This window comes from Lacerta agilis, chromosome 10 (assembly GCF_009819535.1).
Source record: "Lacerta agilis isolate rLacAgi1 chromosome 10, rLacAgi1.pri, whole genome shotgun sequence".
Taxonomy (NCBI): Eukaryota; Metazoa; Chordata; class Lepidosauria; order Squamata; family Lacertidae; genus Lacerta; species Lacerta agilis.
In genome coordinates this window covers 22,300,021-22,444,199 of record NC_046321.1, presented here as the reverse complement: position 1 = coordinate 22,444,199, position 144,179 = coordinate 22,300,021, and the positions used below count along the sequence as shown (strand labels likewise).

The following is a 144,179-nucleotide window of genomic DNA, read 5'->3' as shown; positions in this document are numbered from 1 at the left end:
GGCTCTGAGCCTATAGCAGCCCAGTTTAATAGGGCATTCAGAGCTCATTAGCAAGGAAACACATCAGGAGTGACCGCTCCAGTACCACACGTTGCAACTAATAGCCTCGCTGAACAGAATCGTTTCTGTTTCTGCTCACTTGTTGTTGAGTCCTTTCAGTGTCAACAAGTGGTCATGTCGGCAGGAGCCCGGCCATTCTGCCCAACAGTTTTATCCGTTGCTCTCCCGAGCCAGACTTGTGTCCTCCTTCATTGTTCGGCCTACAATGGAGCATGAGCAATCACAAAGGCTTCACAGCCATTCATCATCAGCTCACGGATTCGCCCGAGCAATATTGCCTGCCAAACGCTCAGGCCATCGTGTTGGCACAGTGAGCGAGTGAGTGAATGAATACCCATGAAATACAAATAGTTTCACAACTTGCACTTTTTTGTATGTGTGGCTCCGATGGCATGACAAGGAGGGACAGGAGCACAAGGAAGCTCTGGCTGGAAAAGAGAAGATTCAGGAGGATAGAGGGAAGTGACTCGGAAAAGAAAAAGGAGAAGCAAAGCTATTGGAGGTGGAACACACATCATGGGCCAAAATAAACTTGAATTGATTTCTTTTTATGACAGGTGCCATTGAGCCAGAGCTTAGCACTGTGAAATATCACTGATTTAAACAGGCATTGAACTCTGCCACAGAAACCAACTGGATCTCAAACTGTTGGCTTGCATTCTGTTAGGGCTATGATCCAATTAACAGGAATCTTAAGAGGGCACTCTTAAACATGTTTACTTGGACATCAGTACTAATACTCTCAAGTATGTATGCATAGGATCGCAAGTAGTCTATTACTCATATGAATTTTAGTCAATTGGTAGCACAATCCTCTTTGTGTTTGCTCAGAAGTCTCACTATGTTCAGTGGGGCTAACTTCCTGGTAAGTGTGTTTAGGATTGTTGCCTAAATCTGCACACAGTCACAAATAAATTGCAGTATTGCTGAAAGAAAAAAGCATACTTTGTTTTTCAATTAAGCACATGTTCTTTGAAGCACCACACACACACACACACACACACACACACACACTGGGGAGGGGATACTTTTCCATGGTTAATAAACAGTTTTGTAATTAATTAATTTAGGCTGCAATCCTACCCAATGCCCTGATGGGCTCTCTCTGTGCGGAGAAGCTATATTGAGCCCTTCCATCCTATTCTGTATTTAAAAAACCATTTCCCTTCCATTGGAAATGAGGGGAGTGGACTGTGCCAGTACCAGAACTGGTGCAGTTTCCTCCCTGGTCTGGGGCTGTATCAGGGGAATGGGAAGACATTAAAACTGTTGCATCCAACCTTCACTCTTGTACACTCTTGGCATGTTCCTTGGCAGCTCTCGGCACTGTCAGAAAGGGAAATGCAATGGCATAGGCTGTAGGGCTTTTGACTAAAAGCTGCAACCCTACAATTTTTTGGGTTGGACCCAGATTTCCTGTGAGTAGAGTGATACTCATGGGACACTTCTTCTAGAGGAAAGAGGAGAGGAATTTCATTTTAATTCAAACTGGGTCAGTGGAATTCCCTCTCTGGTGGAATTCTGCACACGAACCTGAAGATTCCCACACAGTCTTCAAAGTCAGTGCTTATAGAAACAGGTGGGTAGCCGTGTTGGTCTGCCATAGTCAAAACAAAATCGAAAATTCTTTCTAGTAGCACCTTAGAGACCAACTGAGTTTGTTCCTGGTATGAGCTTTCGTGTGCATGCACACTTCTTCTATCTGAAGAAGTGTGCATGCACACGAAAGCTCATACCAGGAACAAACTCAGTTGGTCTCTAAGGTGCTACTAGAAAGAATTTTCAATTTTGTTAGTGCTTATAGAAAGCATGGTAGTATTTGGGCTTATTACTAGATGGCTGCACATGATAACTTCTAGGCTTGAATCAGAAAGGAAGTGTTATATACCCAGTTTCTGATGTGTTATTGTAAAGAAATTTGCCACAGCCTCAAATTTCAAGTTCAGGAATTTCTTCTAAAAATGAATGCAGCTGGGCTGGTGGGTGTGGAAGTGCTCTAAATCCTCAAGTGGAAAGGAGATAGGAGAGAGATCAAACAGTAGACTAGGACTACATTTTACTCAGCTCTGTGTTCAGCTCAGTTGAAGCCCATCCCCATTTCTATAGCTTAGTTTAGAATCATAGAATCATAGAACTGTAGAGTTGGAAGGGGATTGTCTAGTCCAACCTATTGCAATGCAGGAATCTCAACTAAAGCATCTGTGACAGATGGCCATCCAGCCCTCTGCTTGAAACTCTCCAATGAAGGAGAGCCTACAACCTCCTGAAGGAAACCCTTCCACTGTTGAACAGCTCTTGCTGATGTTTAGTTGGAATCTCCTTTCTTGCAACTTGAAGCCATTGGTTCCTCCGGGGTGTAAGAAAACAAACTTGCTCTATCTTCTGTGTGACAGTCCTTTAGATATTTGAAGATGGCTATCATATATCCCCTCCGTTGCTTTATGTGGGCTAGCTTACCAGAAATGGACTGAACTTCATTTTGTTTGATCAAGGAATTTAATCTTACCAAGTATACTAATAGCTTTTAAAACTGAAACATAGCTTTGCATTCTAGAGGAGAAGTAAGGTGATGATCCTATATATATTTTCTCATTGAATTTGTGTGGTACTTACTTCTGAGTTAGACATGCATAATGTTGTGTTACATATCTCAAAGAAATTAAGTGCTTGACTTAACAACTACTCATTTATCCCTACTGGTTGGGGTGACATCTGGGAACTTGATTCCATCATGCCCACATTGACAGCCATTTCAGCTGAACCAGTGAGACTCGCTACACTACTGAAGAATACGTGTCAACAAAAGAAAAACCTACAAGAAAATAAAGTCATGCTCCGAGCTCTGGCCATTGTTGACTAGCCCACATTTCATAGCCGAGTTAGCTAAAGAATAGCTGTCTCTTGTTCGTCAATCTGCCATTTAACCACAGCATATGGTTTTTGTCTTGGGATCATGCAACATGTCACAAAGGAACAGACAGTGGACAGTTACTAGGGAGTCTTTGTATGCTTTGGAGGGCAAAGGAAGATGGTATTTTAATAGATTTCCCTAGAGACCTCTTAGAGCAGTAATCTAATTGCTGAAATCGAATTTGGGACCCTGATCACAAATCATTACCTTGTCTTTTAGCCATCTATCTTTCTGTTGTTCAAACAAATAACATGCATATAGACATCCATTAGTGTTGTTCCTTTCAGCATATGTGTGTGTGCTTAACCAGCGACTCCTGCTAATGATGGGTGAGTGACCAATTGTTTAAAAATAGGGGGGAAGCAGCAAGTTTGCTTGCACTTCCTAAAACACCAACACCAATGCTGTTTGATACAGAGTAGTTCTGCTTACTGGGGGTAAAAAGTGCATGCATTTGCATGACATTTGCACCCTGATACTTTCTGCCGCTTTAGGTGCCATGACATGAGCAAAGGCTTGCAATGTGATAGCTAAGGTGTCTCTCATTCCAGAAATTCTGTCATGGTGGCCATTTCAAAACTTTAATTGGTTGTGATGATCAGGATGCCTCCAGAGAATGGTGGGATCAAGCATTTCCTCAGGACCCAAGACTGGCAAAGGGCACCATTTCTACTTACATGAAGCATGACTGCATGACTGCATGACTGCATGCTACATGAGACTGCATGAAATAAATCTCATGCACACTCCTCTTCTACGTTAATACCCCCACTGAAGCACCTGGAGGGTTGCATTTGGTCCCTGGATTTATAAAAATACAATACAAAAAATTAGAAACTAGCAGCTTTTATGGAGATCTGTGTCCTCTTTGTGGTCAATCATTTCCTCTTTTTTGAGAGAGGTGTAAGAGTCTACCCTAGTTCCGGGGAGGTTGGCATCTAGAGTGTTTTCTATTTTGCCTACTTCCATATTGCACCTAGCTTCTTCTGCAATTGGGAATTTATTTTAAAAGATGGCCCTGAAGTATTTGGTATGTGTTAATCTGAAAGTGGTTTTTTTAATCAAAAGAAGAAGACAAGGCCATAACCACTGGTATATCTTTCACCTATTAAACCAAAGAAAATACATGTTTGTATTAGAAGTGTAAAGATAGTGGTGCTGACTTTGTGCATGCTTGGGGAGGTTGATTTCAGAGAATTGGAAACAAGTTGTAAAGGAGATTTATAAGATTACAAATTATTGCTTGCCTACAGGTTCACTGACTTTACAGCTTTGTCTGTTTAGAGATGTGAAACCTAATGGGTAATGTATTGATTGCAGCTGGAATGTTTCTAATGAGGAACTGGAAAAAGAAAGAAAGAAAAAGTGCTGTTGTAGCTTGACTGTCTAGTGAAATGTGTGTGCAGGTGTTGCCTGGAGGAAGCAGATTGTCTAGATCCATTTCAGCCTGATTTCAGACCAGGTTTTAGCACCCAAGCAGCCTTGGTCACTCTGATTTATGACCTTTATCAGGAAAGAGACAGGAGGAGTGTGACCCTGTTTATTTTCCTTGATCTCTCACTGGCACACAGTATGCTGATGGCACACAGCTCTCCTCTCTCTCCATTCAGGAGAGAGAGGCCATTAAGATATTGGACTGGTGCCTGGAATCAGTATTGGGCTGGATAGGGGCTAATAAAATGAGGCTGAATCCTAATAAAACAGAAGTTCTGGGGCTGGTCAGTTCCCATGTCCAGGAATTAGGTGGGCCACCTGTTCTGGGAAGGAACAGGTTCCTAATCTGAGAGTAGTCCTGGATTCCAAAATGTCACTGGAGTCCCAAATGGCTTTTGTGGCAAGGAATGCTTATGTCCAGCTTAGGCTGGTTCACCAACTATGGCTGTTCCTTGGACTGGGATAAGCTGGCCTCAGCTGTCCATGCAGTAGTCTCTTGGGCTACTGCAATGGGCTATTGTGGGTCTGTACTTGAAGATGTCTTAGCCACAACTGGTGCAGAATGCAGCTGCCATACTAGTTTGGTGAGTGGGTCAGCAATGGGACCATATGTCACAGGAGAAATTCTAAAACATTCCTGTTTACCCGGGCATTCTGTCAACTTTCAGATAATTAGCTGAGAAGATATGTGACTGTTTTTAGATGTTCTTAATTTTTAAAAATGTTTCAAATGCATTGTGTTTTGGGGAGGAAGTGTGTGAAAGGTACTTAATGAATAGTATTAATAATAATATTAGATTATTTATATAAGGCAATCCCTATTTTGCGCAGGGGTTGCATTCTGGGTCACTGTGCGTAACTGCAAAGTGCACATGAGCCTGCTCCGCCCCCTTAAACCCCTTTATGCTCCCCCCTAATCCGCCCCCCCCTTTCCAGCCAGTTCCAGGTTGACACAATGTACACGGTCACACGACCACATATCAGTTGGACCTGCATACATCGGTCATTGCTTGTAAAATGAAAAGGCTTTTACCTCACTTGCTCACTCACTCACCAGGGGTATCAGATTTGTTAGAGTAGATGTAGGGGGCCTTTGGCTCTTCTGATGTTCCTAAACTACAGCTTCCCATCAGCTCCAGAAAGCATGACCAATGGCCAGGGATGATGAGAGTTGTAGTTCAGGTGACACCTGGAAAGCTAGAAGTTCCCCACACCTGAACCAGAGCACTTAGCATTTAGAACCAGCACAGGCAAAAGCACACCAGTTACTGGAGAAATCTTAAAATGGGGTGCTTGTTCTCTCTCTCTCTCTCTCAATAGAGGGTGCAAATTATACCTCCAAACAGTTATTTCCTGGACACCCAAAAGACTGGAATTTGGCATACACCTCGCCCACAATATACTTACATTTTAAAAGGAAGATGCTCATATACTCCCCCTCCCCTCCCCTCAAAATGGTCATCTGAAGTTTTTCCATTGAGCTTTGCTACCATGAGCCAGGAAGCTAAATTTAATACAGAAACCAGAAGCGGCCCTCCAGTAATCTGAAAGGGAGACTTCTGGAAGTCTATGCCTTCAAAATAGTGGAGTAAAAGGTATTTTCAGGCCAACAGAAATTTTAAATTTAGCATGCACATGTTTCAAGATGCACTGATTAGTAGGAACATTTGAAAATGAGGTTTTGTTTTTTTTGAAATCTAAAGGCTAAAAAGGTTTACTTTATAATGAGGGGCTAGCATTCCAGCACAGGGCAAGTATGGTAATGGTTTCCTGCTTGGAATCTTCTGTCACCTCTGCTTTATACAATCCTTGCCTTCAGAAGCACTGGAAAAGTCAAATAAACAAACATGATATTTTTTGTCTTTCGAAAGTTGTAGTTTCCTAAATGGAGGAATGCTAAAGCAGAGATATTGCCTTATTACTGGTCTTAGTAACTCACTAACGGAGTTGTTTTAGGCTGAAGGGCAGGGTAAAAAAAAAAAATCTTCTAAAGTATCTAATAAGCAGAGGTAAATATGGCATTACAAGTTTTCTTAATGAATCAGGCTCAATTTTTCTCTCAATTTGGCAAACTGTTGTTGAAGTCATGAGGGGTGTCTATGTGTGTTATATAATTAAAATTTCTTTTTGTACCACGTAGCTTCTATGCCTTCATACTGAGCTGCGGCATTTAGTTTCCAATTTTGCCTTTCCCTTAACATTGAAGTGTTGTAGGGTGGGAGGGCAGGGGGGATGAAAACTGAAACTCTCCCAGTTTTATTGTGAGCCTGATTTTAGAGCTAATAAAAGCCTACATCTTTGGTTGTTGGTGAAGAAGATTTGTAGGCTATAGGAGCAGTAGTTGTGGAATTTTTTGATCTTCAAATTAGAGCGCTTTTTAATCAATCTTTTTTTTTTTTTAAAAAAAAAGCTTTTCATTTGCCTTTCTAATTTTTCTTCTTCGTTGCAGTTAAATCCTGTGAAATTGTATATCCTTTTATTACCTTGCCAGATACGTTAACATGAAATGGGCAATGGGTGCAGTAAATCAGAGAGGATTTACTGTCATCTCTGCGGAAGTGTTTGTTCTTGTATCTTTTCTTTCATTTTTTTTTTAAAGTGGTGTTGAGCACAGGGCCAGAAAGGGGGTGGTGGGTGGTGGTGGTGGAGAGACGACTTCACAGTGGAGTAAACCTGAGACATAAATTCAAGAGCCAGACAGTTGAATGAACAGGATAATCGGGGTATTTTTGACAGGTGCGGGCAGCCTGCCTATAGCTGGCATATAATCATTACCATTTTAATAAGGCTCTAATAGGGGGGCTGATAATTCAATGGGGTGTGAAGATCCTAATTCAACTCCCAATCCCACATGAATGTGCTAGAATTTGTGGCCTTTGTTTTCTTCCTTTGTACCCCTGAATGCCAATAATTACTGGCTATAGATTAAAAAAAAAAATTCTTAGAACTGGAAGCTAAATTAGCTCTCCTAATGCTGCACAAGAATGTCAATACTCGTATTTTTTTTTTAAAAAAGAAGCAAGTGGGGTTTCTGTGTGTGTTGAGTTTGTGTGTGTGTGTGTGTGTGTGTGTGTGTGTTTAGTACACTTGTTGGTGCTGCAAAGGTTCCACAGCTGAAGAGGGTTAGCTTAGTGCATGAATAATACAACCACTGTTTCTAAAAACCATCAGGGGCTCCCTTTTCTTCCACCGGCAAATGTTATACATGCATCAAAGTGGTTGAATTGTATAATAGTCCATGTCTTGTAAAAAATGCAACTTCAGATGTCCCCAAATGCTGCATTGTTTGCCCAGTATTGATTTAACAGTCATTCATAGGGAGTTGCTGGTCCTCTGAACTTCACAGCTAATAAATATGTGTCAAAAAGTAGTGGCGCAAACTTTACTTGGGCAGTAGTCAGCCATGTGTATGAAGCGACTTTAAAAAATAAATGTTTGCAAAAGATACTCTTGCCATCAAAATATTATGTTAAATCATTGGAGGGCAACTATATTTCACTGCCAAAATGTCTGCCATTGTAGCAGATGGTGTGCATGCAAAGAAGCTTGTATATTACAAGGTGCTCTAAAGGGGTACAAGGCATTTTTTAAAAAAAAAAAAAAAATTATTGTGTTTAAAACACTAAAGTCCTGCTTTTTAACGTCAGGGGCCCCGTGGATAACATAAAATAACCATCGTAAAATACAATGCAACTAAGAAAGTACTGCAATACGGGCTCACCCACACTTTTGCTTGACCCAGATTTTGATCGTTTTGTGTACTGATTCATTCCAAGGGGTCCAATAGCTTTTCTCATTGGCCCATGGCTGTGCCTTTTGAAAATCCAGTCTTGCCCACTGAATTGAAGCTCAGTTAAGCAAAATCTCACTTCAGATTTTTCTGCACATCTGATAAGATCCGATTCAGTGGGTAAGATCAGATTTTTGCAAAGCACAACCACAGAACAACGAGAAAAGTTTAACGACCTGGGGAAATTAATTGGTTAATAGGCTTATACAAAAGAGGCGGTGCCAGACAAATCTCCCTAGGAAGAGAATATTCCACAAATGGGGCACCCCCAGAGAGGAGGCCCTATCGCCAGTTAGTGCCTAACTTTGGTTGGTGGAGGAAATCAGATGAAGATCTTAACCAGTGAGCGAGACTTCCTATGGGAGAAAGCAACCCTTCAGATCCGCCCCCCCCCCACATTTGCCTCTCTTCTGTGGGAACCCTGTCTCGGGGGAGGGGAGCTTTGCCGTAAACTTTTCTTTCTGCCTTTTGACCCCAGCAGCAATCCCAGTTATGGAGAATTAAAGCTTTTCCATATAGCCTAGAGGGCTGTTCATTGGTCATGCTAGAGTGTGACTGAAGATTCAAAACAGGGGACTCAGCTACACAGCTGCAAATAAAATGTTTTAAATGTGCTGTAAAGTGCAATATGCACATGTAACACTAGATGGCGAAAGTGAGCTATGCAAAGTTCAATGTATTTTTCAAAATGTTTTTTTTAAAAGCATTTTCACAGTGTTTTTTATATGTTTGTAGATTCCACCTGGGAGGAGGGGGAGGATATCACTGGGGACTCTGAAGCAAAAAGGAACTACTGACAAGGCAATGAAGTTCATCAATTGCTGTGACTATGGAAGAAAAGAGAAAGAGTTCTGTCCTTCCAAGGTTTGGTTATGTCCTCAAAAGGGGAACTATCATTTGGCAAAATGATTGTGTTCCTTCACATGCTGTCATTGCAGTGCTGGAAGGTATCCATTTCGGTTTATTTATTTATAGGTTTTCTCCTGTTCAAAGGCAAATGACATTGAATTGCAATATAATACTTACTTTCCATCATTATTTTAAAAAGAACATGCTTCTGGACTTGGCATAACTGGGGAAGCTTGGATGGCAGCAAGGGCTGGGGTTCTTTTTACCAGCTTTGGCTGATACAGCATTTTGTTGTTGTTGTTCAGTCGTTCAGTCGTGTCCGACTCTTCGTGACCCCATGGACCAGAGCACGCCAGGCACGCCTATCCCCCACTGCCTCTCGCAGTTTGGCCAAACTCATGTTAGTAGCCTCGAGAACACTGTCCAACCATCTCATCCTCCGCCTTCCCCTTCCCCTTCCCCTCGTGCCCTCCATCTTTCCCAACTTCAGGGTCTTTTCTAGGAAGTCTTCTCTTCTCATGAGGTGGCCAAAGTACTGGAGCCTCAGCTTCAGGATCTGTCCTTCTAGTGAGCACTCAGGGCTGATTTCTTTAAGAATGGATAGGTTTGATCTTCTTGCAGTCCATGGGACTCTCAAGAGTCTCCTCCAGCACCATAATTCAAAAGCATCAATTCTTCGGCAATCAGCCTTCTTTATGGTCCAGCTCTCACTTCCGTACATTACTACTGGGAAAACCATAGCTTTAACTATACGGACCTTTGTCGGCAAGGTGATATCTTTGCTTTTTAAGCTGCTGTCTAGGTTTGTCATTGCTTTTCTCCCAAGAAGCAGGCGTCTTCTAATTTCGTGACTGCTGTCACCATCTGCAGTGATCATGGAACCCAAGAAAGTGAAATCTCTCACTGCCTCCATTTCTTCCCCTTCTATTTGCCAGGAGGTGATGGGACCAGTGGCCATGATCTTAGTTTTTTTGATGTTGAGCTTCAGACCATATTTTGCGTTCTCCTCTTTCGCCCTCATTAAAAGGTTCTTTAATTCCTCCTCACTTTCTGCCATCAAGCTTGTATCATCAGCATATCTGAGGTTGTTGATATTTTTTCCGGCAATCTTAATTCCAGTTTGGGATTCATCCAGCATATGACACAGCATATGTGACCATATTTAGAGATAATGGAAGTTGCCATGGTTAACCACAAAGCCCTCACTTCCACATTAGACTACTGTAAATCACTGTACATGGGGCTGCCTTTGAAAGTGGCTTGAAAACTTTGAATAGCTATCTCACACACTCAATCTATGCTATCAGAAGTGAATCGTGCTGAGTTCAGTGGAATTTACAGCCAAATAAATGTGTATAGGATTTCAGCCTTAAAGCTTTGTCACAACTAGCATCATTCCAACCCCCCCCCCCCAAAATGTGGTTTACCAGAATCATGCTGTTTTGTTTTTCCCCCACTCACATTTATGATCCTCCAACCCATGTTTCAGCTGAACCCAGAGCTAGAAGCAGTGAAATAACCTTTGAATAAGCTATTCTTAACATTTTCAGCTCTGCCAGCTGGCCATAAGTCAGACCATAATAGCTCCTCTTACTATAAGTGAGGTTTTACCCTACAGAGGTTCTGAGAAGATGCCAAACTTTTAAATAATTATCCTAACTGTACAAGATCTTTGAAGGTTTGCCCATCCATTGCAACAAGCCCTTCCTTTTCTCAAAGAAAGTTGCATGGAGATATTGTTAGATTTCCCTTTGGCCCTGCAAATGCCATTGTATATGCCATTTTGTGGAGAGGGAGGGAGATGTTCGAGTGATGTGATCACACCAAACATGAAGCTATGCTGAGACAGATGTACTGTGTTTGGTTACCTGGGTTTCATTCATTGTGAAGATGCTAGTATTGAACTTGAGATCTTATGCAGACCAAGCATGTGCTCTGCTGCTGACAGGCTGTCTTTTTGTGGTGTATGCAACAGACGCTACTGAACTTGCATTTGCCCCACTACAACTTAGTCGACTTCCTACACTGAGTCAGCACCCTCCACTGTTTCAACACCATTTGGGTTGTGCTTCCCATTCACTGCTCCTTTCACTTTGTGCTCTTTGGTTATGTTAGAGTGGGGTCCCATGCACGTCATGCCAGCATATAGCAAATACTAATGCTTGTTTGTAGCTCATAGAAATAAAGCCCAGTGGTGGAGCTACATTTGGGGGGCCCTGAAGCTTGAACTATTATGGGGCCCACTTCGCAAGCAGCAACAAGGTCTGGTTAACCAATGTTACCTTCTTCAGTGGGATTGTTCCATGACAGATCAGCACATTTTTAAAAAAATCAACTACTACATCTCAGTTTTTGATTAAAATTGCTGTACTGGATTATCTAACATGTCGAAGTCACTGGTGTGAATAAAACATTTCCTAGGCCTTATAGTTTTCAAGTTATTGGGGGGATCAATTAGGGAAATGTTATATACATGCATGAATAAAGTCGCTTCCGGGGTCCCTCTGGGATAAGGGGGCCTGAAGCTTAAGCTTCATTTGTTTTATTGTAGATCCACCCCTGAAAAAGACTATGAGCCTCGGCGCTTGGAATGCATGGCTAAAGTGGTTATGGCTAACACCTACAGGCCATGTTCTTGGTTGCCATAGTTGTAATCTATAGGTTATGAACTTTGACACACAGTTATCAGTTAATATTCAGCAAATGCTCATGTTTTGTGGTCACAGTATTGCATTGTTGCAGTGAGGTCCTTGAAATTGTTCATACACATAGGGCTGTGCATATGCCCCATTCCCCTGTTTGGCCCCTCTCAATACCACCTCCCCATTTTTCTTGTCTGTATGAGGCTTTTTAGTGCAATGTCTGGCAACTTTGCTACATAATAGCTCCATTTGTCACTTGAAGCTCAGGTAGCCACAGCAGCCAAGAGTGCCTTGTACTAGCTGCAGCTGGTGCTCCAACTGTGGCTGTTCTTGGACACAGATAATTATTACACAACAAACCAACAACACCAAAACTGGCTTATGAATATAAAGGACAATTTTACTAGAATAGATATATAAACTCATAAACCTACTAAACAATGAGCAAACTAAAGTGCAATGTGCATAACCAAGCCTTTAGTAGGTTTTTGAGTTTATATACCTATTCTAGTAAAATTGTCCTATATATTCATAAGCCAGTTTTGGTGTTGTTGGTTTGTTGTATAATAATTGTCATTACACCTGATACTTTTTGTGTATACTTGGACACGGATAGCTTGAAGGCATGATAGGGATAGTATGAAGCCTTCTCATCTGACAGCTTCGCATATACATCTCACATGGATGTAGGGGATAGGGATTGTAAACAATGGAATGAAATGCAAAAAGTAATTCTCCTGACAGCTTGATGTCGCTTTTACAGTTCTGTAGATTTTAGTTAGTGGGTTTATTATGTGTGAAGTTCTTTATTCTTGTTGTAACACCTTAGGGGTATGATTGAAGAGAAGTATAAAAATACTTACTGGTATATAAAAGAAATGAACAGTACAGTATAACAATAAATACTGTTGTTTCAGTCTGTACTTTTTAAATTTGCATTTCATTAAAAAATTGTCCAGTAGCACCTTAGAGACCAACTACGCTTCTGTGTCCATGCACACTTCTTCAGATACTCAGATGCATTTTATTGTCACTTAATTACACCATTTTGAAATCCACTCCCCCACGAGCATCCACGAGGGTAGCATCTTATTCATGCATCTGATGGACTCTTTAAAGCCCTAAATGGCCTCGGCCCAGTATACTTGAAAGAGCATATCCACACCCATCGTTCAGCCCGGACACTGAGGTCCAGCTCCAAGGGCCTTCTGGCGTTTCCCTCCCTGCGAGAAGTGAGATTACAGGGAACCAGGCAGGGGGGCTTCTCAGTAGTGGTGCCCGCCCTGTGGAACGCCCTCCCATCAGATGTCAAGGATATAAACAACTATATGACATCTGAAGGCAGCCCTGTTTAGGGAAGTTTTTAATGTCTGATGTTTTCTGTTGGGAGCCATCCAGAGTGGCTGGGGAAACCCAGCCAGATGGCAGGGTATAAATTATTAAATTAAATTATTATTATTATTATTATTATTATTATTATTATTATTATTATTATTATTATTCACAAACACCTATGCCCAGGATTGACAATATGGAGCCTTCCAGATGTTGTGAACTATGACACCCATCATGCCTTACCTTGAGGGAGTTGGAAGATACAACCCGGTTATGCCAAGATAAATTTGTTACATTTTGTAGTTGTTCTTTGTTTTAACCCTGTGACACGCATTTTCAAGTAAGCCCTATTGAATGATGTGGGGCTGACTTCTATAGAAGAATGCATAGGACTGATCTGTTAGTCTTTCAGCAATGCTCTGGTCAAATTTCAGCATGGCAGATGCAACAGGTGTGTTTCCCCCACTGCTGCTTCACTATGCTGTAAAAGCTTCACCTGCTGAATATTTACATGAACAGGAGCCTGGCCTGTTGCTTCAATCTTATCTGCTTTTTGCTGTGCACTTTGCTATATACGAATCATAGAATCATAGAATTGTAGAGTTGGAAGGGACCACAAGGGTGATCTAGACCAAACCCCTGCTATGCAGGAATCTTTTGCCCAACATGGCACTCCAACTCACTACCCTGAGTTTAAGAGTCACATGCTCTACTGACTGAGCTATCCCAAAGTATAACAGCTTCAGTAAGGACTGAAACTTTCACCTACTTGTGGAAGAATAACAAAATGACATATTGGGACAAAGGGAGATGGGCTCCATCCTAATGTCATTTGTTTATGTGCTTTTGAATTCTGTAGAATTTATTTATGTAAACACAAGTATTTAGACCAAATAATTATGCCAAAAGTTTGGTGGCCACTGCAAATGCAAAGTGCATCAAAGCTAATAATTCTTCATTGTTTGCAATACTACTAGATGTGCCCTCCGTTTGATGAGTTTAGCTTATATACAGAACCAATTCACCTTGAAGACTGGCAAAACTGTCATATCAGCCGCGGAAAGTAGAACTGAAAGATGTGCTTTATCTGTGTTGTCCTTTGTAATTATGCTGCTGAATAAGAGAAGTATTATCACACCAGGGTCAGTGCCAGAGGATTACCCAAAGTTTTTTAAATGGGATGCTAAAGTGGTACAAACAGGTGCACAGACAAAGAGCAAAAGGGAGAAGGGGGGGGGGGAATGTGCGAAAGAAAGCCCTTCCACTTTCAACCACACAGTAAAATTAATGGTTTCTGTAAATGAATGGCATGGTTAGATTACCATTGAACTTGTAAAATTAGAGGAAGGAGTCAGATTCTTCATTACACTCCTATTTTAATTTAAGCAAAAGCGGCCAACCTTAATTGTGCTTTACCTCAAAAAAAATCTTTTCACTGGCATAATTTTGCAGCAGGCAAAGTGACTCCTTCAAATAATGGTGCTTTCTTAAATCTGTTTGTTCCCTTTTCAAATTGTATCCTGCTTGCTGGGAGTACTCTTTGAATTAACCACGTGCACAGAGAGAAAAGAGAACCAGGACGGTGGGGATTTCTAATACGTGAATTGAGCGGGCTGGGGTGGGAGAGAAAACTTTTTTTAAAAAAAAATTAAGAGTGTAGTAGTGTATGCTCAAGCATGGTCTTAAATTTTTATTTTTATTTTGCAAATATTTTTTATTGATTTTATATGCATCCGGTTCATGGTCTTAATTTTCTCAATTTATTTCATCCTTTTTGGGAGAGGGCGACAAGTTTCTAAAACATTGCTCCCTTCCATTAACAACTTAAGAATACTAAATTCATACACCTACATGATAGAGATTTAAACTATGGAACTGATGCTACAGAATAGACTTTTAGATGTCTAGCAAGCATTATACGAGTCGAGTCAGAGAAAGTTGACTTTTTTAAGAGGCTGGAGGGGGAGGACATGGTTTTATACTTGTTGGCTCAGAATCAGTTCAACTGCACTCTCTAACAGTGGTGCAGTTCGGTAGTTTCTAGACTCCAGACTTCAATTCTGGCCTTATGGGCCCCCCTCTTTAGATAATAATGCACATTTCCACATTGCTTCATTTGAAAATATGGTAAGCCAAGCCTTGTTGTGTTTGAAGGCCTGTGGTGGCTAAGTGCAAAGGGCTGCAGCTGCTGCTCACCTGAGAAATAGGTGAGTGGCCATTTCTAGCTCATCCCTCTCAGTTTGAAATCCTGTATCCCCAGCACAACCTCATCTCTCATCAGTGAGGCAGCAAGTTCCATGACTACTGAAGATCAGTGACAAAACCATGTCTCACTTTGTTTTCTTGAATGAAAAATTGATCTTTCAAAAGTCTCGTTTCCACTTGGTATAGTGTTCCTCAAAATTTATCAAGCACAATAACACATTTGGATCCCACCCACCCCCCAGTTAGTGAAAAGGCATTAAACAAATCACAAGCTCGGAGCCCTGCAAGATTCAATAAAAGGGCTACCTTCCTTTTATCAATCTTCTTCACAGCTCCACTAGCTTCCATGACCAGGTCAAACTGCTGCTTAAATCTCCAATTGTCTGCAGCATGGCTGGTAAGATCTAACACATCTGGGACTCTAAGCTGTTCCATCTTTCTTCTTCCCAGTCTTTCAGGCTTCACAATAACCCTGTGTATCACTACCGCTCTCCTTGTACTACAGGATGCCCCCTGTATTGGTGAAGAAAGCTGAAAACTTGTATGCTAACAACAAATGTTTTATCTTGTTTTAACATAGAAGACCTTCATCATAATCGACCTTCCAGCTTCTGCTATTTCCCCCTCTACTCTGACCACAACACTTTGCTCCTTGTTCTTTCTTGGCTTGCTAGCTCTTAAAGCAGCCTTACTCTCAAACACCCAGCCACCATATAACACTGTTTCACTTCACATTTTAACTATGTCATTCATTATGAGTGTTTATATTTTATAAACACGTATAGTTAAAGCTATGGTTTTCCCAGTAGTAATGTACGGAAGTGAGAGCTGGACCATCAAGAAGGCTGATCGCCGAAGAATTGATGCTTTTGAATTATGGTGCTGGAGGAGACTCTTGAGAGTCCCATGGACTGCAAGAAGATCAAACCTATCCATTCTCAAGGAAATCGGCCCTGAGTGCTCACTAGAAGGACAGATCCTGAAGTTGAGGCTCCAGTACTTTGGCCACCTCATGAGAAGAGAAGACTCCCTGGAAAAGACCCTGATGTTGGAAAAGCTGGAGGGCACAAGGAGAAGGGGACGACAGAGGATGAGATGGTTGGACAGTGTTCTCGAAGCTACTAACATGAGTTTGGCCAAACTGCGGGAGGCAGTGAAGGATAGGCGTGCCTGGCATGCTCTGGTCCATGGGGTCACGAAGAGTCGGACACAACTGAACGACTGAACAACAACAACAATATTTTAATGCTTGTGCAATTGACATTTATACTTGCAAACCACTTGTAAATGAATTAATAATAATAATAATAATATTCCAAGGGAGCAAGTAAGCATGCTCTGGGATTCCCTGACACAACCCTATGGTACAACTTACAGTCATGAGGAAGTTCCAGGAGCATCGCCATTGCCCACAAGGCATCCTTGCAACCTTGAAGTCCTTTTGACTAGCTGAACAGATGGGAGAGCAGGTCACTAGGAAGCAATATTATTAGATTGGCTGTCCCACAGTTGCAAGAAGGATGTTTTCTCACTGCAAATAGGAACTGATCAAGAAAAAGAAATCCTATGATCCGGGGTGGGTGGGGGACATGTGATCCAGATAGCAGAGCTTTGAAAAACACAGGTTTAGAAAAGGCTTGCATACTTACACACACTAAATGAATATACACACAATTTTAAAAAGAAACAATTTGCCGTGGATCTCTGTTTTAAAATATAGTTCCTGAGTTGAGCTGTACCCGGTCCTGATTAGAGACAGTGCCAGAGTTATCAATAAGATCTATTTTAATCCATATCAGTGACAAGCTTGTACCCCTGCCGTGCCGGTTTCCTCACAGAGGGAAAACGGGTGACCTCAGCCTTAACCTGGAATGACCAGCTTTTTCATGGGTGAAAGGTCAGATGAAACTCTAGCTATGCTTGACCCTACTTAGCCATGAGATCTTGCACTCTCTTCAGCGTAACAGCCTCATCCATTTCAGTTCCCTGCCGACATACAAAACTGGATCTTGGTAGGGGAGCTGAGAGATGGGGTAATGTGCAACCAGGCATGAGCTCCATTTGCCTGTTGCTGTGGTCTTCACACAGCCAGAACTGAGAGTTGGTTTTCAGAATGGTACACCTCTCATTCTGAAAGGATTAGGTTTTGTGTGTGGCCCGTTTTAGCACATTGAGGGTGGATTTGCATGATTTATCTTGATCATATTTTCATCCTACCCCCATTTTCTTTTTTGAGAATCCAGACATATATATATATAAACAATACTGTAAGTTTATTTATTTGGAGGATCTGTGTCTCAGTTTGGTTGCAAGAGCCCTGAACATTAGGTTTCATCCATGTTCATAGTCTTGGCTCTAATAATTGAAGAATGTGGGTCTACTTTTATTATTTATAATTATTAGTCACCTACTAACTGAGTCCTCTAGGTCATGTACAGCAATTTAATCACAAAATTGAAACACAAATCAAAGAATACAATGCAAATCAGCAAATCAGATAAAATACATCAACATCAAAAACTTCAAATACATGAAAAGGGTTGCAATAAACTCATGGGGATAAAATTTTATATATTTATTCATATCCCACCCTTCAGTAAATAAAGTCCCTTAGAAGGTAGCAGAAATGTATAACCTAAACAACCTACAACAGCAGTATATAAATACTGTACATAATTTAAAATTTAAAATTACCTGTATCATAGCCAGCACATTTAAACAGCAGCCTTGTAAGACCATAAAATACAATCTGAAATACTTTGGACCACAAATTTACAAACTCCAATTAAAGTCCTTCCACAAAAGTGTCAGAAAACAGGAAAAGCTTGCTACAATTTATGCACAGATGATACACAGATGAGACTTTTTTTTGTATTGGATCAGATTGTTGTTACATGTGTGATCTTGGCTGTCTATTTTGTTGTTTCTTCAGCTTGTAAACCGCCTTGTGTATAGTAGTATAGAAATTAAAAGTGAAATGAAATGTTTTCAAAGCAAAGCCCACTTAGAATCTTGTAGGGATTGGATCTCTGAAACCACATCCAGATATGTCTGTTGCTGGTCTACCAGCTAAACATGGTAAAAAGCACTGCATGTCACAGACGCTACCTATGTCTAATGACAGTGATGGATTCAATAGTACCCCCAAAACAGAACCCTCCCCAGACAGAGAAGCTGCCCACTGATTGTGCCTTTGTCTTGTCTGGGCTAAGCCTCCATTTGTTGGTCTTCAGCTGACTACAAATATAGGGCTGATATTTTGACTCTGTCCAAATATTTACAATGTTGTAATTTCCTTGTCATGTCAATAAAAAAAAATTAAGTAGAAGAATGTGGAAACCAGGCTTCAGTCAGGTGGCATGTTCAGGAAAGTATAGATCAGCTTTCATTTAGTAATTTCTAAGACTGGCGAATTTGTCTCTTTCCCAAAATTATTGATTATTTTTACATCCATATCCCATCTTTCCTCCACAAAGCTCCAAGTGGGGCTCCCCACTTTTATCTTCGCAACAACCCTGTGAAGTAGATGAGGCTGGCTAGCCCAAGATCACCCAGTGAGCTTCATGGCCAACTGTGTCCCCTGTGCCCCAGGGCCTAGTCCAACACTTACCTGCTACATCTCATTTGACGTAGATAGGTTCACCTTTAAATGTGGACTTCCCCATCCTTACACACTCCCAAGGGTCCCAGGAATAATCATGTTTACATTCCTTCACACTCTTCCCCTCTTTTCTCCACTGCTTTACAACTTAGCCAGAGCAGGCTAAGTCTGCTTCTGGTATTACATGGGGAGGAGGTAAGGAGGATGTGGAGAGAACATTTAGGAGGTGATGGATAGTCCCATGCATTAGGAAAGCCTATGAGTGGGCCTAGCAATGGCTCTTGAGATTATGGCTTGGCCTAACCCTCCCTCCACAGCAGATCTCCACAGCACTAATGGCTCTTAGAAGCCTGGCATCCCAGCTTTAGGACTGGAGGTCTCCATGCCAATTGCCTGCATTCCTGGAGAGCTCTTGGATCCCCCTTGTCAACTGCAGAGCCAAAGGAGACAGCGAACCAGGGGGCAGGAGCTTTAGGGACACCAGTGGAGAGTCAGGCTAGCTGCATGGAAGGCTAGTCAGGTGGAGGGAGAAGCATGTGGAAGCAATTGCTCAGATCAGGGCCCATCTGAAGAGCCAGAAAAGGGTGGAATCTCCAGGTCTTCTATAAACTCTCAGTCTGAGCTGAAGCAAGAATGGGAACTTCAAGTCTACCTGAACTAGGGAAATAGACTGATTTCTCCAGTTCTCCACCACCCTACCCAAGGTTAGATTAAGGTGGTTGGGGGCCCTGATGCAATTCTCCAAATAGGGACCCCCTTCCTTCCAAAAAGGAACAGAATAAATAAGGTCCCACAAAGAGATTAACCAATTTATTGTGGCATAAGCTTATGTGGGCTACAAAAAAATACTCTGAGCCTGTGGAGTTTCACAACTCTTAGCAGAACACAAACAAAAACAATTTTTTCAACACACACACACACACACACATACACACACACACACTACTCTGTGTGTGCTTACGTCACCATTGTTTTTGCTTACTTCCTGCCTTGGGCGAGTCACCAACTCACAGCATATGGCTGTTGCGAATATATAAATATGAAGTCTAAAATGATTACAAAAGCGGACTTAGGGTGCTATTAAACTGGGTTTTATTCAAAGTAGCCCCAGTGAAATCAGTGAACATGACTGAGGCCCATTAATTTCAATGGGTCTACTTGAGTAAAACTTACTTGAATACCACCCTTTGAGCATGTATCATAGGCATCAAATTCTGGTTCCTTAGCCAGAGTGGTGCATCTTTATACAGTAAATGGACATGTTTTCCTGCCCTCCTCCTGACCATATTAGCACAGCTCCAAGCCTCAACCAAACTTAATCTAGTCCAATTATGGCATGTTTTAGATTTATAAATCCCTCTTGTGTTAAGTTGATCTTACTCCCAGATTAATGTGCCCTGGGGATTGATTCTTAAAGAGTTAGTCTCAGCCTGTAGTCACTGGGGGATTGTGGAAAGCTTTGTGATCTGCTTTCATTTTTTAAATGGATCAATTATTTACAGTAAAAGTGTTTTTCCTAAGTGCTGAATAAAACAGATAAAAGCTACTCCCATTTTCCAGTGTTCTTCTCCAACAGAAAAAAACCACTGAGATAATCAATTGGATTTTTATATAAAATTTGCATTTTATTAATAAAAATTGAATTGTGTTTAAAATTATTTGGTTTTATATTCTTCTTTTGTAAAATATGCCTCTGAATGCCAGTTGTCTGGAATAAATCCAGGCATAAGTCGAAATATTTGTGGCATTTGGGATTTTGCTCCCATCTTGGCTCCCCACCCCTCATCAACAGTCAGTTCTGCCACAATGGCCTGAATCAAAAAGCAAAAGGTTAACTCTAGTGGGCATCTATATCAGCTCCTGTTGAGATCCAGTGCATATGCAGGACTTCTCAATTTTAAAAATAAATAAATTGCAGTCTCCTTAGCTGACAGTAAGATAATATGCTTGTACAAAGAGAGATGTTGGAGCCACTTAATTGTGTTGTGTTGATCATTCCAGAGTGAAAGCAGTTAAATCAATATTTTTATTGCATTACTGGAAGCTCTAGTTGTGAGATATTAGATTACTGATAGCTGACACGGAAATTCAGAGGCATGTAACTGAATCAAACAAATGTTATTTGCACAATATAGGGGCAGTTAATAGCTGCCAATTGAGGTGATTTGTTTCTAATTATTATGACAGGTGTTATATATCAATCAGAGCCACATAATATTAAAATGATACAGACTCACCAGGGTGCTCAGTCAAGAGCACTTTGCAAACAGCTATGTCATGGTGTACTCTACTGAACTCATTATATCTATTTAACCACACATTCTTGCGATGCGGAGCTTCTATGACTTCCTCCCTTCTCCTACAGAACTGCAAAAGACCTGCACTGAAAGAGGTGTCTTCTTGGTTCAAGTCAATATGGTCTTCCTCACTGGTGTGACTTTTATCTCCCCTTCTTTTCTTTCTCTGTTACCTGAACTAGTCCTCCAACATAAGAAAAGCTCTCCTAGTTCAGGAGAAGGCTCCATCTGGTCTAACATCCTGACTCCAGTAATAGTAGTAGTAATTAATAATAATAATAATAATAATAATAATAATAATAATAATAATAAATTTTTATTTATACCCCGCCCTTCCCAGCCAAAAACTGGGCTCAGGGCGGCTAACACTAATTAAAATCACAGCAAAAACATAAACAATCAATTTAAAATAACAGATTAAAATACAAATTTAAATATTCAATATTAAAACTGCAGTCTCAATTTTCAAATAACCCACCAATAAAAGAATGAAGCATAAGTATCAAACAGAAACCAACCCAAAGGCCAGGTGGAACAGCTCTGTCTTGCAGGCCCTGCGGAAAGATGCCAAATCCCGCAGGGCCCTGGTCTCTTGTGATAGACTGTTCCACCAAGTTGGGGCCAATACAGTAGCAGTCAACAGAGGCAAGACCAGTATCTTATGTCCTCATACAATCAGCTGCTAGGCCCAAGTGACCCAGCTGATGCTGTCCTTTGACCCAATGCAGTAGATATTATATATGATTTATAATTGACTTAATTTTTATTTCAATTGCTACTATTATATAATAATATATAAGAAGGTAATTATTTCAGCAAAATATTGGAATTATTTGCACTTTGAAGGGAAACATGGCTTTTGGTGTTTTTTTGTTTTAAAAACATTTAACATGCTTATTCATTAGACCAGCCTTGAAAATGGTCATTGAAATATTTTCCTTCTTGAAATAATAATAATAATAATAATAATAATAATAATAATAATAATAATAATAATATTTATACCCTGCCCATCTGGCTGGGTTTCCCCAGCCACTCTGGACAGCTGCCAACAGAATTAAAAGCACAATAAAACATCAAACATTAAAAACTTCTCTAAACAGGACTGCCTTCAGATGTCTACTAAAAGTCAGATAGTTGTTTATTTCCTTGACATCTGATGGGAGGGCGTTCCACAGGGCGGGCGCCCCTACCGAGAAGGCCCTCTGCCTGGTTCCCTGTAAGTTCGCTTCTCACAGTGAGGGAACCATCAGAAGGCCCTCGGAGCTAGACCTCATTGTCTGGGCTGAATGATGAGGGTGGAGACGCTCCTTCAGGTATACTGGGCTGAGGCCATTTAGGGCTTTAAAGGTCAGCACCAAACACTTTTTTGTGTTTTACATCCATGCTTCAATTTTAAAACCTATTGAACTTAATATGATGCACAGTGAGAAAATTTCCCCTCAAGTCGTCACAATGGACAATGAGAAATTAAGACACTTTTTTGAAAAAAGAAAAAAAAACCCATCCACTACCCACCTCAACGCTATGTATCTTAAAAATTTCACTGAGCACAAACCTCAGCTGTGCCTTTCAAAATGATATGTGTGACCTTGTAGAAAGCCCAGTGAAACCCATGGAAATGTTCCTATTGATGTGAATGGGAGCTAGGCTCCTCCCTTAGTCCCAAATTACAGGTGTATAAGACCTGCTGAGGACACTTAAAGTTCAGACTTAAAGTTCAACAACCGTATACTAAGGAGAATCCAAAGACGGGCCGCCTTGGGCGATCAAATATTGATCTATTGACACAACCCCCAGTTGTGTTGTACTGTGGCTCGTTTATCAGTCTTTACTCAGGAGACACCTAAGGCTGAACTCACTTGGAACCTGAATTATCTCTCTTCCTGAAGGCAGGTGGCTTGTCTGTGGTAAGGCAGGGATTACAGCTTCTGCAGAGAGTGTCGGAAATTTTGTAGTGCACCTGCTTTGTCCTATCAAGCGTGTAGATTTTTTTTTAAAAAAAGTTTAGTGCCCTTCCTGGCACTGCCACCGTTCTTTCAAAAACAAACACTCAGGCTGAGCTGTTAAATGAAATATAAAATAAGAGTTGCCACCACCCTTTATGGAGCCTGATTGAACTCCACACAGTCCTGTAAGTGAATAGGAAAGATTAGAGATCAATTTCCATACAGGTGTTGTAAGCTTGCTTTTAAAAAACAAACAAAAAACTTACTACAACGTTGAGTTGAATGCTGAATGCCTGTGTGTAGGTTCATTTTTCCAAAAGTGCTTAAGGTGGCATTACCTTACACTACACATTCAAAGGTGATTTTCACTCACCTGCCTAGTATTTCTAAGATGAAAGGTTTTGTTAACCCTTATCAGAACAGTCAGAGGGGAAAGGGGTTTGAGAGAAGCAGAAAATCGGGCTCTTGATGCAAAATTATTTCTGAATACTTTGAAACTTGGAAAAAATAGACAGAATTAACATTTCCAGGAAGTAGGGAAACTTTGGTCCATATAATCATTTCTCCACCCACCCAACAAACAGGTGTGTTTTTTCTACCAACTTGAGATTATGGTTCTGACTGGTAAGTCGGACTCCAGTCAACTATGGCCCAGAGACCAGTGGTTATATTGATGAAAGTCAATATAGTGACTGCAGTTGATTAGGAGAAATGGAAGTTGAATCTGGGACAATCTGTGTGCAGAGCACATGTTCTGCCATTGAGCTATGCTCACATCCCAAACACTAGTGGGATGTCCTTGGGGAGTGAGCATAGCTCTACACACAGATTATCCCAGTTTCAACTTCAATCCTTTGTGTCTCTAGTTGTTGTTTTTATTTTAAGGAACGTGTTTGATTTTTGGTAAACATCTGGAAATCATAACTAGAATGTTGTACCCAGAATAAAGGTAAAGGGACCCCTGATCATTAGGTCCAGTCGTGTCCGACTCTGGGGTTGCGGCGCTCATCTCACGTCACTGGCTGAGGGAGCCGGCGTACAGCTTCCGGGTCATGTGGCTAGCATGACAAAGCCACTTCTGGCGAACCAGAGCAGCACGCAGAAACACCGTTTACCTTCCCGCCGGAGTGGTACCAATTTATCTACTTGCACTTTTGACGTGCTTTCGAACTGCTAGGTGGGCAGGAGCTGGGACTGAGCAATGGGAGCTCACCCCATTGCAGGGATTCGAACCGCCGACCTTCTGATCAGCAAGCCCAATATGAAAAAATGTGATTATTAGTTCCCATCTCGAAAATGATTCAACACTCTATGACACACATACCATTTCTTATATTTGCATTTGTAAATTGTCTTCTGTATGTTGTTGGGTATTTTTCGTAAGATGGTAGGATGGTTTTGTAAGTATAATAATAAACAAATAGCTTTTTAAAAATAATAATAAAAAAGATCAGGTATCAGATGATGTGAAAGACCCCTTTCTGGAGAGCTGTTGCCAGTCAATGTTAGCCTGACCTGGTACAAGGTAGCTTCTTTTGTTTATAGTCAGTTGCAGATGTGGGCAAATTCTGTAGTTGCAGTGAGGAAGAAAGAAAAATGTGGATCCAGTCAATGTATAGCCAAGAACCAGCTTTCCTAAGCACTAATGATTCCCCATAGCAGCAGAGAATGGGGAAGAAGGCAACAGCCACGATTGGAGCAGTCCTTCCTTCTCCCTAGTTCACCACCCACTACCCTGCTTGTAGTGAAAAATGTTTATCTCTGCTGCACTATATAAATGGCTAGGTCACCTGTCCTACAAGTTGTCACTTGCTCTTTCTTTACCCAAAGGAAGGCAAAGAACACATGAGGATGCTGTTTGCAAAGCAGATTTCAAGTGGGAAATGCATCCAGCCCTGAAAGGGAGGCATTTGTAGAAGTGGTGTGATGGAGTACCCAGTAATGTGCATTGATAGATGTGCATGTGATGTGAATCATGTATTTTGCTCACATGTGCCTGCATGCGCGCATACACACACACACAACACTTCAGGAGTCCGTCTGCACAGATGGAGAAAATCTTAAGTCAATTTCACTAATGTTTGTTTTCAAAGGGGGGATTGTGCAGAGTAGCACTGGCCCATATGGTAGTATTTTTTAAAAGCATTGTTGAAATGGCACACACAGAGCCTTTTAAGTTTCACTTGGTTTCTCCAGACTCACTGTGGAGGGGGGGACACTTGTCAGTTTCACCAGCTTTTATTTGATAAGGCCGTTGGTGGTGGACAGGGCACCAATTTCGCTGAGGCTGAAGAGGTGGGAGCTCCACATCAGCATCAACCATATCAGAAACAGAGACTTCTCTGAAAATTGTAATATAACTCAGTTTTGAATATACTGTACACTTGAATATCTCATTATTCTCCATTTGTTTATTATTAGATTTATTTTCATTTGAACCATCATGTAGAAATACAGAAATAAGTCATGCAGAATAAATGACACAAGAAGAATACAGAGTAACCAATGCTGCTACTTCTTCTTCTAAATGTTTTAAAGTCAAGTTCAGTATAAATAGTGGCTGCTCAGACTATTACTAATAAAAAGTAAGGTGGCACCGCATCTTGAATCTTATCATTCCAATAATTTACAAAGTGTCGCTGTATTACAAGCAATTTCTGGCTGTGGAATACAGTTGCATATGATTGTGCTCAGGCTGTTTCTATTTGCCCAACCTGTCCCACCACATTCCCTCTCTTCCTCTTTTTGGCTTTTACAAACCCACACATGGTTCTCTGGCACAATTGGCTGCACAGCATTGCTGTACCAGTACAGCATCCTGGGTACTTAGCGTTATCTGTACAATGCCATAATTTATTATGTGAACTGGTCAAGGATCTTTGTATTATATCCAACGTTAGTCTTGCAAAGCAAACAGCAATCCCTCCCCCTCTTTTTAAGACCAAGACTCAAACTACCTCCTCTAGAATGCTGTTTTCAAAGTCATCCAGGTGATTCTTCAGTAAGACAAATGACATGGGAAGTTTCCTCAGCCCAAAGCAGTCTGGTGTCCATTCCACTAACGTTTGATGAGACTGTTTTGGAACCATCTGAGTGTTGTTTGGTCATGTATTTTCTCATTTTGAAAAGCACTTTCCATAATGTATGAAGTTTCCCTCCCTCCCTTTCTGAAATTAGAGTACCAAAAAGAAAAAGAAAAAAGGACTGTGTCCAGTGCTGTCTATGGTACTGAAATTTTCATTCCTTAGACTCCAAGTGTTTAATAAGGAAGACTTTTTTCAGACTAGTGATATTGAAAAGACAAAGTTGGAGGAAACGGAGAGGGGAGGTTGGGGAACTAAATGAGAATGTGAAAAAACCAACCAACCACTGTTCCTGACAGAAGAAGGTCCCTAACTGAGTCATAGTGTGTCTGCCTTGCAAGCAGAAGGTCCCAAGGTAGCGCTGGGAGAGACTCCTGCCTGGAACCCTGGACAGCTGCAGCCAGTCAGCAAAGAGAATCGTGAGCCAGATAGACCAATTGTGTGACTTGGTATAAGGTAGCTTCCTATGTTCCCATGACATTGTGTCTTGTGACCATTAATAACAGTGCAATCAAGAAGAGATGGACTGGCCATGTGTATGTTGGCTTCAGTCTAGTTCTCGTCATATGGAGAACTCGTCACACTCAAAAATGAGTGATCCCAGCTTGAGTTAAATACCCCTCAACACATCAAAAGACACATCCAGCCAAGTCAGTGGAGGAACATAGAAAACTGCCTTATACATTCAGATTATTGGCCCATCTAGCTCAATATTGCCTACTCTGACTGGCAGTGACTCCTCAAGGATTCAAGCAGGAATTTCACCTTGCACTACCTGGCAACACTAAGAACTATGCCTGGGATCAGCAGCCTAATTTTACTGGCCTAATCCCAGTCCTCCAATGGAAAGGTATTGGCAGTGCTTCCTAAAAATACTGAAATGCTACCAGGAAGGGCCATAGTTCAGTGGTAGGTCATATGACAAAGCTGGATCAAGAGGTATCCTCAGACTACATACCTGCTCCAGAACCCCATCCAGAATAGGCACTTGACCTTTCTCTCAGACACGGCTTCCATCTTTGGAAACAATATACTTCTGTATTCTAGATTCTGGGGGCACTGTGATGTGGCCATCACCTTCGTGTCTTGCTTGTGAATTTTCCAAAGACATCTGGTGGTCTCTTGTAACAATCCAAATGGAGGAAATTCTTGTGTTCTTATGAAAGGTTGTGTGAGGAGCCCTTTTGAAGAACAATTCTGTATGCTGCTTATCCAGCCTGAAACACCCTATCCATGTTAGTAAAAAGGACCCCTGGACGGTTAAGTTCAGTCAAAGGTGACTATGGGGTTGCGGCGCTCATCTCACTTTTAGGCCGAGGGAGCCGGCGTTTGTTCACAGACAGCTTTCTGGGTCATGTGGCCAGCATGACTATACCACTTCTGGCGCAACCGAACACTGTGATGGAAACCAGAGTGCTCAGAGTCCCTCTGAAGGTTTGCGTTTGGCTAATGACTTGGAAGTGTAACTTATTCCTGCCAAGTGGTGTACTGTCCAGGGTCTTAGAAGGCTGAATACATTACCTATTTCTGCAGCAGAGTCCCTGCAGGAGCCCTGTCACCAGTGTCCTAGAGCCATCCAATCAGCATGGGGGGGGGGCTTTTTAGCCACAGTCTGATCCAGAGCTAAGCATTTAGGAACACTGAAAACACCAGGCGTTTCAAGAGAACAATGTGCAAGTTTTGTTACATACAATGGAACCTCGCAGAAAACGTAGGAGATATTGGAGCACCCAGATCATTTCCCAAGCGTGTGCATAGAGCATCACAGATATAGCTGAAACACAACCCATGGAGATCCGCATTGACTGTTGCAAAGCATCCCTAAATATTATTATTGTCTGATTATAAGATGCTTGTATAATCTTAGATGGGGTGTGGCTGTGGGAGGGCACGACTGTGACTATCATGAACGGGCCCTGCACTGATGAATCTGCCACTGCTCCAATTCATCAAGCAGGTCTGCTTCAGATCTCGGCCACTGACATTTATATTGAGCCAGAATAGCTGCACTGAGGCCAAAGAAGCTCTCGTTTCCCTCCCGTCTAGCTGCTCCATGGTGCTTTTCAGGAACAAGTGAGGGCCCTGGCAACGAATCCAAAGGCCCATCTTGGCATGCGTCTTTAGCTTCAGTGCAGCCTCCTGTACTTAGATGCTGTGCATTGCTATTTGTGTGTCTGCTTTCGCTATACAAATTCCAGGAGACGTCAATCTCCCTCCTTCTTTCTCTTTAGTACTTTACTAAATGAGTGTAATTTCCCCCTGCCCCTTAATGCCTCCCCACTCCCTCCAAACTCCCTCTTCATCTATGAGCAGCATCACTAATTGCTTTTTAGAGTTCCTTTTCTGTTCTCTGTTCAAAATTCACAGGGCATTCCCTGGCTCCTTTATGCTCCCGTTCTGAATCTTTTCAGCTTCTTTTACAAACTTAGCACTTTCTGGGCCTCCCTTAGTTTTTTGCAAAAAAAAAAAAAAAAAAAAGGTTTGCTTTTTTAAAAAAGCAAAAAAGCACCCACCCTCATCAAGGCCTCCTCCTTTCCCCCCCTCTCTAAAAAGCACATGCATTGTTCCACCTCCCCTTGAATGGGGGGCTTTGTGTGTGGAATTTCCGGAACACAGACCAATGCTGAAGGCTCTGTGTGAGTGGAGGGGCTCTGGGCAAGCAGCCTCCCTTAAGCCCACCCCATTACCACGGTCACTGTTTGCCCTGGACCTTCTAAAAGAACTATTGTTGCTTGTTGCCAGGTATTCCCTAGCAACATTTAAGCCAAACGGTCTCCTCTATTTATGACCCAAACTTTTCAATGGTTTCCAAAACACGTGCTTGTCAACTCAGGAGAATACGCTTCAAACAGGCACACAAAAGGGAGGGGGCATTAGCCGCTGGGCTTTCGCTTAGTTGAAATATGTGTGTTGGGAGTGTTCTTTTTCTAAAAGGGAAAAAAAAAAAAAATCCTTGTCATTTACCTAGGATCTGTAGCCCAAACAATTGCAGCAAAAGCTTTGCCCCTGTTTCCCTTTTTCTCTCTATCGCCCATCTCTTAAGTCTGGGAGCCCAGGAGGATCAGGGTGGGTAGCAATAACGGTGTGGGGATGGAACTCTTTGCTGAGCCTTTCTTGGTGTTCTCAGTATGTATATGGGGGGGGGGGTTCCTTAAAGGAAAGAGGCTTCTTTATTGATTCAAATTGTTTGATTTCCATTAGTGTGTACCTGTTAGAGTCATGTTATCGGATGGAGAGTCAACATGTCACACATTAAGTATAGGAATTTAGAATGCGGTGGGGGGAAAGCAAGCTGGATGAATGAGGTATTTCTGGCAGCATGCCTTGCCAATGTCTTTCCTGTAAAAATAAGACAGTTGAGCTGAACTTTGGTGTATATTGAACCCCTCCACACACAGATGCCATCCCCCCTGGAAACCATTTGAGGGGAGGCAGAAATTTTCACCAACTATGCTGCCACCTGCTTTTTCTTTGAAATGTTGCAGTTCTTTTGCGCACCAGTCCCAGAATGCACTAGGTTTTCAGCCACTGCAGGAATTGCTCCTTCCGCTGCTTCTCTGAGGACCCCCTCTGCTGCTGCTACTGGTCCAAGAACTACTATCTCTGCAGCCAGCATAAAACTCACCACACTTGACAGTGGCCTCCTTAAATAACAGCAAGGGACACTGTGCCATTTGAAGAATACAAGATAAAGTGAAATCCGTTGACGCTGGTTGCCTACCATAGTCAACATTAGCCCAGTTCAGATATTATTCACTCCCGTGTTATTCAAAAGGACGGTGCTGAGCGGCCTGGCTTTGGCATGGGATGTGCCTCCCCAGACACCCATGCATACAACATGAACAGCTTTGCACATGAAAAGCTTCCCTGGAATCTGCAGCCCTCATTGTCGAGGCTTGCAGATTTCAGGGAAGCCTCCCCATGCACAGCTATCTTTGTTACATCCATGCAGGAAGGGTAGACTGGCTTCAGGGAAAGGAGCAAACCCCATTTCAAGCCAGGCCCAAATTCTGACAGGTCTTGGCCTGGCTAAAGATGATGTGCAACATTTTGAGTTGGAGGAGTCCCCTCAGTTGTGAATTCAGCAGCATCTGTGCTACCCAGCTTGATAGAAACCTGTTCCTCAGGAGTCTGGTTTAGTCACTGGATGGCTCAGTGGCTGTGGCTGGACAGCTCCATGCTCCCGGTTCTTAGGTCTTTGTGTTTTTTTGTCAGGCAAACTCAGCATTGCTCCCTTCTATCTCCTGTGGCTTCTATCAAAGCTTCCCTGGTTGGTTCCAGATGAGCATTCATCCTGATTGGTTTGTGGGGAGATGAAATTAAATCAGCTATTTATTGAGCATTTGGTCTTTTTTCTTTTTCTTTTGCAGGTAGGTTAGAGTATGCGGCACCAAAGTGTTATCCCACACTTTCCAGTCATTCTCGCCTCACTTTCTTTATTGCACAAAGTCAGGTTTTTTTTTGGGGGGGGGGGTTCTTGCGCAAAACCCTCCTATTCCATTACAGTTTCACAGCCTGAGTTGTGTGTGGTTGAGTCCTAGCTGAAAATACTGATGGTCTGCAAATGCCCCCTGCGTTCAGCCATAGAGCATCTTGATATATCCAGGGCAGAAAAGATACTAGTCTGAAACCGTGGAGTAATGGTGGTGCTGAATACTGAGCTGGATGGACCAATTGTCCTTCTTACGTTCCCCACCAGGATTTGCTCACCCCAAGTCTCAAAACCAGGTGGATCTTACAGTGAGACAAACACAGGAGCAAATTCTTCACATTTTTCACAGTTGCACAACATCTAAGCATTCATAAGTGCTCTCCTATAGATTTGATACATTAATATATTTATGCATTCAAAGCAGTGAGCATGCACAATAATGCTAATGCTTAATGTTAGAAGTCTCTCTAAATGTCTTCCAGAAATACTAAGATGAGATAGGCATTCCTGTATGGTTTTATGATATTTTTAAACTTTAAACTTTTAAAACATTGATGGAGCATGTGTGTGTGTGTGTGTGTGTGTGTGGACGCTTCGGGGTAGGGAGAATTGGAAGAAGGAATCTTTGCACAATCCTCTCAGGGTTCCTTTTCTTTATTTTAAAAGCAGCAAATTGTGTAAGCATTTTGACTCCCTGAAGATATATATTTAAATGAGTGTTTTAATGAAATTGTTACCATCTACTCAAGAATTACAAGTGAAATTATAATAAGGCCTGTATGTTTTGAAATCTGTTGAGATTTTCAGATTATGTTTATGCCCTGGGCTTTGCAAGATTAACTTTTCTCTTTCAAATGGCATTAAAAGCATTAGGCCTCAATTAATCAGATTTGAAATTTGGAAACAAAGGAAGTATTTTGTCGGCATAATCACTAAGGGGCCATACGCTGGGCTCTTTTCTAACCAGCCTTTTTAAACAATTATTTCAAGTCCTGATTTTGTTGTGTTTGTGTGGGGCGGGTGGGTGGTGCCCCCCCTTTTTTGGACAGGGTAGCAGGGGGTGGGATGCGGGGGGGGGGGAGGAAGAGTGAAAAAGTAAAAGAAAAGAAGCCACTGAAATCTGGGCTTTGAATTTTGTAAATGAGCTTGCTGCCCAACACACTCCACGGCAAGATAAGGGCAGAATGGCATTTGCCGAAATGCTTTGCTATCTCTCCAACAATCCGTCTGGGTTGTGGGCCCCTTGGTAACAGCTTGGCAAATCTGCAAAAGGAATGCAACTATATAGTTTTGTGTGTGGATTGTTGAGTCATTATAGGCTCCAAATTGCACAGCAGATCATTAATCATAGGCCAAGATAGGCAATCGCTGCAGAAACCTGATGAAAAGGATCCCGGAATAATGCCTTCTAAATCATGTTTAACATGCAGACCCTGCCTGCGAAGATATGGAATGGGAGGGGAGGGGAGAAGGAGGGGGGAGGAAATCATCCCTCTTTTAGGAAAGAAAACTTCTACTTATCTTTGATTTGCATTCAGCCCTTCCCTCAATAGTCTTTAAGCCTGTTATTTAATTCATTTTGGTGCCAAGTCCCCATTACAAAGCAAAAAAAAAAAACCAAAAAAAACAAAAACCCAAGGCAAGGCCTATGCAGTCCATGACCAGCAATGGTACACACACACACACACACACACACACACAGCTGCCACAAACTGTCTTTTCTTGTCAGTTCTGTGTCATTTGTGCCGTTGAACTCTACCAATTTGAAACGCTGACCTCTTCCATAGACAAACCTTATTCTCCTTGAGTGAACGAAAGGGCCAAGGCCTACAAACCACTCAAGCGAGAGGTAGCAAGAAAAGAGAAAAGTGGTTGACTCGTAAATCAATTTCCATAGGCCACCCAAAACCCATATGCACAGGGATGCCGAGTCTTCAGGAAGGCAGGCAGAGTGGGGGTGGGTTACACCCTGTGTGAGATTTATTTTTTAACATATTTCATGAAAGTCTTTTTTTTTTTTAAGAATACAGGGGAAAACAGAAACCCCGTGTCATCAAGGTACAGATACAGTGGTACCTCGGTTTAAGAACAGCCCTGTTTACAAACTATTCGGTATAAGAACTGCAAAACCGGAAGTAGTGTCCCGGTTGTGAACTTTACCTCAGTCTACAAATGGAATCCGAACGGTGTAAGGGCACCTGCAGTGGGAGGCCTCATTAGGGAATGCGAGCCTTGGTTTAAGAACAGCTTTGGTTTAAGAACAGACTTCCGGAATGGATTAGGTTCGTAAACCGAGCTACCACTGTATAGATAGATGTAGATATACAGTGGTACCTCAGGTTACAGACACTTCAGGTTACAAATGCTTCAGGTTACATACTCTGCTAACCCAGAAATAATACCTTGGGTTAAGAACTTTGCTTCAGGATGAGAACAGAAATCGTGCTCTGGCGGCGCGGCAGCAGTGGGAGGCCCCATTAGCTAAAGTGGTACCTCAGGTTAAGAACAGTTTCGGGTTATGAACAGACCTCCAGAACGAATTAAGTTCTTAACCCGAGGTACCACTGTATAGATATATAGGTCTACTAGCTGTACCCGGCCACGCGTTGCTGTGGCTTAGTGTGTGAAAGGTTCTGGACGCGGCCTGTCTCGGTGTTGGAGGCGGCTTTTGGGTCTGGCCTGGCTTTTGAGGTGGGGGCGAAGGTGTCGGAGGCGGATTTTGGGGCCGGGGTGCCTCTTGCGGCGGCGGAGGCAGCTTTTGGGGTGGACTAGCTGTGGAGGCGGCGGTGGAGGCAACGGAGGTGGCTTTTTGGGCCAGCTTGGCTCTCGAGGCAGCGTGGGAGTCAGCAGAGGTGGGTTTTGGGGCCGGCCTGGCTCTTGAGGTGGTGGCGGAGTCGACGGAGTCGGTTTTTACACCTGGCCTGGCTCTGGAGGAGGCGGTGCAGGCTGGAGGCGGTGGGGACGTCGACTATGGTGGTTTGTAGGAGGAGGAGGAGTAGGGGGAGGGTGGTGGTGATGGAGGAGGAGGGGCGGGGATGGGTGGGGTGTAGTGGTGAAATGAGATGATGTCTGCAGTTTTGATGTCCACTGGAGGGCGCTATATTGTTTTGCATAAAAGCACATTTTTTACTGGTGAAAGGTGTGCTATCTGTACAATGTAAATACGCACAAACACTCCCATATGGCCATGGAATGTTGTGTCCAAATTTCAACGGAATCGGTCAAGCGGTTACGGAGAAAGGTGATCGGTCACAAACATCCAGCTTTTACATTTTTATAGATAGGTAGATAGGTAGATAGATGTAGGTAGGTAGGTAGGTAGGTAGGTAGGTAGGTAGGTAGGTAGGTAGGTAGGTAGATGGGTGTGGGTGCTAGCAGAGTCCTTTTATACCTGTTGTCGGGAATAAAAAGGGAAATGGTGATGCAAAATGCATGAAAAGGGCTTTGTCAGTAACTGCGGAGTTGCTAATAAAGAATATAAATGCAGTGCACAAAAGTAGGGCTTGGGAAGGATGTGTCTGTTGAAATATAATGTACGAGAGGAAATAAACAGACAAGTGGGCCCACTGGATCAAGATATTGCAGCTTAAGAGAGTTCCTGATCAGTGTTCAAACACTCCCTCTCCCAGGATATTTCATTCTTTCCCTGACTCTACCATTGCCACTTCCTCAACAGTAAGTCAGCACTCTGTTCACTGAGCATGCTCAAACTTCATTTGTGGTGCCGTGGTTCGGGTGTTAGACTAGGACCAGGGAACTGTACTTTATTAAGGGTGCTGTGCATTTTTAGGAAACCCTTATGCCCTTCACAGAGTTGCAGTTCTCAGGGATTGGCAGTTAAACCACTCTGAGAATATTACTGTATATTCTGGCGTATAAGACTACTTTTTAATCCAGGAAAATCTTCTCAAAAGTCGGGGGTCGTCTTATACGCCGGGTGGAGAATCTGCGGTCGAGTATATTTCAAACTCTATTTTTTAACTGGAAAAGTTGGGGGTTGTCTTATACGCCCAGTCGTCTTATATGCCGGAAAATACGGTAGTTATGTGAGGGGGGAAAGGGTTCCTAAGAATTCTTAGTGCCCTTTACCAACTCCATACCCTCCAACATTTCTCCAATGAAAATAGGGACATTCTGGGATCAAATAAGAAACTGGGATGGTTCCTCTAAATCAGGGATGTCCCTGGAAAATAGGGACACTTGGAGGGTCTGGATTTGCATGTGTGAATGAATTCTGGATTGTTACCTTCTAAGCCAAACATGTCACAAGGATAAGGAAGCCTGGATCTCCAGCTTTGTTAATGCTATCACTTGTTTTTCCTTCTCCTCTCATTTTATTGCACATACAGGTAGCCTCGCCTTTCTTTTGAAATGTCACCGCCATTTAATTAGCAATACATTGTGACCTGAAAGTATAATCAGACAAACCAAGGCCATATGGCAGCATTTTAATCTACTCTGCCGAGATATAATCCCGACAAAATGGCTTCTCTTTTCAATTGCATTATTTCACGCCTTACCAATACAAGGCCTTTTCCGGATTTTTATCCCCGAAGAAACATAAATCACTGCACAACCAGTGCCAATTAAAAGAATAGGAGAGGATGACTAATTAGCTGCTCAGAGGGGTAAATAAGGATAAAGATTGGTTAGGAACAGTAGTGTATTTGTGGACCCTCTGCACAGCCCTTTTTTTTTGGGGGGGGGGTAACCGTGCAGAATTAGATGGCAGAATGGACTGCACCACTTCAGATCACAGGTGAGAAGCAAATTACCATACTCTTTGGGAAAAAGAAAATCAGCACGGCAGGTAAGGAGCTGGTCTACAATCTTTCTCCCTGGTGTGCTTAGTTTAAAATTTGCAGGCTTTAAAAACAGATTCCAAATCTATCTATCTATCTATCTATCTATCTATCTATCTATCTATCTATCTATCTATTGATTGGAGGCAGCTTTCAGAAATGATAACTCCCACCTGAGCTGCGGTAGTACAGTCTACTTCTCACTTTCAATGCCACTACTGAATCAGATTTGATAAAAGTTGAACCGTGTACATATATGTAAGAACATAAGGAGAGCATTATTGGATCAGAGAAAAGACCAATCTAGTCCAGGATCTTATTCTCACAGTGGCCAACCAGATGCATATGGGAAGCCTGCAAGCAGGACCTGAATGCAATAACATTCTCACTGAGCAGCTGATATTCAGAGTGTACTGCCTCCAGTGGTAGGAGAACATAGCCATCGTGGCTAGTAGCCACAGCAGGAGTGCCAGCATGGCCCTGCGACCATGGGTGCCCGGGGCCGTGAGTGCCATGCAGCGTGCATGGCCCTGGTGCCGGATTTCGTGGGTGCCTGGCCTCTTCATGGGAAAATTTGTGAGTGCTCGGGTACCCAGGGGCCCAGCACCTATGAGCTACAGATAGCCTTGTCCTTCATGCATTTGTCCAATCCCCTTTTAAAGCCACCCATGCCACTAAATCTTGTGAGAGCAACCCCCATAGTTTAATTTTTCACTGTGTTAAGAAGTACTTTCGGCTGTTCAAAAACTCCCAGCATTCCGTTTCATTGGACGCCCACAAGTTCTAGTGTTATGTAGAAAAACTTACTTGTTTTCTTTCTCAACCCTTTGTCAAGATTCATTACAGTCTTTTGTAATCTACAGTTCCATCCTTGACTCCCCCCAAACTTTCCTGCCCAACCCACTCTACTGATACCCCTTCAATCAAATTATTTCTTAAATTTGTGTATTCGTTTAATTAGTATGCCACGCTTCATCCATAGAACTCAGGGTGGTTCACAAGATAAAAATACAATATAAAAACACAAAATACATAATAAGAACAAAGGCAACAAAAACATGAACCAGTAACTCCCCTCCCTCCTTCCTCCCACAAACACATTTAAAAGGGTATAGGGTATTTATCAGCCAAAGGCCTGGTTGAAGAAGAATGCTTTCACCTGGCACCTAAAGGTGTATAATGAAGGTTCCAGCTGAACCTCCCTGGGAGGAGCATTCCCCAAACGGGGAACCACTTCAGGAAAGGCCCGTTCGTGTATTGCCACTCTCCGGACCTCTCCTCGAGGAGGCACATGAAGAAGGGCCTGAGATGATGATTGCAGGGTCTGGGTAGGTTCATATGGAGAGACGCAGTCCTTGAGCCAGATGTTATAGGTCAAAACCAGCACTTTGAATTCGGCCCCAAAACTAATTGGCAGCCAGTGCAGTTGGGCCAGGATCAGTGTAATATGCTCAAGCTGTCTCTTCCCCGTGAGCAACCTGGCCACCGAATTCTGCAGCAGCTGAAGTATAGTAAGATATAAAAGAGTTGCATACAAGCAACTATTTAAAAACCATTATAAATATAAATATAAAAAACAACAGCATATACATTAAATCAATTCATATCCAAGTTACATACTAACTGGGATAGTGTTTTAAAGGTTTGTTGTAAGGGGAACATCTTTAGTAAGTGCCAGAAAGACTGTAACAGAGAAGGCGCTTGTGTAATATGCAATGGGTTAGGGTTGCAAAGGATAGGTGCTGAGTCCAACATTGTGTGGAATGGACTTCCTGTTAGGATGGCATCTGCAGGATGTCCTCTCCTGCAGAACACAGCAATCTGTTATGAAAAGTATGCAGTATATTATTCCCCACCTGTCCCTTTGAAAAGCACAGAAGGGTTCACCAAGAAAGGATTGGACTCCGATTTTGGGAGGGAGAACCTACAGCCCTCCAGATGTTCCTGGGCTACAACTTCCATAATCTCTGACCCTCGACCGTGCTGACTGATGCTTAGGGGAATTGGAGGAGTCCAACAACATCCGCGGGGCCATGGGCGTACCCAGCGAGGGGCAGGGGGGGGCAGCTGCCCCCCCCAAGCAAAAAAAAAATTATATGGTTATAAAGTGATGAAACGAAACAAAATTAGGTAGGGCGATGGCGAATATTCAGTTGTTTACCACACTGAAATGGTGTAAAAACCGAGAAGTATCTAGAGCCACCTAGCGACTGGTAGAGGAATCTATGTCAGCCAGCCAGTGGGATTCAAGGGAGGGAGAGGTCTCTAGCGGGCTCTAGCAGAGAGAAGAGGGAATCTTCTAGAGGGGTCTAGTGAGTTCCGCGTCACTATATAAACTGAGCCGCCCGCCGCTAGTTGATCAGTATTTTAAGTGCTTTCCCGTCCACCACGGCTACTGTTGAACGATCTTTCAGTACCCTTCGAAGGGTAAAGACCTGGCTCAGAAGTACAATGGGAGACTGGGTTGTGTTTGATGAGCGTCCATCGGAAATTCTTCAAGGAAAATCAGGACTGGATTGAAATGAAAGTTTTGAACAAGTTTTCTTCAAACCCAAGATATTAGTAGAATAAAATTTTTTTTAAAAATCAAGCAAATAATTGTAATAACTATTGTAATAAAGCACTGCTATAATTATATATAATTTTCTTAAAATTTTGGTTTCATTCGCCTTTTCCATGCTGAAATGTCACAACCTGAACGACCATGGCTTGCCCCCCCCCCCCAGTTTTGATTCTGGGTATGCCTCTGCGCAGGGCCACATGTTCCCCTTCCAAGGGACTCCATCATCAACATCATCTCTAAAACAGCATCGCTATGATTGCACTGTAGGCAAAAGCCAGAGCCAACAGATAGGAGTTCTACTGTTACATTAATTAAATGTTGATTGCATCAGTTAGTTAACAGGTAGATACTCAGGGAGACTTTTAAGGCAGAAGCAGTGGCCCCCACTCAGGATCTGAGGGCCCCAAAGTGCAGCAAGGTTGGATTCCCACATATTGAAGTGAAGTAATGCACATTACCATCTAGAGGGGTGGTTGTGGTGGTGCATAAGTCTAAAATGATTTAACTGCATCACTACCCACACACTCAATGCTCCCCCTCCTCTTTGCCTTCCAGTATTTCCACAAGGGGTGGAGGTGTGATTTGCTATGGCAGTTCTCTCTCCCCCCCTTTTTTCTTTTTTAAGATTTCCAGGGGTGCCTGACAGGCAGGGAAAGGAAGGCGTTAATGTTTTCTGACAGGCGACCCCTAATTGTTGCAGCTTTTCTTCTTCGTGGCCTTTTCTGTGAAATTCTGACTTAGGCGAGGAGCAGCATAACAAAATGCTCCGCCATTGAAATGGGTACCTGCTCTTCTCTTTCCACCACTCAGGGAAGGGGAATGGCATTATTCATGAATATTTTCCAGCTGGTTTTTTCCTCTCTTCCTTTTAACCAACCTTCGAGTTGGATGAGAAGACTGGCTGGGCTCCCTTTCTCTGCGAAGGCGGAGCTGCCAAGGGGACAATGGAGCCAAACTGTTTTACCCTGTTCAAGAGATAACTATGCTGTTGGGTTGAACATGAGGAAAATTAATCTTCGGGCCTGTATCAATGATGGCTTTGCACTTTTGTTTGGGAATTGCCTCCATGGGGTTATTAATAATCCTGCACTGGAAAGTGCCGTGACAGTCAACACATAATGGAGGCCTCTGGTGGTGGGGGAGGGTGGAATTTAAAATAAAGTATTCCTTGCACATTTAAAAGCTGCAGCACAACACCAAAGCATAGGATGTGTATTATGACAGGGGAGATAGGCTGGTTGGCCCCAGGGGGCAGGGGCGGGGGTGGTTGGTCTTAAAACCTAAAACTTGCTGCTGACGAAGTATGACTTTTTTGAATTAATAATAATAATAATAATAATAATAATAATAATATACCACCCTTCATCCAGGGGATCTCGGGGCAGTTCACAAGATGAAAAAACAAAATATGTTATTTTTTATTTATTATCTTCTTACATTTCATTTGTGAATTGCTTCCTATGAAGCATCCCCAAGCAATTTCACAATACAACAAAAATGTGCCTAAAACTCTGTATGTGCATGTGTATCAGTCAAAGCAATAGCAGATATAAAAACAAGCTTTCAGGAAGCATGTTCTTAATTCTGTCATTGAAATCAGTGCAACCTCAACATGCTTAATACCTCCACTGGATCATATACCTTACTCTGGTTTAAATGATGGTGGTGGCAGCAATTGACAAAGCTCAGATCCATCCTGGTGCCTTCCAGATCTTTTTGCACTCTGACAGCCCCACTGACCAATGCTAGTGGTCAGAAAGGATAGGAACTGCAGTCAAGCAACACCTGGAAGGTGACAAGTCCTTCATCCCTGTTCTGGGCAGTAAATAAGTGCACAGAAGTCAAACATCAGAAACAGCAATATTGAGAAACCAGTAGGAGAACATTTCAGCATACCAGGACGTTCTGTTCCTGACCTTAAGCTGGTTGTCCTTGAACAGAAGAACCTCAAAGAGAGACACATTCCAGCATGAAACTGCTGAATTAGTTTTCCAGGAAATTTAATTCTATTGCCTATGGTTTGAATTGAGATTAGAGTGGTTTTCTAATAACAATAGATGCATTACTTGACTCACCAATGCCAGAATGTTTGTGCAATCACCAAAACTGCACTTTTGACTATTATGGTTTTACATTATTATCACCATATTTTTTTTTGTTTTTACATTATTTCCCTCTGACCTCTCTATATCCCTCCTACACCATGCGTGTAAATATGCCTTGCAATTTATATTAGCCAGTTCTCAGGTCTATGGCTGTTGTTGTTGAGTGCCAGATCGGCCATGAATAAAGTTTATCTCATCCATGACTTGATTGTCTGGTCTCCATTACTGAGGCCTGGATGAGGGAGCAGGGTGGAGTTGCTCACCCAGCTGTGCCCACCTGGGTATTCGGCACAGCATCAGGGCAGACTTGAGGGCCGAGGATGGAGTCACTGTGGTCTATAGAAATTCTCTTCCTCTCTTCAAGCTTTCTGTCCAGCTGAATGGAGATCTAGTGTGTTTGTTCTTGGTGCTCGGTAATCGGGACAGATTAGGGATTCTGCTGCCCAGAAGTCTCTGCCTGAGCTGGCAAACCTGGTCAAAGGTAGCCGTGTCGAGGGTTCCCAGATTGTTGGTTCTGAGGGACTTCAACATCCATGGCTAGGCAATTGGCTCTGGGGAGGCTCAGGGCTTCATAGCTGCCATGACAACCATGGGGTTGTCCCAGCATGTCATCGGCTTGGTGTATATTGCAGGTCACACTCTGGATCTTGTCTTTTCAATTGGGTGGGGGGGAAAGTGATCTGAAAGTGGGGGATATTGGCATCAGTCCCTAGTCATGGTCAGAGCAATTCAGCTTTCAGCACCTTTTCCCCTCTGTGGAGGCAAGGGACCCATTAGGATGGTCCAGCGAGTTGGAGGTTGAGGGATCCAATTGGTTTCCAGGGGATTTTTCAGCTGATATGACTGACAGCCCTGTCAACGCCCTGGCCAATCTGTGGAACATCAGGATGGCTCGGACCATTGACACGATCACCCCTGAGCACCCCCTCCTGCTTCGCTGAGCTCGGTTGGCTCCTCCAGAGCTTAGGGCAAAGAAACAAGCTGGGAGACAGCTTGAACACAAGTGGAGGAAAACTCGAGACAAATGAAACCGAGCACTGGTGACTGCGCATTATTGAGCTTACTTGGTGGCAGGCAGCAAAGAGGCATACTGCATTTCATCATCTCTATGCTGACAGCAGAGCTTTTCCAGGTTGTGCAGGGCCTCTTGCAAACTGGCCCAAAAGAGGTGGTAGAACTGATGGTAGCTTGGTGTGACTTGTTTTCCAAGCACTTTGAGGATAAAATTGCTTGCATTTGTTGGGACCTTGACTCTATTACAGTGGTACCTTGGTTTAAGAACAGCTTAGTTTATGAACAACTTGGATTAAGAACACTGCAAACCCGGAAGTACCGGTAGGTGTTTTGGTTTGTTAACTTTGCCTTGTAATAAGAACGTTTCACTTCCTGTTGAGTGTGTTCCATTTGTAAATTGAGCCCCCCACTGCTATGGGAAAGCACGCCTTGGTTTAAGAACGCTTTGGTTTAAGAACGGAATTCCGGAACTGATTAAGTTCGTAAATCAAGGTACCACTGTATAGCGGTTGAATCTCAAGAGACATCCAGAGCACAGTCTAGTCCTGTAATGTTTTTTCAGTTGGTGCAGCTCGAGGATGTGGACAAGGTCCTTGGATGAGTTTGGGCAACTACTTGCGCTCTGGACCTGTGCCCTTCTTGGCTAATAAAATCCAGCAGAAAGAAGACAGCTGTCTGGGCCAGGGAGGTAGTCAATGCCTCTTTATAAGAGGGGGTGGTTCCTACCTGCTTGAAGAAGGCAGTGATAAGACTGCTTCTTAAGAAACCATCCCTTGATTCTGAGAACCTAAGCAACTACCAGCCAGTTGCCAGCATCCCTTTTTTGGGGGGGGGGATACATCCTCACAAGCGCACACACCCAGAAAGCAAAGTAGTATTTATTTCTAGTTACATGTATAGCCCAGGATTCCTCCCTGGAAGTCAAGGTGGTGTACATGTCCCCCTCTTCATTTCATCCTCGTAACCCTGTGAGGTGGGTTAGGACGAAATATTTGATTTCAAGCAAAAGTAGTCTAGGCTTTTGCAGTAGAGAGCTGGTGCATCATAGCGACCACCAGACTACTGTATTTGACATCTGTATTAGTCCTACTTTCACATTTTGCTTCTGAGCTAGCCAGGCTTTTTGCCCTGGGTGAAGCCTCCAGAGGAGCACCATTGCGGCTCCCAGCTTGTGTGTGTGTGTGCAAATGTGCATGGAGGGGTGTGCGCCAAACTGGGTCTTGGACCTGGGTGAAATAATGCCCACTTTTGCCCCTGCACATAAAATAGTAATATCAATGCTAATGGGCTGTAATCCTGGACACGTCTACCCAGTCGCACGCAACACCATGTTCCGTTGAGCTTGCTCCCAAGTGCAATCCCATGCACATTTACTCCGAAGACACCCCTGCCGAGTTCAAAGGAGGCTTTCTCCCATGTAAGCATGCACAGAACTGCAGCTTTAAAAAGTTTCCCCAGGCATCCTGAAAGCAATGCTTTCTTAATATACCCGATAGCTGCGATCCTATATGCAGTGCCTGAAATGGACGTGACTCCCTTCCCAAACAGGAGATGCCTGCTAGAAGGAAGATTTCTTCCTACACTTGAGACTTTTCTTTTCTCCTTTGGCAGACCACGTGCTCTCGCCTACCCTCGCCCACCCGGGAAAAGAAACACGTCGTAAGAGGGCTATCCTCTCCAAGTTGGGCGGCCCTTCCAAACTGCAGGCTGAGCAAGGAGGAAACGGCAAGAATGCAGAAGCTTGGCTCCGGCGCCGTTCCCCTTTCCTCGGCGCCTCCCTCTGGCTCCCCGGCCTGGCCTGCTCCGCCGCACCCGCCACCTCCGCTTTCAATGGGCGGGCGGGCGGGCGGAGCGCCCCTTCCGGCGGCTGTTCCCTGAATGGCGGCGCCCGCGCGGGAGGGGCCCGGGGCGCGCGCGCGGATGACAGAGGGCGCATGCCTGCAGCCAATCAGCGCCGGGAACAAACTGGGACGGCCCGAGAGCCTGAATAAATCATTAAGCTTGACACGCGCGCCTCAGTCTCCCCAGGCGGGGCTGCTCTGCGCCTCTCGGCGAGGCTGCAGACAAAAGGGAAGGCTGTCCTGTAACTTCCACCTGCGCGTCAAAGGTTGGGGAGGGGAGAGGAAGTGGGGATCTGGACCCCCAAAGACTGCTCGCCTTGCAGCTCCAGCAGCGCGAGCCTGAGCTGGTTTACTGAGGATCATAAGGTCCTGAAATCTTTTCAGGCACGGGGAATTAGAATAGTCAGGTGCGGTGAGATGGTGGGAGAGGTTAGGAAAGTTGCTATCTGCGCGGGACAAAAAAGGCATATGGTGTTTGATTCAGGGTTGAATATATATATTTTTAAGCCGATCCGTTTACGATAATCTCAGTAAGCATAGGCGCAAACTCCTAGGGGGCGAGGTCCCTTGGTCCCTCTATAAAATATTTGAGGGGGCACCCTGGTCCCCAGTTGATGGGCATTGCCATTCAAATAGGATGCACGCTCGACATCTTGTGATCGATTATGTGGGGCGGGGCTTACCTGGCTCCGCCCACAATATTTTATTCAAGTTGGCACCCCTGTCAGTAAGCCTTGAAAGTTTAGCACAAAAGGTTTGAATGGATAGCATTATTTCTTGCTCCTCGGAACCTCGCTCAGTGGAAGCGAAAGCTAAACCCCTGGTGGTGGGCGTGACGTATATTACGCCCGCACTTAGATATTGATTGATGGCTATCAGTAGATGGCGAAAGAGTGAGGCCTAGGCATTTAAACCCTTAGTCCGCATGCAAGATGGGAATCGATGCGCCAACTTCTTCCCGATCAGTTTAAGGAGAGTCGAGGGGTCCCAGCTTTGGTCACTGGGAGTTTTCGTCTCTCTTAACGTGATGGCCATCTTGCTGGCACTGAGCTTCTGTCCTGATTTAGGGTTAGCTTAAAAAAAAAAAAGATAAGCGGTGGAGGGAAAAGGCCATTAAAGCAGGATCCCCCCCCCCGAAAAACCCTGAATCGAACTCTTTTTCTTTCTTTTTCTGGGCACCCGAAAAAGCGGTATCGATCACCTTGCCGTCTTCTGCGAGAAGCTGCACGCGCATCTATCTCTGCGCACAATTTTTGTTACCTCCCGTCATTGTGTCCCAACGCACACACACTCGCCAAAACAATGTTGGCTGCACAGACATAACAATTTGGGTTTCTCTTTTTCTCTTTCTCACATGCAACGCGCGACGGCTCTTTTTTCCTATTTAATGCCAGCGACTCCAGCCTAACGCACCAACCTCCCCAGCAGCGTGTGCTCGCCCTGCTTTTTAAAGAGCGTTTATTGAATTGCCCCCTGTTTCGTTCGCGCAGTTATTCTTTGAGAAAGAACGTAGGAAAGTGGTTGAGGTGTATTTGGCAAATATGGCTCGATTTCTACGAATCCCCTTCTTCTAACAACGCCTAACTATTTCCACCGGTATCTGGTTGGTTTCGCCCCTAACGCGTCCTCCGCCCCCGCCCCCCACTCCCTCTATATAGCGCTAGCTGAGTAGCTTGAAAACTTGAGAGTACCATAAAATAGATGCTCCCTGATTTATGGAGTTTACTAAGGCTGAATCCGTCTTGTCAGAGCCTCTGAATAGCTTTGCCTCCCAGCACAAGAAAAGGCTTTGTGTTGCTAAGCGATTAGAGCAGATGTAATGAGATTTCGCTCCAGCCTGCCCTGCACTTTCCTATCTCCAGTGAAATGGTGTCTTTTGGGGGGCGGGGGGCGAAAGGTTTGGGTTCCTGCCCGCTTCTGACTTCGTTACAAGGAGCGCCGTAACTTTGCCTCTTGATTTCACGAGTCTGGATATTGACTATTCAGAGAAGAAGAAAAAAAGGGGGGGGGGAGGGAGAGAGAGAGAGAAAAAAAGAGAACACCTGTCTCCATAAGGAACAGAAAAATTGGTCTTGGGAGTATCAGAATGAGAAATCGTCGTAATGGGATACACACATAGCCATAAATTACTTGCTAAGCTTCATTTGCATACCTTATCTCTACAGCCTTGTAAAGGTGGGTAAACAAACGAAAAACGGAGCCACCTTTTAAATAACATAAAAAAGCGGCAGAAGTGAATGTAACCGTTATTATTTTCCTAATCAAACAAAAGTTGCAAGATCGGTTAAAACAACGAGTGCTTGTACTGAATGGGCAATCCAATGGTTTCTTTACTCCTGCCTCCCCCTCCCGCAGCATATTAATGGACGAGGGGAGAAAGGAGAGGAGGGGAAGGAGGCCGCATGTATGGCAATGCAATGCTGCCAAATTAAAGAAAATTCCGTTATAGTCTAGTGCATGAAGACTTTCTGTATTAATTTATTCGCGTAGCATTGTTTCTCTCTCACTCTCTTCCATTTTTTTTAAAAGCAGGATAGTTTTTTTTTAAAGAAACATTGACTACCTCCTTTTTTATTTTATTAGATGCGTTTTGCGCTTGGCTTTCCGCTTGGCTTGGCGCACGCAAACTGAATTTGCAAGCAAGGCGGGAGGAGCTAAGCAAGAAACGGGGAGGTGGAAAGGAACGAGGGGGAGAGAATGAACCCGAGGCGGATTCTAGTCACGTCTTTGCTAACTGACAACAAGGAGACTAGCCAAAAAGAAAAAGAGAAAAAGCGGGGAGGGGGAAGAGACCCAATTTCTTTTTGAATCTTGGTAATTGGGCACTTTTACACGCAGATCACGCTGTTGGGGGAACGTAAAAAAACAGGCCAGCTAGATCAGGCGCGCACTTTCTGCGGCTTTGCTGCCCGCCTTCCCGTTTCATGTTTCCCATACGCCAGCGCTTCTCTTAACATGATTTCAAGGTATATTGCCTGATAAACACAGACTATATATATATTAATGTCAATTAAGCTGTGTGTCCCCTTTTCCACAAGCCCTCTTTGGTTTTATTGTGTAAACCCTGTTATATAGTAGGCTATTAGAAAGTGGAGAACAGAGATGTCAGATTTTTAAAAAGAGCTCCCTCCCTGCTAGGATTCATTCTTTGGTGGAGTATGATTTGTGTAGATGCAGAAAGGGAAACTAAGCAGGCAGATCTCTCCCTATTTAATACACATTTGGAAAACCCAGCAGCCGAAGAGCAACTACTGCAATATCCCTGTAGGCCTGCTTATTTTGAATCCTTACATGCACCTACACCGGTGTGTGTGTATATATACACACACAGATTGAGCCCCAGAAGTGTAATATCCCCCTCTGAACATTTGACTCTTCTTATACATGGAAAACATAGGGCAGAAAAGAAAATCAAGATATGCAGTAGAACCAGGAAGACATTGCTTTAATTGAAACAAAAAGTTTTATTACCAAACTAGTTTGTATAAAACATGGTTATACATGATTTTTGTAAGTTTGTAATAAAACAGTGTGAAAAGGCAGTAGTAAAAGTTTTCTTTTTCTTCAAAAGGCAGCAGCTTGTAAAATAAATAGCTACCATTTTGCGTTTGGACAATAGCTGCATAAACTTTGTTCACTTTGAACAATTGTTTAATAACATTATTAATACATTAGCAAAGTTTCTATTAAAAAGTAAGACACATCGGTGCTAAAGTACATCCGGAGGCATTTCCAAGTCCTTTACAAAACCACATGACAAAAACATGGCAGTTGTAAGGTCATTTTGACTACGCATCTAGATATGAAGAGGTAATAAGCATTACATATCCTTAAAAAAGTTATCAAGATATACACATTTTAAACCATTTGTACAAAAAGTCTATAAATTTCTCTGTCTCTTATATACAAAAATAGCTTAATATATCCCCAAAACTTGTTAGGATACAAATAGATTTTTTTTATATAATAAAAAGTTCACAAGAAAAAAATGGAAGCATTTTATGATGGGGATGGTAGGGAGGAAGTGGATGAAGAGGGGAGTCATCAGAGGATTCTTTGAATACAGCATAGTTTTGATTTTCAAAATCTCCACAAGTACTAGGCAACAGGAGTGTCCTTTGCACACTTATTTAAGAGCAAGTCCCACTGAATCTAGTAAGCATACACAGGATTTGTCTGCACAGCTGCAGTCCTAAAGCCATATACTTGGGAAGAAGTCCCACTGAATGCTGTGGGGCTTACTTCTAAGTATGCTAGGATTGCACTGTGTTTTGTGTCCAGAAAGCGAGTGAAACAGTCTTTCCAAAGAAGCAATACTGTATTTATTTGAACAGAACGGGAAGCTCATTGCTCTGTTGAAGATGTATATGATGTATATAGGCAGTGTTGTTTAACTTTGGGGGTATTGAATAGGCAGATAGTTGCTCTTGGGCCTCCTGTTGCTACTAAGCCCATTGTGCAGCCTGAACCTATGCATGTGAATGTCACTAAGGTTGCAATCCTGTGCACGCTTATCTGGGAGTAGTTGAGTCCCATTCCGTTAAATGGGGCTAACTTCCAAGTAAACATACATAGAATTGGGCTGCATGTCTCTTCAAAACAGCCTGGAGTGCAAAGGCAGAATCAGGGAGTGCTTCCGGTTTCTTGCAGATGCGGTCAAACTCATTCTGTGCTTCACTGTCTTGACTTTTCTTCCTTTCCATAATGGGAAGAAAACAGATGCGACCGTTTTTCAGCAAGTCCTGTAACAACATAAGGAGAGAGAGGTCAGGATCAAGGCTTAATCCAAGTTGTGACAAGGACACAATTGGTTTTGGCATGCCAGCTCCATTAAGTGATCATTCTGCTCAGAAAGGCACACACGCTTCACAGCAAGGCCTACAATTCTGTTACGTTGAATTATTTGGATTTAATTCAAAAATGCTTCTGTGTAAATTATTCAGGACTGCAGTGCAGATTCCAGTGACTTCAATGGGTGCAATTCCCAAGTCCTGAACATGCTTACATTAATGCATATTAACTCCAAAAAAAAGTCCCATTATGATAAATGGGGCTTCTTCCCCAGAAAGTGTGCATAAGGCTTCAGTCCTAAATCTTACTAGGGAGAAGGTCCCACTGAACATTGGACTGGACTGCATTTAAGATTTAGTACAGTAATCACATTCATTACACTGGCGTGATTGACTGCCCAAGCAGTCTCCCATCCAGGCACTGGCTAGACCTGGGATCTAAGTGATGTCACACAGTGTCCTTTGACCACAGTCCTAGTCCTGTTAGCTTCCACAGAACTGGCATCCAGACATATTTGGAATGAAGCCCCATTAAGAGTTCTATATCATAATATAGGTCTATTGGCCCTCTCATAGGACATAACAGGAAGTTAAACCAATGGAATATTCTTCTGAGCTATTATTATTTTGAGTACCAATCGGCAGCAATCCAAGTGTGCTGGCTTATGGTTTATTCATGGTTTTGTTGCTGCTCTTTAGTGTTTTGATTCATGTAGACAAAATACTGTTGTGATATACATCAGATAGTGAATGGGAAATAAATAAATAAAAGTAAGTTAAGGGCAGTATTGACCTAGCTGTTCAGTGAGATCCCAGTTGAAGGCTACAAACTATTTTCCAGGCCTACTGCATATTAAGCATTTTGTTGACTACAGAAGCCCAATCTTGGAGTCAGGCTATGTAATACACAAGCCACTTAGGCCAGTGTTGTCTCACTGACAGATCCTACTAAAGTTGACCACTACACTGACTTCCAGGAGTACTTCTGGAGCACTTGGTTATTTGCAGTTTTGTAATCGAATAGGGCTAGTCCAAAGTAGGTTCCACCTCCCCATAGGGCACTCAGAATGTATCTCAGTACTGAACATTGAATAAAGAGAGAAAAAGAAAAAAGAAGCATAGGCACCCTACACTCCATTTGCCATGGACCAAGAGGGCTCTTTTTTCACCCGGTGCCCAAGCAGGGCAAGTGGTCCGTGGACTGCAACCTACCACTCTGGAGATATGCCATTGAGCTCAGTGGGATACAGGTCGCTCAACTCCCATCAATTTTAATGAGATGGTGTCCTCCACTCCTAAGCTCTTGTTAGGTGCATTTGTACATGCTTGTCCTTCCCCTGTCAATTTTGTTTTGATCGTAACCTCCTTTGGGCAGCAGCCTTGCCTTTCCTCACTCTGACAAGTGCCACGTGCACTGATTGTAATGGAAAAATAGTCGGTATAAAGCATGAGGCTCTTAATCACATGGTTGTGGGTTCGAGTCCCACCTTGGGCAAAAAGATCCCTGCAGTGCAGAGGCGGGTTGGGCTAGATGACCCTCTGGGTCCCCCTTCCAACTCTATGGTTCTAGAAAAGAACAAACCCTTCTTCCTTTCCAACCTGCCAGCAACGGATCCCCGCCACGACCCCCTCCCCACTCGCCTCCCACCCGAGAAGCTGCTTCAGCCAAACCCACCTGCTGCCAAGCCAGCGCCAAGAGGGCCTCCGGGGCCTCTCAGAACCAGTTGGTGAAGTCCAGGAGCTCCTGCTCTTCGGGGCTGAGGGGATCGTAGGACCCTTCGTCCGAGGAGTAGGAGGAGACGGGCGAGCCCGCCAAGGAGTTCATGTCGTTGGGGTAACTGGGGGAGATGGTGGGCGAGAGGACGCCTGCCTGGAAGGCGGCGCTGACGGCGTCGTGCTCGTCGAGCAGCTGCTGCAGGGCCCGGATGTACTCGACGGCCGAGCGCAGCGTCTCCACTTTGCTCATCTTCTTGTTGGCGGCGCCGTTGGGGACGTGCTCCCGCAGCGTGGCGAAGCCCAGGTTGACCAGCTTCACGCGGTTCCTCTCGCGCTCGTTCCGCCGCGCCACCGCCGCCGGCTGCTGCTGAGGGAGGCTGTAGCCGAAGCCGCTGAAGTTGAGGCGCCGCTTGCAGCGCATCAACTCCGGCGACGACGAGCGAGGGCGCTTCACCTGCTGCGGCTGCTGCTGCTGCTGCTGCTGTTGCAGGGGCTTCGGCGCAGCCGCAACAGGCGCTTTGACGCCGCCGGGAGAGGACTGGTGCTGCGGGTGGCCCGCCGACGCCGGGCTGAGCTGCTGCTGCTGCTGCTGCTGCTGCTGCTGCTGCGCGCTCTGTGAAGCGGCCACTGCAGCCGCCGCCGCGGCCGCCGCGAAGAAGCAGGCGGGCTGCAGGAAAGTCGCGGGAGGCGGCGGCTGGCTGGCGACGCTGTCCATCTTGGCGGGGCTGGCGCTGGCCATTGGGCGGCCTCACGGGCGAGGAAAGGCGCGCGGCTTTTGCTGGCCTGAGGCGCGGGAAGGAGAATGTGGTTTCTTTTTTCAAAAAAAGAAAGGGAAAAGAAAAAAGGGGGAAAAAGGCTTGCGGGTGTAGAGCGCGAGCGAGCTCAGATGGCACCGCTGGCTTTGCCTCCTCCCCTTTCTTTGGAACCGAGGGAGGCTCGTGGCGCTCGCGTGTGCGCAGCCCGCTTCGCCAAACCTCTTTTGCCAAAAACGTCCAGAGATTGTGTCTCTTATAAGGGGCGGCCGGAGCTGGGCTCGCTGTTGAAGCCCCCCCCCCCCCGCTCGCCCCACGGCCGCCGCCTTTTCTCTTCACACTCTCCCCCCACCCCCGCGCGCTCGCGCCGCCTCCTATCGCTGCCTCTCTTCACACACACGCACGCACACTCTCTCTCTCTCTCTCTGTGCACCTTGCGCCTTCCACACTCCCCGGCTTTGCAATGAGTGGCCGCGAGCCGGGGAAGTGCTGCCCGTCTTTTCATGACCGAAGAAGGGTGTTGTTGGTTGTATGTGTGTGTGTTTGTGTAAAAGAATTGGATGGAAAAGGCACAACGCACAGGGACGGGCGCAAACGCTCGCACACACAGAGGAGAAAACCCCCGTACATGCGCGTGCACGCGCGCTGGACCCAACTCCGCCTCCTCTCCCGCCCCCTCCCCACCGCTCCGCTTGCAAGGTTTGTTGTTGCAAGTGCGTGCGCCCGGCGCGTGCCGTTGGCCCAGCCGCTGAATAAACAATTGGGCTGGGCCACCGCATGTGGGGGGAAGGAGGGAGGGGGGGCCAGGCTGCACAGCGAGCTCTGATTGGCTGAGTTGAAGCCGAGGCGCTAATGAAAGAGGGAGGGGGCTGTCGAGAAAGGGCGAGGGGGGAGGGGTTCCCCGGGCTCCTTACAGAAGCGGGGGAGGCGCAGCGCCTGCCGCGAGCTTTCCTCTCAGGAGCCGCTTTCTGAGGCGGCGAGTTGGGTGGAGGGTCATGGCGGGGGGCGCCTGAGAGCGCGCTTCTTGGGAGACCCCTGCGAGGAGCAGCGAGGTGACAACGGCGTGGGCCGTGCCCCCTACGAGTGAGCGGGGCGGCGGCAGCGGAGAATCGAGAAGCACCAGCCCTTCCTGCGAGACGGAGAGGACGGAGCGACCGCTTGGAGAGCGCTGTCAGGCGGCGGGCTTCCGAGCGAAGGGGCGCTTCCGTAACATGAATACAACAAACATGACCTGCCAAATACACGCCTCGTATTCCACTTGCCAGGGAGCTGGGATTGCTCCAGTTCCCTGCCATGTGTGCAGCTGATGGCAAACTTGGATTTGCTACTGTGGCATGTGTGAAATGCCCCTCAGGAGCACCAACCACAAATCTGTAGCCAATTCAGGCATATGAAGATGCTTCACTTTACATACCCCACCAAATATTCATGAGTGCTTAGCTTTATTATAAGGAAGAACTCTGGTTTGATCTGCAAAAATAATGTAAGGTTCATAAAAAGACTTGCCGGATGTAGTGGCAAGATTTAAGTGCTAACCCTGCATATGGCTGTTTAAAATGCAGCCCTCCGGGGATCGCTGCCGGGTCCTGAGTTCCAGGCCATGCCCCCTCGCCAGCTCTGGTCGTGCTCCCCTCAAGTGCTTTTGCCTAGTGCCTCCTCAAGGACTTTTGTGATAATGCTTTTTCCTTTCCTGGATGGAGAAATGTGAAGCCTCTTTTCCTAGACCCTTTTACTCCGACCCCAGTGCTGGATTTAGGGTGATGCAGGCAGTTCCCCTGCACAGGGATCCAAGCTGAGGGGGCACAAGATTGAGAAGATCCATAACTGAGAAGTTTATTTGGGAATGCCAAATTTTGGCCTCACAGGGCGCCATATAATGAAAGATTAGCAAAGTCCGCCCCTATGCTTGCCCCACCCATCAACGGCATGCAGCTCCTGGAAGGTTTCCTACGAGGGACTGCAGCCTTTGGACCAAAAAAGATGCTCCATCCCTGTTGTCAAATGTCAACAGCCCTGGGTACCAGCATTATACTTCTAGGAGCCTCTTCAACCAGGCACCTTGGCTAGCTCTTATTTTTAACTTGATGCTTCTGAAAGCACTTAGACAGGTGCTGCGTTTTTATGCCCCCTTGCCCAGGCTTACCATCAGCTTCAGGGGCAATTTTAGATCAAGAAAACAGCACAGAGGCCCATAGCATCCACCTCACTTCACTGCAGCTTGAGCAAATCGGTAAAGCCCATCAAGGAAATTTAAGTCAAAGCAAAGAAGTTGGGAGATCCAACCAGAGGCCTCTTGTGTCCACATGTAGTCTGGCTCTAAGGCTCAATAATCCCCAATATATATTCCAGACTTAGATGTGCAATGAAATAAAAACCCAAAGTGCATCCCAATGACTCACCAGGATATATTTGTATACAGCAATGAATTTGTAGAAAAGTCCACTTAGTCCATTGCATGCCTGTCGATAGCCTCTGCTCAAAAGAGGCATCTGAGGAGAGATTCCCACAACCTACTCACCATAGGCAGACAACTTTGTAAATATGTCCCATAACTGCAATTTTGATTAGGTGGGGGGGGGGCTGTTATTTTCCAAATAGTTGGAAACAAAGCATCTTACAACGCAACTGTCTTGCCCAGAATGGTCCTCTCTGATTGAGAAGGTGTTTCAAGCCCAGCTTTTCATGGCAGGGACAGCTATACGTTTAAGGCAATTTGGGTCACATGATGTTTGATCGGTGGAGGTCCCATGAAACTCATTCTGTCCTCAGCCACCCACCCGCCTTCTTACTTAATCCAGGCCATGTGTGTGTGTGTGTGTGTGTGTGTGTGTGGCACTGGCTGTCAGCTTCTTCCTTTTCCATAGTCTGAAAACTAAGAACTCAGCCCTGGTAGAACTCAACAGGGAGGAGAATGGCGCCCACTCCTCATGCTCCGTTCTAAATCATAGTTGTGGCGTCCCCTGTGCCACTCAGTTCCCAGTGTGACCGAACCAGTCGTGCTCCCCTAAATCCACCTCTGAGAGCCACTGCCAGTCAGTGTAGACAATACTGAATGAGATGGATCAACAGTTTAACTCAGAATGGCAGCTTTCTGTGTTCCTAGACTATCATCATCCTTGGCCCATTGGCCAATTACAGGTGGGTAGCCGTGTTGGTCTGCCATAGTCAAAACAAAATCGAAAATTCTTTCTAGTAGCACCTTAGAGACCAACTGAGTTTGTTCCTGGTATGAGCTTTCGTGTGCATGCACACTTCTTCAGATGCCATTAGCCAATGCTAGCTGAGAGGAGCTGGAATCCAATAACAGCTGGGGAGCTTCAGGTTTCTGTCCCTGCCACAAACGAAAGTGTCTAAAAAAAGGGCAAGAAACAGCAAGCCAGTGGTGCATGGGACCCAGTAGGTCCATGCCTCCCCTGCATGACCATAACGGAGGCAGGTCTACTCAGGGATGATTTGTTCCTGGAGGAAATGCAACATTAGTCTTATCAGCCAGGTGAGGTTTCTAAACTTATACATTGCTCCGGATCTCCTGTAGGCTTTGCTTATGATACACAAGGGCATCATCTCTCTCTCTCTCTCTCTCTCTCTCTCTCTCTCTCTCTCTCTCACACACACACACACACACACAGCTTCTGAATCAGTTTTGTTATCAGGCTTTCTTCTCAAATTACTGATCGGAGTAAAATAGCTATTGAAGTGAAGAGTTATAGGTACCAAATGTGATTTCTCTCTCTCTCACAGCCTCCTTTCACTAGCTCTGCACCTGCAGTTAAGAGTCCTCAATTTCCCCATAATAATAAATATTCCTTTTCTGCTCCCCTTCAAGAAACTCCCGTCATTATCTTGCCCTTGTTTTCTGGGTGTGAATTGCAGGCAGCCACAGTCCCGGGGTCTTTTGACGTCCCCCCCCCCCACTCCCCTCTCCATTTCTCTTTTTAAAAACTTTCCTCTGCTTAAAAAACAATATTGCTTTAAAGCTTTCCCCCGCGTGCGCGATGATAAAATGCCCGTCCTTTCGAGAAGCATAACGAAAGTCATTAATTCTACCTAGTTCTTCAAAAGACCCAATACATTTGGAACTTTTTGGGGGGGGTGTGGAGGAGGGAGAAAGGAGGGTCCGATTTGTTACACTCTGTTTTGTTACAGTAGGCAAGCTAGCTTAGGGTCTTAGGCACATGTCTCTGCCTCCCCCCTCCCCACACCTTCCATCTCGAAGAGCGAAAATAAAGTAAAAGGTCTTTCATAGTAAACAAAAAAACAAAACAAAAAACCAGCTTATTCTCCGCATAGAAGACATGAATAGCTGGGAGGGCGGGGGAAAGAGGAGGAGGGGGCACCCTTACAATTTCCATCTCTCTCTCTCTCTCTCTGCTGGGTATAGCATTCAAGATCAGTCCAGTATTCAAGAATCAGTCCATTTTTTGCTCAGCAAGAGAGTTTAGAAAAGAAGCGTGGGGTCTATTCAGGGATCTTTCCCCCCTTCACAATTGTGGGGCTTTATGAACCCTATCTTCCATGCCTTGTCAGGGTATTTGCTGGAGCCCAATTAGCGCTTTGTGCTGCAAAGGGTCTTTTGCTGAATCTTTGAGGAGGCAGGAAAAAAGGAGGAGGAGGAGGAGAAAGAGGAGGCGGAGGGGGTGGGGTGGGGTGGGGAGGACTCTGCTCAAGTCTCCCTCTTATTTTGACGATTTCAGTCATTACTCCGTGTAATAATTAATATGACAACTGGACGCTGGAGTTTGTATAGAAACACCTCGGCAACAGCAGAGAGAGGGAGCGTGCAGTGGGTGGTAACAAGCTAAGGATCACACTGTCCAGGGGCACAGGGAGAGAGGGAGAAAAGAAGGAATGCAAAGAAAAGAAAGGAGAAGGAATAATAAAGATAAATAAATAGTTGGCACAACCCGCAGGAAGATAAAGCGGGCTGGAGAGAGAAAAGGAGTTTGAAAAGGGAGAGTGGGGAGGGGGAGAGCACAGAGAAGTTAACTTAAAAAACGGTTTTCTGACTATAACTCTGGGTCCTGAAATGTTGTGAATTAAGGGGAACGAAAGGAAAATTGTTTGAGACGCGGAACTTATGCAGAAAGCTTCCTTCGTGGCAAGGAATGCCAAAGTTTGTGTGTTTAAACTAAACTAAACTAAACAAACAAAACACCAGTAATTCTAAATGGGAGTATTGCGTTTGTTTTTCTGATCCAAAGTTTCCCTTCAGGGCTGAAACTCCGTCTTTTTGGGGGGCGGGGGGAGGAGGGGAGGCGACCTTTCGAGGAAATGATGGCCAGTCGGATCTCCCGCCTCCCGCCCCACCAACACACACACACACACACACACACACACACACACACACACACACACACGGGACTTCAGCGAGGTCAGTATTTCACTCTTTCGAGTTTTCACTTTCCAAATCGGGTGACCATGACATTGACCTCCGTCCGGCCACGATGGACAATCACCCCCCCCCCACCCCGTGTGGACCAGCCCTAAATCAATCGTCGCCTCTTTTTGTTCATTTACCATTAATCTTTTTAATAATAATAATAATAATAATAATAATAATAATAATAGAACGTCGTTACGATGCTCCCCCCCAGCCATTAAGGGCATAATAAATAATTAGGGAGCCTTAAGCATATTAGCTACAGCTCATGCTAATCAGCGGCCTCGGGTCTCAAACTAACCCGAAGTGACAGGTTTGTTGCATTTAACATGAGGAGAGCGAGATAGAGATATTTAAAGCTCCCATCCCTCGCTCCTTTTTGCAACATATGAAATGAGAAGTGGGGTGAGCACGCTGCAGAGAGCCGTTTGCAAACGTCGACTTCTGGATCAAACCGCATTCCTCGGCTGCTGTCACTATCGCAACTCTAAATTGAACAGCCGTTTCGAGACTGCGTCGCAGGATGCAGCCCACGTCTCGACAGCAAAAAGCAATGGGTGGAGTATGGGGGGGGCTTCTCTCTGAAAACTCGCCCCTCCCCTTTCTACTCCCCCCGAGAGCAACCTTCCCCGCGCAAAGGACGCCGGGATCAGGTCGGGGGCAGTTTGCCGACTTGGCTGAGGTCAGTCGTGTGTCCCCATTGTGCGGCCACGTGTCCCGCGTCCATCAGCGGCCAAGGCGGCGAGGCTGCTTGCTGCACGGACGGCGATGGGAGCTTGGCCCGAGGAATCTAGTCGAGGGATTCCCCAGCTAGGGAAATCGGACGGTTGGGCGTGCAGATCCACTGGGCAAAAAGCACATTATCTGCCCGGTATTCACAGACTTTCCCCAGGCAATTTCCTGTCCTGTGGCCCAATAAGTCAAATATAATAAGAAATCAAGATGTGCCCATGCATGGTCCGCAGCTGTGTTGCTTGCTTCCCCTCAATGCGGGCAAAGTGTGACTCGCACTGTGGTGCTGCAATATTAGTCTAAATAGGATAAATTAATCTGCAGAGTTGGGGAGCTTTCTTCCTTGCCTTGCACCTGGAAAGCAAGGGTGCTGCTTCCTTAAATGTCTCCATCCCGACGTTCAAAGCTCACCCTCTCCTCTCTTAGCATTGGCAGGCTTTATCCAGATCAGACTTCCTTAAAAGTTAGGAGTGAGGGGTGAGAAACTGAAGAGGTTTGGGCTCTCAGCATGTGTGGCCAATGGTCAAGGAAGATGGGAATTGTAGATCTAACTATATTGAGATGGTCACAGGTGCCTCTCCTTTGGTTGTGGAACATGGGAAGTTGTTTTATACCATGTCTGACCGGTATTGCCAACACTTACTGGCAGCAGCTTTCCAGAGTTTTGGGCATGGTTGCATTGCAGGGGGTTGGACTAGAGGTAGCCTTAGTGAACCTCCCCACTCTATGACTCTATGATTCTGTGATTCTCAGTCCTACCTGGAGGTACAGGGCAATTGAGCCTGACGTGGGACCTTTCTCATGCACAGCATGTAGTCTATCACTAGGGTGGAGTCAGGGAAGGAAGGACTTGGCAAGAGTTGAATAAAACAACGCACAGTCTGGGGACAGTTGATAAGAGAGTGATTTTTTCTCCTTGATAGTACTAGAATCTGGAATCATCTAACAAAAGTGAATGGTGGGCATTCCAGGGCACACATAGCAAGAAGTACTTATTCACACAACGCACAGTTAAACCGTGTAATTTGGTTGTCCAATTTGGGGGTAATGGCCACCAATTTAGATGGCTTTAAAACAGGAGCAGAGAGCTTCATGCTATGGGTACTGGTCACGTTTGGCTGTGTGCTATCTCCATGGTTAGAGGCAAGATAGGGCAGGATCAAATGCACTTGTTCCATTAGTGCACAGATTTACTGATTCTCAATGGAACTCCCCCCCTCCTTCCCCAATGTGTGTCCCCTGCCCCCTGGTCTGGAGGGTTGGTGGAACCCCTAGAACAGATTTGGGGAGTGCATGGGAGGAAAGAGAAGAAGGGTGTGTGTGGCATTGTGTTGTGCAAGCTGAAATCTTTGTGCTGACATAACATCCACATATGCTTTTTTGAATGCAGCCCATGCCTGTGAACACCAGTCACTGGCAGACATTGGGGTGGAGGTCCTCACTGTGTGTTTCCCATAGGCTTTTGACTGACTTCTGTGGGCAAGAGCAGAGTGCAACTGGTGCTGGCCTGCAGGGTGTCCAAAACAATGCTGTAGAACAGAGCACAAGAGGCAGGGAACACCAAATTTTAGAGCCCAAAGTCTTTTGAATAGCCTTCTGGGGGCCATATGGCAGTGGTGGATGGGGCCAGAGTCAAAGTGTCCAGAGCAACAAATGTGGATCCTGACTTCATGCACCAGGCTGCTTTTTGCATCCTTTTCTACTCCCCACCCAGGCAAGCGTTCAAGGACACAGTAGGGGTGTGGCCTAGGAAATAGGTGTGTCCTGGGGGCAGGTAGATGGTTTCCCATCCTTGAGGTTCTCAATCCCTGCCTTGATCTGGCCTTTATGTTTGAAAGGAGGAGGAGAGGAGCCCTGCTTTCCCTGGAGTTGAACCTTCTAAACCCCCAAGAATTAAGCATCAAGAAAGGGGGCCTCCTGCCATGATCATAGAATCATATAATTGTAGATGCTTCTTGTTGGATCATCCTCAGCATAACACTAAATATCAGTTTCTGGGGAACAGTGAGAGAGGGCTGCCGTGTTCATGTCCTGCTTGAAGACTTCCCAGAAGCACCTGCTTGGTCACTGTGCTAAACAAATGCGAGACTGGATAGGCCTTTGGTCCAATCCTGCAGGGCTCTTTACATGTTCTTAGGAGAAGCTATGGAGCAAATGGTCATGCTGTGAAATAGCCTGCCTGCTGGTGACAAGCTGTCCATGTCAGCTTGGTCTTGTCAGGTGGCCTATGACATTAGTGAAGAAACACTGGTATTTCCCATAGGCTGTAAGCCGGCACACAGCTGACTACTGATTCATCTACATACAGGTTGGAAGCTTCTATTTCTTAGCTAAAGTGAGGCAGGAAAATGGAAAAGCAACTCTCCCTCATGTCAGATTTCAAACATCCTTGCTGATTACATTCTCAGCACATGTGGCCGTTGGCAGTGACACCACAGCTTTCGATTAAAAAATGTAAAACGAGTTGGTCTGTTTTTGATCTGGCCTTGTTAATATCTCCTGAGCTGCAATTTGATCTGCACCCATGCCCAGGAAATAGCCACCTACTGTAAACCTCTTTTAAAGAGGCAGACTGTTGATAAAAAAATTGTGTCTACTTGGCAACACCAGCCAGTGCTGGTCTTACAAGGGAGGTGAAGTAGATGGCACTCAGGATCCGGTCTTGGATGGCTCTCAACAAAACAAACAGATAAATAAGGAACCTATTTTCGCAACGCTGACACAGAAACTCTGCACATACACTAAGCAAAAGAATGAAAAATCACTACCCCCTTCTTTCTCTCCCCTACAACCTCACAATGTCTGTGACAGCAGTGTGTCACACCGAATGTAACTGACCTGTATAATGGACCCTATGAATTGAAAATAGAGATGTTGTATGTACGCTTGTTAACTCTGAAAATCCTTTAATAAAAACAACTAAAAAACCCAAAACAAATAACTTTCTATTCACTTTACTGAAAGGACTTGAGTTGCAACTAATTTCTGATCAAATGCTTTCATCGGAGAAAATGGAGTCAAATGTGCTTCTGGTCATTTGGGGGGGGGGAACATGGAAGTGTTGAGGTGCTACTCAGCTTGCATTGGAGGCTGATGGGAAAGAGTAGGTGGAGAAACCTCCAAGCTTCCCATACTGTCCCTTAACCTGTGCTGGCATTCCCCCGGGTGTTGGACTGATACTCTGGGTTGCTGACTACTTTTCGTATTTCCTTGGGAAACAAGACATCTTTGTTCATCACTTTTGCTAAGAAGCATGGCTCTTTGTACCTCTGACTAAGTTAGAACTAAGACCTTTCCTATCAAGCATGTGTTTTCTTTAAATTTAGCTTTCTTATTTTCCCATACTGCATGCAAGGTTTTTTTTTTTTTTTTTTAAAAATAATCCTGATATAACTTCAGTCATGAGTAAATTGGAATGGTGTCATAGCCCAGTGGTAGAGCACATGCTTAGCAGACAAAACATTTTCAATCTAATCCCCAGTATCTTAATGGAGGACTGAGAAAGACGTTTGCTGCTAGCATAAACAGTACTAACTTGATGGACTAATGGTCTGGATCAGTCTAATGTGCAACCAAATGCACATTCTGCTGATACGGTGGTGTGGTGCAGATTGACTCCCATCCACATGTGGGTGCATGCTCCCTCTCCTTCCCAACATTTGCCCTGTTGCGAACACCCCACTGTGAACACTTAACCGCTTTGTCAAAAAATGTCAGCAGTGTCTGTTAGCATCCTTTTTATGTTGCAGAAGTTCATTTTAAAAAAAGGGGTTGCTCATTTTGGCTCAGCGTTTTATAACATGATTATACTCCTTTGAACAAAAGTTTGGCACAAAAGTGGTAAAAAGAAGGCAAAATTGTTTGTGGGGAGTGGCAGCGCATGGGTGTTGCTAGGAAACAGTATCTCCGCTTACTGACTCAATTAACTGGAGTGAAGCAAGGGGCAGGTGCTGATTCAGGTGCACAGGAGATGGGGTTCTTTGTAGAAACTGCCTTACCTTAATTAAGTTGGACCTACCCTTTCTCCCTTTTACTGCTGTGGGGTAAGAAGCAAGGGGGGGGGACGGGGACAGAAACATGAAGTCCATAATCTCACGTGGAAAGATCACCATCTACTGGCCAGTGATCATATTAGGAAGTAGAACACAAACTGTCTCCCGTCATAGACTTTAAGCAATGGGTAGGCAAACTAAGGCCTGGGGACCGGATCCGGCCCAATCGCCTTCTAAATCCGGCCCGTGGACGGTCCGGGAATCGGGGTGTTTTTACATGAGTAGAATGTGTCCTTTTATTTAAAAAGCATCTCTGGGTTATTTGTGGGGCATAGGAATTCATTCATTATTATTATTTTCGAAATATAGTTTGGCCCCCCCACAAAGTCTGAGGGAAAGTGGACCGGCCCCCTGCTGAAAAAGTTTGCTAACCCCTGAGTTTAAACAAAATAGAAAATTCTTTCCAGTAGCACCTTAGAGACCAACTGAGTTTGTTCTTGGTATGAGCTTTCGTGTGCATGCACACTTCTTCAGATAAGCCCACGATCTCAGACTCAAAACTACATGTTACATGGGAGATCAGTGTTTCCATGGGCTTCCTGATTTGGAAGTTGGGGGGGTGGAGGAGACATGATATTTTCTCCGGTGGGAAGTAATAACAGTTGGGGATGAAGGATCACCCTCTGCTCCTGCCTCACCCCAAATGTGTTCTCAGCCCTCCAGAGCATCAGTCACAGATGGCAGCAGTGCATGAATGCAACAATTAACCCATCACAACTTGAAAGGTTTCTGAGGATGCTTCCAGATGGGTGATTATTGTGGAGTTGGTGTGCCTCTTCCACCAAATTTTGTGGTGCCTGACCATACAGTGTCATGTATGTCATAAAAATGCCAACCCATCTACCCCTCTCCCCAATTTAATCTAGCTTTACTCTTTCCATGGAAAACCTGACAAGTTTGAGATACCAGTTGCCACTAATCCTTTTGATATGTGAATGACCCAACAGCAGCATTAAGTTCCTGTCTTGCAAACAGCCACCTAAAACAGATATGGGGTCCCCCCCCCATGAAGTGCTGTTGGCCACTGGAACATTCAATTGAGGGCAGGCTCTAGGGATAGAAGGTTCTGTCAGTTTTGGTTCTCCCAGTTTCTTGTTTTTCCAATCTTATATTCAGCCCTCCACATTTTGCAACAGTTTGAATTTTTTTTAAAATAAAAATTCAAACCCTCATGAAAATGTACCAGCGTTTTAGTGAAAATTTCTCCCAATAAACATTTTTATATGCGGTTTTAACTTATGTACAGGTTTTGCAAGCAATTTCCCTAGAGCAATGCAGTTTTGTATGTTATTTTACCAATATCTTCATTTTTATGCACACTTTCCCCAAATATATACATTTTTGTAAGTGTTGGTTGGAGAACTGCATGGCAAAATTCAGATAAGTGTGAATTTTAAAGGATAGCTGTGTTTAGATTTGCATATTTTTTTTTCAGAAACACAAATTCAGCTTTAAATGCAAACTGAATTGACTTTCTCCTCTATCTCCAATTGGAGCCAATGTTAAGTGAAGCTAGAGCCAAACATAGGTGGAATTTGCAGTATAAAGCTCCCTCTCTCTGTGTGTGTTAAATGCCCCACTTTCTCCCTCCCTCTCTGTATGCCCCATAAGCCCTGAAAGGATAGTGTTTGAAGGCCTCCTTAGAGAGTGCATTCCACAAGGTAGGCACCACTACCAAAGAGACCCTGTTCCTAGTGGCTGGCCACCAAGTCCCATTCAGCAATGACATTCACAGCAAGCCCTCAGATGTTGAATGGAGCTATCCAGCTTGGACCAGCAGAGGTATTAGTCCCATGAACTGGGCAGGGGCATGTTCCTCAACAGAATCCACTGTAAGGCTAGGCTTACCCACATTATCACTAAAGTGTGACAAGGTAAGTCCAGAAAGCAATGTTGAGGTCAAAGCCAAGGTCAGGCTGATGAGATCAGATGCAAGACAACAAGCAAGAGCTCAGGGGGCAGGAACTAAGATCTCGTAGAAAGCTGGGCAGGGCAAAAGAGTTAGGAAGCGGAATGGCATATATTGTTCCAGCTGCTGGAACAATATAATATAATCTGGCCTGCTAGAATACACCACACACCAGCTGCAGGTGCTTAAGTCTGCCCAAAGAGGCCTTTCTCATGAAGAATGCTATTCCTCTAGACTAGAGCCATGCATGGTGATATTTGGCCTCCCAAGTGTGCACACCATCATTGACCAGCTGCCTAGGATCTTCTAATGCTGATGCTCTTAAAGCTATCCCTCTAGACCGCTCAGGACTGCAATACCTCGAGGACCGCCTCTTTGCATATGAACCTACCTGGACCCTGAGATCATCTTCTGAGGCCCTTCTTTGTGTGCCTCCTCCTCGAGAGGTCTGGAGGATGGCGTGAGAATGGGCCTTCTCTGCAGTGGCTCCCAGTCTGTGGAATGCTCTCCCCAGGGAAGTTCGCCTGGTGCCTTCATTGTACACCTTTAGGCTCCAGGCAAAAACGTTCCTTTTTTACCAGGTCTTTGGTTGATCTGATTTACATCCTGTTCCCTTTTGAAATGTGTTTTTGTGTGTGTGTGTGTGGGTGGGTGGGTGGGTGCTATTGGGTTCTTGGTTTTATTTTTATTATGCATTTTGTGGTTTTATATCTCGATTTTATTCTGTGAACCATCCTGAAACCCCTGGGTATAGGGCAGTATAAAAATGATGATGATGATGGAGTCAGGCATGGTAATATTGGCCTCCCAAGTGTGCACACCATCATTCATCAGCTGCCTTGGATCTTCTAATGCTGATGCTCTTAAGGGAGAAACAGGGGTGACTTGGTCAGGGGCTCCACTGCCAGTGGTGGGCCAGGAGCCCACCCCAAGGGTCCTTCCTGAAGGCAGACCTAGGTAGCATCTTCAGTGATGGTGTCAGGGGGCTCTACCTATTCATCTGGATCCTCAGTCCTCAGGAGGTCTCAGTCCTCAATGGAGAATTTATTTATAGAGTTACACCAAGTCAGACCAGTGGTCCATCTAGCTTAGTTTTGCCTGCACTGACCGGCAGCAGCTCTCTTGGGTTTCAGGCAGGAATCTCTCCCAGCCCTACCTGGAATTGATCCTAGGACCTTCTGTATGTAAAGCAGATGCTCTACCACTGAGTTAGGGCCCTTCCCCATAGGATTGGGGGGTCCCTGGCATTTCTTCAAAATAAAATCAGTCAGTGTGAGCATGCTTTAAAAAAAAATGTTGCTTGTCATAACACGTAGGGCCTCTTTTGTACTGTGGCTGTTCTACATGGTCCTCATTCAATATAGTGACTAATATGCTTTGGAGTTTGTGCTTGTAGATGATAAAAAGGATGAAACTTTCATGGGGCAGACATTCCCCACAGGAGGGTTAATGCTTGATTTGCTAACAGTTCTGTTTACACTGCTGGCAACCGTCGCTGAAAGCCAGTCCCCCTGCTGCTGCCAATCAGAGCCTCTCACAAAGTGAATGCCTTGTGTGCCTATTGCATCAGGTTGTCTAACACCAGCCACAAAATTTCTGGGGGGAAAGGGAGTGTTTGAACCAGTATGGTAAGTAGCTAAAATGTTTTGCTTGCTTGATATCTTGCTTCATCCTAAAGGGTCTGGGAAGGTTACACAATATTTAATGTTTCAAACCTTTTTTAAAAAAGAAAAAAACTAAGAGAAATGGAAATTTCCTTTTAAAGAAGGCACACGTCCAAGCTAGCTATTGCCCTCTAGGGCAATTGACCTTTGCAGCAGAGTTCATTCTGAAGGGTTGTGCGGGAGTTGGCTCCCTGCTCCAGGCAGTGGAGTAACCCACATGTGTGGGATGTAGTTCCTCTAAACCATCACAAATGTGCCTCGTTTACCATGGGTTTCAAACAGGCCTTAAAGACCCACCTCTTTAGCACAGCCTTTAGTAACTAGTTTGCTCTAGGATTCAGAACTCTCCGATTTTTGCCTGATTTTGATCATTTTAATGCTGGATTTGTGTTGGTCCTCTTGGCTTCCAATAACATCTGGAAATAGTGTTTTGAATGTATCACTTCATTTGTTGGTGTTTTATATCGTCTTAAATTGTATTCTATTGTACGTTTGATGTGCAGTTAATAATACGCTCTGGAAATAATTTTATTTTTCTCGAAAAACAAAATCCAAGTTTATTAAATACTCCCAATAAAAATAGCCAAACTCCTCACTGGTGTCCTTCCTGGGAGGGCGGTGTGTGTGTGATCTCCCAGAAGTCAGCACTGGCACTCCCATTAGGCAGAGTGAGGCAGTGTCTTTGGAGTGTTATGTAAGGGCAGCCAATGGTTAGTTATTTAATTTATTATTGTGGATTTTGTACTCTCAGGGAAAGGCACTTCATGACTAGGCGTCCCCTGCCCAACGGACCGTCTAAATAATGAGACATGGCAAGTTCAAATTTGGGTCAGGCCACAACTTTTCTCATATATACCATCTATTACATAATCATGGTAACCAATGTTCATGTTACTTTACAAGTGTCATTGTATTCCTGCCAGTGATTTCAGCTGTCTATAGTGGTCTTTCAAATCTATTTAAAAAGTTATTTCAGTCTTTTAAAAAATACTTGGTCTTCCTGGTTTCTGATCTTTCCCGTCATTCTTGCCATTTCTGCATATTCCATCAGCTTGGTCTGCAAGTCTTCTCTGGTCAGTACTTCTCCTCCTTTCCATTTCTCCTCCTTTCCAGAAGCATCTTTGCTGCCATTGTTGCATATATAAAGCCTTTTCTTTTCTTTTGGTAGACAACTTTATTGTCTACAGATGTAAGAGGTTTGGCACAGGCATTGGGTAGACCACACCCCTTCCGGCCACTTGCCGGAAGTACTTAATATGGGGACAACTGGAAGAGAGGGAGTTCTTGACCTACATCAAAGAGTAGCTCCCCCTCTGGGTTCCACTTGGGGAGTGCTGTGGTCCTAGACCCTACCTGGGCATCCCGACAGAAGCATCTCCCCTGGATCCCTTTAATAGGATACCCATTTTCAAGAGGGGCAGGCAGAGGCTACAACCTCTCCTCTATCTAAGACTATGCCTACCCAATGCCCAAACTCCCAAAGTTGTGATGATTGCTATGAGGATGATGAAAATCAGATGGGAGGAGCCAATTTAGCCATATGGGAAAATTCCAGCCTGGTCCCGAATATGGCGACCAAGAAGGTCCATAGCAAGGCTGTTCAATGCAACCCACATCTGAAAAACTGAGAAAGTGTGTGTGTGATCAAGCAACAGTGGCTGCCAAGGTCAGCCATGGGCCCTCTTTAAATCCATTGGGAGCAGACCCGAACAAAGCCAACAGGCCCAGCCGGGTGTGCCCCCCAAGCCTGCTCGCGATTGGCCAGTTGTGAAAGCAGGCCGAATCCACTTCTCGGGAAGTAAGCTCATTCCAGGAACATCCTTTGCTGCCTGGGAAGTGGGCTAGAAGGCGGGACCTCCAACACTGGAATCACGACTGGCAGGAGGAGCACCTTCCTGCAACGTAAAGGGGTGAGTGGATTTGTGGAACTTTCTGCCTCAGGCGTCAAAATGACTTGGTCAGCCTGGGGTGCTCTGTGCCTTGAATTGAGGGAGGGAGTAATAATAAATAAATTTTATTTGTACCCCGCCCTCCCCAGCCAAGACTCAGGGCGGCTAACACCAGGTATAAAAACAATTGATTTAAAATACAACTTTAAAACAAGATTAAAATACAACATTAAAGTGCAGCCTCATTTCAGTAGAAACTCAAATCAAAAAACTGTTTGGGTAAGAAAGCGTCAAATTTGCTATTCCATCTGAGGCAGAAAAATATCCTAGCTCAGCCCCTTTGTTCCATGGTTGGTGACAACAGAGCCAGACTGTCCTTCACTCTCACTTCTGCGAATGCAGGGAATTGGGCATGGAAACCCCAGCCACACATCCCATGCCTTGAAGCAAATCTGTGCCTCCCTCTACATGGGACTGGGATGATAAAAGTCCTTGGAGGCAATTCACAGAGAGTGCTCAGCGGGAGGAGGCTGCTATTCACTTAGACTTTAATACCTTGCCTCTTCAATCAAGTAGGGTCCACAGAGTGGTTTACATCACAGGTGAGCATCACAGACAACAAACGGGAAAATTAATTAATCAATCAATTAATTAATTTTCTAAAAGGGCTCAGCTGGCACCAAATAACTGTCAGCCTTGGCACCAAAAGTAATCCAATTGTGGGGGCACCACTATGAAAATTTCAGGCCAGCATCAACCTCTGGCATCTATTGGTAGCTCCTCCATTAAAATACTTCTTCTGACCCAGGACTAGAAGCAGTGCTGTGGATGGGTAAGATTAGTGATCGTTTAAAGATCCCGCAATATTTCACATGGGTTTCAGACAGGACTCACTCCCAGTAATACCTAGAGATGCCAAGGATTGAAGCAATGATTTTCTGCATGCAAAGTAGATGAACTTTGGCCCTCCCACTAAATACCAGTGGTGCCCCGCTAGACGAAAATAATTCGTTCTATGAATTTTTTCGTCTAGCGGTTTTTTCGTCTAGCGAAGCGGCAATGACAGCCGCGCTCTGCTAAACGGAAAAAAAGACGAAAATTTTTCGTCTTGCGAAGCAGCCCCATTGACTTTTTCGTCTTGCGGGGCGGCTTCCGCTAGATGAATGCCGTTCGTCTAGCGAGTTTTTCGTCTAGCGAGGCATTCGTCTAGCAGGGCACCACAGTACCTTAGTGGTTTTTATTTAAAGCATAGGAGCCTATTAATGCCCTTTTCTGCCTCCTTAAGTTGCCTTTCCCTTAAACATTTGTTAAACAGATGCAACCCATTAAAACTCCCTTTAGACACAACAGTCCTATATCTACATGGGCAAACTGTCCACAGCGATACAAAATTATAAAGAGGCAACGGATGAGGTAACTATGTCTTCCTTACGCACACAGGCAAATAAGTTAAGCATAGATGGGAACATTGCATGTTGTCAGATGTCGAAATTCTGTTATTGTTTTCTCCTCACATGGGTGGCAAAAGAAGAAGCTTTTCAGAGCTGGAATTTAAACACAGCAGACAGCATGAAACCGCATGAGAAGACTCTTGATTCTTTCCATCCGTCCACACAGAAGCCACATGGCAAAGCTAAAAGGTGTTCCAGCTTTGTGGCTTTCGTTGGACGTGGGTAAACAGTGTGTTCCTCTTGAGCCTGAAGGAGGTGGCTGAGGGGTGTGTGCAGAGCGCCCCGCCTACCCCAGGGAAGGGAAGGATCAAAGGAAGAGGGCTGACCCTAAACTTGAAATATCTGTGTACATTAAACTCAGACGTTCCTGCAAACACAGTAAGGTCACCCATCTTTCCTCCCTGTAAGAAACATCCTGATCACTAGTGCTGGAGGGTGGAAATGGATAGTAAATTCTTTAACCATATGAACGGAGATGTCTCTCAGGTAAGTCCATTATAATAAGCACTTTACTCGTTTCTGATTTTAGGACTGACAACCTTTCCACCAGCTTCGATATGACTTCTGTGGACTTTAATGGGACTGGGGAGCAGAGCTCGTGAGCACAGCACTTCCCCATTTCAAATACAGTGGTACCTCGGGTTAAGAACTTGATTCGTTCTGGAGGTCCGTTCTTAACCTTAAACTGTTCTTAACCTGAGGTACCACTTTAGCCAATGGGGCCTCCCGCTGCCGCCACACCACCACCGCACAATTTCTGTTGTCATCCTGAAGCAAAGTTCTTAACTCGAGGTACTATTTCTGGGTTAGCGGAGTCTGTAACCTGAAGCGTCTAACCCGAGGTATCACTGTGTGCAGTGCCACAGGTTCTTGGTATTAGTAGTCTGAATTGGTAGAGGCAGTGTTCCCCCCCGGGGGGGTATGCAGGGGTACACATACCCCTAAACATTTTGTGAATCTAAGTTTGGCCTCATTGAGGGGCAGTATTTCAATATGAGTAGGAAGATGAGAGTACCCTTAAACATTTTTATTTTTATTTTTTAGAAAAAAGCACTGGGAAGAGGAGTTATATACTTTAGGACTGTGGTGGAAAAATTCAGGTGAACATGTAATGTGTGGATGCAGTTATGCAGCAGGGTAATTTTAGACTCTAGACTTATTGGCCGTATGGGTTCTTCACCCCTTTGGGTTGTATTACATCACTTTAAAATGTGGTTAGTCTGCCTTGTTTTTTGGGGTTCCTCCTGCTTCTTCAGTCGAGCGGGGGTCCTGGATTCCTGCCCAAAAATCTTGCCCTGACACTACCACTGTGTGGTTGCTACCCATATATAGGAGCATGTATAGGTGAAATGCGTATGCACTGGTGTTTAAAGATGCAATTTCGCTTGTGTATGACATCCATGTATTACATATCTGCTGTGAGCAAATGTAGGTGTAAGATCAATTATTTCCAGCAGGAGTCCAGGTGTCTATAGCTGACTGTAGTCCATACACTTGTTCCTGTGGAGCTGGCCAAAGTTAGCCAGTCTCACAGAATTATTTCAGTAAATAGCTTCCATGAGGAAAGAATTAATTCAATATAATATTTAGAAGGAATAGTAGAAGGAAGGGATAGGTGAAATTCTCCTGAGTAATTTTACCAGTCTCTTATTGACCTCTGAATTCCCTAGGTGTTTTCCTTGAGGAGGAATACCCTCAAAATTGTTCATACTTTAGGTAAAATTTAGATATCAAGCCTGGGAGGAGTTGATTCTATTATACTGCTCCAAATCAGCCGAATCTGTAATTTTGTCATGGAATGGAGGTGCAGCAGAATGAGGTGGTATCACTTCAGACTGCAGGTGGGTGATAAATTTCTGGACTGCTCCAAATACGGTAATAATAATAATAATAATAATAATAATAATAATAATAATAATATATTTTTAAACTTTTTGCCTCTCAGGTGGCAAGATGAACTAGCACATTGCTTCCAAATGTGTTAGTCGCCATCTTAGTTGTGTGCAGGTTTTCTTTTTAACAATGGGAAGACCTCAAAAATGGTACCCCCAACCTGCAGTCCAGGTCTGAAGGCAGGGAGGGGGAGACTATAGAGACATCATGAGCGCCACATACAAGCAAAGCAAATATTATTCAGTTATTATCTATTGTTTACCCCCCCCCCCGGCAACAAACTCAAGTGCTCTAGACTCACAAAAGTCAGAATTCAAATCAAGGTGTTTCTTTTCCTATGTACATGCCAGATTTTGCATGTAAGCAGGGTTCCACAAACACACTCGCCAGGTTTCCGATGGTGACCATATCCTTTAATCTGGCAACTGCCTGTCCCAGTGCTTGCCTTGGCCTAATGTCTGTTGGATGCACTTGAAAGTGGCGAGACTTCTGAAGGTGAGTGAGAAAAAGGGATGAGTCCTGGGTGCAGAACCCTGTCCTGGATGTGGAACTTTAGATAAAGGTCAGATGCTCTTCCCTTCAGTCATACTCACCTGATGAAGTAGTGAGTCGTCCCTGGAGCTTAGCATGACTGGAGCTGTCCTGGAGCTTAGCACGACATTGGTTGAGACCATTCTCCTTCCCTCAGTCAGGAGGGAGTAGGTCAGGTTGGACAATCATGCCATTTGGGGACTTCTGAATATAAATTTGTAATACATATAAATTTGCCCTGAGTAGTTTCTGTTCTTCAAACATTTTCAATGTCCAAGCAGACTTCTACAGGTGAAGTTCTCTTTTGTTTAGCTGTGGCCTATTTTGAGGAGCAGCTTCCCCTCCCCCCCTCCCTGTGGACTAAATTGATGTGCTGAAGTTAAAAGCGTCTTCTGAGTGACGGATTCCTGGCTCTTCTAGGGATAAAATTAACTGGTGTAAAAAAATCAAATCCTCATGGGTTGCTTAGATTTGCAAACAACACTTCCATGGATCTATTCAAGATTTTCCTCATAAAATTGTGCAACCTACCAGCAGTCTTTGGATCTCTTTGTGTCTTCACCATTTCCTCATTAGCAAGATTGTTCGTAGTGAATGGCTTTTATTAGCTTCTTGTGCCAAGACACAAGAAACCCCTGCCTCCAAGATTTCTTGACCACACAGCAGACTTTCCTGAATGTAGACTTTCGCCCAGATGGTTTCAGTTTGTCCCATTCCCACCCCCCACCCTTCTTGTAACACATGTTTATGAGAAAAGACTTATGGTCAACATTTGCGTATGTATCATGCAGGAATCCAGCTACATTGAAGAAAGCAAGGCCCAGAATGATGCAATCTCCTTGATTTTCTCCCTCAAAGAAGAAGTTGGAGCTTTGGCTAAAGTGCTACGCATATTTGAGGTATGTGCTTTGCTGAGCCCGTACGGCAAGAGAAACACGACTGAAATTTCAGAACCAAGATCTGGCTGTCAAAACTGCAATCCTGATGCATTATTCTTAGCTGTTGAGTCCAGCGCTTCCGCAGCACCACCTCTGCACCCCACACCCCATGTATTCATTGCATGCATGTTAAAAACCTCTAGGGAAAGCTCTTGCATTATGCCATCATATCGTTCTTCATTTCCCCACTATCAATTCATATCATTGGCTGAGAAAAGTGGAATGCCATGACGTCACAGCACAAGGCAAATTCTACTAGATATTGCAGATGCTGGAAGTAGATGTACAGCTGCTGTTTTTAGTAACAGCCATGCACTTGAGCCATGTCCAAGGGTCCCGTCCATTTCCCTTCTCTTTGGGAAGAAAGGAACGTCTTCAGTATGGGGCATATTTCCAAGTACAGAGGATCATGTATAAAACTTGGCTGATATCAAATTCGTATGTCTTTTAAATAACCATGCAGGTGACAGCAGACACAGCAGAATCGTAGAGTTATAGAGTTGGAAGGGACCCCAGGGGTCATCTAGCCTAATCCTCTTTCAATGTAGGAATCAATGACTTCATTATCCTTGTGTTGCTGGAGACAATTTCTAGTATTTAATTGTTATTTATTTGAGTAAACACAGACCTAACACCACACTTACGCCAGAGGAATTGGCAGCGACTGACCAGTACAGCAACCACAGGGTTGCGGTGGATAGCTTGATAAAAAGGTTACTCCTGCGTGAGGCATCCTTTTTTATTTTTTTTTAAAGGAGTCAAATTCCATGTTCGAGATCATCAGAAAATAAAACTGCCAATAGGTAAAGGTAAAGGGACCCCTGACCGTTAGGTCCAGTCGTGGACGACTCTGGGGTTGCGGCGCTCATCTCACTTTACTGGCCGAGGGAGCCGGCGTACAGCTTCCGGGTCATGTGGCCAGCAATGACTAAGCTGCTTCTGGCGAACCAGAGCAACGAAAACCGCCAATACTATAATGCTTTTGTACATGGAATGACCACACTTAGGATACTGCATTCAGTTCAGGCACATGTGGTGGGAGTGTCCCCAAATAAATTTTCTTGGGGGAAACACTATTTACGGAAGTCAGATTGATCACAAAACAAACTTTACTACCCACACAGGGTGTTACCGAGCCTTTAATAACAGCACTTTTTGAATTGCTAGTAACGTGACACAGGACAGTCTCTAGGCGACTTACAATCAAGTTTAAAAATATTCAAAATTGTTTTAGAAATAACCATCAAAATTGGACATGTTAAGGCGTAAAAGCATAAAACCAGCCTACGCAGGGGCAGGGGCGGAGGAAAAGACTTATCAGCAACCCAGAGAGAAGTGCTAACAAAGCCTTGACACAGCTGGATCATATTTCATCTGATGCTTAAGAGGAAAGTATTAACCTGATGCCAAAAAAATGCCAATGCTGATGAGCCAGGCATGACTCACTGGGGAGAGCATCTCATGTTAAAAGCCCAGCCTCTGTGGTTTCATTTGTTTCCTTTAAAGAACCCCGAGTCTCCTCTTAAAAGCAGCTCGTTTGAGAGGAACAGTTCTGAACAGGGAAACTGTTGTGTAATAAACTACTGGCAACTTGTTTTGTATCTGGGGGGGGGGGAATTAAATTAGCTAGCAAGTGAAAGGGAAATATGAAGGGGAAATACAAGTGGAAAAAGTTATATATCCCAAAACCACTTCTGTTTGTTAACCCTGGGGAAAAAAATAATAATGATTACCCTGAAGAATGGGAACCATAAATCCCTTTCTAGCAAAGTAAAAGTTTGTGTGTGTAATAATTCCAGAACTGGTTCCTCCACAGTTGATGCATCTTACTGAGAACTCATCTGCCTATCAAGCATCCCAGAAAGAAGATGCGGTTGGTTCTGAGTTGAAAAGTTGAATTTTTGCCAGGTTCTTTAGTGCTAGGCAATGAGCAATTGCCCAAACTGCATTGGGAGGTGTGGGGAACCTCCAGATATTAATTGAACTACAACTCGCATCAACTCCAGCAAGCTTGACCAATGGTCAAGGGATGATGGGAGTTATAGTTCAGCAACATCTGGAGAACCAAAGGTTCCCCACACCTGCTATATGCAATGGGCAAAATGTACGTATAGAGTCAAGTCAGATATGTAACTCAACAAAGATTTCTCTGCCACCTCTCCCTTCTGCTGAGCAAACAGAACTTTAAAACAGTTATCTTTCTCAGTATTTTGGATGTGCTTATAAAAAGCAATATTTACTTTGGTCAGTGAAACTACCCTAGCTACCTTGAAAGAGTCACGTCTGCACATTTGGCAACCGACTTAATGGTCACATCATTTTCGGAGGGGAGTGGTGTTTGTATATTGATGTAACTGGCATAGCCATTTGCTGCAGGAGATCTGTTCAGCCCAGATAAAAATTAACCCATCCATTACTCTGATGATGGGGAATGCGGGGATAAACTCATTGTTAAAAGTGATGCATTTTCATCAGGGGTGGAAAACAGTTGGGTGGAATACCTATTGCTGAAAAATCAGTTATGGAATTAAGTAGGACCTCAGATGCTATAAGTAAATGGGGAGGAACAAATGGTTTTGAGGGCAGTCTTTTTGTTGTCTTCAGTAGAAGATGAATGTATTTTATAATTGTGAAAGAGCCAGTGTGGTGTAGTGGTTAAGAGCAGTAGACTCGTTATCTGGGGAACCGGGTTCGCATCTCCACTCCTCCACATGAAGCTGCTGGGTGACCTTGGGCTAGTCACACTTCTCTGAAGTCTCTCAGCCCCACTCACCTCACAGACTGTTTGTTGTGGGGGAAGAAGGGAAAGGAGAATGTGAGCCGCTTTGAGACTCCTTCGGGTAGTGAAAAGCGGGATATCAAATCCAAACTCTTCTTCTTCTTCTTCTTCATAGCTCAGAGGGAGATCATCTGCTGTACATGCAGAAAGTCCCAGGTACAATTCCTGGCATCTCCAGGCAGGGCTGGGAATGAGCCCTGCCTCAGTCTCTGGAGAGCTGCTGTCAGTCAGTACAGACAGTGCTGAGCTAAATGGACCAATGGACTGGTTCAGTATAAGGCAGCTTCCTATGTTCTTATGAGGTGGCAAAAGGTTCAAACAACGTGCTTAATATCACTGTCATTAAGGACACAGCACTACATTTGGTTACCATTCCTTGAAAAAGCCTTGAAGAGGTTTACCATGATGGATGTGAAAGAAGACATTTTAATAGCGAAGGAGCCACAGATGGGTTTTATAGCTCATCCCCTTCCATTTCACTAGCTGGGATTCAGGGTCATTCCAGATGACAGAAACTGTTGACTCAGGAAATTCACCCACTTTCCAGAGCATCCTGGAAACAGATGTTGGTGCTAATATAATGTGTGTGTGTGGGGGGGGGAAGCTTTTTTTTGGCAATAGCATATTCTCTTTTTTTATTAAAGATTTTCTTGATTTACAAAAGTGTGCGCAATGTCTCTCTCGTATTTTTTCCATGTAACAGCTTTACAAATCAGTTTTGGTTGTTGAGACATTAGGGAGAGAAGGGGGAAAGGAGGTGGGTGGGATGGGGGAATGGGTGAAGTGAGGTGACGATGTTTCTATTTTCCTTAATATATGAAGGGTTTAGTGTCAGCGTCGATTGTGTAGGTTCTCTGTTGTTCGCTTGTGTTTCTTTGGCAGTGAGAGAGGTCAGGGTTGGTGTAGGGTGTGCTTGTTCATTTGTGGTTGGCTGTGGTGATCTTTGGTTTCCTGTGTGAGTGGGGTTGGTGGGTGTTTTGGATCAGGTTAGCCATATTGATTTTATGCTGTCGGTAGATTTTTGTTATTGTCTTGTTGGGGTGTGTGTGTGTGATGAAGGGGAACCATACCGGGGTGAAGGTGTCTTCTTCCATTTGTCCCCGTGTCAGTTTCAGCAGGTTACTGGTTAGTTTTTCTAGTAGAGCTGTTTCCCACACTACTTGGTACCATTGGTCCATGTTTATTCCTGACAGGTCTTTCCAGTGTCTGGTTATGATGTTTCTGGCTGCGGAAGCTTTGTTCATTGACATATTGTTGTACAGGATATGGGAGGTGACAATTATCAACTTCATGTATGGTTTACTTTAGCTGGTGAACATAGATTCAGGGTGCTTCTAGACTCTCAGTATTTCCAAGTTGGATTCAATAACGTGCTAGCAAATTTAAGTTCAGTTAAAGCTGATAATGGAGCACTTGCACAACTTGCTCCTCTCTCCCCATCATTCCCCCCCCCTATAAAGAAAAAGTTAGGGAAATGCACTGGGAAGTATGGGGTAACAATTGCTGAATGCAATATTGTATAACTTCCCATAAACAAATGAGAATGAATTCTCTGTAAATAGTCCACATTGTCTAACCACCCTGAAAATGTTGTGCAAACAAATTGAGATGAATGCTCAATAAACAGATCACCTGGAAGAGACTTGGCTTTTTTTTTTTTAAGGTAAAAATAGTGCAGTGGTTCAACATGCCTGTATAATTTCTTTTGCTTCTTTTACTCGGTTTACAGAATAATGCATCCAAGGAACCCTGGAGTAAACACTGTAGTGGTACCTCGGTTTATGAACTTAATCTGTTCCTGAAGTCCATTCTTAAACCAAATCCATTCTTAAACCGAGGCGCGCTTTCCCTAATGAGGCCTCCCACCGCCGGTGCCCTTCCACCGTTCGGCTTCCGTTTGTAGACTGAGGTAAAGTTTGCAACCGGGACACTACTTCCGGTTTTGCAGAGTTCATAAACTGAATAGTTCATAAACAGGACTGTTCGTAAACCGAGGTTCCACTGTATTTTATAATGGAAAACACTCTCTTTTATTTTATAATTGTAAGCACACTGAAATGAATTTATATACAATTAGTTGCAATTTTAGCATTAGGCACTAGGTGGAGTATGAGTACTGAAATGCTATTAAAGGTAAAGGTAAAGGTAATGGTAAAGGTAAAGGGACCCCTGACCATTAGGTCCAGTCGTGGACGACTCTGGGGTTGTGGCGCTCATCTCACTTTACTGGCCGAGGGAGCCGGCGTATCTTCCGGGTCATGTGGCCAGCATGACTAAGCCGCTTCTGGCGAAACCAGAGCAGCGCATCGAAACACCATTTACCTTCCCGCCGGAGCGGTATCTATTTATCTACTTGTACTTTGACGTGCTTTGGAACTGGCAGGAGCAGGGACCGAGCAGCGGGAGCTCACCCCATCGCAGGGATTCGAACTGCCAACCTTCTGATCGGCAAGCCCTAGGCTCTGTGGTTTAACCCACAGCGCCACCCGCGTCCCACTGAAATGCTATTAGGATTTAAAAAACTTATCTAGCTCTAAACAGCTATAAATATTTTGAATTAAACCAATTACTAGTAACAGACAGATCACGTTTATTTGTTTGTTTATTAAATTTGCATACTACCCTTCATTATAAAATCTTAAGATGGCTCACAGAATAACCACAGAATTTTAATAACCTGCGGATTTAATTGAATGTTAGTAAATGTTGTTAAGGAAGCCCCAAAACATTTTTTTGTAGCTCAGTTCTGTACATGTCTACTTGGAATTAATTCCAGTGTGTTCAGTGGGATTTATGAGTGAGTACAGTCCTTAGACTGTAATCCTGTATACACTTAACTTGGAGTTAGCGCACTTACCTTGGAGTAAATGCCACTGAAGTTGATGGGGTTTATATCTGCATAAGAAGTATGGGATTGCCCAGTGAATCTTTGAACAAACCTCAAAGGGCTCATCACACTTAGCTTTTTTGCCCCATGCTTTCTAGGCACAAGACTGCTTTAAAATGCCAGGTTCTAGTGATGTTATTATTATTATTATTATTATTATTATTATTATTAGCCCTGGCACTTTCCCTTCAAAAACCCACTCTTTAATGCTGAATTGGAACAAACAAATCTGACTTGTCCACAAATTGCTTTTTGCTCTGTTTCACTGGCAGAGATCGGGTTTCTGCAGGGAAAGTGCCAGGGCAAAAAGAATACCCACCCATGCTCAGACACTTTCTAGGACCTTGCCTAGAAATACAGAACAAAAGAAAATCTGGATGAGCCCAAAGAAACACATAACGGATACAGACCAGCAAATTAGTTGTGACTACGGCCACATTTATGCCCTACATTCAAATGACCATGATACCACTTTGAACAGTCATGGCTTCCCGCAAATAATTCTGGGGGTTGTAGTTTGCTAAAGTTGTTAAGAGTTGATAGGGGACTCTGGTGGTGCAATTTTCAGAGTGGCTTGACACCCTGTCCCTCATCACAGGGGAATCTGGGAATTGTAGCTGTGGGAAGGGAAAGAGTGTTCTCCCAACAACTCTCAGCACCCTTCGCAACCTCCTCTTTGTGTGGCCTTGTGGCTTTTAGAAAAGTAATAGGCACTCCTTTAATCTCTCTATTTCCACAGCTTCAGCCATCTGCCCCTTTCTGGCACCCTGCAGTCATTCATTCTGTTCTGCAGCGAGTCCAGGGACTCTCACATAAGAAGGGTCAAAAAGAGTTTCATTCTGCCCTCTACTTTGGCCTCCTTGGTGGTGGGTGATGAAGCTTTACTCTGGCATCGAACCCTAAGTGGTGGAGATGTTGTAACATTTCTGGCTGCGGCTCTTAAGATGCGATACAACCGAGTGTGATGCTCCATAGCCCTTTGCAGTGAAGAAAAATATATCTCCGGTATAAAGCTTTAATCTCAAAGATGATCCAAGGAAGCTTCTTTGCTGAGAGCAGGCTGTGACTTTTTGAGCCTGGTCTCAATCATAATAAATCTTGCTTGGAGTAATTTTAACTTTTCCTATTGCTGGAGCCCTCTAATGATTTGCAAGCACCTAATTAAATAGCAAACACAAAGCATTGTCTGTGTGTGATACAGACCTTTAGAGAACTAAAACAACTTGACCTCGGGGACCAGCCTAGTTAAATGCATTATTTGCATGGAGACCAGCTCAATTAGGAGAACATCTTTCCTGAGCTGCAGGATTTGAATGCACTTCTGACCTTTTCAACTTATTGTGTTGGTATCTGGTCAAACAATTTAAGTTCATCTGTAGTGTCCACTGCTAAGAACTCAGAGAAAGGCACATCCAGCAATGCTCACGGCAAGCAATGGTGGGGAGCCACTTCAGAGTTCTGTGTCAGTAATGCACAAAGGTCTGCTCTTGAATCTATTTAAGGTTAAAGTACTAAAAAAACACACAAAAAACTGCATTTAACATGGCTATTCTTGGAGGTGACTGTTTTCTATAATGAACATAGCAGTGTTTTCAACACAGACCAAGCAGTCCTCTTTTTTTTTAACAAAGAAAGAAAGAAAATAATTTGTGCTTCTGGCATGCGGTGAGGAGGCCGGTCCATTTAATTGCTTACAATAGTCACTTGATAGAAAGTTGCTCAGGTGGCCAGCTAGGCATTACTGAAAAAGAGGATTTGCATCACAACAAGGAGAGAATGGGCATAAAAGTTGCATATGGTAATTTAGTCAAACATATCCTCCAACATTTCTGAAAATGAAAATATGGATGTCCTATCCATACCCAGTCCATCGTTTCGAACCATAGAGTTGGAAGGGACCCAAGAGTCATCTAGTCCAACCCCCTGCAATGCATGAATATCAGCTAAAGCATCCATGACAAATAGTCATCCAACCACTGTTTTAAAACTTCCAAGGAAGGAGAGTCCACTACCTCTCGTGGGAGTCTGTTGAACAGCTCTTACTGTCAGAAAGCTTTGCCGAATGTTTAGTCGGAATCTCCTTTCTTGCAACTTGAAGCCATTGGTTCGAGTCCTACTCTCCAGAGCAGGAGAAAACATGCATGCTCCCTCCTCCATTTGACAGCCCTTAAGATATTTGAAGATGGCTATCATATCTCCTCTCAGTCTCCTCTTTTCCAGGCTAAACATACCCAGCTCCTTCAACCATTCCTCATAAGGCTTAGGTTCCAAACCCTTGATCATCTTGGTTGCTCTCCTCTGCAAATGTTCCAGCTTGTCAACAACCTTCTTAAATTGGGGTGCCTAGAATTGGACATGGTATTCCAGGTGTGGTATCTGACCAAGGCAGAATAGAGTGGTACTATTACTTCCTTTGATGAAAATAGGATTCAGATTTAGAAAATATGATGCATATTGCCATAGTGGGGAAGACACCAGGGGACTCATGTGCCTGCTCAGTCTTCATAAACAAAGTGATGCCAGCCACTTTCTAGGCCACCAGCCAAAATCGTGCTTCATTCTTCATTATGTTACCGTCTTTGTTCCAGGAGAAGGGGATAAACCTGATCCACATTGAATCCAGACCTTCCCGGCTGAACAAAGATGAGTACGAATTTTTCATCAATCTGGAAAGCAAGAACATCCCAGCTCTTGAGGGAATCATCCATACACTGAGAGATGACATTGGAGCAAATGTCCACGAGCTTTCACGTGAAAAGAGGAAGGATGCTGGTAAGGAGATATTGTTCAGAATAACAACATTTCTTCCCTACAGCAAAGAGGTTAACTGCCAACCCTACTGTATACCTGAAAGAGCATCTCCACCCCCATTGTTCAACCTGGACACTGAGGTCCAACTCCAAGGGCCTTCTGGCATTTCCCTCACTGTGAGAAGTGAAGCTACAAGGAACCAGGCAGAGGGCCTTCTCAGTGGTAGCACCCATTGTGTGGAACACCCTCTCATCAGATGTTAAGGAGATGAGTAACTATATAACCTTTAGAAGACATCTGAAGGCTTTGATTGAACCACTTAAAGACACTATGAATAGAATTTTAGTGACTGGAGTGGTTCTGGCTTCCTGGAAAGACGTATTTATTACCCTGATTCCTAAACAAAACTGTGACTTAACAAAGACTAAAAATTACAGACCAATTTCACTACTTAACTGTGACTATAAATTATTTGCTGCAATTTTAGCCAACAGGTTGAAAAAGGTTTTAAGTGAGTCCATAGGAACCAAGCAGGTTTTCTACCAGGTCAACAAATGAAAGACAACATAAGATGGAGATAGGTAATTCTTTCTAAGCAGGAATTAAGGTAATTTATACTGATCAATCTGCAAATATACTAATAAACAATATTCTCTCTGACAAATGCCAAATAAGAAAAACTACTAGATAAGGTTGTCCTTTGTCTCCATTGTTGTTCTTTTTGAAGTTAGAAATATTGCTTCAGAATATAAGGAGAAATAGAGAAATTAAAAGTATAGAGCAGGAGTGCAGAGTCTACAAATTAAGGGCATTTGCTGATGTGGTGTTAACATTGGAACAACCTATGGTAAGTGATCCCAAAGCATTAGAAGAAATGAAAAGGTTTGGAGAAGTGGAAGGCTTCAAAATAAGTACAGATAAAACCAAAATGTTGGTTAAAAACATGGATTAGCATTCAAAAAAGGCCTTGGAAAAAATGTCTGGTCTATAAAAAAGTAAAATATTTGGGGATTTGGCTGATGGTGAGGAATCTCAATTTATTTCAAGATAATCATATTAAACTACGAAAAGAGTTTAAGATAGCATTGGAGATTTAGGGAAGGATGCAGCTTTCACTGTTAGGCAGAATCCTATCCATTAAAATGAATGTACTACCTAAGATGCTGTTTTTATTCCAATCAATCCCAATTGCAAATAAGTTAAGTTGCCTTAAAGAATGGAAAAAAGATACAGTGGTGCCCCGCTAGATGAAAATAATTCGTTCTGCGAATATTTTTGTCTAGTGGTTTTTTCGTCTAGCGAAGCAGCAATGCAAACCGTCTTGCGAGGCAGCCCCATAGACAAATTTGTCTTGCGGGGCAGCCTTCTGCTAGACAAATGCCTTCGTCTAGCGAGTTTTTCGTCTAGCAAGGCATTCGTCTAGCGGGGCACCACTGTATCTCTAAATTTATTTGGCAGGAGGGAAAGCCACAAATTAAACAAAAAACTTGATAGATGCAAAAGAAAGAGGAGGCTTTGTCTTGCCAGACCTACAATTGTATTATGAGGCAGCATATCTGTGTTGGTTAAGGGAGTGGATCATATTGGAAAATGCAGATATTTTAGATTTGGAAGGCTATAATATAAAATTTGGCTGGCATGCATGTCTTTGGTATGGGAAACCTAAAGGTGTACTGTGTTTTTAATATATTATTACTGATCCTTCTAGACTTTTTTGGGGCTAGCATTGATTAACTACAGAGACCAGATATTGTGGGATTGTTAGATAGCATACAGCAGGGATAGGGAACATCTGTGATGTGTTAGATGTTTTTGGACTATGACACTTGTCAGCCCCAGGCAGCATGGACAATAGTTAGGGTTGATGGGAGTTGTACTCTAACAACCTGGGTAGCAATACAGGTTCCTCATCCCTGGTTTAGATGTAGCTGGAGCAGCTATATCTCCTTTGACCCAGATGGTAGGAGGGATGCTTGAGGAGTTTGATTTCTGTGAATTCCAGTGTAGACTGATGTGACCCATACCTCCTGGATTAATTTGTCGATTAGAACATAATTATCCTTTACACATTTCTACATTTTTGTGATGCAGTTATTGGCTAATAATAATAATAATAATACCCAAGGTTTGGATTCAGCTTCCTTTTACCACCAATGCAAGGGCTGTTGAACTTGCATAAGGGAAATAATATTAGTTGTGCAATATGAAATCCAACACATCGGTTGTGCCAGCAGTTGCGCAACCAGTTGTTGCACAACAGAAAGTATTGGGGCTACAGCAATTGATTAGGCTGCCAGCAGCAAGAAGCATGTTAGCCTCCTGCCGTTCTGCAGGAGCAAGTCCTGTTGCAGTTAGCACACTGCCAAGGGGGTCTTTAACTTAGTGTGGCATGGTATTCCTCCCTGAAGGTATTAAATCTGAATATAAAATATGTTTGTACATTGAGTTATAACTATGTGATTTAAATATGTATATTGTAACAAACCACATATTACTTAGGTATGTTCTTAATGTGGATTGTTTAAAAGGATTGCTTATTAGTGGGGAAACAGATCAGAACAGACTTATAAATGAACCTGTGAAGCTTGCACGGGTCGGGAACAAGCTGATCCATCCATACCTAGTCAGTGGCAAATATTTCCCCACAATCACTGTGCCAAATGGTTCAGATATGTGCCATATTCACAAAGACATAACCTAAGGGCCAAAATCAGACCAGAGGTCCATGTAATCAAAATTCCTGTTCCCAAGAGTAGGCACTCAGAGAATCCCACAATCAGAGCATGAGTCCCATCATGCTACCTGTTTGCATTCAGAATTTGTCACTTATGGATTCCTTATCCATTGCAGTATATAGAAATAAATATGCAGACCCCACCACACAGGAGTAAGACAATCACCTGGGGGTAGCTTTTCTATGACCAGTGCAGTATTCCACGAGTGTCCACATAGAGACCCTTCTCTATGTCTCATACACATGTACACGTATCCAAATCTTAATGCCCTCCTGGCTTCTCAAGCAGCAGATGTGATCTTAATAGGATTTCAGTTAAGGTTGGCTTAAAATGCTTTAGGTCTGCTGCCTCTTCTTCCTTCCCGGGAGCAACATGAAAGGGTAGCAATATCTTCCTGGAATAAATCCTTATAATCTCCTTAGCCTTCCCTTTGTGTCCTGTCCATGACATTGCATTGAGAAAAAGGAAAATATTTGGATCCCTCCATTCAGGAAAGGGGCAAAATGTTATGGCTTGGCAGGGAATCACAATCGCTTAAAATTGAAGGTTTAATTACTTTGGGGATTGTGTGTGTGTGTGTGTGTGTGTGTGTGTGTGTAGGTTATCTTGCTTCATCTTTCTTAATTATAATTTGGACCAAAAAAGAGAGAGAAGAGGGTTCTACTTCTCTGTTGGTTTTTTCTTTTCTTTTTTTAAGCATCTTATGGCATGTTCCCTTAAACATAAGACCCTTTGAAGCTGCTGGGTCTTAGTTTCAAGTCGATGCCGTTAGGATTGGGGTTTACAGAAAGCTGATTTACACAGCCATCTTGTATGTTGCAAAGTTATCATAAGCAGCCAACCTTCCCATAAAGCAATGCAGAGAAAGGTGCAGATTTCAAACAGGACGTCACCACTCCCCTGTCTCCAATCTGTGTGCCATTTTAAAAAACCGAGATCCTCCAGTCTAGAGGGAGAAGCTTTCTCCAGACTAGCCATGAGCTGTACTCAAGATTTGTTATCGGCCAACTAAGCCACTGTGCCATTTGTTCACAAGCCTTTTTAATATGGGCAAAAAGTTCAGGACCCCCCTCCCCCCCGAGTAGCCTTGAATAAAAGAATTAAATATGATTATGTTTCAGTGGGAGTTTGGTGGTGGTGGTGGGAGTATAGACAATGCTTTGCTGTCTGGAGACAAGCTAGAGGCTTAGAGTCTGTAGAAGCCTTGTTTGTTAGGACCCTGGGGCTGAGCTGAGCAGTTGGCTATGTTTTAAAAGGCTCCAACCTGTGCCTAGGACCGACAATAAATTTTAAAGCCCTGTCTCTGACCCCTCCCCTGAACGGGCAGAGTTCCACAGAACCTCTGAAGCCCTCCGGTTTTGTTGCCCCCTCATATAAATAGCTGATTAGCATCCTATTAAGCATCTGACCCCATGTTAAATTGGTCACTACTTGGGTGTTCACTGCAGGACCATAAAACTCTGCTGTTTCTCCTGTAGACAAATCAATATTTATTACTGATCAGCCTGCATTTGCTCTGCAGAGCTTCACAGAGGGTCAGTGTTGCAACAGCTTGCTCTGGCCATTCATTAATGGCAGCAGGAAGAGACAACATGTCTGGCTAACTGGGGCAGGAGGAGAGAGCCCATCGAATGGGCCAAAGAACATCTCAGCAAGCGGAAAATGTGATTTTTCTATTTTTAAAAAAGGTTGTCTTGGAATGCTGTTGTTGTTTGCTCTTTGTGGGCAATGGTTCTGGCATAAGCTGGGCAGTTGAGCCCAAATTAGCCCTTGTAACGCTTTATTTGCCCAAAGCCCACCTAGTCCTGGGGTGGGGAACCTAGTGCCCTCCAAATGTGGTTGGACTCCAGTTCCCACCATCCCATTGGTCATGCTGGCTGGGGCTAATGGGAACTGCAATCCAGCAACATCTGGAGGACACAAGAGTAGGGAAGGCTTTTCAAGCACAGCCTTAGTCTGAAATCCTGTACCTTCTTACCTGACTGTAAGCCCCCACTTAATTTTAACCAGACCGGGGATGAAGATCCTGTGTCCCTTAAGACATTGTTGGACAAAATCAATGGCCATTCACTGAGCCTCTTGGGCTTGCCAATCAGAAGGTTGGTGGTTCAAATCCCCGCGACAGGGTGAGCTCCTGTTGCTCTGTCCCAGCTCCTGCCAACCTAGCAGTTCGAAAGCACGCCAGTGCAAATAGATATATAGGTATCTGCGGCAGGAAGGTAAACAGCGTTTCCGTGCACGTTGGCTTCTGTCATGGTGTCCCGTTGCGCCAGAAGCGGTTTAGTCATGCTTGCCACATGACCTGGAAAGCTGTCTGTGGACAAACTGTGGCTCCCTCAGCCTGAAAGCGAGATGAGCGCTGCAACCCCATAGTCGTCTTTGACTGGATTCAACTATCCAGGGGTCCTTTTCCTTTTACCTTACTGTGATTGCAGTATTACTACATCCAATGAAGAGAGGTCTCCTAGCTCAAGGGCGGAGCATATGCATTGCATGCAGAATGTCTCGAGCAGATCCAGTCCTTAGCATCTCTGCTTTATCAAGAGCCCATTTGCAGAGTCTCTTGGAGAGTCTGCCGTCTGTCAGACACTTCTGGGCAGGACAAACCAACGGTTATATGCCTGCCTCAGCACTGACAGAAGCACACAAAAGAGCTCCAGAAGTACATTCTTTCCAAGTGGATAGCTCAGTTGGTTAGAGCGTGGTGCTGATCATGCCACGGTTGCAGGTTCGATCCCTGTATTTGGCAGCTGCGTATCTCTGCATTGCAGGGGGTTGGACTAGATGATCCTCAGGGTCTGCAATTCTATGATTCTAGGAATGTAGCCCCTGAAACTGTGGAAATCCCTCTTCGCATCCAGCCTCCATGTGCTAGAATGTGCGCAATGTGGCTAAAAGTGGCTTGCATACAAAGGCACCTATTTATTTCAAACCTTAGTCTTTCAACTTCCTTCCAACTTCCTTAGTCTTCCAACTTCCTTCCATCACTGAAATGTGCTCGGTGGGGTTCACAGATGGCCTCCCTGTCACGGATTGCTCCACGGCGTTGTAGCAGAGAACTGCAAAAGCCACAGGTTCTTTAGTGCAGTATTCTTTTAATGTGAGCTATATACATACAGACAGTTCATACAAAGACAAGTAGGACAACTTCACCCTCACTCTCTCTGACTCCACTCTACACCACCACACCCTGCTTAACAGGTTCCCCTTTAATACAAGACAACAGCCAATCATCTGTCGGCCCACTCTTGCTGAGTCACTCTGACACAGTAAGGTTTGTAGGTCTATTGCATCAGCTTCTTTTACTTTACATGCAAGCTCAAGCCTGCAGACTTACTAGGCTACACAACATTCTATGTATCCCGACACTCCCATCCAGTCACTGCCCATACCCAGACCTGTCTATCAGCTGTCTGTCCTGTGCTTTCAGGCCATGCCGTGGGATGTACCTCTGAGCAGTGCATGAGGATCGGGTACATTGGCCAGCCGGTTAGCAACACAGTCACAGTCCTCCACAATGCTATTATTACCAGCAGGAGAGAAAGTTTGCACTTTTAAAATTTCCCATAAATCTCCTTGCACAGGTGGAAATCTGAGTTGGTATCCACTCATTGCATTTAAGGGGTGTACAATCCGTGTGCCTGTGTACGCTGAGCTTTTCAAACCAACAAATAATTGGCTCTTTCATGCAAACACTTGTATGTGTGTAAAGCCAGCTTGTGCCTGTGTTCCTTGTAGTGTGTGGACAAGCTTATTGTTAAAGGTCTTTAAGGGATACCTACAACTCCCTAAAGTAAACAGAACTCTCAAGTAAGAGAAAGTGTGTGTGTTTGAGGCAGTAATATTTTGCTTCTGCTGCCCTCTAGTGGTACAATTCATAATATTTCTTAGCTTTTAGGGGACATTTCAATATCCTTCTTGCTTTATTGCTGTATGAAGTGTCGTATTTTAATGGACAGAGGCTATGCAAGAGACAGAAATTCAGCGCACAAAGCTTTTCTTATATGCTATGAAAATGCTAAATTCCAAAATGTCATCTTAGGAAGCTTTCGTCAACCTGGTGCCTTTGGCTACAAGTATCAGTCACAGTCAGCACAGCTGTAAGTTAGACTGTTACATCAAAAACAAAAAAAGTAGCCTTGTAACTCCATAAACCAGGGGTCCCCAAACTAAGGCCCAGGGGCCAGATGCAGCCCAATCGCCTTCTAAATGCGGCCCGCAGACGGTCCAGGAATCAACGTGTTTTTACATGAGTGGAATGTGTGCTTTTATTTAAAATGCATCTCTGGGTTATTTGTGGGGCATAGAAATTCGTTCATATTTTTTTTTCAAAATATAGTCTGGCCCCCCACAAGGTCTGAGGAACAGTGGACCGGCCCATGGCTGAAAAATTTTGCTGACCCCTGCCATAAACACTAACTGATTCCTTGTGCCATCAAGAAATATGCTAGTTCTTAAACACCATAAGGCTCAGTATTGTCAATGCTTTGAATGCAAGTATTATTATTTCCTAGCATTAACATTGAATAAGGGCTAACACTCTGCTGATTTATATTTGACGAAGACCGTAGCTCAGTGGCAGAAAGTCACTGAAGGGAGTCAGCAACAAGAAGCTAAAGACTATTCATGTTTTCTTTCCCGCTGTCTAGTTCCATGGTTCCCAAGAACTATTAAAGAACTGGATAGATTTGCCAATCAAATTCTCAGCTACGGAGCAGAACTGGATGCCGACCACCCCGTAAGGCAAAAAAAACAAAAAAGTATTTCTGTTTACATACTTTAAAAAAAATGATATTTCTAGTCCTCGTGAGCACAGGGAACATCTTGAAAACATAATTGGTGTGCTCTAGACCGAGACCTTTAAGGCTTTAAAATCAAGGCACCCTTTTCTCCCCCTCCCTGCCTTTGCTTAGCATTCAGCCTAATGGAGAATTCTGAATAATAATAATAATAATAATAATAATAATAATAATAATAACAACAACAACAACTCTGGGCAGCTTCCAACAGAACACTAAAATGAAATAATCTATTAAACACTAAAAGCCTCCCTAAATAATAATAACTTGAAAGTTCCTTCACTGTTTTGTGACATTTTTTCTTGGCCTCATAAAGGTAATGCCCTACTATGGATTCTGGATCTTTTTTCTTGGATACTGTTGGGGTTTTTGTTGTTGTTGATGATTACAGCTCTATTCAAAAACCCTATAGAGCTTCTACCAGCCAGTGCAGACAACAGTGAATTAGATGCACCAATGATATGATTTGGTATAAGGCAACTTCCTATGTTCCTAAAAACTTGAGACAAATATTTTCAGAATGAACCCATGATTCACTGGTGTATAGGTCACTTGTTTGAATTTACTTGTAGGAAAAAATTCAGGGTTTTGTAATGTGTGGGAGCCATACAAATACATGCCCTTACCCCGCCCCCCTTCTGTAGTCTGAAATGGTGCAATCCCAAATTAGTACAGTTTATAAAACAAAAACTTGGAGCCACTCCAAAGGCTATAATTTATTCTAAGCCTATGGATGCAACTCTCTGGCAGGTAATTTTTATTTTTTTTAAATGAATGAAACACACAATTCCAAAGTAAGTAAACAACTTGCCTTATCCTTTCAGGCTAATAGCACCTTGTTCTGATGTCAGGAGATGAAGCGCAGCAGCCAGGATTTACTGCTATTAATTCAATGAATGCAGGATACTTGCAAATAAATTACACGCAGTGCAGCAATTTATTTTAAAAAACAAAATAAAATAAAATTGCAGCTATTACATTAATTGGGGCAGTGTGATTTGTCTTTCACCAGATGTAGCTTAATCTGAAATGAGCTATGTATTCTGTACAGTCACTTGGCACACAAATATTTGGCAGAGTCCTAGAAGAAAAGCAGGGTGAATGGAGACTCAATTGCTCTGAATGAGTGAATCAAAGAGTCCTCTCAGAGCTTCTGGCAGGATAAAAAAAAGCAGGACAAAATCATCAGCAAAACAAAACCTCAGCGCACTGACATGAAAGCTGTATCCTGCATGCATGAGCTAGTATTAATTAGATAATGAGACTTTCCTTCTGGATTTTTTTTTGGGGGGGAACCAAGCTGCAATTAGGTAATTTAGGATGTGAAGAAGCAAGCGAATCTGGAAACATCATGTTGCCTGCGGTGACTGCAGTGCAGAAAACCCTCTTCCTCTTCCTCTTCCTCTTCCTCTTCCTCTTCCTCACTGGGCACCTGTAACTTCCCCAATGCATAGTATAGGCTGTGTTACAGTCAACAAAGCTTTGTGAAGTATCACTGCCATTATTCTATATACACTTATGGTTTAGCACAATGGGCACCATCTATATTTCTTGCATATTATTTCCCTTTGACCTCACTGCCAACATTTCTTCCTCTCTCTCTCACTCCATGTGGACCTGTCAGTTTAGGATAAGCTTCGCGCATTTGATGAAATAGATTCTAGTCCACAAAAAGTTATGCTTTTATTCATTTTTAAAATGCGCACAAGACTCTTTGTTGCTTCTGCACTTCTTGTTAAAACTGTTTTTTTTCTGTTTTGACACTCACAAACCAGTGCTTTTTATTATTTTCTCCTCCCCCCCCCCAGGGTTTCAAAGATCCTGTTTACCGGGCCAGGAGAAAGGAATTTGCAGATATAGCTTACAACTACAGACAGTAAGTGTGCAAAGGACAACAAGGGACAAAATGTATCCTAAAAGTCAATATATGATCTGTGATGAAATGGTGTGTGGGGTTGGGGAGTGTGCTCATTCTTCGGATAATGCTGAAATATGTCTGGGGCACAGAGGATTTAAATATACATAGCATCATGATGCTGGATTGCCTCTAACCAGTGCTGTCAGTTGGTCTCCAGTCCCTTTGCAGATATATTGTAGGATCTGGGCGTATATAGAAGAAAGCCCTTCTGACTCAGCTAGAAATGGTGAATGAGAGTGTTGCATAGTCCTTGAGTTCCTGCTGGTTCTTCTCCAATTCTCATGGGACGAGCACAAAAGTTATATTGGGGCTTGGGTGCGAATGAGGGGGACAGGCATCTGACCCTGTCCTCAAGGTAAGCCAAAAGGCTGAGGACCAGGAAGGAAGGGAAAGAAGATGCAGAGGAAATGGCTGTGTAGAGAGTGGGTTACTCCCCAAACCCAGTATGTTTAGTCTGGAGAAGAGGAGACCAAGGGGAGATATGATAGCTGTCAGGGGATCGCACCCCCCCTTTAGATGTTGCTCATGAGAAACGACAGGCTCTCCGGTAAGCTAAAACTATTTATTTTCATTATGTAGTTACAGAGTCTCTGACATACGTCTGGTCAGTTACTTTCAGTTTCTCGGAGTGGCGGGCTCTGTCTTGCCCGCCAACACAGAAAAGGGCTGGGAACTTTGAATCGGCGTCTGCGTCGCCTCCCCCCCCATTGTCTCCTCCTCCTGTCTGAGACTGACTGCTCTTGGTCTTTGCCCTTCCCTCCTATAGCCTGGCACCTCTCCCTCTTCCGGTGACAATCCTGACGTGGGCTTGAGCTGGAAGATGAATCAGTGGAAGATGCTCTCTGTAACCCAGCAACCCCCCTTCTCTGGAGGAAACACTATCCTGCTCCTCTCTCTCTCCCTGTTCCTCCTGAGTAGCCCCTCTTTCCCTGACAATAGCCATCTTCAAATATCTAAAGGGCTGTCACATGGAGGATGGGGCAGGCTTGTTTTCTCCTGCTCCAGAGGGTAGGTCCAAACCAAAGGCTTCATGTTGCAAGAAAGGAGATCCCAAATAAATGTCAGCAAGAACTTTCTGACAGTAAGAGTTGTTTGATAGTGGAACGGACTCCCTCAGCAAAGGTTGGGTGGCCATCTGTCATAGATGCTTTAGTTGGGATTCCTGCATTGCAGGGAGTCGGACCAGAAGGATCATGATGGATAAATGACTGTTTGACCTGTACCATCACTTGCTGGCTGTCTTTGAGTAGAAAGGAAACTTATTTTCTATGGGTAGCATATACAAGAGGTTGAACACACAGAATCATAGAATGGTAGAGTTGGAAGAGACCTTGAGGATCATCTAGTCCAACCCCCTGCAATACAGGAATATGCAGCTGCCCCATACAGGGATCAAACCTGCAATGTTCCTAGGTGAATGGTTTGCTGCTAAATTAAAAGTGAGATGGGGAAATCGGAGCACTGCCATGTGGACTCAGGGCTCAGTCACAGCACCAAATCTGAACTGTCTGACAGTCCATATGAAATTGGCCAGGAACCTTTTCATCAAACCAATTCTTTCCCCCAAAGTGTTTATTTTCCCTTGCTGGCTTTCCTTTCCTCTCTGTGCTTAAATCCTCCTTTGACTGCATTTATCCTAAAATTGCAGCTTACCGGAAATCAATTGGATTCAGATGAGGACCAAGCTCTGGCCTCGCAAAGCTTTGTTATTTAATGGCACTCGCGGCATCAGAGGCAACTACAAAGCACCAAGCGTCAAATGAAGCAGCACCTCTTATGCTCCTGCCATTAAACAGGGGAGAGAAGGGGAATGCGCACAATGTACATTAAAGTAGAAGCTGTAAACAACATTGGAATAATTCATCACTCGTGGTCTTGATCTCATACTCTGTGACTGTCATTCCTGGCCCAGCTGCATTGTGAATTTTTTAATGGCTTGCTTCCTCTCCACTGTTTTGCATGGGATGGGGGGGGGGCGGGGTCTGAAGAGGCCATATTCATCTAGAACTGATTTTTAGGGGTCCTTGCGAACCTCTGTCCTGCTTCCACCATCCCTTCCCTTTGCCCCTTTACCATTCTCTGCTGTTCATGAGAGCCACAGGCACTCCTCTCCTGGTTTGCAGGTTTCCTTAGGGTAGGCTTCATTAGCAAAGCTGGGACCAGCAAACAGAGGGACATGTCCTAGGAGTTTGTAGGAAACATCACTAGAAGAAAAGCAGTATGAATTAACCTAGAACGGATGTGACTATAGCTGCCATGAGCCCCAGCCGGCACACCATGATCTCCTGTTGAGCCTTGAAAGAGGTAGCAGCTCAGGTAGCAATGTTAACGTGGATAGAAATGATTCCCCCACCCTCCTTTTAAAATTTTATCTCTGCATAACCAAGGAATGTATATTATGAGAATTATTCACAGTGTGCTTGTTTATTATGTTACTATGTTTTTATACTGCCTTATTTTGCTGTAAAGTGCCCCAGTGCCCATTGCTGGTGAAAAGCAGCATAGATATCTCTAGATAGAAAGATAGATAGATAGATAGATAGATAGATAGATAAGATAGATTTAAGCAAGATATTGTAGAAGTTGTGAAAGTGAAATGGCAGCGCTCCCAAGGCCCACATAGAAAAGGATGGACAATTTAGGATGGCACTCTGTGAGCCCCATTTTTCCCCACCACCCTCAGGCATTCATGCTTATCTCCTCCCCTCTTGCCTCCCATTTTCCCTCCCCTTCCCCTTCCCCTCCTCACCTGCCACCCTGAGCACTAGTCTATTGATCTTGGCAGCTTTCAAATTGGTGTCTGGCAGTGCCTTAAGCCTCTGCTCTTTTCTCTGGGCCCATGAAGGTGGCCTAAGGATTAATTAGAAAAGGTCAATGCTATAGAAACCACAGTGGTCCCCATTCCTCCTCCCTCTAATTCAAAATCACGTTTAAAGCTCCAGAGATCAAGGAGGACTGGTGCAGAGACACAGAAAATTGCACAATTATTGGGGGGCTGCCATCAGGCTCCGGCTAAAACGAAGGGGGTGGGGAATGGTGGGGTATCGCTTGTATTTCGACAAAGAGCCTGGAGCTCTAGAAATCCCTCGCATTATCCCAGCAGCGACACAAACCCTATTAAATTGCTGGAAAAGACTCTTTGATTTGGGGAGGGGGTGGTGAAACACACACACACACACCCCATGGGGGGGGGGGTGAGCCGCCTGTCCATTTTTTAAAATTATTTTCTGAAGAATCAGCCTCCCTCCGTTTTAATGTCAAGGCAATAAAGTGAAGCAGGTCAAAGGACTCCCTTCTCGTTCGAGGCAGAGCCAGACTGACAGCGCACTAACTGTATGGAGGGCAGAGACAGATTTGCTGTCCCTGCTGAGCCATTACCTCAGCTGACTCTGAGGCCCGCAGAATTTTAGGGCCAGGGGAGATCTGAGGGGAGAGCTAAGACAGCCCCTTGATCCTATGGCCAGCCCTCTGCTGCTATAGCATGGCTTATATATCAGATCAGCGCTTATCCAGATCATGAGAGCTGTGTGGAGTGAGAACAGGACAAAAGGCCCAGTCTTTCTGCCCGTAGAATGAAGAATGAGGCGGGAGATGGGGGTGCATGTCGCTGTGGTTTTCGGAGTTGAATGTGCTTGGTAAGGAGGGTCAATGCTCAGGAGTGCCAAAATATGGGGGGCAGGTGAACCCCATCCCACATATTCAGTCACAAGACACGGCACGCACACATGAGGCACCAGGAATGAGGCACCAGATATGTAAGGACAGAATGGACAAAGAGATAGCCATAAGAAACCCCATTTTAGATACAGCTTCGCTCTGATTCCCTTTTGACCGATTCAACTTTGCCCTAGCCAAAATCCTTACATTGCAGCTTCTTAGGCAAACATAGCAGATCAGCAGTTTAGCAAAACAGCTAACCACAAACTTCCTGTTTTGAACAGACTGTCTAGTTTCGGTAGACTAGTTAACCGCAGAACTGACCCCATCACCGACGTCAGCAATAGCCTTGGCTATTATTGGGATGCAGGTGCAGGCGAAGGTCAACAGCTAGGCAGTTAAATGCTAGAATAAGTATATAGCACCTCCTGATGGCTAAAGCAGTTTGAAACATGTAAGACAGCCAGATGGGTGTATTCCCCAGCCTGATTGGCCAGAAGGAATGCTAGGGGTTGGGTTATTAGCAGTTTGTAAAGAGTATAAAACACCCCTGTATGTGCTTGTGAGGGTGTGCAGACTTTTGGGCACTAGCCAGCTGTACCATTGCTCTGCCATGGCAAATCAATAAAGAATGCTTAGAGAAAAGCTGCTTGGAGTTTTCCTTCTGGTCTATATTGGGTCCCAGGCACAGGTGCAACATTTCCTGGTGCAAGCGTGACTCGGATGAAGGGTTAGCCTTCTTTGACCAGAGGCAGCCCCCTTGCCCTATCGTACAGAGGGGGGGGGGGTTCCTGGGAGCCGCCCTTCTTCTCCTGCGGCCGCCTGGCAGATTTGCCAGAGGAGACTGGGACGTGTCCTTGCCCCCCCCCCCCTTGACCTGTACGAAGACGGCAACGGACCGAGGAACAGAGGGAGACAGGAGCCGGCTGGGTAAGGAATGGCCTTCTCTATTGGGAGAAGATGGGAGACTTGATCACTCTCCAGCGTGCTGCCAGTACTCAGCAGGAAAGAGGTCCGCTGGGGAAAACACGCGCATAGGTAAGTGTGCCACTACTCAATGGTCTGAAAGAGGTCCATTGAAGGCACACATATAGGTTGCGATGTCAGTAATCAGTGGTAAGTGGTCCACTGACGAAAAACATGCATATAGGTAGGAGGAAAAGGGGAAAAGGGAGGTAGCGTTTGGTTTGGTGTGAAAGGACTGAATGATTGGGAAATTTAGCTGTGTGATGAAGTGGTGTGTGATTAATGAAGTGCTGTGTGATGAATGTGGATGACTAAAGAACACTAAAAAAAAAAGGTTGGTGAAAAGCACTACATGGGACATAATGGGTTTGGGGTTGCTCTACAGCAAATACTCCATTTGAAGGTACCGGTACTATTGGAAATAGGTTCCAAAATAATGGCTGAGGTTATCTTTTGAGTTGTTGCAGAGTGCTGTGTTACCCAGAAGCACAGGCCAAATATAGGTGTGTGATATTGTGTGGATCTCTTTGTGTTTTCTCTCTGCTTTAACACAACTGTGTAATTGTGTTATGTGTCAAGGCCAGGGCTCTGGGTTCCAGAGGGCTGGGACAGGGGAGAGAATCTTTATTTTGTTAAGTTTTTCCCAGCTATCCTTCTTCAGTTAATTTCTCCTGGGGAAGGAAAGGGGGGGACTCAGCTTTTCTGGTTTCCAGCTTTGAATATTGCTGGGATCGACAGAAGCAATCTTTGTGTGTGTGTAATGGTGAGGGTTGCAGGGTAGCAACCTCCCCCCACCTTCTTGTTGTTTTATGCTGGTCGTTGCACCACAGCGGAGCAACTCCCTTGTACTTCCTTGTATGTTTCTGCATATCTTTGGTTTTCATGCAATGGGTTCTGAGAAGTGTGCCTGCGTAGAGGCAGGGTTTTAGAGGATGTAAGACCTTTAGGGACCCTTAGAGTCAGGGTTTTGAAGGCATAGCTGCACAGTGGCAGCCTACCTGTTTTGTAGGCTCTGGAGGAATTGGTGATGAAAAGGGGTGAGCTTTTCCTCTCTTCCTCTTTAGCAAAAGGGCTGAGAGGAGAGGGGGGGCCTGCGTGTGTGGGTGTCTTGCAAACGGTCTTTTCTTTGGTGTGTTTGCATCGAGGCTTGTGTTTTCTCCAACTGGATCGGAGGGGCTGTGGAAAACCACAACTTTCTCTTCCCCTTCTTTGCCTAACTTTGTCATCTGTGGTCTTCAGACTTTTATTCTGTTTCCCTCCAATAAGTAATTCTCCTAGCCTTTTGAAAGTGGGTGATTTAGAGTATTTGCATTTCATGCTGCTCAGCCTGGCAAAAGGGGGCAAAGGGCAAAGCAAAGGTAGCCCCGAGTCCAGGCATTTGCATTGAAAGGCAATCCTGCTATCCTGAGAGTTAAGGTATGTTGTAAAAGGGTGTGGGTTACAGGTAATTATTGCCAAATACTTCTGTAATTGAATTATGGTGCTGGAGAAGACTCTTGAGAGTCCTATGGACTGCAAGAAGATCAAGCCTGTCCATTATGGGGGAGGTCAGCCTTGGATTGCCCACTGGAGGGACAGATCCTGAGGCTGAGGCTCCAGTGCTTTGGCTATGTCATGAGAGGAGAGGACTCCCTGGAGGAGACCCTGATGTTGGGAAAGATTGAGGGCACAAGAATGAGACGACAGAGGATGAGATGGTTGGTCAATGTTCTCAAGGCTGCCAGTATGGGTTTGATTAGGCTGGTGGAGGTCATGGGTGCCTGGCGTGCCCTGGTCCATGGCATCGCGAGGAGTTGGGAGGGACTAAACAATAATAACTTCTGTAATTAGAAATGCTTGCCTTTTGATATGTGCTGGGAAGATTGGTGAAAGGGTTTCAGAAATCTTTTGGGTTGCTCTGTTTCTTGTTAGTTAGGATGAAGCCACAAATTAACTGACTTGGTTCCGGCAATTCATTAATTGTTTGTATCTTAATTGATATTTGTTATGGATATGAGAGAACCCCCCCCCCCTGTTCCTTTTTTTTAAAAAAAAAGGTCTCTAACAAAAGCTTGCTGGAAGCAGAGAAAAAGGGGAAGTGGAAGAAAATGGAGGAAAGGGAGGGGGAGCGGGGGAACAGAAAAAGCCTCATTTTAAAAGCACAGAAATTTCCTTCGCAGCAGCCTTTCCCCTTTCTCTACCTTGGTAAGGGGGGAAAGAGCTGGAACCGTGTCCCACCAGCTAGGGAAAAGGTATCTTTCAAGCAGACTGATAGGTGACTGGATTAAATTTGCTGGTTTCGTCCTATAACTGGTTTCAATTGGAATTTTACTGGTTTAATGTCACTTTGTTTTGTTAAAGACATGTTTAGGCCTGCACTGATTATTGTTGGTTGGTTGCTTTTGCTTTTCCCTCCAATGGACCATAGCTGTCATTCATTGCCAGTTTGTTAACAAAGCAGCATCAAAGAAAAAGGGAGGATTGGGTAATGATCCTCTGGACTGACTTTATTTTAATATTTGTAGTATCTGAAAATAAATATGTCTTGCTGTATGGCACTTTGAGTTGAGGATGGTGGATGCCAGAATGGGACGAAAATTTAGGTACTCTGTATAATGCAATTGCATACCAAGTCATTTCTGTTATATTAATCTATTCACCTATCTTCTGTCCCCTGTATGGAAGTATAGAAGTTTTAGTGTTATGTGTTGTTCAATATGTTTATGGAAAATGGGGTCAGAAAGGGAGACTGTCTCCCAGTACCAATTCATCATTGAATGAGTAGTTGGGTACAGCAAAAATGTGGGTGTATTGCTTCTTTTCTGTAATTAGGATACCCGATAATGGTCACTGATTACATTAATTTGGCATTCCTTTGATGCAAAATGTTTAGCTCTTGAATCCAGGGCACAGGTTTACCTCATTTATACATATACCCCTAAAATGGGATTTGTGAACAAAGGAATAATGGGAAGCAGCAACAGAAAGTGTTATCTGAGGCTAAATCTGTTGTAGCTGCACAGCCTTTTGAGTTATAAGTGTCTGCAAATGAGGAGATGGCTGCTTGGAGTTTGTGGCAACAGGGAAAAGAGTGCCTCTGCAATTTTGATTCATTGATGGGTCTGCCCGATACCTAAGGAATGAAAGGGTGTGGCTTTCCCAATGGGAGTGAAATGATATTTGTATACAACTGCCCTCAGTGGAGGCAGGATGTACCAACAGTTGCTGCCAATTGTGAATTGTGCTAGCAGCCCAAAAGGAAAAGGGGGTACAGAAGAACTGTTACACTTGTTATGGGAGGCAGGATACAAGCCTCTCAGAGAAAGGCATAAATTGTGTCTGAAGGAAGTCAAGTATTTAGGCTTCAATGTATCATACCACAGAGGAAAGAAGCCATATGTCTCATAAAGAGCCCACCACTAGGAAGCAGTTGTGGGACTTCCTAGGGAAATACAGGGTGGTGCTAAATACCTGGCTTCAGTGTTTTAGCAGAACCCCTGAATGAGAAAACAAGAGGAGTGGAGGAAGACCCCTTTGTGTGGGGACCAGAACAACAAAAGGCCTTTGAGACTATTAAAAGATGCCTAATGGAGGCACCGGCCCCAAGATTGCCAAATCCAGAGAAACCCTTCCAGTTATATGTCCACAAACAGAATAATGTGGCAGCAGGAGTCCAGACTCGGAAACTGGGAAGCTGGAATCGGCCGGAAGCCTAATTTTCTAAACAATTGGACTCAGTAGTAAAAGGATGACCATCCTGCCAGAGAGCAGTAACGGCTACGCTGTGTGAAAATCCCAGACTACATCTAGGGTAGACCGCGCCATCCTGATGCCCTTGCCTGATGAAGAAGAAATAGAGCACCATGACTGTCTCCAGGTGATGGATGAGGTCTACTCTAGCAGGCCAGATTTGAAGGATGGGCCATTGAAAGATCCCGATATAGTATATTACACAGATGGAAGCAGCTTTGTAACCAACGGACTCAGGAAGGCCGGGTATGTTGTGGTGACCAACGAGGAAGTTGTAGAGGCAGAATCCTTACAACCAGGAACCTCTGCCCAGAAGGCCGAAATAATTGCACTCACCAGAGCCCTGCAACTGGCAGCTGGATGTAAGGCAAATATATACACAGACTCGAAGTATGCCTTCTTAACCCTGCATGCGCATGGAGCTCTATGGAAGGAGAGAGGCTTGATAGGAGCCCATGGAAAAGCCTTGAAGTATGGACAAGAAGTGGAAAGTCTATTAGAGGCGGTGTGGGCTCCCGAGAAGATTGCTGTGATGCACTGCAAAGAACACGGGCGAGGTAGAGATTTGGTCACCAGAGGCAACCATAAGGCAGACAAGGCTGCCCGAGAGGCAGCTCTGAAACCAACACCTACAACCGTGGCTGCTCTTATCCCAGACATAACCCCTGAGGACGTAGAGCCTCACTATGCCCCTGAAGAACAAGAATGGGCACATCAGGAGGGAGCCCGACTGCAAGATGGATGGCTACTCCTCCCAGACAACCGAGTATTCGTGCCCCAACACCTGGCCAGCAAGATTGTGAAAAATTACCATGAGTCCACACACTTGGGAGGCACTGCTGCTAGGGAACATCTCGGGAGAAAACTATATGTGCCAAATCTCTCTCAACTGACTGCTGCTATTTCCCAGAGATGTATCCTGTGTGCCAAAAACGACCCCAAGCAGGGATCTCTACCCCCACCTGGAGTATAACATGTAGGCTACACTCCCATGAAGAGCCTGATTGTGGACTTCACCGAAGTTCCCCCACTGAGAGACTTAAGATGTTACCATTTGAACTCCTCTACAGGAAACCACGAAAGTAGCAGCTAGAATGGACAGGTGGAAGAGCATATCACCTTCCACGAACAAATAATCTCTCTATCTGTCTGTCTGTCTCTCTGTGTCTGTGTGTTGTCATTCCCTCAGCAGGTGGGCCCTCGAGCGAACACTGTGCAGCTTTGCTGAGCCAGTCCATCAGTTCCAGCCTGCTATAGCGTGTGGGTGAAGGAGTGGAAGCGCGACCTTCTTACACGGTCCATACACGGTTCTCCTATCCACCCCAACGGCGGTGAAAGGCCGAGGTGACCCCCTGAAGTCGACACCCTGCTGTGCCTAGCCAGGAGTAGGTACTCAACGCACGGTGCACCAGTCTCCCCTGCTGCGTCTGACCGGCAAGGACGCCCAGCGCACGGGAGACCGAATTGAAGTAGCCCCTGCTGTGACACACCGGACGCTGTCACTCGATGCATGGGCCACCGGAAACTTCCATTTTATGCAACGGAGACCATCTCCAGCTGAACCACATCGGGAAAATTGGTCAGAAGGACATTGTTATTATTGGTTTGTCGACCAGTTGTTAGACAGGGCATAATTCTATAGATTGGGAGTGTTAGAGGTGTGAACAATGTTGGTCTAGGTTGTTGGGATTGGACGGGTAGATGAAAAGGGAAATCCTGTTGACCCCTTGAAATTGACTTTGTTAAGGCAACAATACCTCTTTCTATTCTCTTGCGTGTATATAGTTGGGAACCAAAGGGGAGGGCCTAGTCTTTTATACCTATGGGTGTATTTTCACTGGCAAAGAGAATAGGGAGTCCATTCTACAGCCAAACAGTTCTTACTGTTAGAAAGTTATTCCCGACTATTTGCTACATTGCAACTGCTCTCAAGAAGTCAGAGTAGGTAAATATTCATTGATCCTATTCTTCTCACACTACTTTTATTAGTCCCTTCCAGTCCTCAAGTAAATGTCACCACCCTCCATAAGAAATATGGGCCATATTCAGCTGTAACAGTAAACCAGAATTTAGTCCTCGAGGAATGAACTTGGGGTGAGGCACTGGCTCTTATTCGACTTCCTCCAGTGTAGTCACAAGGAGATTTGAAGCTTTCACACCAGGGACACGCCACCCAGAGTCACCAAAGGGGGGTGGGAAGTCCTTTTATGTATAGCTGAAAGCTCAGTAGGTCAATCTGATGAGGAAGCAGAACAAGCTGCTCCTCTCGATTGAAAGGGGGGAAAATGAGGCACCAGGAATGAGGCACCAGATATGTAAAGACAGAATGGACAAAGAGATAGCCATAAGAAACCCCATTTTAGATACAGCTTCGCTCTGATTCCCTTTTGACCGATTCAACTTTGCCCTAGCCAAAATCCTTACATTGCAGCTTCTTAGGCAAACATAGCAGATCAGCAGTTTAGCAAAACAGCTAACCACAAACTTCCTGTTTTGAACAGACTGTCTAGTTTCGGTAGACTAGTTAACCGCAGAACTGACCCCATCACCGACGTCAGCAATAGCCTTGGCTATTATTGGGATGCAGGTGCAGGCGAAGGTCAACAGCTAGGCAGTTAAATGCTAGAATAAGTATATAGCACCTCCTGATGGCTAAAGCAGTTTGAAACATGTAAGACAGCCAGATGGGTGTATTCCCCAGCCTGATTGGCCAGAAGGAATGCTAGGGGTTGGGTTATTAGCAGTTTGTAAAGAGTATAAAACACCCCTGTATGTGCTTGTGAGGGTGTGCAGACTTTTGGGCACTAGCCAGCTGTACCATTGCTCTGCCATGGCAAATCAATAAAGAATGCTTAGAGAAAAGCTGCTTGGAGTTTTCCTTCTGGTCTATATTGGGTCCCAGGCACAGGTGCAACACACACACCATGCAATGACCACCAGCTTTTAAGGGGAGGGCAGCCCCCTCACATCTGTTATTGGGGGCCTCGGAGGGATCTCAGCCTCTTGGAGTTGGCTGTGTCCATGTCTGTGTTGCGCACACAAGTCCCCACTTTCTCTGCTGGTAACAAGTTGCCTTTCGAGGGGTAATGTTATTGTTTGACCGGAAGCAAGGGTGGGGCCACGGTTGGCATCAGCACCCAGAATACTTGCCAGGGGCCCAGCAGCCTTTTAGGGTCCACCCTGCCTCCCCCATTTAAATGTATTTCCCCAGCTTGGCAACTCCAGACAGCAACAGGTAGCCAAATCCAGCTGCCATTAGAATTTCCCACAATGCCTCCGTTGTGCAGGGAAAGGGGACCACTCTGAATCACACCAGGTGGGTGCAGTCCTGAGGAGACCGCAGAGGACAGCCACTGCCATTTCCTTCATAGGGGTGGAAGGAGACCAGCAGCACCTCTTTGTCCCTGAGAGGCTGCCATCAAGGTGGCATTAGGGTGGGGGGGTTGCTAAGGAGGCAGCAGAACTTACCTCAAAGGAGCACGCCGTAGCAGCAGGAGCTGCAGTCAGCGATGCATTTCTTGGAAGTCTGATCTGCTGCCCCTGTGTGTCACCTTGCCTCACTATTACTTGACTCCAAACTATGCTTGCTTGTTTATTTGTGCATAAAGTCGGTGCTGTTTTCTACAAGAAAGAGTTACCTCATGGCTGAGGTGGCCCATCTTTTTGAGCCACATTTGGAATTTTGAGAAAGCGTTGTGGGTGCCATGCACAAAATGGCTGCCACTGGGATGTGGCTAAACACAAAATGGCTGCTGTGGGGGGCTTGGCACCTGCCTCACTGAGTTTCCTTAAGGGCCTTGCAGGCCACACCTGCAATCCCCTCTTCTATACAGTGATTAAAGGCACCTTATTTGGTACTGGTGTTAACAGGGATGGGGTGCATTCATGCAGTAGCTTTAAGCTAGCTGTCTTTTCCTCTTTTTTCTAGTGGCCAGCCAATCCCCAGAGTGACATACACTGAGGAAGAGAAGAGAACATGGGGAACGGTCTTCAGGGAGCTGAAGACCCTGTATCCCACCCACGCTTGTTATGAACACAATCATGTCTTCCCTCTCCTGGAGAAATACTGTGGCTACGAAGAAGACAACATCCCACAGCTGGAAGATGTCTCAAACTTCTTGAAAAGTAAGTAAAGGTGTGAAGATCCAAGATCGTCAACAAAATTGCTATAACTGTGATCCTAATATTTGAATGTACTAAGGCCGCAATCCTATCCACATTAAATCCAATGATTCCCACAGTTCTGGAAACTCAATGGGACTTAACTCCTGTGTAAACATGCACAGGATTTTATTGCATAAATGATCCATAAATGAGAAGGGCTTTAGCTCAGTGGTAGAGCATGTGGTTTGCACCCAAAAGGTCCCAGATTCAGTCCTCAGCATCCCCAGGAAGGGCCTTGGAGAAACCTCTGTCTGAAATCCTGGAGACCCACTGCGAATTGGTGTAGACCAGAGGTAGCCCATGTGATCCCCTCCAAATGTTATTGGACTACAACTCCCATCAGCCTCAGCCAACACCACCAATGCCCAGGGTTGATGGGAGTTGTAGTCCACCAACATTTGGAGGGCTCTACATTGGCTTCCCCTGGTGCTGAGCTAGATGGACCAATGCTAAGACTCAGTAAAAGGCAGCTTCCTTCATTTTGTACCAGTGCAAAAGTTATTTCAACCATAGAATCAATGAATTGTAGAGTTGGAAGGGTCATCTAGGCCAGGGGTCAGCAAACTTTTTCAGCAGGGGGCCGGTCCACTGTCTCTCAGACCTTGTGGGGTGCCAGACTATATTTTGGAAAAAAAATAATGAACGAATTCCTATGCCCCACAAATAACCCAGAGATGCATTTTAAATAAAAGGACACATTCTACTCATGTAAAAACACGCTGATTCCTGGGCCGTCCGTGGGCTGGATTGAGAAGGTGATTGGGCCGCATCCGGCCCCCAGGCCTTAGTTTGGGGACCCCTGATCTAGGCCAACCCCATGCAGGAATCTCAGCTAATGGATCCATGACAGATGGCCACCCAACCAGTTTGTAATGCAGAGCTCTGCTGTTCTTTAAAGGCTGCACTGGATTCCGCCTGCGTCCTGTAGCTGGCCTGCTGTCTTCTCGGGATTTTTTGGCTGGCTTGGCTTTCAGGGTTTTTCACTCTACTCAATACATCCGCCATTCATCGCGGCCAATGTACACGCCAGAACCGTAAGTATTTAGCCAATGAAGCAAAAATCCAAGTTTTGGTTTTGCGGTTTCTTTGTTTTTTAAATGTGCATAGCACCTTATGAAATCAAGGTGGCCAATAAAGGAAGAAATGTAAATTGGGTACAAAAGAGGGTGCTGGTTTGTGTAACATTTGCATGTGCTAATTTTTATGTAGAGATGCAGGTTTAGAAAGAATGGCTGTGACTGAAATAGAAGCACAACCCATCTCACAATAGTGGGAAAGCCTGTGGCCAGGTGAGCTGTGTACCTGCTGAAAACTGCAGTCCGGTTGCTGGCTGTGATTGATGGGCAGCTTCAAGCCTTTCTTCCTTGTGTTCAAAGTGTGAACAGTGTTTTTCACACTCTAGGTTAATTCATACTGCTTTTCCTCTAGGGATGTTTGCCACGAACTCCTAGGACATGTCCCTCTGTTTGCTGATCCCAGCTTTGCTCAGTTTTCTCAAGTAAGTAAAACCCTTAAAAAGAGAGGTGTCAACTGACAGACAACACTTTCCAGAAAATAATCACAAAGCAACATACAGGATCTAGATAAGCACAAACACTCCAGGTATTGTTTCCAAAGGATTTTGTTTCTAGGATTAAAACCAGTGCTGTTTTTCTAGAAAATGAGGTGCTGGAACTCACCATGAACACCTCCCTTGTTCTCTTATAATGGCAATGGTGCCCACCTGAGAGGTGCTGCAACTGAGTTCTGGTGAGTTCTGGCTGGGGGGAAAAAAAACCCTGATCAAGACTGTAATCCAATACAGTAAACACTTACCCCAGGGGAAATACAGCAAAACAACTTTTCATTTGCTGAAATGCTCTGTTTGTGGACTGTGCCTTAATAAACTTGCACAATATGTTCACTATTGATTTTTGTGGTCGGTCTGCTCCTGGATAGAGACTCAAACTATCTTCTTTGATTGTGTCACTTAGAGCTAAAATCTCATTTGGCATGACTTTGAGATTCAGTAACATTTCAGAATTTAAATTAGATTTTTTTCTTTAATTTGAATTTTCACTCGATCTTTACAAATTGCCCCATTAATGTTATGTTGTTGTTATCATCATTGTCCCTGATTTATTAATCACCTGCTATACAACCACCTCAAGGCAATGTACATTGAAACAGTTAAAAACACAAGCCCCGTCAATAGGAGAAACTCTCAGAAGGGGTGAGGCAGTCTCTCAGATAACCTGGTCGTGAGCTGTATAGGACCTAATATGTTAGAACCAACACCTTGAATTTGGTCGTAATGCCATCGGCTATGAAAACTACATACTTTCACACTTTGAGTTTTCTTTTTCCTAAAACCCACCTACCTATATGAACTCATAATGATTCATTATCAGAAGGGGAGTGGTGGAATTATTCATTAATAACTAAGTAAGAAAGAAAGTTTCCTCAATTTTTTTGCCCAAATTAATTTTGGCTCTTGTGCTTCCCACAAAAACAAACAAACAAACAAACAAACAAACCCTGGGGGTGGGGAATGCTTTTTAGAAAAAAGAACTACCGAAAACAACCACCTTTCATTTTTACAGGAAATCGGATTGGCTTCTCTGGGTGCTCCAGATGAATACATTGAGAAACTTGCTACGGTAACTCTGGAATTCAGGTGCCATCTGCCCCCCACCCCAGTTTGATCCAGCACCAGATTCAGAATGACAGCTCCAAGCTTAGTGGATGCAGAATGCTCTTGAAATCCCCCTGTAAAATAATAGTTTCATTTTGTAGATAGAGAAAATGTTTTAAATATGGACTATTATATTGATCCAGTTTAAGGCCAAAATTCTATACAAACAGAAAATGCCAGGCATTTGAACTCTGAGCCCTTCTGCATGCAGATCAGAACCTGAGATCTGGGCCCTTTGGCCAGGTGTAGAGCATGTGCTCTGTTGCTGCTGCGTGGCCTCTCTCTTCTGTCTCCTGTTAGTCAATGTGGCGACTTCCAGGTGTTGCTAAACTACAAATGCCATTAGTCTTAGCTAGCATGGCCGATGGCCAAAGATGATGAGAGTTGTAGTCCAGCAATTTCTGCAGATTGGTTATACCTGCCCTGGCTTAAATGTGGCACCTGTTCTTGCAGAGCCTGCCACTCTGCTTGCAATAAACCGCAACCTGCGTATTAGCAGTTGATCTCTGGAATGGACTTCTTCCTTCTAGCTCTATGATGTTCCCATTTGGGGGATGGGCTTCAACATTAGGATTCCTTTTATCTTTAATAATTGTGCAGATGGGAGAGTTTTGGCAGGTCATGCATGTTCATTCCCAGTGCTTTAGTCATGGACAACTAATTGTCTTTCAATGTCCTGGTTGCAAAATGGAAGTGGTGATGAGCTGTCTGTTGGAAAGCAGAGGTTTGAAAAACCACACCTGGCAAAATACCTTCATATATGAAATGATAAAGGTTCTGAAGCCCCAAGTTTGAAAATTCGGCCATCCCTGTAGTTTTCCATCATGGTAGCTCACCCCCTCTTTATTTGGCTCATAGCCACATTAATGGAATCATATGGGAGTTCGTGCACAAGAAATAATAATCTTCGCACTTTCCTTTATGCCAGGTTTATTGGTTTACTGTGGAATTTGGACTGTGTAAAGAAGGCAATGAGATAAAGGCATACGGAGCAGGGCTGCTGTCGTCATTTGGAGAATTACAGGTACGAATCCACAGTTGTTCCTATTTGTGCAAATCAAACCTTGTATTTTAAAAATAAAAATATGTATAAAGGTATTTATGTAGGCCTGCTTTGTATGTACCTTGGTCAGTAAAGCACGAGACTCTTAATCTCAGGGTTGTGGGTTTGAACCCCCACATTGGGCAAAAAGATCCCTGAATGGCAGGGTGTGGGCTAGATGACCCTAATCCCTTCCAACATACAAAGCAGGCCTACATCCATGATTCTACGTCTTATAATCTTCCAGAGATGGGCAAGGAGCCCTGCACTCACTCAACAAATAAGTTGGGCCCTTTGAGTCTGCTCCATGCTAGTTGCATGTGAATGGAGCTAGATTAGGACCTGTGTGTATAACATATAATAGGGACCCTGTCCTGCTTCCGGCGTTAAGGGGTATCAGTAAGAAAGAGAATATATAACCCTTGTTAGTGGAAAGAGTTAGCAGGGCCTGCAACTAAACACTGCAATAAGAACATCTGAAGAGCTTGCTGGATGAGGCCACCAGGGGACACACATCTAGTCAAGCATCCTGTTCTCACAGTGGCCAACCAGATGCCTACATAAACAGGACTTGAGCACAACAGCACTCTCCCCTCCTGCGATTTCCAGCACCTGGAATTCAAAAGTATACTCTCTCCAACAGTGGCAATAGAACATAGAAATCAGGGGCCCTCTTCTGTTTTTCTCTTCCAACTGTTGCTCTACATTCCATGGATCTGAACACAAGAACCTAAGAAGAGCCTTGCTGAATCAGACCAAGGGCCCATCTAGTCCAGCATCTCGTGTGTCTGTTCTCACAGTGGCCAACCAGATGCCTGTGAGAAACCTTCATGCTGGGTGTGGGTCGGCTGCGATTCTCAGCAACTGGTATTCAGAGGCATAATGCCTCTATCAGTAGAAGTAGAATGAAGGCTGCTCAGTCCTGGGTGGACTGGTCCTTGTTTTTATAAAGATTTTTTGCTCCTTGTTTTTGTGGGATGTAAACACAGAGCAGCCAAACACAACACTCCTAGAGAGGACATGAAGGTAACTCAGTCCTCCAGGCTTAACTTCCTGCTTACCTGGACTGAGTTACAGGAACCAGAAGTAGGTGTGGTCTTACCTGGGAGGAAGATCCCAAAGAAGACTCTCCATTTTGCCTCATCCTTTGAAGAAGCAGCATGCTATCTCTCAGCCTGCAGCTGAGAGAAGCAGGGGTGAAGGCTGTTCCCTTATGGAAGCAGCTTCACTGCATGTAAATACATTTATCTAAGTTTGTCTGCCTCCTTGAAGCATGTACTGTAACTCATGGATGTCTGTAAGTAAACTCCTTTTATATCTTATAATCAGTATTGTGTCTTTCTACTTTTAAGAGGGAACAAGGGGAATATACCAGGAATATAGCTGGCTTAAGCAAGCCTATGCAAACGTTTTTCTGCTGTGTTTTAAAAGGGAATGTAAACTCTGCTAAGTTTGGAGCTTGCTCACACAAGCTGGGATTGAGATATATAAATAATATATACTCATCCACACTCCTAAACATTCCCACAAAGGGTTATTGGCCCCAGTATTGCATATTTTTGTGTATTTTTGAAGGATTGCATTGGATTGTGTTTTTGAGTTGAGTTGGATTTTTTTTAAAGTACTTCCTGGTGAGCACATGTTTCTTTGTCTTTGTTCTTTGTGCTGAAAAGGGATTAACCCCCCTCCCCTCCCTCAGAGTTTACAGTACTCAGAGGCAGTGAAGATTTATTTGAGGTTTTTGTATTTTTGAGCATTTTTGAGTTTTTGTTTTTGGAATTTTTGACAATTTTTTTTGGATTTTTGAAAATTTTTCAACTTTTTGAATTTTAAGATGGCTAGTGTAGCTTTTGTTAGTGAAGCAAGGCCAAACTATATGCTGCTGAACGACCATAATTTTGTGCACTGGAAGCAACGCTTAATGGTATATCTGAGTGCAAGGAACGTTCTGCAGGCTATAAAAGATGAAAAGCCTACAGGAGATAAAGAAGAAGATTTAGCCAAAATTGAAGCCTGGGAAAGGAAGAATAGCGAAGCCAAGCACATAATTTTAAGTGCACTTCGCGATGAGCATCTATCCTTAATAAACATTGAGGATGATGCATCCCAGATTTTAAAGGACATTGAGCGGATTTATGGAGCATCTACACAGAACTCCTATAGGCATTTGCTAGATAAATTGCTCAAGTTAAAGATGAACTCCAGAGAGCAGTTCACAGAGCATGTTAAGAGTTTTTCAGAGATTGTGCAAAGAATTGCTCTCACTCCTGAAGCTCTTAATGAAGTGACTAAGGTGACTTTCTTGCTAGCATCGCTAGGACCAGCATTTTCTTCATTTAGAAGCCTAATGGATCACACAAAAGATCTGACTTTTAATGAATTAATCAGCCACTTAAGAGAGGAATGCAGAGAAAGCTTGGATTCTCAAGAACGCAACTCTAGGAGAAGTGACTGTAATTATGCTTCAAAGCAATTTAAAAAGGCCAAAGAAATAACTTGTTTTAACTGCCAGAGGAGAGGTCACATAGCAAAGGACTGTAAATCTCCTAAAGTGAACAAACCCCGCCCCTTTAAGCCAGAAGGGGACAAAAGGGGGAAGCATGAGTGCAACATGCTGCTGCAAGAAAGGAGCTTAGCTGTCCAGAATTATGAAAATGTGCATAATAAGTGGTATTTAGATTCTGGAGCGAGCTCCCATTTTTGTTTTAATGAAAACTACTTTGATGAACTAAATAATGAAGAATCTGAAATTCAGATACCAGATGGCCGCATTTTGAAGTCAAAAGGTGCAGGTTCTGTGCATTTGGAATTCAATGTAGACAATGAACCATTTAGAACCAAAGTGTCTAATGTTCTGTTTGTACCAGAATTGAACTGCAACTTACTTAGTGTATCCACATTTGAAAAGAAAGGTTTCAAGGTCACATTTGAAAATGGACAATGCAATGTAACCAAGCATGGTGAAGTGTATATCCAAGGAAAGCTAATCAATAATGTTTATGAGGTTGATCTTTCAGAAAGCCAGTCTGCAAAGGTTGACACAAGGAAGACTGTCATTGACTGTTCCAAGGAGTCAGAATGGACTCAAGAACTTATACACTTTCCTTCTGTAACCCCACAAAGTACTAATCTGCCTTCTAGTGTCATAGCGCCCCCTACAGGTGATGCACCAGAAGACGCAGAGGACCAGAATCCTGGCGGCTCCAGAGACGAAGAGGATCCAGAAGGGGACATGCCAGCGTTGGAGGATGATGAAGAAGCTGATGCGGTTCAGGAACCAGAACCAGAGGTCAGACGCTCATCCAGAACCAACAGAGGTGTTCCACCGGTAAGGTTGTCCTACCTTGCAGGGTCGGCGTCACCACAGGAACCTTCCACATAGGAAGAGATTCAGCAGATGCCAACTGCAGAAGCCAGTCTCTGGAAGAAGGCCGCGCAGGAGGAGATGGATGCACTGCATCAAAATAAGACTTGGACCCTCACAGAACTACCTCCGGGTAAGAAAGCCATTGGCTGCAAGTGGGTTTTCAAGGTTAAGAAGGGGTCAGAAGGGGAAGTGCAACGCTACAAAGCAAGACTAGTAGCACAAGGCTTTTCACAGAAATATGGTGAAGATTATGATGAAACGTTTGCACCAACTGTAAGATACAGTAGCGTGAGAATGCTTTTGAGCATAGCAGCCTCTAAGCAAATGGACGTGCGTCACATCGATATTTCGACTGCGTTTTTGCATGGCGAGATTACAGAACAGATTTATATGAAACAGCCTAAGGGTTTTATAAAACCGAATGAGGCTCATCTAGTCTGCAAATTAGAAAAAGGACTTTATGGATTAAGGCAGGCTGCTAGAGCTTGGAATCAGAAATTGCACAGTATGCTGGTGCAACTTGGATACAAGCAAGGAAACGCTGACAAGTGCTTGTACAGTAAGTCAAGTAATGGACAATTTTCTTATATATTGGCTTTCGTTGATGACTTGATTATCGCAACATCTAATAACAGAGACTATGTGCAAATTGTGAAACACCTCAGCAAAGAGGTGGGAGTCAAAGAACTAGGAGGTGTCAAGTACTACCTAGGAATCCAAGTGGAAAGAGAAGAAGACGGATCGTTTCTTCTCAGCCAGCGACAGAAAATAAATGAACTGATTGAATGCATGCAGTTGCAAGATGCAAACACAGTTGCAACGCCCATGGCCACAGACTTCCTGAAGAATCAGCAGGATTCGAAGCTGTTGCCAGATAACAGTGAATATAGGTCGGTAATTGGTAAACTTTTGTATTTAGTTACCACATGTAGACCTGACATAGCCAATGCAGTGGGGATTCTTAGCAGGAAAGTGAGTTCTCCCACTGAGCATGATTGGGCTGGTGTGAAGAGGGTGGTGCGTTATCTGAAGGGTACAGTGAACTGTAAATTAAGGTTGCCAGCTGTCAGTGACCCTAAGTTGGTGGGGTACACTGATGCAGATTGGGCTGGGGATAATGCTGACTATAAATCAACAAGTGGTCATGTTTTTATGTTTGGGGATGGACCTGTTGTGTGGGGCAGTTATAAACAGAACTGTGTAGCATTATCTTCCACAGAAGCTGAATATATTTCTGCATCGGAAGCGTGCCGAGAGATTGCCTGGCTCGATGAACTCATCAAGGACTTTGGTTTGGTGAGAAAGCAAGCTGTCAGTTTGCTGGAGGACAATCAGAGTTGCATAAAACTGACTCAGAGTGAAAAGTTCCTTGCCAGGACAAAACATATAGGTGTGAGGTACCATTATATACGTCAGGCAGTCCAGGATGGACTTGTGGAACTGTCGTACTGCTGCACCAATGAGATGGCTGCGGACATCCTGACGAAGCCCCTCCCAAGAGAGAGTTTCCAGAATCTACGTGTCAAGCTGGGACTCTGGGTGGTTGAATAAAGTTGTATATTTTTGTATGTTGTGTTCGTCTGAGAAGGGGTTTGTGGGATGTAAACACAGAGCAGCCAAACACAACACTCCTAGAGAGGACATGAAGGTAACTCAGTCCTCCAGGCTTAACTTCCTGCTTACCTGGACTGAGTTACAGGAACCAGAAGTAGGTGTGGTCTTACCTGGGAGGAAGATCCCAAAGAAGACTCTCCATTTTGCCTCATCCTTTGAAGAAGCAGCATGCTATCTCTCAGCCTGCAGCTGAGAGAAGCAGGGGTGAAGGCTGTTCCCTTATGGAAGCAGCTTCACTGCATGTAAATACATTTATCTAAGTTTGTCTGCCTCCTTGAAGCATGTACTGTAACTCATGGATGTCTGTAAGTAAACTCCTTTTATATCTTATAATCAGTATTGTGTCTTTCTACTTTTAAGAGGGAACAAGGGGAATATACCAGGAATATAGCTGGCTTAAGCAAGCCTATGCAAACGTTTTTCTGCTGTGTTTTAAAAGGGAATGTAAACTCTGCTAAGTTTGGAGCTTGCTCACACAAGCTGGGATTGAGATATATAAATAATATATACTCATCCACACTCCTAAACATTCCCACAGTTTTGTTTTGTTTTGTTTTGTTCTGATTTATTGAACTTCTGTGAACCTCAGGCCTGCTGATATTTCCCTCATGTTTGGTTACCATCCTTGTGGCAGTTACCACAAGGAGTTTGCTGCTAGAAATAATAATTAGAATTAAATAGCTTGTCCTCCTGTTGTATGACAGTAATAATAATGATACTAATATTTATAATATATTGGTGTCATTTTAATTTTAATTTTAAACTGCTTCGAGGTTTTACCACATGAAGGAATATATATATATATATATATATATATATATATATATATATGAGAGAGAGACAACACCTATCTGCTTTTTTCTCTTTAGTATTGCTTATCAAATAAGCCTGCCGTTGAACCTCTCAATTTGGAAAGGACAGCAGTTCAAAAATATCCTGTCACCGAATTCCAACCCATTTACTATGTTGCTGAAAGTTTCAAAGATGCAAAGCAAAAGTTAAGGTAATAATTTTACCTCCGTTAGGATTTGGTTGGATCATTCAGTGTCCCTCCATTTGTGCATAATACAGAAATGTCACACAGGTCAGTGCTGCATCTTGAAACTCACCTGCCAGCCACCCCGGGAATGAAAAACTTTCATATGAAATGAATAAATCAACATTTATCTGTAGTTAATCTAAACTGGCGTTAGATAGAAAATGCCACCTAGAAGGGTGGGGAAAGAACATGTTGATTGGGGCTAGAAATGTGAAATTATGGGCAGAAGGTAGAATAGTAAAATGAGATGAAAATATACAGTGCAGTCATATGCATGTGTACTCAGACCTACTAAGTTCAGTGTTGCTTACTCTCAGGAAACTGGGTATAGGATAGGGCTGCCATTCATCCTGATTTTCCGAAGATAGCGTCCTGGATTATTTTTCAGAAATCGAGCATGTGTCCTGGAAAACTGGCAACGGGGATTAAATTGTGCCGAAAATGCCTTAAGAAGCTCCAAAACTTTTTTTAAAAAATGTTGCAGCTTCTACTTTAAAAAGCTCAACAACTTTTGGGGTGTCCTGGTTTTTACTTTTTGAAATACGGCAACCCCAGATAGGATTGCAATCTTAATCTTCCATCCCAAATCAAGGGAGGGGCCTTGATCCCTTCTCAAGACACGTGTCTCTACGAGGGGCTTGCTCAGCTGAAGAGCAGGATGCAAATTATTCACTTAATCAGTATATTAATCCATTAATAATGCGACAAAGTTTCTGTTTTCTCCTTTAGGAAATATGCCTCAACAATTTCCCGTCCGTTCTCCGTCCGTTACAACCCGTACACTGAGCGGATTGAAGTTCTGGACAACACAAAGCAGCTCAAGAATTTAGCTGATACCATCAGCAGTAAGTAACTGTATTTTAATATACAACGATTTTCCTGTGAAAATACCCAAACCTGCAAATCTGTTTTTGCCCCATTAGTTTTAATGGAGCCTACAGATCCTGCTGCACACTAAGAGATTTACTGTTATTCAGGGACTAGGAGTCAAAACAGGTCATCTCATTGCTTGGGACAAATCTGCCTCACTGAACATAACAGTTAGGTACAGTGGAAAGAGCGTTGTGTATGGATGTGGTCTGAAGAATTTCATAAAGTGTTGAAACTCACAGGTGGGGATGAAGAAAAGGGGGAATAAACAGCTGAGACTGCTGTATCTTTTGCATAACTCCCCCACCCCACCCCACATGTTGAAAATGCTGCATCAGTAAAAGCTTAATTCTGTGGCGTGTAGGTATTGCCGTTTCAGCAGATTTTCACGTCAGAGAAGTGGAAGGAGCTAACTCCTAGGGAAATCTGTTCCACGGTCCAACAAGTCTCTTGGGGAGTTTCAGCTAATATTTAGCCAAAATTCGGTTGCCTGCAATCCCACTCCCTGGTTCAAGCCTTGCCATATATCTGCAAGCTGGGATACGGCCACAAATCTGTATGCCAGGATACCACCACAAATTTCATTCAGTGCCAGATTTTTGTAGTTTTCTGAGTTGAATGGGCTTACAATGGTTTTTTTTAAAAACAGTGAAATGAGGGCTAAATTTCTGCTAGATTCCAGATAGGGCTCATTGGGGAGGAAGGGCAAGACACAAATGCAGTAAATAGATAAATAGAGTCAAGTAGGCTGCAGTCATGCCTGATGATGCCGTTCTCCCTCCTTGCAAATGCAATGCTCTTCTTCATCCTATATCACATTATCATCAACATTCATTGTTTTAAGACTTCTTGAGTGCCAGTGTGCATTCGGTTTGTTGCAAGAAATATGTGTCCTCTTGGCTCCTTCTGTTCATCAGAGGCTGGCTTCTGCAGAGTGCAGGATTTGGATTGAGGAGACCAAGATTCAAATCTATGCACAGCCACCTGTGTCACTGAGCCTACCTAGCGCCATTGAGATGATAAAATGAAAATGACTCCATGTGCACACTCTCTTGTGCTCCACGGATGAAGGGTTGGATATGAAACTGTAGCAAAAGAAAGAGCAAAACAGAAGACTGACTTCCTTAATTTCTTTGCAGATGAGTTGGGACTTCTTTGCAATGCTCTCCAGAAGATCAAGTGAAGATGCTCTCAGATGCCTTTTGATGGCTCCCAAGAGCCATGGGGGACGGGACGGGACAGTGAAACAAATACCAAACTTTTAAAAAACAAATGAAGAAAGTCTACCAATAATTAATAGCATATAGAAATATGATACGTATTTAATGTGCTTGTCATCGCAGTTATAATAAAGGCAGGCGATAGTTTAGATGTCTGTAAACTCCATTTATATCATATGGCACATGCAAAAGGTCTCAGCAAGTTTCCCCGCAAAAATCCACAGCCATGAATCTCATGGGAGGTTTCATGGTGGTGGTTGGCTTCTGAAGAGAAATGGGAAGAGTTCTGAGTTAGAGTGGGACGACCTAGGAGAGGATCCTAGCAGTCTGGGGGAGGTGAAACTGGGACCCTAAGAAGTATCTGAGCCTGGAGAGGGGGCCAGTAGTCTTGGGAGCGGAGAGCTGGCTCCAGTGGCTGAGTGGGTTAACAGAAGAATTTTCCACCCTGTGCCATTGGACACCCCTAGTACATAAGAACACAAGAGCATCCTGTTCTCACAGTAACTAGCCAGATGCCTGTGGGAAGCCTGGAACTAGAATTCAAGCAAAAGACCACTCTCCCCTCCTCTGGTTTCTAGTAACTGGTTTCCAGAATCGTTATCTATTAGCCAGTTATCTTCTGCTGTGGGACCACCCGCTGGTGCCTCCTCATAGGAGTGAGTATCCCCCTGCTCCGGGGGGGGGGGGCAACTGAGAGTAGATCAGATGCTGAGCTGGCACAGACAAACTTCGCAGACTCAACCAATTGGAAGGAAAGCCTGCTTGCTTCCTCACTCCCAGGACTCTGGCTACTTGCCACACTCAGAGCTGAATCCACTCTGCTCTTCAAAAGGAAGTTGCGGACGGCATGTTGCTTGTTGGATCAGCATCTTAGCATGCACTTAGTCATGCTATACCTCTTATGTACCTACTGCATCTTACAACCTGCGCCTTCCCTATGGAGCAATCTGATTTATTCATTAGGGAGCTGGGTATGTGTAGCCTGGAGAAGAGAAGGTTAAGGGGTGATATGATAGCCATGTTCAAATATATCAAAGGATGTCATATAGAGGAGGGTGAAAGGTTGTTTTCTGCTGCTCCAGAGAAGCGGACATGGGGCAATGGATTCAAACTACAAGAAAGAAGATTCCACCTAAACATTAGGAAGAACTTCCTGACAGTAAGAGCTGTCTGACAGTGGAATTTGCTGCCAAGGAGTGTGGTGGAGTCTCCTTCTTTGGAGGTCTTTAAGTGGAGGCTCGACAGCCATCTGTCAGGAATGCTTTGATGGTGTTTCCTGCTTGGCAGGGGGTTGGACTGGATGGCCCTTGTGGTCTCTTCCAACTCTATGATTCTATGATTAAAGTCTTGGGAAGAAAACACAGCTGGGAATTCAAGTGGATCTTTTGGCAGTGAAGACCCAGACATATCCTGTCCAAAGTCCTTTGTTTTGTTGTTTAAGGTGCCGCCCATCTTCATCCAGGAGTTGACACACAAAGCATGGCTGGGGCTGTTCTCCAAATTTATTTTCCGCCATCCACCTTCAGAGCCAGGATGCCTGTGAAGGCCAGTGACTGGGAATCGCATGTGGGCAGAGCACTGTTGCGCCCATGTCCTGTCTGTGGGCTTTCTAAGGGCATCTGCTCAGCCACAGTGAGAGCAGAATACTGGACTAAATGGGCTCTTCTCCTGATCCAGCAGGCTCTTGTGTCCTTAACCTGTATGCAGCTTCATACAGTTTATTTTTCTTCCTTGAAATGACGATCAATAAATTGCTAGGTAATACACAGCTATAGCCTCACCTGCAACTTTTATGTCTCTCAGCTTTTTCTTTTTTAACTACTTGGCATTATTGTTTGTTTGTTTATATATATTGTCATTTAAAGCTGTTTGCAATGATATGCTAAAGCTGATTATGCGATTTTGAACAATCAATAAATTACAATTTTTAAAAGCCCATGATGCATTAGAGATGGTTTGCTCTTCCTGTTCAGTTCCTGTTTGTGCTGTCTCAAGACTCTCCTACATTAACACCCCCACTGCCCCCACACATGTCAGCATTTCATTGGACGCCAGGATCCTCCCAGAGGAGCGGTGCAAATAGTTTCTCTCCATGAATGAGTTGTTGGAGATGAAGAAGCATCAAAACATGGGCGTAAGCACAGCTGCCCCCCTTAAATCAAGTAAATCAAGAAAAATACTTAACTAACTGAGGTTCTGCCCCCCCCCCACGTGAAGCCTATCCTGGCTGCACCCCTGCATCCAAGATTCCTGCATTACAGGGGGTTGGACTAGATGACCCTCGTGGTCCCTTCCAGCTCTACAGTTATATGATTCTGTAAAACCCTGCACATATCATTCACTGGGGCAGCTGCTTCCCTTGGATTCTCCCTAGACAGGAAGGCACAGCGGAAGCCAAAGAGATCTGAGCCCAGTGGGGAGAGCAGGTCTCTCCTGAACAGCCACCAACGTCCCCCTACCGGGGGGGGGGGGGAGAGGAAGAGCCTCTGCGCCTAAAATCAGTTTCCAGTAGTTCTTTTAAACGGCCTCTTGAGAGCTAAAAACTGAGCATCGGGGAGTATTATGACGGTTCCACAACTGAGGGGGAGGCAACGCTTTGAAGTCTGGATGTTGTTGGAAAACATCCCCCCCCCCCCTATTTGCATAATACATTTGCGGTGAGTAATCGTAGCTATCGAGGAGACTCAAAGCCAAGGGGTGCGCGCGCGTTTGTGTGGAAATGGAACAGATTTCACTGGGCAGGGGAGAGCACCCTATGGGCGCCTACCTGGGAGTAAGCCCTACTGAAGTCAATGGGACTGACTTAAGTTGACATGGTCCTGCTGAGCTGCAACCCACTTACTAGGAGCTCCTTCCACGGGAATTCCCGGGACATGGTGGTGCTGAACTTGCGCCCCTGGTGTGCAAAGCTGTAGTATGGAAGACAAAAGACATTGAGGAAGTCTTGATTTGAGCGAAAGCTTGGGGATATCCGAAAAGATCAGCTATATTATACCTCGGTGGACAATGCTATTGCAGCAAAATTCAAGTAGAAGTCTGGGAGGACCAGGGATTCAAATAAACGCTTAGTTCATTAGATGGTTTGGGAGACGCGATAATTCGCATTTCAGGACTGCAGTTTACTTGGATTTCCTGGACCAATTCTCGTCTCTGGTGGAAATGGCCACTTTCCCCAAAACCTCAGGGTCTGGAACCCCGCTGGTGCAGGCATGGAATTTAAGATTCTGTGACAGAATATCCTTCCTCGGTCTTTTGATCGATGACATACGTACCGATTTCATTGCGGAGATCACCTCCCCAATGCTGGGCTCTTCCTGGACGCCTCTTATTTCATCCATTTAGTTTAAACGATTTTTCACTTTTCACTTACAAAAGGAATGCCAAAGCAGTTCGCACCATAATAAAAAGATAGACAATATCCAAGGAGAAGTCAACAATAAGCAATAAAACCAACATTAAAAATGTCATTCACCCCACCCCACGTCTAAGCCTTATGAGTTTTCGTTAAAAAAAATATCGGAGGCGCGCATGCTATAGCATATAACACCATGATGGCTGTATTCAACAATTACCATTAGGCATTTTAGTGGCCCACAGATCGCACTCTGTGAAGATGAGACTCAGAAGAAGAAACTGATAGCTGTTTTTATTGTATTTTATTGTTATTTTCACAACATAAAACCTCACTCTCAAAGATCACTGAAGCGGATCTCGATAGGAATAAAATAATACACACCACTGAAATAAATAAAAATATACCATCGGGGTTTTTTGTTTGCTTGTTTAATTTAGAACTGACGTCTTCTAAAAGCAGCACATCGCTTTGTCTCCGTCTCTCTCCCCACTATCTAGCTTTCAAAATAAACTCCGCTTACTTTTTTAAAAAAGACAAAATGTCACCGATTCTTTCCATAGCTTTTCTGCTAAAAATGACCCGCTACATCGTGCCTGAGTTCTAAATTAAAAATGGCTGATTTTATCACCAACAAAACAGTAGGGCTAAACTAACATTAAAAACCCCTCTAAAGGACTCTAATCGCTAACTCTTATATATGCACCGCATTTATACCCCCCCTTTCCTCTAAGAAGCTCAATGCGGCATTCGCGCTTTCCCCCCTCCCCACTTTACCTTCACAACAACCCCGTGAGGTAGGTTAGGCTGAACGACAGTGACTGGCCTTAAGTCATCTATGCACTTCATGGCTGCGTGGGAATTCGAAACTTGGCCTCTCAGATCCTAGTCCGGCCCTCTAACCACCACCACCCTCCCCCCACGCCATTTATTTGTTTATTTCTTTGTCTTTTTAGTAGCAGGACAGACAAAAAACAAAAACGAAAACAAAAACCCAATACTTTCATTCTGTCTTCGAGTCAGCCCCAGTTAGAGGCATTTGTATTCCGCTGGTGATATATTTGCCCACCCCTAGCTTAATTGTAGGTGCCTATATAGTTTTAAAATATGATAAATAGATTTTAAAAAAAGATTTTTCAGAATAACTCCATCCTGCTTTGCTCCCGGAGGTTAACAACCGGTCAAGAGAGGAAAACCAGCATCACCTCACATTGGGGTAGCTGGAATATATACCGGTACCAGCTTGGCATGAATCTGTACTGGGTTTTTAGGATCCAGTTTCAGCACCTTGGACAGGAATTGTCTAACGAAGAAGTATCCACGTTTATTGCTATCCATATCTATGTCGCATTGCTATTGTATTAAAGGGGGTTGGGCTAGATGACCCTCGGCATCCCTTCCAACTCTATGATTCTCTCTCTCTCTCTCTCTCTCTCTCTCTCTCTCTCTCTCTCTCTCACACACACACACACACACACACACACGGTATTTCATTGTCCATTTTAAACAGAACAAAACAAGGAATAACTCCGCTGCTGCCCCGTTCCCTATCCAACGCATTGAGTTAAAGGGAGGTAATATTTCTCAGTCCGTTTTTAAACCGCAAACCTTTCCTTTGTGGTGTTGCCTTTCAAGTGAGAAGATTTAAAATAAAGGACAGGTTTTTATTTTTATTTTTTTAACCCTACCATCTTTAGCCACCAGCCTCCTTCTCTCACATCCAGCATTATTGTTCCAGCCACTGATTTTCCAAAATAATCAGGATAAAAAGTCCTATAGCAGCAGCAGCAGAAGAAGAAGCCATTTACAGTTTCCCTAAATACGTATGGTGTTTGTTTGGGGGCACTTGGCTCTAGTCTAGGAGAAGCACCCTCTGCCTTACTGGCGGTACCTTGGAGAGCAGATCTTTATTTTTCAGTGGCCGGGGAATCTGCCTTCGCTTTCTTCTTCTTCTTCTTCTTCTTCTTCTTCTTCTTCTTCTTCTTCTTCTTCTTCTTCTTCTTCTTCTTCCCCTCCGTTGTCTCCCTAGACGGATGCGAACTTATATTTATTTATACACCGCCTTTTTCCCTGATAGGGACTCGAGGCGGCTTACCTTCCCTCCCACGTCAGGTGAGCGACCAATGCAGTACAAAACATTTCACAAATGCACAGCTGCCATCCAAGCCGGACTTTCTTCCTCACAAGGCAACACACAATTGCAGATCCATACCAAGGGTAGGGTGCGTGTGTGGACCGACGCCAGACAGCCCAGGTATTCGGAGGTCCAGAATTTTATCATAGTTTAACGGACTCCGTTGTTTTCAGACCCCTGTTTAGTTTGACGGGATTTATACACGAATCGACGAATTAATTAATTTCTATTCAGTTTATCAGTGCCTTGAACATAAAGCATGACATAAAATCAGCGCAACACACTGCAATAAAACACTACCTAAATCTATATCGTTACATCTATTTGCCAACCTTTCCTCCAAGGAGCTCCAAGAGACGCACGTGGTTCTCCTATGAAGTAGACTAGGAGGAGAGACACAAACTGGCCACTGGCCACCCAAAGAGCTTCATAGCTGAGTTGTGATTTGAACACAAATCCTAGCCGGAGTCTATATCCAAGCTACCGTACTTCTGGCTCTTTGTCGAGTTTTTAAAAAAAACCAAAAACAATTCGACTGATCGCCCTTACCTTATGTTCTGAATAGGTAATCTATACCTAATAACACATACATACTAGTCAATAATCCACTTATTTATATCCCCCATTTCCCAGGAAATATATCGGTGCTCAGGGCGTTTTTTAAAGCAAAAACAAAAACCCAAACAGTTGTACAACAAGGAGACCAAATACAAATCTAGAACCAATAATTAAAAAGACAATGCACAATAACTAAAAAAATAATAATGCACAATTTAACAGACGTTTTAGCAATTTAACACCCGTCAACATTAAAGCGAGCATAAAGCTCACCAATCGGTAAGGTCAAAATATCCAGTCGAGGGGGGAACTCGCCCTGCTTTGAATGATAATTATTATTAAGGCGCTGCTTGGAGTACCTTCTCAAGTTGGTCCCCCCTCCGATTCTCCTGGTGCGACTGGCCACACGTGAGCAGAGACTCCGCCATCTCTCGCCCCTCTGGGTTGCGCTAGCCCACGTCCCAAGTGCTGGAGGACAAGTCCCCAGCCGTCGTGGGCAGATTTCCCTCTCCCCACGAACAGCTCCTCGATTGCTTGCCAGGTGCGTAAAGGCGCTGCCGCTGCCATTCCTGGAAGGCGCGGGGCGCATCTGGCAGGTGGGCTCTCCGCCTCCTCCCAGGAAGAGCCAAGACTGCTTTGCCTCGACTGAAAGGCTGACGCAGGACATCTTCCCCGGCAGACCCGCACGAACCTAGACGAGGAGTTGCCCTCGAGGATGGAGCCGTCGACCAAGAAAGAACCTTCTGCGGGGGAAAGAGAGGCTGGGGGGAAAGCCACACTGACGCTAACCTTCGCCCTCCGCAACGGGAGAAAAGCTGGCATTTCCAGGGCGGCCAAAGTGTTCGAGGTACATCTCTTTATCACATTGATATGCCGCCTTTCCTCCAAGGAGCTTGAGAGTTTTATTCTCCCCATTTTTAGCCTGCCCTGTTAAACTGAGATTGGCTCAAAGTCACGAGGTGGCCTTCATAGCTGAGTGGGGATTTGAACCCTTGCCTCTTTTCATCTTACAAGACTATGATTTCTTTCTTTCTTTTAAAAAAGTGCTTTATATACAGGTTCGTGAGGCTTATTTTGATATAGATTTCCTTTTTTTTAATAGAAAGCAATGAAAATGTTTTTAAGATCTTAGCAATGGAAAAATAATAAATAAATGTCTGTAGGGGGCAGGGTATTAGTTTTCAGTGATCATCACCAACATAATTCATTTTTTTAATGAGTAAACTCCCAGCATGTTTGCCCAAAACTGTGCATCAAATGTTAATTTGGAGCAGGGTGATGAAGAGATGTGGAGATAATTAACAACATGCCCTACCAATGATTGTAGTAGAGGAATATTTGCATATCAGCCTCAATAACATAAGAAGATTCCTGCTGGATCACGCCAAGGAGGACACATATTTTCCAGTACCCACACAGTGGCCAGCCATGTACCTATGGGAAGCCCACTAACAGGAGCCGAGAGCTACAGCCCTTGCCCCACTGATGGTTCCCTGCAACTGGTACTCTGAGGCTTACTGCCTCTGACAGTGGATGCAGAACATGGCCATTAGGGCTAGTGGGCATACTTTTAATGGTGCCTTTGTTAGAGCTGCAATCCCATGTGCACTTAAATGGGCACCAATCTTATTCAAATACAATGTGACTTAACTTCCCAAGTAGAGATGTATAAGATTGTGTAGCACAGTTTCCGGTTAAACTAGAGGTTTGGTTCCAGATTGCTCAATTGAGCTGGGAAGGAGGGGAAGTCGAGCTCATATTTTATTACTTTTACTTGCTTGCTACTTTTGTTGACTTGCTTATTACTTTTGTGAACAACCCTGTGCATTGCAATTGGAGACACACACACACACACACACACAATACATGCTTATGTAGGACTGCCTTTTACAGGTGTTCGATACTAAAATCTATCACCTTGAAACCAGACCAGCTAAAGTATCTAGAAACACTGCAGATGACCTTGAATTTTTCGTGAGATGTGAAGTTCCTAACTGCGAGGTCAGCAGCCTCACCAATTCCTTAAAGAGGGTGGCAGAGGATGTGAAAGCCAACCAAGAAGAAAGAGGTAAGCAATCTGCTGGGCTTCTGCCTCACTTTTCCATATACTGTAGACACATAAACATTTTTTTAACCAGTAGTGTAATATTCATATGGGTTAACTAAGCTGTAATACCATAAATAACTAAGCCTGTTGGATGATTGCTGAAGTCTTGGGTATGGGAATCCTTCACCCCTCCGGGAGTGATCATCCCTGGCCAGCAAATCTAGGGTGTTCCACAGGTGTATCTGGGGTGTCCCGTCTAAATTATATGAGCTGCAGTGACTCCAGCTCTTGTTCAACCCCCACATGATGTAGGTACCATGTACTCACAATCTGTGGTTTATACCCTTGGCTGCAGCACCGTGGTTCCCGAAGAAAATACGAGACCTTGACAACTGCCATCACCTGATCACCAAATTTGACCCTGATCTGGATCATGACCATCCGGTGAGTTATTTAGACCTGGTGATAACGGAGTGCTGCCCAGTTAACAAACTCTATGATTTGCATATCTAACTGGGCAGTTGCTAACTTCATTTGCCCTCTTCCGCGAAGCCTTTCTTTATTATCTCAGCCATTGCTGAAATGTAGACTGTTAGTTCCTTTCCAGCAAAGGAATTGCAATTGTGGAATTTGCTCCACTTGGACCTGGCAGGGTTTTCTTTCGCTGTGGTTCCTGCACTGAAGAGGGTTGGTCTAGATGACTCTTGGGGTACCTTCCAACTCTACAATTCTATGGATTGGCATTGGCCCTCCTCACCATTTGAAGATGCACCCAGGCTTTGGGGAATAAAAGGGATACATTATACATTACCCTGAGCTACTTTGAGAGGAAGGGCGACTCTATAAAGCATCCTGTACATTGATGATGCTGTCTGCATGTATTAATTAATCAGGAATAAGAATATAGGAAAAATTGAAATTGAAACTAATTTGCTTGCTCAATCCTCTGGGCATTTTCAACTTGTCTTATGACCAGGAACTGTGATGATTATTCACCATGTCTCCATTAAACTCCATTTTGCAAGGAGGCTCGAGAGCCAACACCCTAAATTTTAAATCAGAATTTTTGCACTACAGGTTTGCATTTCAAAATCCACTTCCTCCTCCTCCTCCAGTTTAATTATATGCTGTGTGTTCCAAAGCACCTGCCAGAACTGTAAATAAATGGTCAGCATATAGATACAACACGAACAGAGTCCTAAACATAAATAAAATATCAAACACATTTCAGAAATATTTTTATATCTGCATTAGCAAGCTAACAAAAATACAATTAAAAATGTCCATCAAAACGTGAATAAAAATATTGTAGGTGCCTTAGCAGTCTTTCAGTGCAATCCTATAATGTTTAGCTGGAGGGAAGTTCCACAATGTTCACTGGAGCTTATTCTCTGGGTGGTGTGTTTGACTGCAACCTTTGTAGCTGGGGTTTGTCAGAGCCTTGCTAGATCCTTGCCCTCCTAGGCCAGTTAAATTGAATTTAGACAGGCTCTCATTATCAGAACTACATTCATACGCTAAGAATTTGGATCTTATTATATTATATTTTTTGGCTATCCTGCTTACTGCAGTGAAGGGTTGTCTCTTATCCCTTTTTAGGGATACACAGATGCTGAATACAGGAAGCGAAGGGCTTTTATCGCTGACCTGGCCTTCAATTTCAGACAGTAAGTGCACAATAAAACAAAATGAAAGCAATAACCATTCTCTCATTTTTCTTCACCGCTCACACATTCATGCAGTTGTAGTATAGTTTTCTGCAGACTTCTGTGGCCTCCTCTGTTGGAAAACAGGGAGAAAAGGGAGAACTTCTAAAAGATAGTGAAGGTCTGTAGTTACTTTTAGGAATACTTTGGCTTATAATATTTAATAATAATATGTCCAAATTAGACTAAAGGATGTTGAGAGACAAAATATTGTGGCAGCAGTAAATAAAATTTGCTCTCCCATATTCTATGATTTAAATATCCTAGATAGCAGGGTCAACTATGTCACTAAACTAATAATACCAGCCCAACGTAGGGCATTTATGTTGGCCCGACTGAATATCTTTCCCTCGGCATTTGTCAGGGGTAGATATCAGAATATTCCCAGAAACAAGAGATACTGCAGATGTTCCCTGAATGTCCCGGACACTCTAGAGCATATTCTCTTTTATTGTCCACTACACAGTACGCTGTGTGAACGCGTGTTGTCCCCCCTTTTGGACGGTTTGAAACCGCAGCAGGGTGGAAGTGTTGGATTCTGTCTCTCTGACATTGACCAAGGGGTGACTGCGGGGGTAGCCGAGTTTTTGGCAGCAGTGCTTCAAGGAGTACTTTAACAGGACAAAATTCTAGATTTTACTAATACACACATACGATCAGCCTATGAGTTTAATTGTTGTTTCTTTGTGTATATATATATTTTAAAGTTCCTGTATGTGATTCTTTCTCTCGCGATTTTACATGTAAATGCCTAATAAAGGTTTGATAAGTAAGTAATAATAACATATATTAAAATTATGTGGGGCGCGGCAAACCTAGGCCCACCAATATTGTATTCAAGTTGGTAGCTCTGTCCCTGATCAACAAACAACAGGCCTCAGGGACACTTTCTAGAAGATCCTCGGTATCTCCTATATCTGTAGCAAGTAAGGGACTTCTAATCACATGTGCTCTTTTACAGGGGTGACCCATTGCCAAGAGTTGAGTACACAGCCCAGGAAACGGCTACATGGTAAGTGCCTGGTGTCACAATGGCCCACAAAAACCGGAGAACATGTGGGGGAAGGTGAGAATGTAAAATGGCTCCTTCCCACCTTTCCATTCTCTGGCATGGAAAATAATACTGGTACCTCGAACCATATGCAACACTGCACATCTGATTCCAACATTGGAAGTGGAGGCCCCTCTCCAGGTGCCCCATCAAAGAGAGATTCATACAAGGGAGAGAGCCTTTTGAGTGGTGGCCCCTTTTTATAGAATGCCTATCCCAGTGAGTCTGCCTGCTCGATACTGACAGGAACAACATACTTTGGGTCCCAGGTTAGGACATGCCTCTTATTCCAAGGTTTTGAGGGAATATGGTGATCTTGCTTATTGCCATTTCTCGGTGGTGGGTGGTATTTTAGTAAGTCATCAAAGGAGCCAACTTCTAGGGGCTGTGGGGGCTTCAGTCCCCATAATAAAATATTAGAGGGGGACAGGCTTCCGCAAAGTTGATGGGCATTCCCATTTAAATGGTGTGTGTGCAATGCACCATCTGATTGATTATATGGGGCGGGGCTTACCTGGCCCCGCCCCACAATATTTTATTCAAATTGGCACCCCTGTAAGTCATCTAGAGACATTTTGTATTATTAGGTGACAAATAAATAAGACGTTGGTTGTGCAATGTACACATCTAGTGTAAAACCAACCAGTGGGATTTACAAAGTGCATTAAGCAGCTGTAGACTGTTGACGCAGTTAGGTGGCTAGTGGCCAAAACAAGTTTACAGTCTGTGCCTGGGTACAGTTTGGAGAAGAGATGGGTATACTGACCCTCACCCCATATTCCAACTCAATCCACAAATTATTATTCCAGATTCTTGGACAGCACACTCTTTGGCCAGCTCAGTAGCTCAGCAAAGTGGCTGATATTTTTTCCTAAACAATTCAGTAGGTCTCTCTTCTAGCTACGCTCTTCAAAGGGACCACTTTCATACTGTGGAGCCATCAGAGCAGGTCTTTAGGGCAGAAGCCTGGCACAACAGAATGAGCAGCAGGGCTGCCTGAACACAGCAGGGCCGAGTCACCCACACTTGTTTTTCTGCACAGGTCTGGAATTTCCAGGTCCACGTCATGTTTTTGTTTGTTTGTTTGTTTTTGTTTTGTCCTGCTGCCTTCCCTGGGAAAACTCATTTTTTTTTATTTCTGAATCAGAGCAAATGACAATCCACAGAAAACCCGATTGCTGTTTGCTTCAATTCAGCAGTAAAATACAGTTTCCCCCTGGGAAAAGCAGCAGCAGCAGCAGCAGCAGAAAAAAAACCCAGGTCACACCCGGACCCAGAAATCCCAGACCTGTGCCTAAAGACACAGCACAAAAGGATGAGTCCTCCCTCAGTCTAGAGCTGACGGCAGTCGATGTAATGCCCTCCAGATGTTTTGGACTACAATGCCCATCATCCCTAACCATTGCCATGGTAGCTGGAGCTGATGAGAGCTGTAGTCTAAAGATCTGGAGGGCACCAAAACACCAGGAAGGCACCACAGTTAGTCTGCAGTCTAATTATGTAACTGCACTACTCTTGGGATCACTTGCATGAGGCCACCAACATGGGTGGCTTTGAAAGAGGTTTAGAGAAATTCATGACCACTGGCCATGACGGGATGCCTCCAGGGACCATTGATGATGTGTCAAAATCAGAAATCATTCTGATTTCCTCACAGGGAGGATTAGATGGTGTTGTGCTACCCTACACCCTGCAGGGCATTTCCCTACTTTTGCCTCTGGCCCTGCCCACCACTGCTATGGTTGCCCACAAGTGAATGCAGCTCTTGAATTGAAACAGATTATTCAACCCTGCTTTTGATAAGAAGAAATAGGACAGAATAATGGACCAAATATCTTGCTGAATTCAACCATGCTGCGTAGGAAGCACAAGTCTGGTTTCTTGCTCTCCTGAACTTTTCCTGACTGATTGTGGAAGTGGTCTAAAGCTCATAAAGCTTTTTTGGGTTTTTCCAAACCATACTAACAATAACCACCATTGGAAGCTGATGTCCTTTGTTTCTCATTCTTTAATGTAAACTGCACCCTAGTCTTGATATTGATTGAAAATAGAGACAAACATTATGCGATGCTGAATTTCACCCTTCATAGCAACACTTGAGCAGGAGACAGAGAGAGAAATACAATACTCAAACAGGAAAAGGTTATTGGCTTAGTCAGCATTTCCAAGAATGATCTCAATTTTCATAAAACAATGTTTACAAATGTGTGAGAGCCCCAGAGCTGAATAAAAACCTACTTCCATAAGGCTCCATGCCATTGCATGATTATTACATGCTCTCTTTCCAACAACTAAACATGTTTCTTCCCTTTAAAGACAGTTACTTTAATCATCTCTGACTGCTGGCCCTGCTTGCGGGGGCTGATAGAGTTGGAGTCCAACAACAGCTGGAGTGCAACAGGTTCCTCATATCTGCTTTACATGGCAAATCATTTTTCATGTACATATTGGTGTTCACGGCAGTGAACACCATGAAATACCAGTAGCAGATGTCCAACACATGTCCATTTGGTGCCCGCATGGATCCAGGAGGGCAATCAAGATGACCAAGGGTCTGGAAACCAAGCCTTATGAGGAATGGTTGAGGGAGCTGGGTGTGTTTAGCCTGGAAAAGAGGAGAGTGAAAGGAGATATGACAGCCATCTTCAAATATCTTAAGGGCTGTCGCCTGGAAGATGGAGTAATCTTGTTTTCTCCTGCTCTGGAGGGTAAGACCCAAACCAATGGCTTCAAATTACAAGAAAGGAGATTCCAACTAAACATCAGTAAGAACTTGTTGACAGTAAGAGCTGTTCAACAGTTGAATGGACTCCCCTCAGGAGGTGGTGGACTCTCCTTCCTTGGAGGTTTTTAAGCAGAGGTTGGATGGCCATCTGTCATGGATGCTTTAGTTGAGATCCCTGCATTCAGGGGGCAGGCACATTGCCTTGCCTCCGGAGCTGAGGGGGCCCAGGGCCACACGATGTCACCACACTGTGTGCGCATGCCCCACAACATGTGCACATGATGTCAACATGCCCCGCAGCCCCGTTGCTGTTATGAGAAAAGCGTGTCTTATGTGTGTGGTATATCATTTAAAATATGCTGTTTGCAAAGAGGTCCATTGTAAGCTAACACCGCTATTGTTTTCAGGAGAGAAGTCTACCAGAAGCTAAGCAGTCTTTATCCCACTCATGCCTGCCACCAATATCTGGTGGCCTTTCATCAGCTGGAAAAATACTGCGGGTATCAAGCAAGCCATATTCCTCAGCTGCAGGATATCTCTGCATTTCTAACAGGTAAGGCGGTATGGCACTAGGACTGCTGCCAAGTAAGGGTGTTCTTATGAGTAGCAGAAGTGAAGTCTGGAAATGGGGGGTTTGTAATGGGGCACACCCAACAATATTTCAGAACTGGCTGGGATGAGTTCACCTATCACATCCTCCTCCTCCTAAAATATGGCAACTGGTTTCCATGCATTACCCTAAAAGTCCGTTCGCTCCCTTTTTTTGGTGGGCGGCTTTGTGGGCAGGCCCCAAGCCTCCCTGGTAAACCAACCTATCACAGGCCGGATTGTATTCCTGCTGCCAAATGGGCCAATGGCGGCAGGAGTTAGTGGGTGTTCTCTTGGGCACAGGACCAACCGACCAATTGCAGCCCTTAGTGTTGCACCCTGTGGAAGTTTAAATGCCTGGCCAGCATGGCCTTTTGGCCTTTCTCTTGCTCTGCCAGTTCTCCCACCCTCTGTCCCCTCAGATTAGGGCTTTTCATGGATGGTTCGACCTTGCTATGGACAATATCGGTCACCTAATTTTTTCAGGGCCAGAATTTTCCCCACTTGGCTAATTGGCACGGCCATTTGGGTTTTCGCCTGTCTCATAGCAATCGTCACAACTTTGTATGGAAGATAGACATTGGGTAAGCCTAGTCTTGGTTGGAGGGGAGGTTGTAGCCTCCACTTGCCCCTCCACGGGTAAGGGTATCCTGTTAAAGGGATCCGGAAGGAGTGGCTCCTGCCCAATGCCCAGATGGAAGCTAGGGCCATACCACTCCTCCAACAGGGACTGCTTGAGGGATGCCCCAATTTGACGTAGGTAATAGGGCATCCCTCCCCCCAGCTTCACCCTAAGAAACACTCCCAGCATATGAACAGGAGTGACATGTGCAGTTGCTTACCACAATGCCTATGGCCAAACCTCACATGTGTAACCAATAAAGTTGTGGCCTTATTTGATCCCAAACCAATATGCTGCGCGGTGTCTAGTTATTTATACCTTAGGGAACAGGCTGGTCACGGGGCCTCGATACACAATACAGCAACTGGTTTTGTACTACCTTGTTACAAAACTGAAGGATGGCTTTCCAAGTCATTAAAGAGAGTGAGAGAGAATACTGTGTTTCTGGAATGCATCTATCCAGATTCTAGACCATGATTTATTCCAAGGAACGAAAACCTATAGCCAAAAAGGGAAAACAATTTTATGTAGCTGTATTTGGAGGCTAAGAGTAGAAATTAGTCCCTGCAAGTTCCTTTAGGGCAACTGGTCATGAATTTCCTTTCAACTCTCTTTGGGTTTCCAGGAGATGTTAAGCATTCAGTCCAAGTGAGCCCCCTGCCCACCTCCCCTATTCTTTATTGCAGCCCACTTTTATTAGAGAGCCATAAATCACAAGTAAAAGTTTTACAAGTTACTCTTCTTACTAAATCCTTCTCCCTTCCTCTACCCCACCCATCAACTCTTGTGTGGTTGTTGCAGTTACAATTTTATATTACACAATTTTGCAAGTTGCTTGCGAAGAATTATTAACCTGAGAAGGTTACAGAATCATTTAGTGAGAAGAACTCATGAGCTAAGCATTCCACAGCTGGAGTGGAGAGCCCTGTCAGAGAAAGGTAAAGACATGTTTCCATGGCATGATGGCATTCATGAAAACTGAGTAGTCCATGGTAGGTTGCACTAAGTAGTTTGGGATGCAATAAATAAATAAATAAATAAATAAATAAATAAATAAATAAATAAATGCCTATTTCCAGCACACCCTATTCAAATTTTACCCCTCCTTTAATTTTCCTTGCAGAAAGAACTGGCTTCAAGCTGAGGCCAGCTGCAGGGCTTCGGTCGGCTCGGGATTTCCTTGCTAGCCTGGCATTCCGTGTCTTTCAGACAACCCAATACATAAGGCACTCGTCTTCCCCAATGCATTCCCCAGAACCGTGAGTAGGAGTCGGGTGATCATGTATCATTCTCAGGTAGTGGCCAGGGAGGCCAGCAGTGGCTCTGTAGAAGCTGGTTCAGTGCTTCCATATAGCACAATATTTCTGTTCTGCTCGGATTGGGGGCGTGAAGACTCTTATTTCTCAGAGAGCTAATGGGAGCATGAAAAGGTTATAGGAAGCCTTCAAGATTCTCACTCCGTTTGGCATGAGCCTAGTTTTGACTGTCAGCATCAATCTATTATGATATGTTTCGCACGCACACCCTTCTCTGGCCACACAGTAACTTCTATTATCCATCTCTCCCCCCCCCCCCGCCGCCCCCCCACCCACCCACCATCCGTATTTTATTATGTTCCACTGGCTTTCAGATCTTGAGATCAGGATCCAACATCAGCATTTGAGATGCCAAATTCCTGTTTCGTTAGAAGTTGTATAAATGTGTCTGAGGTTCAAACTTCACTTGGCATTGATCACATGCAGTCCCCTCCCCCGATATCTATCTAACTATATCTATCTATCTATCTATCTATCTATGCTATCTATCTATCTATCTATCATCGATCTATCTATCTATCTATCATCTATCATCTATCTATCTCTTTCTTTCTTCCTTTCTTTCTTTCATCAAGAGGAATAGAAAGGAACAGTCCACTAAAGCCACTGTCACTATCTCCTTATGTGTTGTGGAGTTTAAAGAGGCATTTTAGGCACATTCGCTGGATTGAGATGTTGCAATCCAAGGATTGTCAGGTAGAAGCAAGGGACACACCTTATGACTCTTAAAAAAACAACAGTGTATGTTTTCGTTTTCAACAGTGATTGCTGTCATGAACTGCTGGGCCATGTCCCCCATGTTAGCTGACAAAGAATTTGCCCAGTTCTCTCAGGTAACGTTTCTGTTGTTCTGACAGGGAAAGGGGCCTTGGCTTGGTGGAAGGGCACATGTTTTATATGCAGGAAGTCCCAGGTATCTCCAGTCAAATGGAGCAGAAGCAAACAACAAGAAAGTCCGAGACCATTGGCAGCGCCTCAGAAGTCAGAGTAGATAACACTGGGCCAGTGGACAAATAGTCTGATATACAGGATCTCCGATCTAAGATTGTCCTCAATCAGAGGGGGGGAACTTGTGGTCCTCCGAATGCAGGTGCACCCCAGATCCTTTCAGTGCTTGCCAACATGGCCAATGGTCAGGAACGAGCCCCTGTTCTGTAGAATCATTTATGCCAGATAGGAAACCTAATTTGCTACCTAATTCCCCCACCCAAAACAGAATGTGTTAGAGACTTCACCCAAGTGGGATGTATTATTAGGAGGGATGGCATGCAGTAGCCTCCAAGACTTGAAAAGAAGGGAACAATGTAATATTAGAACTATTTTTATGGGACCAGGGTCTGGAGTGCTCTAAACCTCAAGTGCAAGGAGGTTGCCCAGTTACTTGGTCTGGCCGAAAGGCTCAGTTCAACTCCAAATTATTTATGCCAGATAGTAGGGGGCCAAATTATTTGATCCAGCCATTTTCAAATGTTTCAGGGGTTGGATGAGCCGGAAAAGGCATCCTGGAATTGTCTGTGCTCTTCAGGGGCATGTCAATTTAAAGGGGGGGAAATAGGTTGGGGATTTATCTGCTAGATATGTGGCAGAGGGTTATAGATGGCCTTTATTTTACCTTTAAAAAAAACCCCCAAAACATTTGCTTCAGAGTTGCACTAAAAAGGAGGGTTACTTCCTCCTTGAGAATGGACAAATGGTAATGACGGCACTCAACATGACATAGTTTTGCTAGGTTTCATTAAGGTGGAAATAGGTCAAGTTTTTTTTCTATTCTGTGTTCAGCTGAGCATGGTTAGATTACATCATTTTTTTAAGTGCAAGCGATCTGGTTCCTAGTTCTGCGCTGATGTTGCCAGATGTGTCTCAAATCACATGGGTGTGGACCAGGAAAGTCTATTTCATACTAGAAATTTATGTGTTATGCTTCCCTATATCCTGCACACTTGGCTAAACTATAATCCATATATGCAGCATTAGCTCTGAATTTATTGTTGTTATTATTATTAACCTACATGATATACTAGATTAAACTGGGGAAATTACAGGCATACAAAACTACACAGATGTTTGTCCTTAAGCTAAGGATCATATCTTCAGTGTAATAATAATTCACAAAAAGGACTGTATGTTCTCATAAACCAGCCTTTCAATAAATATATTGATCCTTGATCTAGGATATTGGTTTAGCTTCTCTTGGAGCATCTGATGCTGATATAGAAAAACTGTCAACAGTGAGTATATATATATATATTTATGTATTTTCATACTGCAGGCATAATACCAAAGGCTCAAAATATAAACCATTTCAAGCTCCCCTAGAAAATGCTCAGTGGTTGGTTTTAGTTTTATTTGTTCTTTAATGTCAGGACATTTGTGGGTCATTGAGGTAGAAAATGCAAATTGCACCCTCCTTATGGAGAGATATATATACAATTGTTCCCAACAAACCCAGATGGCATCCCAATGACTTGTGTATGGAGCATTCATCCTGATTTGTGGTGCCCAAAGTTTATGTGATTCTTGCAAGGTGATATAATCACATTCCAGCACAGGGGGTAGCCAACAGGTTGCCCTCTGAATATTATTGGATTCCAACTCCCATCAGTCCCAGCCAGCCCAGCCAATGGTCAGGGATAATGAATTGTAGTCCAACAACATATGGAGGGCATGGCATTGGCTACCTGTCTTCCTACCATGAGAAACAGAACCCAAGGTGGGTCTAGCAGATGCTTGCCCTCAACTTCCCCACCCCAAAGCACTAAGTTTTGTTGGCCTCAAGAGCCACCATTTGTTTGACATTGTGGGGGAATCAAAATGGCTGCCAGCAGGCAGTGGCCTCTGAGGAGCAAACATCAACGCAGATAAATAAACTTATGCAGTGTATTTCCAGGGACATAGTGACTACATACAATCACAGGATACCTGGTGGGGCTGGGACTGTCTCAAAGCAGTTTTCATAGTCCACCACCCATTCCTCTTTGTATTTACCAGCTCTATTGGTTTACTGTTGAGTTTGGACTCTGCAAACAAAATGGAACTATTAAAGCCTATGGAGCAGGTCTCCTGTCCTCCTATGGGGAGCTGATGGTAAGTTTGTTTCCCCCCCTCTCCCCAAGTATTATTTTAACATTAGAATAAACTTACAAGCTGAGATCACTAGAGGGCAGCATTACCGCCTAATGCTCATGTGCTTCATTTTAAAAATGAATCTGTCCCTCATGTTTCTAATTAATGGTGAAGCTACCAAGTCACCAGCAGAGTGTAATAAAATGATGAGGTCAGGATATTGAAAAGATTTCTGTGGTGTGTGTGTGTCCCCCTCAACTGTTGTTGTTCTATTAAATTTATATACTGCTTACATGCCAAAATGGCTTCTAAACAGTTTGCAACTATAAATCAATTATAAAACCTATACATTCTTTAAAAAGCACAATAAAACAGTTCCACCACTGCATCAAAACATCCCTAATTCTAAAAACCATAACCCTAAAATAGTTAAAAAGCAAAACACCCCCAGAATGATGTGTTGTTGCTCTGGGGCATTGTGGGCAATTATAACGGCAGAGTCTGGCACTCACTTGGTAAGTCAACCCAATCAACTCCCTGTGCAGTGTAAAGAACAGCCACCTGCTGAAATATGCGGAGGGGGGCAGTAACATGGGGTCCACCACAGTGTGCCCTGCTAACACCCTCTTCAAATTTGGACTCACCTTGTGGAAGTCAGAGCACCTTTCTGGTCTAGCAATCTATCCGCTATGTAATTATGTCTCTCTGCAAAGCTATCAAAAGATGACTTTCAAAATATGTATTTGTTTTAAGCAGTGGATTACCATGTGCTTTTAATTGACAGCTCTTGTTTTGGTTTTGTAGCCGAATCCTTAAGGCAAAACTTCAATCCTATTTTTCAACCATCACTTGGCCTAGAAACCTAGCTTTGCCTTTCAAAATAGGAGGTGAGAGCTATACGACGATATTCAAATCCCAACTAGCATGAAAGAGTTTGCCTGCTGGCCAACCTTACGTTTTCTGAGCTATAGAAATGCACCCGAGACCCTGCGTTTTGCACTGTAATTTTACTGTATTGTCAGCTGTTCTGCATTAAATCAAATGAATTTCATGTTAACACCCCGGCTGGAGTCTAGCCTACATACAGTAAAATGTAATGGCCCATACTTCACAATTGGCAGTGCTCACAACCTTGGCATGCTTCACTTGCAGAAAAACAGGGCTCCCTTAGCTCCCTACAGTCACATCGGTCATCTGATCATTTTCAAAGCAGAACTTCTCACAGCAAAGAAGGAAGCGCTCTGCCTGAAAACTCACGCCTGAGGTTCTGAAACCTTTCAGCTGGCCTTTCCCAAGGCCTGAAACACAATATATCTGCATGTTTTTACTGATGCATCTGGTTTAGATTGAATGAGGATTCTCACAGGGATCTCCCACATACAGTGCATTGCTAATCAAGCAACTAGAGTCTTGGGTCCCCTTAAAAAAAAAAAAATTGTGTCCTTTGGGTCAAAGCAGTTTTTTCTCCTCTAGTTCTTACACCATCTCTGGAAGAAATGGCAAGTAACAGTAATGGCAAATAAAGAGCATGGTGGATTTGGAATACGAACAGCAGAGTTTTACCCCAATGCAAGATCATGTTGGGATTTGCTACCTACCTATCACTACCTACCTATCACTACACCCTTTTCCTTTCTTTCCTCCAAACCCACAGGGTAGTGGCAGGGCAGTAGCAATGGAAGGGCTCTCTGGAGGCTTCTGCGTGAGGCTTCCCTGGCTTCTAAGGAGACGGAAGCCACAGTATCCCAGGCACCGGGGACCCTGGGAATGCAGTTCCCCAGAGCTCCCTGAGACCTGCTGCTAGTGTCCTCCTGCCAGCAGCTTAGTTAAGAGGAAGGGAATAAGAAGCAGGGTTAAGCAGTTCTCGACAGGAATAGGGGTGAGGGGGGTGGGCTTTGGGGAAGGGAGTTGGTCAGATCCCTTTGCACCCATGATGACAACATTGGTAGCACAACTAATTCATGAACAGCACGACTAATCCAATTTCAGGACTGAGCTTTTTTTGTAAAGGAAAGGAAAGGAAAGGAAAAGCAGCAATTATTTCCACTTTAGGGAGAAAACATTTTGCTCATCCCAGTCCCAAGCCACACAACGAGGAGTTCATTCATCATTAGAAATATACAAACTTGAAGTGTAGATATGACATTGTCTCCAAAGGTTAAATAATCCAGGTGAACAGGTCATGTGATTGAAGGGTGAGGGAAACACTGATATTTGATGGGAAGGGACAACTCTTCCCTCTTTACTTAAGTTAAACATTGTCACACACACCCCTTTGAAGCCCCATAAATTCCTGCCCTTCCTTCCCACATCCGTTTAATTTTTCGCTTTGGTTGCTCCTTGCATTCTAAGCCTACATCTTTGACATTTCCAAACATGAACACTGTCGCTTTCTTTACTAATAGTATGCTTTGTCAAAGAAGCCACAGTACAAACCCTTTGACACAGACGTGATGGCCGTCCAGCCTTACCAGGACCAGTCCTTCCAACACGTCTACTTTGTAGCAGAACACTTTGAAGACATGAAGTCTCAGCTCCAGTAAGTATGGCAATGGCACTCATTCAAAGCAGACGTAGCCCATCACCAAGTGAGGATGATTTGGCCTTCAGAACACCTTTCATGGGAACATGGAGTCATGCACAGACCTCAGAAGCTGTTGTTGTCCTTTTGGCATTCTTAACTTGTCAGGTGAGCCACGGCAGTGGTGTTGTGGAGTGGAGGCACACAGGGACAAAGCATCACCCCTTATTTCACAGCACTGACAACTATGCCATCTTTTTTTGGGTGGGTCTTATTTCCCAGTTTTCTGCATGCCAAATAAGTCAATTATTTTTTCCTCTGGGAGGAACCCACTAAATAGCCAGGTGAAGAAGAGTTTGGATTTGATATCCTGCTTTATCACTACCCAAAGGAGTCTCAAAGCGGCTAACATCCTCCTTTCCCTTCCTCCCCCACAACAAACACTCTGTGAGGTGAGTGAGGCTGAGAGACTTCAGAGAAGTGTGACTAGCCCAGGATCACCCAGCAGCTGCATGTGGAGGAACAGAGACACGAACCCGGTTCCCCAGATTACAAGTCTACCGCTCTTAACCACTACACCACACTGGCTCTCTGAGGAGAGCATTCCACAAATGAGAAGCCACCACAGAAAGGGCCCATTCTCGTGTTGCCACCCTTCAGACTTCTTCTGAAGGGGGGACATGGAAAAGGGGCTCAGATGACAAGTGCAGGGTCAGGGTCAGTTCATATGGGGAAGAGGCGGTCCTTAAGGTCTTGAGCTGTGTTATATGGGGATTTCTCCAGGCATGGGGGATGTACCAACAGTTTGGAAGGATCATCCCCATACAAAAGTTTTACTTGGTAAACATTGAGGCCACAGTTTATTATGAAACCCTGCGCTATTTAATTTTCCAGTGGTGCCAGTCATAAAACTGGAAAAGAACACACTTTTCTCCAGACCCTATAATTGCCTGCACTTGTAAAAACGTAAAAACCTCATATTTTGATTAAAAAATTCCTTTACAGAAAATACAGCGTTAAGATCAAGAAACCCTTTACTCTTCATTATAATCCTTTACCTGCAATGTCGAGGTTCTTGACTCACCACAGAAAGTGAAGGAAATTGTTACCCACTTGAAAGAAGAACTGAAAAACTCTCTGCCATGCCTTTGAAAAGCTTTCGTAAAACAGTTGGCCTAAGCTATCGCAATTATAAGATATTATACTAGATTATTTAATATTATATTATATTATATTAAATATTAATTTAGAGAACTGTGATTTACAGTGCATTTGTAGTCATTGACATTTCCTCGGTCAAAGATAAAATGTATTAGTTAGTATTCTTAATAGTCAATCTGTAATAAAACATGCTTGTGAAAGTGATAATCAGGATGGGGAGAGTCCCCTGAGTGTTAAGATTGCCAATTCCATCCTAGAGAATGTGTGCTTGTATCAATACATTTGTTTCCAAACACAGCTTGGACTCGTTTCATATTTTAGATGCACCCCTAAAAAAAATTCGTTCTGGAGGTCCGTTCTTAACCTGAAACTGTTCTTAACCTGAGGTACCACTTTAGCTAATGGGCTATCACTGCTGCCACGCCACCGCCACGCGATTTCTGTTCTCAATCCTGAAGCAAAGTTCTTAACCTGAGGTACTATTTCTGGGTTAGCGGAGTCTGTAACCTGAAGCATCTGTAACCTGAGGTACCACTGTACTTAGGCTGGTCCCTGCCTCTCCACCTAACTTACCTCAGAAGGGTGCTATGATGATAGGGAGGACCACGTACATCACATTGGGCTTCTTAGAGGAAAAGTGGGGTAGAAATGTAAACAACAACAACAACAACAACAACAACAACAACAACACAACAGAGAGAGTTGGCTTATACCAAGTCAAACCATTGGTCCATCTAGCTCAAAGCTGTCTACGTTGACTGGCAGCACACCACCAAGGTCTTGTTGGAGAATTGAGCAGAGGACCTTTTGTAGGCACATCAGATGCTCTGCAGTGGCTACAGAGAAGCCACTTGTGCTCCATACTGCTTGTGGCTTCTTTGGTGTAACCCTGCTGTATCACACCAAGGGATAATCCATTCTGGCACCTGTTGCACAATGATCACTCCGTTCATAGAATTCCTGGCTCAAACACAAGACTGCACACACACTATACCTTTGCAGTGCGTTCCAAACACATCTCCTCCCCTCATGGAATCCTGGGTGTCATAGTTAAGCTTTGTTGGGAATTGTAACTCTGTGAGGGATAAACTACAGCACCCAGAAATATCTCTGTGTGTGTGTGTGTGGTGTGGTGTGTTGTGTGTTTTAAAGATATAGTATGTCTCCACCACAGCCTCGTGTGAGACTGCACTTACTTTGGATGGCTGCTCATGAGACAAAGAACCCTCTTTGATTAGCGGCATGTTCCACAATTGTGCATATTCTATTTGGCATCCCGGCGATAATTCTGCTTTGTCCACAAGATGGAACTGTAACATCACATTCATCCTCTCTACCTCCTCCCAAACTGGAAAGGAGACATTCTTTTGCTCCTCCTGTGTCATTTTCCAGTTACGAATAGGAAAAGTTCAACTTGATTGCTGAGTGAAAGGGAAGTGGGGGAGTATTTGCTTCCTGCCCACCGCTTTTCTGGCAAGAAAAATAAGAGTCCGGTTCTCCTTAAGGCTGGCACCATTAAGCTGTGCCTCTAGAAACCCTCCTAACTGTTTTGCATCCTGGAAGAAAAAGAGAAAGGAAGCTGCACGGGAGAGGGAAATTGAACTGAGATGCATCAGCTTAGTGAGCTATGGATGATTGATTGGTGGGAATGGCGATGCAAATAATACTGACTTTATATCACGTTCCTCATTGTGTTACACAACAAAACAGCTGATCCTTCTACCCTGTCTTAGCAATATACCAACTGATTTGAGAAACTTGATATTGAAAAGAAGTGCATGAGAGACCACATATGAAGTGATCTGTTAGACCAGGCGGGAGCAGAACGTCAGGTTTGTTCAGTCCACTGGGCTTTTTATTAGAACCTAGAGGTTCATCTATCAGGTGCAAAACAGTGGCACACGATGCAAACAAGATCACCCCAGGAATGTGTCTTTTTCTGCATTACTGGAACAGAGCGCCCACTCCTGGGCTTCACAACTGAAGCATGACCATCTAAAGGCAGGCAGGCAGGCAGGCAGGCTGGCTGTAAGACCAATAGGTCCAGGGTCTAAAACAGATGGGGAACCTTTCTCAGTCCAGGGTCTACGTTCCCTGCTTGACAACTTTCTGGGAGCCGCATGGCACTGGTGGGCAGAGCCAAAGGCAGCAGATGTGAAAAGTAACTTTCTACAGTAGACTAGTTCCTACAAACACCTCTGTCCACAATGTGGACAAGCAAAGGGCATAATCAGAGCACAATTGAGGAAAAGAGGGAGTGCAAACTAGGATCTGTGAGGGGAAGAGTCCTAGGGGCCAGATGGAGGGGTGCAGAGGGCCACATTACCCAGGTCTAAAAGTACCACTGGTATACCTTCTGCTGTTTATTTGAGTCGAGGAAAGGAAGGAACTGTTTGTTTTGTTTTGTTTTTGCATCAGAATGCACATTTGAATGCTCTTCCACATTTAAAAATAAAACTATCCCACACAGATAAAGCATCACCTATCAGGGACACAATGCCAGAGCAGTCTTTCTTGTTGTGCCATCTTTTCCCAGTCAGGGCATTTCTGACATGGGGAAGAAGCATGTGCAGCCCCCAGGAGAATAACAACAATTGACGGTCTCGTAAGAAGAGCAGTAAAATAATTCTATTGCATACTTCCTTTACCTGCGTCCTGAAAGGGCAGTATGTATCAGTTACCACTGGCTTTGCTTGAACATGTGACTCCTTGGGTTAGAACTAAAAAGAACTTTATTGGGAACGGACAAACCGGGAGTAGGCTGGCTCTGAGACATGATTTGTTAATTGTGACAGCCTATTATCCAGTTAGATGAACATATTCTGGAGCAAATCCATGCGGGAGAAGTTCCACGCTAATAAAAACAGGAATAAATGTCAAAACATGGTAAAGATATTGTAGAGTGTTTTGTCTGCTGCACATTGCACACATCCACACCACCCTAAAAGGGAATGGATACATTCGGGGTGGTTGCTTTGTTTAAAAGGGCAGGGTAAGAATGACATGGGGCAAATAAATGTAAATGGGAGAAATACACAGAAACACAGCCGTGTAATATAAACTGGCATTGCCTTTAAAAAAAATAGAAAAGATTGAATGTGCTGGTTACATCAAGTGGCCCATTCTGAAATCAGGCAAACGTTTGGGTCAAGTTAGAAATCCCATAAACCAGGAGTGGCTAACCTCCGGACCTCCAGATGTTGCAGTTCATCAGTTCCAGCCAGCATAGTCAATGGTCTGGGATGATGGGAGTTGGAGTCAAGAAACATCTGGAGGCACCTAGGTTAACCATCTCTGATCTACCTCAACATTTTGACTTTGCCAAGCAAAACCTAGCAGTGTGTGTGTGTGTGTGTGTGTGTGTGTGTGTGATGATGATGTTTTTTGGCAATCTACAGTACACCCAAGCAACACATGCCAGAAGCACAACACACAGCTAGGGCACTATGGAAAACACAAAATCTCTATGACGGTGTGATAATTGCTCTGCAAAGCAACCCAACACTACAGAAGACATGGTAGTTCAAATGCAAACATCCAAAAATCAGTGAGGGCCTTCTCAGTAATATCGCCCACCCTGTGGAATGCCCTCCCATCAGATGTCAAGGAGATACAAATTTTAGGAGACAACTGAAGGCTCTATAGGGAAGTTTTAAATGTTTAATGTTTCATTATGTTTTTTTTTTTTTTTAATATGCTGGAAATCACCCAGAGTGGCTGGGGCTGTCGGGGTTTGGGTGCTGGAGCTCCTCGTGCACGGCCTTGGATTGGTTATGCACGAGGTACCAGTTGCGGGGAAAGTGGCCAGCGTTCCGCGTGCTTTTGAGCACGGTCGCCGGCCAAGCCTCACAGTCTGAAGGATGATGAGTAAGCCAATTGACGACTCCGATGAAGTGTGAGTTCCTAATTGCCTTCTTTAATGAACAGTTGCCTCGTGAAATAAAATATATACCCTGACTCTGAATAGACGGACCAATTTACAGAAAATAAAATTTTACTTTACTCCCCCCTTTAACCCCAAAGGAAGACAGACACCGGTTGTATCTTTAGTGGCTTCGGCAGAACCCGCGTAGGCTCGTCCCCTAAGCTAAGTTCCCCTAAGCTTAAAGACCCTGCGCGCCCAATCTTCCGCGAGGCTAACTAAATAAACTAAAACCGAAATATCTTCCGCAATTCTAGCCCTAGGCTAAACCTAAAGAAAACCTAACTAAGGCTAAACCGAATGATCTTCCGCGATCTAACTCTAACTAAAGAAAAACCCATCCAACCCGTCCAGCCCGCTCCTAGCCCCTTAAACTAAACTTGACTTCAACTAAAACCCAACTAAAAGAACATAAGAAGAACGTGCGGTCTCGTGCTACTCCTCCTGCCTAAGCGGGGTGCCTCTGCCTTTTATTAGGGAACAAACGTGACATCATCATTAGTACTTTAACCAATAAAATCACTGTTGCTGCCCTCCAAAAGGGCGGGAAGCAAGTTTAACGCTCATTAACAACTTTGAACATGACCGGATCTACAAAATAAAGGCGGATTAATCTTGTAAGTGAATCACACTATTCATTCATGCTTTCACTTTCACTTTTGCGCGCAATTATACCAAAAGTAGACCTTGAAAAAACCCATAAAATAACCATTAATTATGAATCCATGGCGGATCCGTGAAACGTATTCCGACATATCATCTTTCTTTTTTTGTTTTAAATTAAATTAATTTTGATTTAGTTATATAAAAAAAAATTAGAGATATCATAAGCATTTATCTTGACACAAACATTACCATTTGCTTCGATATAAACCTCGACATGAAAAGGCAAAGCGTCAACAGTGCTGACAGTGTCCACATCAAGACTGTGATATAAACACCAGCAAAACTATCAACATCCACCCCTTTCATAGGAGGAAATACTTGTACAATAATGTAGCAATAAAATCATGAAAATAACAAACCACTAGCCGAACATAAAAAATGATCGATCCGATACACTATAAACCTTCTAGGCATATATAAATACTTCAATATGTAGTGTAACACAACAAATCACCTCATAAACATGTATACTTTCGCGTGCAGCGTAAAACAACAAATTACTCCCCAAACACAAGAGAGGACCTGATACAGGTCCAAAATTAAGAATAACGGATAACGACTGCCCAAACATAAGAGAGGTCCCGATCCGGGACCCAAAATTAAAGTATAACTAGAGCTGGGGCTACATGGCCTACCCAGACCCCTCCCCCATTTTTTTTAAATTTTTTATTTGGAAACTAAGGAAAATGGATAAGGAAACATAAAAGGGTTGTGGCTCTGAGGCTACAGAATCGAGGGAACTTTAGATTCTGGACTTACCACAGCGACCACAGGTAACGGGGAACTAGGGTCCGATTCCAGAGAGGGGATTTAAGCCACCTATGTACAAGTGGTTTTCGCCACAAGAGGGGATTTAAGCTACCTACATAAAGGTGTCCCAGCCAGGATGAGGATTTAAACCATCTACGCAAGGGTTTCCAGCGAAACGAGATGGGAATTAAACCAACTACATAAGGTCTCCCATCAACAGCAGGAAACAGAGTGAAGGGAAAAGCTGGGAACCTGGTTTACTGCCAAAAGGTAGCATATAGAGGGGTATTCTTCAAAGAAAATAGGGGTACCAAAAGGGTAGGACGCCACCAGACTTGACACATATATCTTGAACAAATCCGAGAATGACCAATTCTTTGACCAAAGGAAATATTTCAAATAAGGCATATAAGTGTTACCACATTTTGAACTACAACTTTTGCAAGCACAACGTGGAGATTTAGGATTATTGAAATAAAACATATATGTATAAATATGTCTATGACTAGAACTGCACAAAGATGATGTTTTTAACCTTACATAAACATTTCCATATCATCAAAGTTGTGACGCTCTAAATGGAAACCATTTCAGAAAAGCTTTGCATATATAAACATCCATATCATTAATTACCAAGCTATATGGAAAACACATGTAATATGCGAGGCGGATATTTCAAGAAGCATACAAAGGCAAATATGCAATTTTTACAAGTACAATATAAAGTACAAGACAGGTTTAGAACTGCAAAATGGTGTTGGAGAGGAGGATGAAGACGATGAATGAGTTGCCGGTCGTCTTCTTCTCCGACTACACATGACCATGTAGAAGAAATAGTCCTGGAACTCAGGAAAAGTTCATGGAGCTCAGGAAAGTACTGAAACATCGAGTTCTGAAGAAACAATGATACCTGTAGAAGAAAGGAGGTTAAGCAAGCAAATCAAGGTGATCTGCTAGTGAATGCAGGTATGGGAATAACTGGAACAAATCTAGGCAGCCAGGAACCAGAGGCCGCCCAGAGGCAAACAAAAGGCCTAGGCAGTAGGAGGGTAAGGCAAACTGCCCAGAACTCAACTGGTGCTGTTAGTTGAGCACTTTTGAAGAATTGCTGCATTTGACAGGAAGTTGAGAAGTTAGCGAATAGCTAACAACCAGAGTTAGACATCACGGCTTGTGATGAAAAGGGAGTATCGAATTTCACGCAAAGTTTGTCCAGCGTGTTTCTTGAGTGAAGAATGGAGTTGAGCACACAAACAGGTGTGGGAAATAGGGGTTCTTTTCGCAGAAGTAGGGACAGTCCTCCGCTGAGAAGATTAAGCAACAAGGAGTTGTCGTTGAAGATGCAGGCTGGCAAGTACCACGCAGGGTTACATGACTTGATCTTCAGGTGAAGAGTTCCTTGCGGAAGACAGTACTTCTGAGCATAAGGAGGAACTGCCCGAAGAGCCTGTAGTAGAGTTCTTGGTTGATGCAGGAAAAGATACTCCAGAAGAATACCTGGGGAGATGCGGAGCATATTTGCAACCAGGTAGAGAGCAACAGAAAGCAGGTGAAAAGGGTTTGCGGTTTTGGTTGGAAACAGGTATGCTGCAAGAAGTGATGGCAGCAATCTGTAGGCACGGTGAGTACCATTCAAAACCAGCCAACAGAATGCCCATGCAAAAGACAGCACGGAATATAGCAAGGAGCGTCCCATGGTTGACGATTGGATCACTGAGACAAAGGAAAGTTTCAACGGCGTGAGAGTGCTTGAAGATGCTGCTGAACAGAACTTGTAGACAGGAGAATTCACCTTACCAAGCAGTGAAATTCTCCAGGAGAACTTTGCAATAGGTTTTCTGCAAGGGACAGTTTGAAGACTATCAAGGGAACACTCTAAAGTCAATGACTGTGGAGCTTTATCCATGAGGTACTGATGGAGAGTAAAGAGTTGCATGTGATTCTGGTGTAGCAGCTCTTTGATTAGGGCCTCTGCTGCAGCGAGCTTTTCTGACGTCAGCGCCCATTGGTCGACCCATACAGGGGGTCCTTCCTTCCATGTGAGTGGAAGAGCATGTACTGGCGCTGATGCAAAGGCCCACATCAAAAATGCGTATGGACAACAGTTCTTGCTTTAGACAATAAGTCTCTACCCCAAAGGGTGATAGGCACATCCATAACAAGTGGACGGAGCTGCACCATGGAGCCTGAGTCTGACTGGAAGGTAATCGGATGCACACTCTGGTGGGCGGGTTCGAAACCTCCGACTCCGAAGACTTCCTGGGTGACAGTCGTTGCCCACTGGTCAGGCCAATCCTTTCTGGCGATCACTGTGACATCTGCGCCTGTATCAAGAAGACCCTTGATCTTTCGTCCACCCATTTCTAAGACGAGATGAGGGCGTTCTTCTGTAATCTTGATTAGCGCCATTGCTGTCTGAGGAGGCAAAGAGTCTACAGGAGCTGTAGGCGTAGAAGTAAGCAAATAGAGTCTGGCAATTTCCAAACCTTTTGTTAGGACACAAGGAACAGTTGAAAATCCTGGAATCAGCAACTGCGATGAATCTGTGATTCGAACTAGGCCTGCAGTCAGTGTGACTGTGGCAGGGAGGCGATCCATCCTAGGCAGGATAAGGCAAATCGAGGTGTCTGGGAATGGACCACGAATGGATGTTGGCAATTGCTGAGCAAACCATGGATTTGAAAAGTAACAGTCCTCTGTTAAGAAGAGTGGTATACCTGGGACAGAAGATTCTTCTTGTTCTTCGTTGGCAGTGTTTGAAGATATCTTTTTGGCTTCGGGTTTTTTGCACTGCTGAAGTTGGCAACTCTGAAGCTGCTTGGCGTTGAGTTGGCAAACTTGAGGTTCCTCTGTTGGTAAAAGTTGCTGATGCTGTTGAACCTGTTGGCATTCAGTCAGTTGTGCATCAAATTGGCAGGATGGAACTTCCTCTTTGACACGAGGCAGTAGAAGTTGTTGTTCCTGATAGTTGTTTGGTTGTGGCGGGCTGAGCTTAAAAGCTGGAGGTGACACAAAGGTGTGGACATTGTTAACTGGAGTGATGCTTAAGCTTCCACAAGAGGGAGCTGGCTCACTCACTTGCATTCTTTGGCCACATGGAAAGTGATCATCAGCTGGGTTGCAACTTGAACACTGCTGTTTCATCAAGGGCAAATGTCCTTCAATGACAGATTGAC

At 44.1% G+C, this 144,179-nt stretch overlaps 3 protein-coding genes across 4 annotated transcripts; 2 read left to right on the top strand and 1 right to left on the bottom strand.

Annotated features, from left to right (window-relative positions):
• Nucleotides 1-46,340: 46,340 nt before the first annotated feature.
• Nucleotides 46,341-50,240, bottom strand: ASCL1 (achaete-scute family bHLH transcription factor 1). Its single transcript, XM_033161536.1, has 2 exons — nt 49,379-50,240; nt 46,341-47,655 (listed from the first exon to the last, which is right to left on the bottom strand). The coding sequence occupies exon 1, from the start codon at nt 50,156-50,158 to the stop codon at nt 49,418-49,420; it is 741 nt and encodes a 246-aa protein (XP_033017427.1). The 5' UTR covers nt 50,159-50,240; the 3' UTR covers nt 46,341-47,655; nt 49,379-49,417.
• Nucleotides 50,241-63,569: 13,329 nt separating this feature from the next.
• PAH (phenylalanine hydroxylase) lies at nt 63,570-112,970 on the top strand. Of its 2 annotated transcripts, none has more exons than XM_033161535.1 (13): nt 63,570-63,872; nt 70,464-70,571; nt 78,865-79,048; nt 86,412-86,500; nt 88,370-88,437; nt 100,760-100,956; nt 101,894-102,029; nt 102,424-102,493; nt 103,578-103,634; nt 104,598-104,693; nt 110,562-110,695; nt 111,461-111,576; nt 112,741-112,970. In XM_033161535.1, the coding sequence occupies exons 1-13, from the start codon at nt 63,870-63,872 to the stop codon at nt 112,782-112,784; spliced, it is 1,302 nt and encodes a 433-aa protein (XP_033017426.1). In that variant the 5' UTR covers nt 63,570-63,869; the 3' UTR covers nt 112,785-112,970. The 2 variants fall into 2 exon arrangements, with proteins under 2 accessions (XP_033017426.1, XP_033017424.1); XM_033161533.1 differs by lacking the exon at nt 63,570-63,872 and adding an exon at nt 67,583-67,734.
• A 6,605-nt stretch (nt 112,971-119,575) lies between these two features.
• On the top strand, nt 119,576-135,669 carry LOC117053975 (tyrosine 3-monooxygenase-like). Its single transcript, XM_033162382.1, is given in 15 exon segments — nt 119,576-119,712; nt 120,759-120,933; nt 121,268-121,356; nt 122,512-122,579; nt 123,580-123,630; nt 126,802-126,947; nt 128,728-128,863; nt 129,683-129,713; nt 129,715-129,753; nt 131,092-131,148; nt 131,909-132,004; nt 134,389-134,522; nt 135,510-135,556; nt 135,559-135,638; nt 135,640-135,669. Coding segments are annotated over 15 exon segments (1,311 nt in total). The 5' UTR covers nt 119,576-119,580.
• The last annotated feature ends 8,510 nt before the right edge of the window (nt 135,670-144,179 follow it).

What these genes read in the sequence shown, in the direction of transcription:
- PAH (XM_033161533.1), top strand. Translation starts at nt 67,690, where the DNA reads ATGGATAGTAAATTCTTTAACCATATGAACGGAGATGTCTCTCAG. An exon ending in AACTGGATGCCGACCACCCC is followed by an intron (nt 86,501 to 88,369) that starts GTAAGGCAAAAA and finishes CCCCCCCCCCAG; the next exon opens with GGTTTCAAAGATCCTGTTTA. An exon ending in TTTAGCTGATACCATCAGCA is followed by an intron (nt 111,577 to 112,740) that starts GTAAGTAACTGT and finishes ATTTCTTTGCAG; the next exon opens with ATGAGTTGGGACTTCTTTGC.
- ASCL1 (XM_033161536.1), bottom strand. Translation starts at nt 50,158, where the DNA reads ATGGCCAGCGCCAGCCCCGCCAAGATGGACAGCGTCGCCAGCCAGCCG.